Genomic DNA, 115,950 nt, shown 5'->3' with positions numbered 1-115,950 from the left:
GTATGCCTCTCACGTTATCGGATCCAGAAATCCACGTAACAAAACGCACAAATCTAGTCTCATTATTCGAGTAACAGCAAACCTTTTTGCCGAGGAGCTTACGACTGTCCCCGATCAATCAGCATGATAGTATTTGGGCCGAGGAGAAGCAGACGACACACTTTTAACGTTTTGTTGAGTTAAGTCGATTCAGAGGTGTTACTTTTTACTGACATATATATGACTCCTTTTTACACATCAAAAATGGTGGTACTGGAGTCAACACTTAGCCACAGACTCTGAAAGACATTGAAATTCATAAATATTTATTTTTACTTAAAAAAAAATTCGTACCCGGCAAACCCATCATACTACCACGTGACACACAATTCATGACGGTACGTTTATGCTTAGACTGTATTTTCAAAGCTCCGATATCTTTTTATGGTGTCAGAAGCAGAATGGAACAACAGCCGTGTTCAAATTAACAGACAGGGGTGTTCCACAGAAAGGTTTACATGACATCATGTATACACAGAAGAGGTCGAGCATCTCACCACAGTCCAAATGACATTGTTGAATTCGACATGTTTTGAATTCGCCTACTAAGCAGCAGTTCCTTTCGTGAACCTTTGTAATTATTTATTTATTTATTTATTTATTTATTATTTATTTATTTATTTATTTATTTATTACACTTTTATAGAGCGGCCGAATGGTATTTCGATCGGGCTCATAAATACATCAAGAAAAGAAAAAGATTAAATACAAACAAAAGTAAATCACAAAGCACTTTGCTTTTGACATATTCTTTCAATTTGCATTTGAATGTACTCAGGCTGGATAGTTCTCTGAAATCAATCGGTAATGAATTCCACACTTCAGTGGCGTGGGAATGAAAAATGCGTTGTCCAACATTTAAACACATCTAGGTACATAACAATCTTGACGAGCGGTAGAGCATGTGTAATAATCATGAACATTCCTTAAGATTTGGAGTGAATAAATGAGATAAATACTGTGGTCCAGAACCATTCATATATATTTGAAACTTAGCATTGCCATGATATAAAAAATTATCTGTGTAATTGACATAACATCAAACATATAAAATGAAGCATCTGAAGGAAATTCTTAATTCCTAATTCAAAAAGCGTACGTACCGCTCTCTTTTGAAGAGTGTACACCTTATCAAGATTTAGTTTTATGGCGAGGTTTCTATTATGGTAGAAATAAGCATAGTTCCTAATATAACACAGAAAAATTACAAAGGGATTTCTAACATTAACCTCAAGAGTTCAGAAGACGCATCATCTGATAAACACGGTCCCAAAACAAACTTTGTATCGCATTGTGACGTTACAGGAGCAGACTCTTGCATTTCGAAATATCTCGATATCTTTGTTTGTCCTGAGCAGATGCGCCATACAGCTTTACCAGACTAGTTTGTCGAATAAAATCTCATTGATATGTCTGTCTATTTTTACCACTTCCATGAATTATGGAAAAACTCGAGAATTCCGAGAATTAGGTACCAATAGGGTTAATGTACTGACATATTTCCACAATTTCTAGTACACGCACTCTTAGCGATGTCATCGGTGTTTAGCTTACAAAGTGACATCAATAGATATGCAAATAGCTACACATGAAAATCTTCAATTTTTCAACACACAAGACGGAGAGTTGCGCTGCCCACGTTTACAAGTTAAGTGAGCAAACAAACATGGTTAATAACATAGTTGAGCGACGCTTTCTGCCAGGTATAGTTGGCACAATAAAATGACACAGCACCATAATATCAACCATGGAAATATGTGAATTTTAGACATCTGCCAGTTGACAAATATATACACGTCACCCAACAAGACGTAATATTAAGCTTACTACTTCCCATTGTTCCTAATATCGATTTTTTAACTGACTGTTCCAAATATTTAAAAATATCCATTGTGTTTTATTTCAAACCTTCCACACAACCGTTCTGAAGTAGGACGTACCAGACGGTAACACTGCCCAGATGATTAAAACGATATTTATCTTAACCGTTCATATGCCTTCTGTTTATTGTGAGCATACAGCTGTCATCTAGTATTGCTATTATTTCACCAACAGCTACCTTTGCCAAACCTACTTAGAATACAACTGTCTTTCGGATCATATAACCAGCATAAAATAACGGTTGGGTCAAACCGCCAGTTTATTCAAGGAAGCTACCCTTTCTAATATTACGGATCATGACCCCAGCTAGCTAAAGACAGTGTACCTTACTGAACATCACGGTACTGCAAAACCAAGCGTTGTCCAACACGTTTGTTTATAATCTAATATTTATTTAATTGTTTGTTTTAATGTGTCTAGTAAGTCATTCTACTAAAAACACCTCTATCATGACGTCATCGCTATTATAGTCCTATTATTAAAGGTATACTGTCACCTGTTCCAATTTTGCCACACTTACCATGGAAAGAGAAAATCTAACCAATCACAGATTTTAAGCGGTTGGTCGCTTTTTAAAAACAGCACACTCACATGGACATGGCACCAAGGAACGCCCCTTTCATCATATATGGGCATATTTAGATTACAGGTGACTGTATACCTTTAAGGCGGTATGCCTTGTCACATTATCGAATCCCAAAAATCTTAAAACGCTGAAAATCTGATTGTGTAAAGCCGCAATCCGCGTATATCTTAAGTCTCACTTTTTAATAACCAAGGGATTGAGTCACTCCTTGAGTGTAAATGTTCTTTTACAGGATGAAGCCCATGCTTTACTTTAATATTACGTCCGACCCTACTGTAAAGTGTTGAGGCTGTAGGCTTAAACTTTTTACGGCATAGATTTTGACATAGAACACAAGAAGAGTCCGTAAAACCTTAAAAATGGTCTCTGAAAATGAGATATTTCATGTTCTCATTTTCGAAAACATTAATTTTTGAATTGACCTTCCAGTACATTTGAACGTCCAATGAGAGCAACAGGTTATCATCCTAGTCAAGGTAGTACGTTAATAAGTTACAGTTGAGTTCTTGTTAATATCTCATGTTGTTTAAAGACACTGTGCCATCAAAACTGTTCAAGGTAAGCAAGATTTTCGATTAGTTATCATCTACAGGTTGAAATTAAGGTTCTACGCGCCTAGGAATTGAAAGACTTAAACTTTTGATCTCTAACTTTCCGTAAGGACATTTTAAACCATTCCCTTTCGAAATCAAGCATAAAATCCATGGGTCACTGTACATAATTTTGTACAAGAGACAAATTATCCAAATGCAAAGACTCTTGAAATTCAAAATGGCCGCCAATGAGGTGTTTCATCAATGGGAAAAATTACATTTTCGATTTAAACATAAATAAACCATTTAAAGCTGAATACTCCGTGGGTTTCTCAATGAGCAGCTACAAGTGGTATATCAAAAGTACTGTAAGCGTTTGGGAATCTGAATTTCCGTCCCTGAGGCGAACTCCATCTTCAATTTGCAAATTTGTCGAGGCAGGCCGGTTGTCGCAGCTTATTCCTGCATGACTTTCGAATTTGAAGACAAAAGTGCATCATAGAAGAGAGGGATTTATTGTAAAAGCCTCCGAACCACATGATCGTAACTAATCACTCTGTGATCAGTTAATAGCAATATATTTGTGTTATTGTTATTCTATAAAAGGAAACTCTCTACCCACAAAAAGTTCTTCAACTCGTCATTACAGCCATATATGAATACTTTCCATTATGATTGCATTTTTACAGTCATCATAAAATACAAAATACGATGAATTTGTTGGTAGGTCAATACTGTGTTTTATGATATATTTGTAGGGAAAGAGACAAAAGCTTGTGGACAAAACTTACCAAAACATCATCAGAAGTTACCAGTGCATTGATTTATATAGGAACATCCGGGGAGTTAGCGGGCCGCTGAACCATGTCAAAGTAGACGCTTGATGCTAGATGTAAAATATCCATGCGCGCACTGCTATTTTGACTTTCGTTAAAATCTGTCTGATGCTCGTCGATAATGAGAAAATTGTTTGAAAATGCCCTGCATGTTATTAATGTCATATACCGTTTACTGTGAAAAGGCAAGTAATAAAAATACTATTTTGCCTGAAAATAAATGTTTAGTTCAATTAGTTACTCTCTGCTCGGCTTACATACGCCGACAGAAATAGTTCTCAAATAAACTATCAAGCATGTTATGACGGTTGAAAATCTAATATCCTCACAATTTCAGTATTCATTAGGTATTATGATCACATGATTATCCGCGTTTGACATGTAAAGGCTTGTAGGACGTTTTAACTGGGTTTCTAACCGGGTTATAGACATTCGTTCTTATTGTACTTGAAGGCGCATTCTCACTGCCTTGTTCTCTCATTAGTGGATAAGTGGAGTAATAGTGTTCGTAAAAACATCGTCAATCCTTCGTTCTACATTGAAATATTTATCAAGTAAATATATGTCCTGCGAAAAATGATATTAAATGGAGCCTTTGTGGTAGCTTACCAGGTTCGCGACGATCGATTTTTAAGTGTGAGTTTTGCTGTCAATTGTCAATTTGTACCTTAATATCATATACAGCTTAACAAATACCACAAATTCATTTAAATAAGTGCACCCCAAGATTATTTTAAGCAGTATGCGCCAGTGAGACTCCATATTGTCACATCCTTAGTATCTTGATGCTAGGATTTTGAGAACACTATTGTCTTGCGCGAGTGAAATGTATTTGGTCATTCGCTGTCTCCACACCCAATGCGGGCGTATAATTTGATGAATGGGAGGCCGCATACAGTGGAATCTGAAATGTAGTGCGAACAAACGACACACTTCCAAATGAGCAGGGTTTTTGTACTCCTTATCAGTAATAAGTACATGAAAATAGGCCAAAATGCACAATCAGACTAGACATTTTGAATATCAATGTACCGCTAAATAATGATCACGCAATGTTGTTAGATATACAAAAAGAAAACATCAGCATTGAGCGCAGGCATGCTTCGTACTATATTTGATGTGGATGAATGTGTAACATTTTTTCGAATGAAAATGACAAAAATCAAAGAAAGTAATAGGAACACGATTGGAACTAATTTGGGATAATTGGATGGTGAACTAATGTTTTTAAAATTTGCATATGTAAGCACATCTGTTTTTCTGTTTATGTTACAAACGTGTTTTTATGAGTAATTTGTAACATCGCAACATTCAGCTATGGGGACACCTACCATTTTTGAGAAATGTGAAAAATATGGTAGCTATAAAAAATGGATCAGATTTTCGGAAAACGCTTAGCTTTTTTCACAGTAAATAAACTCGCAGTTTAACAATCCAATACCTACAATGTTGCACAATAAATTAGCGATCACTTGTCTCCGTAAAAAAGTTATCAAATTGTGAGATGTAGTATAGGGGTCACCTATTTGACAAGCACCTCTGGCAAATTCGTGGTCTTCCGTCTACTCAAGTAGCGCTATATTGAAAGTTGCAAAGCGACAATATGCTGAACGGCAAAAAATGCCAAACATCTTTAGGTTCAGTTTTGTGAAGAAGAATGGTTCATTGTTATTAGTTTGCCTCACCGACTCTCATGAATATCGAACTGATATTTTGAGATGTAATTCCTAACATAAGACATATGCACTTTCAGTCATCCAACTCTAGTCAAGTACGTTTACAGTTGATATCATCTATACATCGTTGCTAACTTCATATGTGTGCGTAAAGCCTTTATTAGCTTCCACTCGGTGTGTAAATGTATATGCATACATACATATATGCCCGAAAACTTGCTTATGTCTTTTCAGGCGTTGCAGGAGGCACAATGCTCAATACAGCTTCGCAGAGCAATATGGTGATAATTTATTAATACATATCAAATATGTTTGGAAAATATTACTTGAGTATCACATATTCACATGATCCTCAGTAAGGGAAATTTTATTTGCTTTAAAATTTCATATATACATATTTATATATTGAGTTAGGATATACCATATATCATGCATATCATATCAGGTATATAGTACGGTATATATACACACATCATCGCCGGTGCTCAATGGATCGCTTGGCGCCTGTCGTAGTAGTATACGTTTATATGTGGAGAGGAGGGCAGTTCTGTAAATAGGAGACTCAGGCTTTACTTTTTTGTGATTTTGGTATCAGATAGGAATTCTTATCCTTTAACAACGGGACAGATACTTGGAAAAAGTACGAATTTTGGATCGAAAATGATGAATCGATTAACAAAAACCACTTCCTTTTTGCGTGATTCAGGGAACACGCATGGATGAATATTTCCCGTGAGAGTGCCGCCACCCGTAGTTGACATCAGCGAACCTGACACTCAAAATGAATCGTCAGAAATTGACAAGTCTCAAGCTAAGTGTGTTGACTGAACTGTATGTTCCGTTCTTCTTCGTTTTCAAACTGATGTAGTTGTATCGATAGAATATTCGCAAACTGTCATATAGCTGTATTAATATATATTGCAACCCGCTGCAGTTGTATTCATATGTCTCTATTATAAATTTGATGTGAAAGAAGGTACAATTACTTAGATCGTTACTATATTTAGCGTTAGGTGTAAAACCTTGAGATCCATTATACAGTGTTCACAAGAGTTTTCAATAAATAGTTACTTGTTTGTTGTTGACTACAGCGGGTCCGGTATAAATTGACGACCAATAAAACGAACCCATTCCACAAAATCTGAAAACAGTTGTATCTATACAAAGACTGTAGTACAGTACTAAGGTTGTACTCATATCGTATCATTTTAAACCTGCATTGATTTATGCAGAGTACACGCAATTCAAAGCTTAGTAGCAAATGTGTTCCTATTAAGTATGCTAAAGTCAGCATATAAGCTTATAGGGTTTGCTGTTACAACCAGCATTGATTTTAGTAGAATGCTTTTTGAATTGTTCATAGACTTTATCTACAGATTATTAAGAGCAATCATACCCATCGCTAATCCAAAAATCATTTGTCAAAAGTCATATTGCAAAGTCATTGTATAATACAAACACAGAACAGCAAAGACTAAGTATATATGCACACAACAAAGTCAAAGTCGTTAAAGAAAGATATATGGACCTCTGGTTAAACAACCAAGAAGTGATGTCAGATGTTTCGACAAAAAATGTTCCATTACCATTGTGCGGGTCTATGATTGTGTATACATTTCATCGATTAAGTCGTTATTGTCATGGTTTCATAAAAATCCTCTGTTAAATGTTACCCTCCTTAAACTGTCTATTGTAGAATTCAACCGCCTCTGCAACAGTTTTGTAAACCACCCCATGATTTGCCCGATACCCCACTCCCCGTACAAGATGAAGGCTTCCTAACTTTACATTTATTGAGCACGTACATTACGCACGTAGTCGGCTCATCATGATGGGCACTCAAAAGTCAGGATTACACTTTAGTCACAAAGAAAGCAGTCACAATATTGATCTTATTCCGATGTTTTTAAGTTTATGTTTTCTAAGTGTTGATTAGAAGTGGGAGAAGAATATAAGATTTAAACAAATACATCGTATACACTCTGCCTCTCGAGCAAATAGACAGTTTTCATTTAGACATAACATCCAGAGAAGCATTTGTGACACTGTTCGAGTATTAAATAGAAGAGGTCATCAGAACTGCATCCATGCAACTTTCTTGTTTACAAGCCTGTGCGACCTTTTTGTTTACATACAACGTATTTCATGCACAATATCTACATGAATCACGTCAACACCGCGGTTGTGTGGTAGCGACCCCTATCTTAATTTTTCCCAGCAAACAAGTACTCCACATTTTCAACAAGTACGGCTCGTTTTTTTTTCAGTATCCTTTTATATCTCTTCTTTTTTCCTGACATTCATAAAGCCACTGAAAAGTTTTGCATCATGATACGCTCGTATTTTTTCCAAAGTGAAGGGTGATAACTTCGGTTTTTCTCTCCCCTGTGTGTTCTTTTCTGGATTTTCCAATTTTTATGTGCCCCAGCCTTTTTCCCGGATCACCACAAATATCTGAAGTAATTTGAAACTGTATTCTCCCACCCTTCACTTTTTTCTTGATCCTCACAATTATCTAACCAACCCATTTTTTATTTACACCAGCGCTAACTCCCCCTCCCTTTTTTTTTAATGACACAAACGATTTTCTTTAATTCGGATCTACCACTACAATAGTACCCCCTGTTTTCTTTTTTTTACCCCAGCGATTTTTTTTGGATGTTACCCCCCCCCCTCGTATTTTCATTACCCCAAGATTTTTTCTGGATGTACCCCTCCTTTCTTTTATTCACACTCCAGCGATTTTTTTCTCTATCTACCTCAGTACCCTCTCCGTTTTTATTTTCTCCCAGCGACTTTTTAAATATTGGATGACCATGCCCCGTCGTTTTTTGTTATCGCGCCCCAGCGATTTTTTTTCTGGATCCTCACAAATATTTAAAATAATTTTGAAATAATCGGCGCGCCGCACAATACAGCTGCAACATTTAAAGTTAAATATGTACATTATGACAAACATGGCATGTTTTAACTTTCATCTATCACGAACGTACCTTGGATACAGTGTTTACATTGGTCGCATTGGTCCAATACGACCTTTGAGGGCAGTTCAGCCGACGTCTTCCCTTTAACATTAAAAATCATCTGTGTAAAGAATATTAGCCTAGAACCAACAAAAGTATATATCGATGTCCTCCCAACAAAATTGAGGAAAACTTACAGGTAGTGAAAACAAACAAGACACAAAATATAATCTAGACTCGAGCACCGTCGGGCTAAATCTGTAATATTGGTACGAGTTTCAGATTAGCATTTTACGGTATATTACCTGATCATTCCATAGGCCACTGTATACATCTGTTGTTTTGTTTTCCGTTCTAAAAAGAGGGTATACACACATATGTTTTCATTGCGGCAATGATACCATTTTAGCTCGTCGAAGATAGCTAGCTTTCGTGTATGTGTACCAGGAACAATTAACTTTCGGATAAGTATAGGCCTTGTTGATACATTCTATAGGGGTAGGTCACAGTAGAACTGGGTCCTTGGGCCAACTTGAAACGCAGCTCACTCCTTTTCCTTGGCAATTACATGACCTATAGACACAACAGATCATCCGTTTAGGCTTTACTGGCCGGGAAGCATTGTTATTGTCATAAAATGGTTCATTGAGTGACAAGTAGGGGTTGTAATTGACATCGTTTTATTTTGACCTTCCGAGAATTTTGGAGGGGAACGCTTGGAAGGCGGAAGGCTTGGGTCAACAACGTTGAGGTCGGATTTTACATAACAAAGTGTGAAATACAGTTTTCAATACGGTATGGAGGAAGCAAATGGATAACCTCCATGCTTCGTGCACGAAAATGGCTGCTCGAGCTCTTGTCGCGCAGCAGAAAACTGCTAAGACTTCGACCTATTTTCTCTACGTTTGTGCTTGCTTGTTAACGCTATGCGGGCGCCATGGCCATGTCAAGCTGCTGAAACGGGCAAGCCTAAAAATAACAGTGAGCAAGCCGTTGTCTTTTCTGGTGGCACCTCGACTATTGCACGGCAAATCCCGGGCACGCTGACCTCCCTCCGTGTCGGAGCATGTGGTGAAAGTGGGTGTAATCTGACAGCCCGCTGCCATAACGATACGGCGATGTCCCTTGAAGATTTTCGACTTGGAAGAACTTACGCAAAACAGAGTGAGTGATCTCATGAATCTGATCCGATTTTAAAAGAACATATCGTAGCTGACGTTATTTGTACAAAAATATATACAGTTAAACTATGCTCTGTCTCCGACTCACGTTGCATTGTGTGCCGTTTAAAGCAATCCAGATTTAACATAGGACCCTTGGAGGCCTTTGTATGACCTGAGATGACCTTGCATGTCACGAGCTATTAATGGACGACACTGGAATGTTCAAATCAATTGTCTTATTCCATACGAAATTAAGGTAATATATATTTCTGAAAGTATGACCACGCTCAAACCGTAATATTAATTAATTAAGTAATTAATTAGGCTAATTTATTTATTTATTTATTTATTTATTTATTTATTTATTTATTCATTCATTTTTTTATTTATTTTAACATTCTAGTGTACTATTCGTACGGAACAGTGATGCCCGAAGCAGAATTTACGAAGAGTTACAAATTTCTCGGAAATTTTGACCTCTGTCGAGAAGCTGATCCCCAGTCGCAGGGAAGGCCGTTTTCGTCTCAGTACTGTCTAGCAACGGTGACGACAAAGGAACGGGTACAGTACGGATGATTTGTGGAAAAATTTGCCGGGGGGGGGGGTAATCTTTTACATTCTATAAATAGACCTTCTATTAACTTGTTCACCCCCTGGTTCCCTGAAAGCCGGTCAACAGAGTTACAGAAACCCGCACATTTTTCGTTGCCTTCTATGTTGAGAGGAAGTCTCTGCTCTAGGTCGGCCAAAAAGAACGAATGAAGCTGAAATAGAACCAGTGGCAAATTAATTGTTTGAGGTTGGTGTATCTGAAGTGCATTGTAACATACATGTAAAACCACCTGTTGCACGATTATAATGACGCCAGCTATTTTCTCTTGTGAAATTTTAATCGTTTATCTGGTTACTATTATATGCTTATGAACATTGCAACACGTAGTAATAACCTGCATTAATTGCGTACTTTAGACTCCTAAAATACGATGTCTGTCATTACACGTGCAAGTCTTGCCTTGCTCATCTGCAGTATGGGGCGTTGCGAGCCAGTGAGAAGCTGAGGTCATCATAACATTCCCTTTTGTTGTAGAAACGTGCAGAGCTGGGGGTGTGTTTTCCGAACACTTGTCGAGACTCAGAAGTGGCTGTAATATTATCACACGGTAAGTTCAGTGTTAACAGCATTGCATTCGACGGGGCAAAATTATATGACTCTGGCAACCTTATTTTTCATTATCTTCAAAACTTAACATCTGCCGTATGATTGTATTTTGTAACGTAATAAACTTACTTGACTTTCAGAAGAAAGTCTTTGGTCTTAACCCTTTGAGTGCTGTAATTTTTCCCACCAAAATTTTACTGCCACATTTTACCAATTTTTTATGAATTTTTCTGAAATTTTTCAATAATTTTGGACCAAATGGACATCACATTTCATTTGCTACAGTTTATTTTCAAAATTTTAACAAAAATTTGAAAAAAATGACTGGAGTATATTTTCTAAAGATGACAAAAATTGACTTTGGCGCTCAAAGGGTTAATTTGTCAACCCCAGTACATCTTTGATCCAGAACAACATATATAGCCAGAAACGTCAACTTCACGCGCAAATGGCAGAGTTCTTAGAATAACATGCAAGTCAGGGCGCGTTACGAGTTGCCTCTGTGCCCTTTCTGCCTCTATGACGTCATTTTGAAAGATGAAAGAGGAATCGGTGGGTTTATTGTACTGTGGCTATCGTTAAAAGCCAGATATTGTTCACATTCCAGATTGTCATCTTTCTATATTTTCAGCGATGGTGGCAGCCGACGTCACATCTGGTAAAGTTAACGTCCATTGTACAAAAGATGAACCCCTGTCAACGGGTGCAATTATAGCAATGTATGTCATTTCATTATTAGGCCATTTTAAGAAAATTCTTTGTTTGCCGTCAGTGAAGTTTTGAAAAACCTACACCAGCCAGCCAGGCAAAAAAAAATAAATACAGACAAAAAAAGTATTAACATAAGCATTTTTTTATTTGGTTTCTTTTGGAAAGGTAATATTTTTCTTTGTAATAGTGTTAATATTGTGTTTGTTTTCTTAATTTTCTCTGAAAAGTTACAAGCACGCGGACGGCAAAAATAATTTTACCTAAAGCACCTTACAGTATTAAACGTGAATTACATCGTTTCCTTCTGAAGTGAATGCTTTGAGCTCAACATGCACATTTTCATTGCTGAAAAAATCCAAAGGCACATTTCTAAACCGTATATTTTTGTTGAGCATGACTGATTAATTCAAATTGAAATGTAGTTCGTAAATTGTCCTCACTTGGTTGGTAATTATTGGTAAATTACGACTTTTTTGTTTGAGAGATAACGCACCGTCTTCCGGCCCACAATGGACGGACAAAAGCAAATTTTGCAAAACATAGTGTACGAGGAGAGGCGAAGCCTCATACACGGAGTGCATTATGGGCCGGGAGGGGTACATTATTGCTTGTGAATTTGCAATGCCAGAGAATTTGTAGATGTAGAAACATATTGAGCTACAATACTGGATAATCGGATGCATTACCAGTAATACTCTTTGGGGAAGACGGAACGAAATTCACTGGTTTTGACAAAGCTATAATAAAAAATATTGTATTGATCATTCAGAATGATTTTCTTGCCTTTTTTGTCAGTTTCATATATTCGCTACTTGGAGTGACCTTGACACTTGCGACGTTGTACGATGTATGGTTAATGCGTCATCGTCAGGGAGGTGCTGATTTCGTCGACAACGATAAACACGTAATAACTGGAGGCGAGCAACAGCGGATGACGAGGAAATCGGGTGTGGTGTAACTTTGTGTGAAACTTCCAGCTTCAGACAAACCTGAACGTGATGTAGTCTGAGATTCTCCAGTTTAGTTATAATCGCTCTCCGTACACTGAGATAAGTTTCGCAGCATAATATTGAGACACACTCACGGACTGACGGTATACAAAACGGGAATATTTTCGCTGAGAATTATAAGCTTAGCACTCATGATCGTAGTTTTGCTCACGGACTGACGTATACAAACCGGGAATATTTTTCGCTGCGAATTATACGCTTCGCACTCATGATCGTAGTTTTGCTCACGGACTGACGGTATACAAAACGGGAATATTTTCGCTGAGAATTATAAGCTTAGCACTCATGATCGTAGTTTTGCTGTCATGTTCTTCGTTATATTCTTCAATCAATGTTAGGCATTTCTACAGTATTTGTCATACCATTCGACCTTCATCATTTGTTTTAGAAAGACTGAAAGCACAGAAATTGTGTGCGTTGTTAGATTCGTTTGCCTTACATCTGAAGTAATTTTGTCGAAGTGTTCAAATTACAAGGTATGAAGGGAAGTGGAGATTAGTATATACAGGACGACGAAAACTTTTGCCTGACTCAGCTATGATAGACAGTGGCTATCATGCAGGTACTCTTATAATTCAGATAAACTTTCGAGCCGTGGCTCTCAAGACATCCCCACAGTATTAACGACTGTTTCAAAGCCCCACTCTCTCCATTATTCATTGTAAGGTATAGGATTTCTTGCAGGCATCGTGACCGACGTCTTCTTGTCATTCTCCGTCCTCCAAAGTTACAAAAGATGGACGTGTCTTACTCAACCTGCTGGAACAATCACCTGTCTCCATGGCATCCGCGTCATCAGCTGTGTCTGGATCATCTTGGGACATACGTATCAGTACACAGGACGATACTTTCCTGGTATAGGTCGTAATTCTTCTCGCACTTGCTAAATATACCTGTCTATCTGTTGTGGTTGGCACTTTCCTGATAGTGGCAATGTGGCCCAAGGGTTAAATTGCTGTTGAGTTTGTGCTTTGGCACGGCTACAATTGGGTTACAATTTTAGTGCTGTTGTAGACGACAGGAGTTATTAGTGTTGAGATTGAATAGATGGTTGCGGTGGCAAGGATGATTTTGGTGGCGGGGGTTAGTGGTAATGGTGGTAGTAGTGGTGGTGCTGGTGGTGCTGCTGCTGCTGATGATGATGATGATAATCTAGATAAAATTGCAAAATCATCTATGAATCTTCAAATACTGCTCACGCATAATGTGAATATCAAATGGAATGGTGCTTTTTTTGACATCAAGAACTGCTGATCTTAGCAGAGAAGTCGTCAGTTCACTAGCATATTATTGTGAGAGAGAGAAAAGTGTGTCGGTTTCCTTGTCTCTTTGAGGCAAGACAGGAGAACACTTGGGTCATGGTGAGCAGCAGGCAATTCAACACCATTCTAGGGGTACTTCGGCATTTCGTCATCACTAAAGGCACCCTATAGACAAGCACTGATAAGTATCATGGCGCAGATGGGCCAATGCATTTCAGGGCTATCCCTGTTTCGTCTCAGTAGGCGGGGTTAAGCCTACGTCTGTTCAATCAATTTTGCTGTCAGTTTAGTGCAAGGTGATGTAGCTGACTTCTTGTCTTAGACGTAATTGAAAGTAAAAATTACAATATAAAGGAATCGACTCTCCTTTTATAGTCTTGCTACCGTATAAATAGTTGTTGGTACACTATCTTTGCCTGTATTCAACTTTTCTTGATTACAGATAACCCAAACTATATATTGAATGTTGTTCTGAAGAGACTGTCTGCCCAGATCTATCTCAACGGGTATTTAGCGGTCGATACTTTCTTTGTGATCAGGTGAGACATTTATATCAGCGACTGAGAAGACTTACTGTAGACTAGGCCAACAAATCAGAAAGGAATATACGAAATCGACCACCACATGTTCCTTGAAAGTTAGTCAGTCTTCAACATGCTGTTTGAAAAAAAAAGACATTATTAAGGGTTTCTTGACGGCTACAATACAAACCAAGTATTTCAAGAGTTTGTTCACAGCTGATTTACATATGCGTTTACCAGTGAGTCAGTTTATATTCCTGGCATCGCGATCAATATGTTTTAGTGAAAAATTTCGTCAAACGTAATTTTTCGAGTCTCCCTGACATAGTGAACTTAAGCTTTAGCCGCTGTAGTGTGTCGCGGACTAGTTGTGTGGTAGAAGTGTACGGTAAATGGGGCACAGACAGAACAGTTGTGCTGCGCATGCGGTCAGATTTCTAAACTTTGACGATTTTACGGCCTTGGAACTTGCACTGACTTTGTGACTGTGGTGAAGACATTATAAGAACAATAATGTGCTCAAAACTATACGTGTTCTTCTCTGTCCATCAGTGGAATGCTAGTTACATACCTAACCTTGAAACAGTTAAAGATCTCACATGGTGAAACGAATTGGGCGATGTTTCTGTTCCATCGTTATTGGAGACTGACACCCGTTTACATGTTTGTGATGTTGCTATGGACGACGATCATACCACACACTAGCACTGGGCCAAGATGGCACTACCTTAAAAGCAAGACAGACCTTTGCACGGAGTACTGGTGGAGCAACTTACTCTACGTCAATAATTTCTTCCATTTCACAAAGCAGGTAAGAGTTGACTAGCGAGTAAAGCAACTCCATAGGACTCGATATCGCGATTTTTTGAAAGTGCTTGTCAGATAATGTCACTTGTATTTTACGGTGATGCGACTCTAACAGTGATAAGGCAAGAACGATTGAGATGGTGGTCTCACTGATTTATAGTTCAAGGCGACGATGATGGTGCGACGACGACGACGACGATGATAATGATGATTGTGGTGGTGGTAGTGGTAGTGGTGATGACGATGAGGAGGAGGAGGAGGATGGTAGTGGTGATGGCGGTAGTCATGGTAATGATGATGATGATGATGATGATGATGATGATGATGATGATGATACTTTCGTTCTAACAGTGTATGCCCTGGGCGTGGTACCTGGCTCTGGATATGCAGTTTCATCTGATAACACCCATATTTGTAATACTTCTATACAGGTAGGTCACAATATCGAATCAATGTAGATCTTCATCTCTAAATATAACAATTCGTGCTTCCGTCGTGTATTCTCTTTCCTTACTCCATGACTATACAAAGTTTATATAGTAAAAGCACAAGATATATGTCTACGAGAGAGAGAGAGAGAGAGAGAGAGAGAGAGAGAGAGAGAGAGCGTCATAGAAAGGCTGACAGAAAGGGGACATGGGCAGACACGTAGAAAAGGAGTATTATTGAGATTGACGAAGAAAAAATATGCAGAGAAAGAGAAATGAATGTTATTATCTTGCCTTTTTGGTTTCAAGGCGCTGGAAAGTGGGCTTGGGCATTCTTGTTGGAGTCTGCATAGCATCGTTCATCTCCACGGCAGTGATAAGTAGCGTGGTTGGCCTCAGTCCAGATTTAAACAGCAAGTGAGTCTTATATACTGCACACTTCAGGGTCGTATTAAAATTTCATGAATACACAATTGTATTTTTCTTGTCAAATTATGGTACGCTAGAATGCGGTAAATCCTAATTCCACACCGCAATCTAAACCCATGACTGGCCAGAGCCTCGAGTTTGCAGGAGTGTTTGCGTCATATATAGTGTGTCTTGGGACAGGGAAAGCACTAAACCGCTACTATTTACCTTATACATAACAGATTATAATGGTCATCTAAGATCTTACTGAATGTTTTCCAATCAGGTAGCAGTATGACTTGTAAGAAAAGTATCACAAGCAAACATAGGTGTATATCACAGGCGCCCGTGGGCTGGGTAGTCTGCTAGATCGATCGATTTTCTGCTCGATCGATCGAGCAGACTACCCAGCCCACGGGCGCTTGTGATGTATACTAATACTGTCAAAGCCCAAGAAGTTCCAGGCACGCTAGACTGAAGAACACCAGCACACAACTTTTTCAGGAAGAAATCGGTGCTTGCCTAAGGGATTCTTTGATGGTAAAGATGATACAAAGATACCTCTTAAGATGATGTTCAGAAAAGGATAGCGTGGTTTAACTGAAAGTTCCAAACGTTTTATTTGTAAAGGCCTGGCTATACTATTCAAAATACGGGTATGGTAAGCGATAGAAACTAAATATACGGAATAGTGAACACGCAAGAGTTAAACGTCACAAACGAAATTTATTCCTCCCTCTCTTCTCAAATCATGTCAGACCATACAGTGATAAGGTCATCTACAACCCTCTCGGAGGATGGTTATACGACAAACCATACTATCGTATACAAGCCTATATCGTTGGCGTACTCCTGGGGTTCCTGTTCTACAGAATGGACGGAAAGAGCGTGAAGATCAAGCAAGTGAGTTTAAGAACGAAATAAATGTGATAAATAAGACAATAAACAAACAAACAAACAAACAAACAAACAAACAAACAAACATAAATAAATAATAAAATGATAAAGAAAAAAATGAATAAATGAATGAAGAAATAAATAACAAATTAATAAACGGTATTACCGGCAATAAATTGGGCTAAAATTATAATTCTGAATGTTATGAATGACTCTGTTCCTCAGATCAGCAAATGAAAATATTCGTCGACAAAAATACGCCGATTCTCAGTAGCCTATTTATGAATTGATGACTAAATGAGCTGATTGTTTACCTAAACTCCACATCTTGCTTTTTTGTTTGTTTTGTTTCTATTCTCTCTCAGACTTTTAACATATTGTTCTGGTGCATTTCCGGGGCTATTAGTCTTGCTATTGTACTGGGGCTATATCCAACATATCAGGGAGAGCTGTTTCCCAAGGCGGTAGCAGTCCTCTACATTACTTTCAGCAAAGTAACCTTTGGTTTGGCAGTAGCATGGGTCATCTTTGCATGTCATTGCAGTTATGGAGGTGAGGATGAGATGGTATTCTGAGCGCTAGCGCTGAGTAAAGCATGGTGGGGGCGAGCGCCCTCTATAAAAGTAGGCATAAATGCTCCTGACTTTTGTTTCGGTCGCCATGCAGAGAAGTATTTACTCTCTGAAGCTTTGCGTCAAGCAATTTCAACATAAAAATCTTCCAACAAAATTTAAATTTTCCATTGAATTTATTGGACTGAAATTCCCACTTTATCTGTATCTAATTCACTACTTTCTAAAAGTTAGTTTGTAGTTTGAAAGATGATTGGACATCACAGAATACATTGTAAAGTTGAGACAAATTCACAAATAAAGAGGTGTCGTTTTCACACCGTAATCTCGTCATATGTTATACTAAAGGCGGGTAGATTACAAATTCCAGAAGTTAACATCAACGAGAACAACGTTAAAGCAAAAAAAATGCATTTCTATGTCAGAAAGGACGTTAATTGACATTTTCATGCATTTTTCCTTAATAGGTGCAATAAACCATTTCTTGTCATGGAAAGCATGGATACCAGTTTCACGACTGACATACTGTGTTTACCTGATTCATCCTGTTATTATACAAAGCCACAATGCATGCAGGGAGGTGTTGTACCACTATACAGATGAGAATATGGTAAATATTAGGTTATATTTAAATAGGCAACACAAGTTAACTTTTTATAATATGTTGATTATTTTGAAAGAAAATGAATGTTATCCTTGTTGCATATTTAGAAGTTGTAGGAATTCAAAGTCACACAGAATAAAAGCTTTCTCTATAGTTCCTCCGGATGGAATTTGTGAAAAGAGAGAGAGAGAGAGAGAGAGAGAGAGAGAGAGAGAGAGAGAGAGAGAGAGATTGCTCGTGTGAGTATGCTTCTCAGTGATACATCACTTCAAATAGGTATAAAAGATATTTCATGAGGAACTTACAACATTGGTCTGTAACTTCTTCCTGTTGTTTTATCGTTGTTGTTTACACAGGTGTATTTCTACCTGGGCGTTGTTTGTTTGTCTTACATGTCAGCTGTTGTTTTAACTCTGGGAGTGGAAGTTCCTCTGTCTTCCGCAGAAAAGACTCTCCTCCGGATGATCAAGAAAGGTCATCACGACAAAAGCAGCCCAGAAGTTGTTTACCTTTGACCTAAGCTACTTCATAAATCACGCTATTTTACATTCTAATTGTTGATCTCAAGGACAGCACATGGACATGGACCATTTTGAATACTATTCCTGAGGGTTTTTAGAGAACGTAAAAATTACCTGTATTTTTCCAGAGTTACATAATGAATCAATATCAATTGCACAGATCACTACGGTGACTTGACAGGTCTGTTTCTTTATTGTGTCTTAGTTGTTTAAACCATGTTATATTGATAAGTATGTAAATCTATAGAGTTTCACCTTAAAGTCGAATGAGCCTCGGGGACAGATATTTGGACTCTCAAACTTTCACAATGCTCTTCTGATCTACCACTTGTGGGGGTTCATTTTAAAGCTCTCGGAAAAAGAAAACTTTTTATCGTCTTAGTTTTTTTCGAAAATCAAAAATTTTAATTTTTCTCCGTAGAGTAAACACAGAGATGGCGGCCATTTTGAATTTGAAATATTGGTAAGTTTAAGGTTGTTTCTCTAGTGCAAAATTTGCACGATGACCCTGATTTTTGTTCTCAGTTGATTAGGTAAGAGAAAGGTTGAAATTGCCATTAAGGAAAGTTTGAACAAAAGTTTAAATCTCACTTTCAAGGTGCATACGACCTTAAGCTGTTCACTGCGGATAGAAAGTTATGATGAAGAACATCAATTGTTTCAGATTTTCTATAGTTACTTCATTGATATCTTGGAATTAAATGAATAGACTCTACTTTCCTTTGAGACAGATATTCCGACTCAAAAATTTGTACAATATAACTGATCTGCTGATCTGATCTACTTTTTACGCAAGCTCATTTTGAAGCTCTTGAAGTAAATACAGTTTTCACACTCATAGTTTTGTGAAAATAAAACAAAAAATTCCCCATAGCTTTAACACTGGATGGATCTATGAACTCATGAGGACCTCGAAAGTGAAAGACCTAAACTTTTGCTCAAACTTTCCTCAATGAAACTTTCAACCATTCTCTTACCAAATCAACAATAAAAAATTGGGGGGGGGGGGGGGTCACCGTGCAAAGTTCTGAACTAGCGAAACAAATTATCCAACATTTTGTGATATTTGAAATTCAAAATGGCAGCCATTTCTGTTTTAACTCTATGGGAAAATTAAATTTTGGATTTTCGAAAAACTTAGGCAGAGTTTTTCTTTCTCCAAGAGCTTTAAAATGAGCTCCCATGAGTGGTAGATCAGAAAAGAATTGAAATTTAAGAGTCTATCTGCCCCCGAGGCGCATTCTACCTTAGTATATGAAAATCTCAAAGCTGTATTGGAATTTCTGTTTTTGATAATCTATATACTGATTATTGTAATTAACAGCATACTCTCTGTAATATCAGCAATATTCAATTTAGGAGGTGATCCTGGAACAACTTTGGGACTATGTTCTAAGTGCTATCTATACCTGAAATGCTTTGATAGGGAGTTCTACAGATTGCAGGATCTGAAAGAGTTGACATGACTAACACAGAACCATGTTGCATGACAGGAGAGGTCAGAGGTCAAACCATGTCCACTTTGTGGGACACACCCGCTGCACCTGTTAGTTTCTGGGCACTCCTGCGCTCGATAACTATGGATCTAATCAGTGTTCTTCCATTGCATGAACAGCACTGTACAGGGATGGTTTAGAAAGTCCCTCCAAAATCTGCAAAATTGGGAAAAAATACTGAGATTTTTTCACAATCTGGGATATTCATGGTATACTGTCACAGCACACTGTCACTGATAACTGCCAATTTTCTGTTTGCCTATCAAGCCATGAGACAGGGCACTGGACAAAATGAAAAAACATAATATTCTTTTGTGCAGCATTACTGTGTAAGTGACGTAGTCTTATATAAGCACGACAACTCTTTGATTCTGTGTGTGTAAGCTTCACTATTATAAAACTTTATTACATGTGGATGACATTCAAATTAAAAATTATACAGGACAGGCATATCTTTGTATTGAAAAAAATAAAAGTCACATACATTGTTCATCTCTTTATTGTATCCTTTTATTTAGTCAACCATCTTGATGTGTTTATAGAGTGTGTTGCATAGGAGTAATGTACATTGTATGTAAATATCAGTGACAGGAAGAAATTGAAGTTTACATAAAATGCATACCTAATACAATACAGGTATTTCACCATCAGAGCAACGTGATGACCTCTCACCTTTCCATCCCACTTAACAAGGTCCAATCCTTGAATTATTGATAGGAATGTTGGACCTTATATTCTGGGAGAGGGGGGAGGGAGTGAAGTGGGTTCATTTAGAGAATGTTTTACATAAATGTTTGCTATCTTGACATGCAAGTTGATAAAGTAATTAACAAAATAAAAATCAGTAATCAACAAATCTTGATTAATGAAAGCAAACAAAACTGAACTCTGTACAGTGGAGAATGACATGATGCAGTGTTTTGTCAGAGCATGAGTTAAATCTGTCCTACATGCTTAACCTGTTCACACACACCATTGATTACAATGGGTTTGGGCCAAACCATGGTGGTGAAAGGGTTACAGAAGATGTGTATTTACGCCAAATCACACCGGTTGTACAGATTGACCTGGCACAGCGTCGCCTTTCACTTTCCTCATCCATCAGGCAGTATTTCCACTAGACACAATGGAAAGTATCATGTAATTCTAGGAAACAATTCGAAAATCGCCAACTAAGTACAGAATAACTTAAAAATAAACAAAATTATTGTATGTACTGCAGCTTACAAAAGCATATTGCATGCAAAAGTCCTGTCATTTTCAAACCTTTAATGAGCTGACAGCTGGGATATGTATATTGCATTATTGAGATTTTTGTCTTATTTTCGACATTTGCAATCAACTATATTATTAATATTGTGATCAATGTAATTATAAAAATTGGGGAACTGTGATGGCTGCCACATCAGATGACTGGATGGGCATCATGTCTCAGATGTTATCATTTTGGATATTTAAATTTATGCAAAAATATTCATATGCATATTTAAATGAAGTAGTACCAGAGGTCAGAAATCTGGAATTCTTCTCACGAATACTGGTGTTACCATCCTTAAACGTTTGCCGGGCTCAAGAGGGAGAGGGAGTGTGGCGATGCATGGAATGAAATAAAATACAACAATAATCACAAAGGATGTGTTATTACGGAAGTAATACTAGGTTGATAGAATTTTGTAACTTGTGAAAGCCTACAACCTTTGGAATGTCCCACTTTCATTCTACCAATCTACGATATAGTCAACCTATTCCAGTATAGACATAAATACATAAAATCTCAAACTCTGTGTATTAAATAAATATTAAAGTATCAATTTCAGAGAAAAAATGTAAATTCACTCCACTTTCCAAACAGCAGATATATCAGACTATTTTAAAGGCATATAACAATGAAATAATAAATGATACATATGTACATGTATAGTTTTTTTCTCTGCTAATTTCTCCCTAGTCTGTCAAATGTTAATTATATATAACCTGATTTCAGTCAAATAGCACAGTAAACTCTAAACACATTGTTTCCGCATGGAAAAGGTCACAAAAAATGTACAATGGTATTGATCACTGGAGAAAACGCAAAACGAACAAACTGCCACAGCCACAAAAACACATATACAGTATACATTAGCCTTGACACGTATAGCATATACCTGAATTCCAATTCAGCTGGGAGCGGTAAATTTTTGATAAAAAATAATTGAAAAAAGAGGAAAGAAATTTCAGATACGCTCTCTTCTTTCGATTTGAAACAAGTTACATAAGCGGAATATCAACGTGGTCTCATTTGATGCTTGCTTAGATTTGTAAATGAATATGACGATAAATCTATTTTATACATGTCAAACATGTAAATTTCTTTACGGTAAGAATGTTACTGAGATTATAAAGTGATAACATATGAATCAAAGAATTAGCCATTTCTCTCTACACATGGCAGTGTATTGGAAAAAATAAATCAAATTTCTTTTTTCAGAGTTCTAAGGTTGGCTATATAAGACGTCCAGTGAAAGAAAAAGGTCGACATGAAAAGAAGATTTGTTGACTTTCAGACCCGCATATACGTTATATACAGTAATTTGTGCTTCACATTTGGCAAGATATACTGTGCACTATTTCAGTTGTCAGATTTCAGTCCCAGCTGAATCTTTATTCTCCACATAATATAACCTCTCCATTCTTCTTATTCTTGTAAAGTTCTGTTTTTTCCAGTACAATTTCTAAGGTTTTTTTGGTTTTTTTCATTTAACGTTTTTATGAAGATAATAAGGAAACGTCTGCTAAAATAATTGCACTCCCATGAAGTGATTACGCTTGTTCCCGTTGTCATTTTTTGAAGATTTTTCATCGCAACAAGTTCTTCTCTTCATGAGCCAAAGTGACATAAAAGGGATGTCACTGTTGGCCTAGCCATGCCTGTTCGATGTAAAGTGGTTGAATCAGTCCTTATATCTTGAACTTTTTTTTCGGTGCAAGTTTCCGATGATAGTCACTCTGGATTTTTTTCCACTTTGTATACTTATATATCTTCAAATTTGTCATCTCATAGAAACACTCAGATGATGAAGACGACAGCAAAAGATGATGAATGAAGTGCAGAACAATCATTGCTAGCATGGATGAATTTAACTAGTTTATCGCATTTTCAGACTCAGAGCCCGCACTAGATTGAGAATTACCGCTGGCTCTGATGCAATGACCCTAGCACTGGAACAGGATGGTACTTCACTTCACACAAGATGTAAATGCAAATACGATCGCCAGTTGCTTTTAACGGAGACAAAATTCTCCCTACTTGTAAACGGCAACCTGGTCATAGCATGTATCACACGGCAAGCAGAACCGTACATAGATACAAATTATGAGTGTCACAAATACTACAGCTTCTGCTTGTCTAACGCAGTTTTTGTTTTGGAATCTGTGTTTTTGCAGTGTCGTTCATTCCATTTCCGTCACAAGTTGACAGATGCTTGTTTCCGTGCCCAGTGGCTGCTGCCAGTCTGAGTATGTTCTTTATTTCCGGTGGTAGAATCCCTTCATCTATCAACTGACACCACTTTTTGTACTGCGGAAAAGAAATGATGGTAGGAGTTTTTATAAAATATTCAGCAATAGCACCTATTATGCGATATTTCTACTGAAAATTGAGGCAAATCAATTTCTATAATCTGCTATCATATTAATTAAAACGATATAAAGTATGCCCTTTTCCTTGGGATATATTCTGTACAGTTTTAGAAAACTGCTGGAATACATCCTTCATGTCTTATGTAACATATAAGACTTTGATTGAAGGCCAAAACTTTTGTATGATAATGTATTTATACATTAGATAACAGCCTAACTTTAACTTCTTAGACTTTCGCGACATCTTCTCAGTGATTCTGTTAAGGGTGTAAGCAGATAAATTTTACTGGGGTTTCAAAGTTATTTTACAGGGTTTCCCCTTGGTCTATCAGTGACAATTGAAGGCTGCAGAAATGTTACTGTAGTTCCAGAGTGATTCACCAATGTTCTAAAACCTAGGCAAAAACAGAGTCTTCTATTTGCCAAAATGTTCATGCTACACATACTTAACCCCTACCTTCAACTCCAGACTACCCTATTATGCATGCAACATTAGTCAACTGATGTAAACGTTGAACATGCCTCGGGGACAGATATTCTGACTCTCAAACAATTACATTTCTTTTCTCATCTACCACTTGTGGGGGTTCATTTTAAAGCTCTTGGTGTAAGAAAATTTTTCACTGGCCTAGTTTTTCGAAATTCGAAAATTTTATTTTTCTCCATAGAGTTAACACAGGGGCGGCGGCATTTTGAATTTCAGTAAATCCTGGGTTATTTGTTTTTCTCTAAGTACCAAAATTTGCACAGTGAAACCCAATTTTTATTCTTGACTTTGAAAGAGAGTGGTTGGAAGATTCATTAAGGAAAATTTGAGCAAAAGTGTCAGTCTTTCACTTTCAAGGCGCATACTACCTCAAAAAGAGTCATCCGTTGGCAGAATACAAACTTACTGTTTCCAATTCCTCTCTGAGCTTGCTGATTTCTCTCTCTCTCTGTCCAACCATTTTTTCCAGGTTCTGGTATCTGAGTTTCTTTCTAGCCCGACACTCTCTTGCACTCTGTCGACTTCTTTCAAGTTTGGCTTTCTGATCTATCTTTGATGGCTTTCTCCCTCTCCTGCCTGTACCTGGCTTCTTTGCCTTGCTGGAGACTCTCTGTACAAGAAATTTAGTGTTCCATATAAAAAACTCTAGTAGCTACAAACATCAGCAAGCAGTGTTATAAAAATGTAACTTTTTTATATTTTGGTGTACAGTGACACTTGCTTGAAGTATCTTTTATCTTAGGGTTGGGGTTAGGAAAGGGGGGGATTTGCTTGCCTTGGTAGAGGGTTTGGTGAAAGAAACATAAACATTGAGAAAAATTTTGAATGTTGCCGCAAAAGCAATAGCGTTAATCGCGATTTCAGGTTTGTTACTAAATATAGCAGCACGAGTGCGACTTTCGGACAAATATGCTGAAATCCAGACAAATTTTGTCGTTGTATGCGCGGCTGTTATTGCAGCTAGTAAAGTCTCAGTCATCAATGCATACGAATAAGTGTGACGCTAGATAGCCATTCTAACACTCGCAGATTTTATTTTCGTCATTTATGTAGTAAATGCGGACAAATGTTTATTTGTGCATAATAATGAGAGAGAACAGTGACGTCATTTGCGATCAGCGCTATAAGAACAGGTGTTTGTGGTATGCATGAAAAATACCATGTACCCTGTTCGCAAGGACGACCAGGGCATTATGTTTGTTGGTAGTGATTGCTGTGTACATTCTGGCTTCCCGTTGTCACCTGTGTCACTTTCAGTTCAGAAACCAGGAACTTGCTCTGAGCTCAACCGGATTCGGATTCCATGGGGAACCACTTAATTAAAATTATTTGTAAAATTTCATGAAAATGATAAAGAATAATCTACGAACAGTTAAACATGATCAAAATAACGTGGCGAGAAATATACTTTGAATACAGAAAGCACTTGTGAAACCTGCCAGCGCGTTGGTTACAGTACAACTTCCTTGTTGATACACAGAATCGCACAGAACAATGCCGTGTCAACGACCTCGAGCATAATTTTTGATTGTAAACAAAGATGGCGAACCATCGATTTCGCAATCGCTACGGGTACGGAATTTTGACACTGCATGACGACCACTGACTCACTGTTTCGCTGTAAAATCGGGAAACTTCGGAGGAAGATGCAACTACAAGTCATTGTGGTCCGGAAACAGATATTATTTCGCTGAAATGTTACGACTTGCATAGAATTTTCTCGAAACCATAGCGAAGTGACCTTCGGACACAAACTGTACCATACACGGCACCGAGAAACTACCAGCTTACCTTCACTTTGTTTTCGTCTTTTCGCCTCATGTTTGGCGAGTCACCCTTCATGACGCCAGCTTCAGAGAAAATGAATGTCGTGCCTTCTTGGAGGCTGCTCATTTATCGTTGAAATAGAGGAAATACGCGATTTTACGGGAAAACTTTCGCCAACTTCTGCAATGTCACTGCTCTCGAACCAAAATAAAAACAAACATGATATAATGGTCATCTGACAGTCATGTGATCAATAGTACAATATCCTGGTTGCCATTGGGTAGCCATAATTTATGCAAAGTTTCTGGCCAATCACATCGATGCAAATTTGCGCGATTGCGCCAGCTAGTAAATCCGGTTTGCTGCAGCTGCAGCTAGATTGTTAGCAAAGGCGGGAATTTCCAGCATGGACCTAGACCTTGCACAAGCATTGGGGTGGGGAAAGTCCCTAGGGTGCATTCACAAATACTGGTGAGGAGGGGGGCTGAAGGAATTCAGGGGAGATTTGATAATTCTAGGGTTGGTAGAGGCAAGGGGGAGTTGAAGGTCGTGTATAAAGGGGACCTGAAAATATGTATGCTGAAACATACCATATTCAGTTTGTCAACAAAACCTGTGAATTACAGTCCAGACTGAAAGTCATTTGTCAATCATACAAATTCACAATACACAAAGACAGGCTGTGTTACTATTGGACAGTGAAACATGCCATAGGGAGTTGAACAAGAATGCAGTTGATAAAGATGGGGTCACCATGCTTGATTTTCTACAAACCTAAAGTCACTGTTTTTCATGGAAATCACTTAAAAGCCATTCAAGTTCATGCAGTGAATGAAATGGCGACATTGTCATTGTACAATATCACAAAAATAAAACGTTGAATGGTAAAGATTCTTCATTTAAAATAAAAAAATGTGTGAATAAAAGTGTTTATTTTTTACCAAATTTGGCATAATTAGACGCAAAATTTCAGAAATAAGTTTTATTTGATAGAAAATTTCAATCTTCCAGTATTGCCAATTCTGTAAGTAACAAATTTTTTCCAGTAGGTCACATACTGTTTTTCGCCGCTGGCAAAACGTAGCCAGAAATTCACAATTTGCATACTCTCTCATGATCATCATTTCGAGCACTCTTAAGGGTGTTCCACTGCCTAGACCAGTGTCAAAATCAAGTCAACATAGACTAATCCAAAAAAGTTGACTGAATCATTTAAAAATGAATCAATTTAAGAATCTGCCTTCAATTTAGAAACTTTCCTTAAGAATATGGCTCTACAAACTGCTGACAACATTTCTATAACCACTACTGTATGCGTCATATAAGGTAGTGTCAAACATCTGCACGCAGAACTGCACAATATATGTATATTTTTTGTGCGCATACATCCCTAATAAATATTTCGCTATATGATTTGGAGGGAGCGTGAAAAATTTTGTATAGCTGGAGGAATTTGAAATCTTTTTGTTGGGATTAAGGGGGATCTGAAAAAAAAAAATTTCAATCGCGTTTCCTCCAGCCACCAGCCATATTTGAAGCCCTTTGTAACTGCCCTCCCACCAGCACATGCAAAGTGCCCTTAAACTGAATTATAATACCCACTGCCCTCCAGTATCTATGGCCTGCTCTCTCTCTCTCTCTACTCCCCACAACAACAGTTCAAGCTCCACACTGCCCTTTCCCCAGCACTGACACCACTCTCTTCCCTAAGGTTCTATCAACCAAAGCATTCCCCTCCCTCTACCTATCTTCAGGTATACACTACTAGAAAATTTCTCCCTGTCCAGTGTAAAAACTAGAATTTCTTCCCTGCACACAGTGAAAATTTCTGATTAGTTTTTACATTTTCCCATCCACTGAAAAACTGCACATTAACATTTTTTTGCACAAACAGCTTTGATTGCTTTACTTGAACACTGCTGTAGCTTGGCTGTTCTTCACATCATCCGAGTCACAGAGTTTGAAGTTGTGTAAGACTGGTGAAGAAGTTGAATCCCATAGATCGAAGATATCACTCACTTGATGAGACTAAAAGCGACGGGGTCGTAGTTGAAACGGCAATAATTTAGCTAAAGGGCTACGGAGGGCTCAAACAGTAGACAGGAATCTTAACTGAACTTTTTTGCCAATCTAATGGTGTGTTGTATTTTGGGCTTGCCAATTACGCTGGCCTGTGGACTACCGTACATACAGACTGTGTGCATAACCATAGTACTATGTTGAATCAATGACAAATTGCAACCTTCAATAATTAATAGCAGTGTTTCATTCATGTAAGCACCCTGCAAAAGCTGATGAAATAATCAAAATTAATCTCAATATTGATTCAGAGGTTACCTTTTACACAACCCAAATCATTTCCATGTTCAAGGATTACTTTGCATGTTAAATGATTTGGAAAAGGGATGCCTGTCTGTGCGTTGCTCATGGTTTACAAAGCTTATGTCAGAACCGAGCTAGAATATGCCTCAGTTGTTCGGAATAGTATTGACAAAGTGTACTCTGGTAAATGTTACTGAGGTTCCCCTTTTCATAAGGTATACAGTCACCTGTAATCTAAATAATGACCATATATGGTCAAAAGGGCGTTCCTTGGTATTCAAAATGCCCATGTGAGGGTGCTGTTTTTAAAGAGCGGCCATCCGCTTAAAATCTGTGATTGGTTAGATTTTCTCTTTCCATGGTAACTGAGCTATGGCCAGTAGATGGTAAAATGCACGTTTCACATTGTTGAAGCTATCGTGCTATGGGGAGTTGTATGCCATTGTACATTATAGAACCCAAACGTGTAAGGCAAACGTGCATGACTAAACACTGTAAAAGTCTGCACGTTAGACATTTTAGACACGTTAGGTCCGTACACGTTGGGTTTGCACCATACACGATAGGTTTGCATGATTGGCATGATAGAAATTGGAGTCATGTGGAGAACCTAAAATGACATACACGTTAGACATTTTAGACACGTTAGGTCCGTACACGTTAGGTTTGCACGATACACGATAGGTTTGCACGATTGGCATGATAGAAATTGGAGTCATGTGGAGAACCTAAAATGACATACACGTTAGACATTTTAGACACGTTAGGTCCGTACACGTTAGGTTTCCACGATACACGATATGTTTGCACGATTGGCATGATAGATTTTGACTCATGTGGAGAACCTAAAATGACATGCACGTTAGACATTTTAGACACGTTAGGTCCGTACACGTTAGGTTTGCACGATACACGATAGGTTTGCACGATTGGCATGATAGATTTTGACTCATGTTGAGAACCTAAAATGACATTCACGTTAGACATTTTAGACACGTTAGGTCCGTACACGTTAGGTTTGCACCATACACGATAGGTTTGCACGATTGGCATGATAGATTTTGACTCATGATGAAAACCTAAAATGACATGCACGTTAGACATTTTAGACACGTTAGGTCCGTACTCGTTAGGTTTGCACGATACACGATAGGTTTGCACGATTGGCATGATAGATTTTGACTCATGATGAAAACCTAAAATGACATGCACGTTAGACATTTTAGACACGTTAGGTCCGTACACGTTAGGTTTGCACGATACACGATAGGTTTGCACGATTTGCATGATAGATTTTGACTCATGATGAAAACCTAAAATGACATAGGCCTACACGTTAGACATTTTAGACATGTTAGGTCCGTACACGTTAGGTTTGCATGATACACGATAGGTTTGCACGATTGGCATGATAGATTTTGACTCATGATGAAAACCTAAAATGACATACACGTTAGACATTTTAGACACGTTAGGTCCGTACAGGTTAGGTCTGCACGATACAAGATAGGTTTGCACGATTGGCATGATAGAGTTAGAGACATATCGTATAACGTGCCGACCTAAGATTTACGGAGCTAACGTGTCTAAAATGTCTAACGTCTTTGTTATTTTAGGTTGTCCACGAGTCAAAGTCTATCATGCCAATCGTGCAAACTTATCGTGTATCGTACATATACCTAACGAGTACGTATCTAACGTGTCTAAAATGTCTAACATGTATGTCATTTAGGGTCTCCAGATAAGTTGAATAGTACAGTCATGATATACACGTTAGACATTTTAGACACGTTAGGTCCGTACACGTTAGGTTTGCACCATACACGATAGGTTTGCACGATTGGCATGATAGATTTTGACTCATGATGAAAACCTAAAATGACATGCACGTTAGACATTTTAGACACGTTAGGTCCGTACACGTTAGGCGTGCACGATACACGATAGGTTTGCACGATTGGCTTTTTTGGTCACGTTAGTTCCGACCTAACATGTCAAACATGCACTACTAAAATGTAAAAATGTCTAAAATGAAAAAATCCCGACTTCTGGCCATGGACGTGGTAACTGTGGCAAGATTGGAACAGGTGACAGTATACCTTTAATGCAGTCCTACTGACAGACAACAGAAATGGTACTGGGGTTCCAACACCATTGGCTCGTCTTCAAAGACTTTCCGCAAAAACACAGAGTGAAAGTGTCCCTGTGTGTGAGACCAACCTTAATATATAATATATTATATAATTTTCTCACACATGCATGGTTTCAGCAACATTCATTTGCAGGCTGCAAGTCTATGTATACACCACCACATAGTATACACTATCCACTATGAAGTTAGGTAGATGTGCCTCCACATTGAATTTTCTGAAGGAATCTTTCACGAATCCTTTTTAAATAAAGAATAAAATCACAGATCACACTAATGTGACAAGTTTGGGGCTTAGAGATCAATAAATGTGCCTAATTTTTACCGATAGTTGAAACTGAAAATGTGAGCCATACTCCTTGTTCATTCTATGGGGGAAATTAACGATAATATTACATATTATTTCACAGGATTCAAATTATGTCCACACACAAAGCAGACCAGAAAAGTGTAAAACTTTGAGGCGCCAGAAAAATTTTGGTACAGTAACATGTCTCATCAATGGCACATCACCGCTTTTAGGTTGAATTTTTTACCGGAATGTATATTCATGAAATTAAAAGTAAATATTTGCTCATACAATGCCCCACACAACCATTACATTTCAAAACATTATATGGTGGTTTGGTCCTGGACTGGTAAAGAGTCATTAATATCCATTCTGAAAACATATCATACTATATTATTGGTAGAGATGAAACAAGCGACCTAGCGGCCGATATAGCTCCGCTGTGTTTATGTAGAGAATAACTATTTTTGACACATGTTGATGAAGAAGGTGGAAATCTTTGATAGCTCAATGCAGTGACCATAGAAGATTTCATTGTACTTTGAATATATCACATTGGATCATCCCTAAGAACATGTCAACCAAAGCTATCTGATGAGTATTTTTTTGGAGAATAAAATTTTCTGACCAAAAATGGCAACAATTGCCCCAAAAAATAAAATTTGCAGATTTCATCATAATTTCAAAAGATCAAATTTAGTTCATCTATAGAAACCTGTATACCAAATTTCAAAGCTGTTGAACAATACTTTTTGAGAAACACATTTTTTAACCAAAAATGGAAAAAATTGACCCAAAAATTTAAAATTGCAGATTTCATCATAATTTGAATAAATATTATTTAGTTCATCTATAGAAACCTCTATACCAAATTTCAAAGCTATCAGATGAGTAGTTTTGGAAATAAACGTTTTTTGACCAAAATTGGCAAAAATTGCCCCAAAAATACAAAATTACAGATTTCATCAGAAGTTCAATATATATTACTTAGCTCATCTGTAGAAACCTGTATACCAAATTTCAAAGCTATCAGACCAGTACTTTTTGAGAAACACATTTTTTGACCAAAAATGGCAAAAATTGCCCCAAAATTACAAAATTGCAGATTTCATCATAATTTCAATAAATATCATTAAGGTGATCTGTAGGAACCTGTATACCAAATTGCAAAGCTATCAGATGAGTAGTTTTGGAAATACACATTTTTTGACCAAAAGTGGCAAAAATTGCCCCAAAAATACAAAATTGCAGATTTCATCATAATTTCAACAAATATCATTTAGTTCATCTGTAGGAACCTGCATACCAAGTTTCAAAGCTATCAGATGAGTACTTTTGGAAATACATATTTTTTGACCAAAAATGGCAAAAATTGCCCCTAAAATACAAAATTACAGATTTCATCAGAAATCCAATATATATTACTTAGTTCATCTATAGAAACCTGTATGCCAAATTTCAAAACTATCAGACCAGTACTTTTTGAGAAATACATTTTTTGACCAAAAATCGCAAAAATTGCCTTAAAAATGCAAATTTGCATATTTCTGCACAATTTGAACAAATCTGAAATAGATCATCCCTAGGGACATATGTACCAAATATCAAAGCTATCTGACTGGTAGTTTTGAAGGAGAAGATTTTTAAAGATTTTTTTACCAAAAATGACAAAAATTGCCTTAAAAATACAAATATGCAAATTTCACCACAATTTGAACAAATCTGTCTGAAGTCACCCTAAGTAAACTGCATATTAAATTTCAAAGCAATCAGACAAGCGGTTTCAGAGAAGAAGATTTTTTTACCAAAAACACCAAAAAATGCCCAAAAATACAAATATGCAAATTTCACTACGATTTGAACAAACTTAAGTGAGGTCACCCCAAGTGAGCTGCATATAAAATTTCAAAGCAATTGGACTTGTGGTTTCAGAGGAGAAGGCAATTGTTGATGGACGACGACGGACGACGACGACGACGACGACGGACGACGACGACGACGGACGACGACGGAAAATCAACCTATTTGATAAGCTCCGCGTCGCTGACAGCGGAGCTAAAAAGAATAATTCAAATGTCAATGTAAATAAATATGGTTCATTTAGCATCGGATGAACTCTACAAAGACAGACTGTCATCCTTTACACAACAATGCTGGTTGATTGAGTTTTTTGCAGGTATCTGCATGCTACACTTATAGGGACAGATTTGTCCTCAGTGACATCGCAAAATTTAATTGCCCATTTTTGTATTGCATTCTATTAAGTGAACAAAGTCATGAATTTTGCTGGTATTACATCATTGTATTATATATAGGTTGATCCTGTTTTAGATATCTCAAAGATGCTGATAGAGAAGGGGTTACCCTGGGCTCTCTCCTCATGGCCAGGCCACTGAGATCAAGTGGCCTATTACATGATATCAGATATTAACAATGAATATATGCTAATGAGCCACCTCAGCTGTTCTGGCAAAGTGCCAAACTCAGTATGAAGTAGGGCAAGGTCATTTTGGATGCTCATCATGTCATTGTTTGACATTGTATGGGTTTGTGGTCCATATTATTAGACAAGTCAGTCACTACAAATTTGCATATATCCGTATATGGTAAAATATACGTGTCAGCCACGTTCACTTGTGGAATATAAGTAGCCCGTGTTTTTGGCATATGCGTTATTTCTAACTTTAAAAAGTAGTGATTAGCCTTTACAAATACAAGTGACTGAATAGGTTCACCCCCTTTACAACCATGGTTTCACCCAACTCCATTGTTATCAATGGCAAGTATGGATTTGTTTACGGAGAATGGGGATGAACAAGTTAAGATCAAGAAGGTATTTCACATCTTCCAGGTGTAAAAACAAACAAATAATGTGATTTTATTTTATTTTTGAAAAGATATATAGTACAGACCCTTAAAACCTCAACACTCTTGATTCACAAATAATAATTATGAGTCAAAATTACTCAAACATATTTAAAAGAATCCCTCTTCGGCACAAATTGAAATTAGGATGAAATATATTTTTATGATAATTCTTGTGTGTATAAGTCTTTGTTAATACATTATACTTTTGGTAAATACAAAAATTATACCACTGTCAAAGAGGACAAAGTCATCATCATTTGAATTTGACTGATAAGTTTTTATGATTGCTTCTCAAATACATACCCTAACACTGTTGCTGAATAAAAATAACCTTAAATTCTGTTTCATTGACATGAAACAATGGAAGGAAGTATCTGAAAAGATTTGACAAAAATCCCTTGACTTGTTTTAGTGCCGGTTCCTCTGTTCAACTATATCATTGACAACTAAAGAGTTTTAGAAAACTGCAGTCATGGTACGTTTGCTTGTTGCTGTTGTCAAGGTGTTACTGAGAAGACAGGGTCATAACCTTGACAACCAAAGGTCATCACCTTGGTTTCAAAAGGTCCATGACAAGCTGTAAAGTTGATGGTGGTAGGAGCAAGGGAAGTGGAAGAAAGAAATGATATCTTCTCAGCGATGTTGCGTGCGTCACCAATTTCCTCACAGCTGGTTTGCTGACGCAGTGTCTCTGCTTCTTGGCACACTTGGTGCATTGTGGGTAAAATCTCTGATCCTGAAGAGGTTTCCTGTTGGCTTTGGAATTCTGCAACACAATCTGTGGGGATCAAAAGATGTGAACAAACAGAAAGGAGAAAAGAATTTATATGTTTTATTATTGTGTTTCGTTTCACAACAATGTAATTTTCTTGAGAGAAAAAGAAATGATAATCAAAACTGGATATTGCAATACTTTTGGTAGACTTGGTTCAAGTCGGTGAATTTTAAAAATAAAATCATTTATAATAGTTTCTCTTGTGTCTCTCCTATTTTGTACAAACCTATCCGGAATTTGGCAGCTCACGCCAGGTTTTCCCAGCGATTGAATGCGTCACGTTTGAGTCTGCGCAGTAGTGAGTTAGTTTCTGCCGGATTCACCGACTTGGACTTCTTGCAAAGTACAGGCGGTGAGACGGACTGTGTACACAGTGACGTAGAGCAAATATAAAATGATTGACAGCCCCCGCCGTTATTCTGGCCAATAAGAAGAACGCATTGCTAATAAACCTCTGCATGCATTAAAAAGTTTGTTGTCATCTCCGTGCAAAGCTAGACATCGAGTACTATACGTTTTATATCTGGGCGAATAATGGCATCAAGTTCGTACATCAACCGCGTTTTACTACTGATCGGTCGACCATCGCTAATCATGCGAGATTACCAAAGAAAGCTTGTTGAGAGTTACATTGAGGAAAAAAGATGTGTTCGTCTGCGCACCAACCGGCAGCGGAAAATCACTGACATACGAAGTCGCCCCACATTGTTTTGATTTCCTTCGCTTTGGGCACAAGAACAGGCTACAACTGTAAGGACGGTGTCTTTTTCCATCCTTGAATAAACCGGCGACGATTTTCGCATTTTGCAACATGGGCCCCACAAACAACACAGATATTTTCACGCGTTTTCGGTGATACAACAGAGGTCGTGCTGACTTTTGTGGGAGTGATCGCACTCGACATTTTGTCAACAATGCCATGTGAGTTTTATGCACGTCTCGTTTGGGTCAATTGGTAACTCCTCCCAATGTGTAAAATTTAGCGATGTCATCTTATGAATAATATATGAGTAAAGAAAAACGTCATCTCATGAATAATTTATAGCAACGCAGATCGTGCAAGAAAGCCAAGTCTGTGATTCCGGGTGAAACTCCGCTGTATAGCGTTCACTCCACTCATCGCGTTCACCCTACTCATCGCGTCCACTCACGCGCGCGTTTCAGAAAGCAACATACAAATCATTGCGTTTACTCCACTCAAACATTCACAAATCACAGACTTGAACCAAGTCTATACTTTTGGTCACGTTTTCTTGAAAGTTTACTTGCAACAAAGTATGGGAAAAATTCTGATGCAATTTTAAAGGGATTCAGTCGTCGGAACTGCACTCAAAGGTTGTATGGGACCCCTTCGATCAATGCAAACATTGGGTTCCAAGGTACGATGGTAATTGATGAAAGTTGTGCATAAAATACATTATTTGTAATCAGGAAACTCAAACAGGCGCAATTCCGACTACCGTTTCCCTTTAAGCAGTACTTGAAACATGGAATGAGGTTATAAAAAGAGTTTTCTTACATGAAAGTTATGTCTTTTTGTTACATCTTTTTAAAATCTCTTTTGTGGTGTAAGAGTAAACATTTGACATTACAGCTATGCACAAAATCTCCCAAAATAAATACAAATCTGATGGTTTTTCTGGTAAGTTAGGGACCGTTCAGTTTTTACGGCCGGGGGGGGGGGGGGCAAAATCCGGGGGGGGGGGTCATCGTAATTTTGGAATCCGCAAAGGGGCGGTCATCACTTTTTCACTGGTAGGAAAGGGGGGGGGGGGGGTCACCACATTTTCAAAAACATAATACCAACAATAAAGTTCACTTTATGCCATGGCCATGATCGATCCTCTTTACCGGCGGCCGCCTTCGGCGGCCCACTACAATAAATATACATTATGTACTACCCATGACCCTCTAACGGGCAGACGCCTTTGGCGGGCCGTTCCAATTAGGTTTACTTCATGCAATAGCCATGATTGACCCTCTTTACTGGCGGGCCGCCTGTGGCGGCCCACTACAATAAATTGACTTTTTGTAATACCCCATGGCAATCTTACCGTAAAATTCCCAATTGAAGCCGCGGCTTGTATTAGAAACATTTTTGAGGGACCCCTGGGATCACGCACTGAATAATGGTAATGGCCGCGCGCCTTCAGCGGCCCTGTCCAGTAAAGTCTACTTTATGCAATGGCCATGATCGACCCTCTTTACCGGCGTGCCTCCTTTGGTGGCCCACTAGAATAAAGTTGACTTTACGTAATGGCCCATGACCCTCTTAACCGGAGGGCTGCCTTTGGCGAACCACTCCAATAAAGTTTACTTTATACAATGTCCATGGACATGAGTTGTCTATGGAAATGAAGTTAAAAATTGCCTTACAGTCGTCCTAATTAACAGACGTTTCAATGGATGTGGCTGAGAAGTTTGTGCACTGGCATCTCTGCTACACGAATAAAGTGTGTCGTGTACCGAAGTTCAAATCCAAACCATGCGGGTAAATTTGACATATGGGTTTTTGTTATTTTTCAGGGGGGGGGGGGGGGGGGTCATCAATTTTTTTCGTCTGACAAAGGGGGGGGGGGTCATCTTTTTTTCACAGAAAATGCAGGGGGGGGGTTCTATATTTTTTTTACACCGGCGACAAGATTTTGCCGGCCCCCCCCCCCCCAGGCCGTAAAAACTGAACGCTCCCTTAGCATTCCACTGACTTAGTGAATCTAACACACACGTTCTTAACTCTCATGTAACCAGTAGCTTGCCTACAGCACAGCAAAGTGCCATGCTCCTTGTGTACTCCCTAAAATGTCACCATTGAAAATCTTGGAATTCATTCACTCAAATTCAGCCTGACGGTCTTACTGGGTTGCGACTTGAACACCATTCAGTTTTTCAAAGTTAAACACAGTTCACCGATAATGTACATATTGATTGATGGCATTTACATATGATGTATTAGAAATGTTAGACAATGCTCTTTAAAGGGGAAGTTCACCAAGGATGATTTTTACATATGTGCTAGCTTTGTGGTCACTTACCCCGGAAAAGCTATTTTCGCCATTTATAACTTGCAAGATTTTTTACAAAAAACGATAGAAATAGTACAGGAAGTTGCCCATGTAATTTGAATCATGGGAAAAAGCGCCAAGCTTGGAGCTTGCATAATGTGATATGGAAGGGACCATTTTCCCATGGGTATGGCATTGTCCACTCACCCATGCTTAAACCAGGCTGTGCGTATTTACATTATTTTTGTTTATACTGAGTATCCTTGCATAAACAATGAATCACTTGTAATAAACTTTCCACTGTCAGATTTTGTGTTGCTGTTTACTACTGTGTTACTGTGAGTGGACAATGTGGGGGCCATACCCATCCGAAGATGGTCCCTTCCATATCACATTATGCAAGCTCCAAGTTTGGAGCTTTTTTCCCATGATTCAAATTACATGGGCAACTTCCTGTACTTTTTATCGTTTTTTATAAAAAATCCTGCGAGTTATAAATGGTGAAAATAGTTTTTCCTGGGTAAATGACCACAGAGCTACCACATATGTAAAAATCATCCTTGGTGAACTTCCCCTTTAAGTTTATGAATTACTTTCGAAAGAATTATTGATTTGCCACCAAGTCAGTGATATCTACCGGTATATGGCATGAACAGCACATGATTCAATGCTTCCACTGGTATATGCCCTTACAGACAAAGAAACAAAATAACTGAAACAATACATACCGACGTTCCGGTCAATGCAAAAAGTCATTTTGGCATAAATTTGACAATGAATCATACAAATAGTTGTTTATCTTGGTTCATTACACATGTGAGTCCTGTAAAATTTTTACTGCAGTACAGTACGGCCATAATCCTGTGATGGGCATCAGAATTTTTCCCATACTGTGTAGAATGTGCCTCGGGGACAGATATTCAGACTCTCAAACTTTTACAATTCTTTTCTGATATATCACTTGTGGGGTTCATTTTAAAGCTCTTGGTAAACTTTTTATTGTCTTACTTTTTAAAAAAATCTAATATTCCTTCCATATATTTAATATAGGGATGGCAGTCATTTTGAATTTCAAATATCAGTAAATCTTTGGTAATTTGTTTCTCTAGTTCCAAAATTTGCGCAGTGAACCCCGATTTTTCATTCTTAATTTTGAAAGAGAGTGGTTGAAATACTCTTTGAGGACAGCTTGAGCAACAGTTTAGGGCTTTCACTGTTGAGGCGCATACTACCTTAACAGGTCCGCACTGCCCATTGATAATTGGACCATACCATGATGGTGAAAAGGTTAAAGAATATATCACATAGACTTCTAACCATTTTTTTTTTTGTTTATCAAATGTTTAGCATAATTACAGGATCACTTGCAGTTTATATATTGAATACTTACAGCTATAGGTGGTTGGTGATCAGCGATGTAAAACTTCACCTTCAACCATCTTCCACAACTGTGACAACCATGTTGCTTTCCTATACTCTGTATTTTCTTCCTTTGAGAACTATTTGCATACTTCACGGTAGCACGGACACTCTCTCTGGCAAAAGCACCTGACAGACACAATATGCAGAAGTTGAAATTCAGCCTGGATGTATTAAAGACTTATCTATTTTTCTTCTCTTTTACACAAGAATATCTAGATTAAATGTGACGAAATAAACTGTGCAATACATATGATTTTACAAGATAAATATTATTGCCTTCAATGAATGTATACAGATGGGAGAACTGGTTTAACTTTTTCACAACTGTGATTTGAATCAATCCGATTGCATTAGTTTGTCTATTTTCTGCTTCGTTTGTTTATCTCTCTTCAGCATATGAATGAATATGAATACAAATGTTTTTGAAAGGATTGGGGAACTTTGGCAGAGTTTGATGGAGTCACCATGCGCAGTTCAAAGCAAATTCGTTGAATTCATTTTTGTTCATATTAGCAAAGAAACCATCACGTAAACTGTTGATGGATTGATTAATTTACCCAAACCTACGGTAGCTTATGATTTGACAACTTGTAGCAACTTGTAGCTCCTGACTTACTTGGTTGTGTCACAGACAGTGGATCGGGAGATCTTGGACTCCACTGTCTATGGTTTTGTGTGTATGTCAACACAACACAACCAACAAAGTGGTAGATTAATGGATGATAGCAAGATTACATCACACTACCGATGTCACAGTATGCACGGTACTTGTCTGAGTATAAGCCCCTGGTTTGGCAACACAATATGCAGGAGAGGGGCTTATACTCAGGCAAGTATGCCGCGGTAAAAATAAACCATGTCTCCTTACCTGGTTTGACCAAATCACTTGGCAGTACAGATTTAAAATGTCCATTGAAAAGCTTGAAGACAGCAGCACTGACAACACCATAGACAGGAAGGCATTGCATGAATTCAGGTGTAGCTGTTTTATCAGTGTTGTCATCATCATGTGTATTGGAATCTACGAGCACAAGAAAGTGAGACCAAATATGAACTTCAAAAATATATCACAGTATATATTTATCTGGACTGAACAGTACCAACTGCATCAGATTCCTCTTCTTTAAATTGTAAATAACTGTGCAACGATTAAAAAACCTGATGTTTGAATCATCTTCACGTTGTCTTTGTCCTGTATTGAGAAAAAATAATCTATCACTTTTCTCTTGTACAATATCACTTTTAAGTTTATGTCCAATTAGTGCTGTTTAAGGTCAAATTTCCTATGATCCTTCGTCATACCACTCCCTCGATTGTGTGTTGTGCCCCATTCCCCGATACAACCCAACCAAGCTGTAGAGAGGTGCTACTCTACGGATTGCAGTAAGGTTTAATATTACAGCTCCCCGAGATTTATGTCATGGGTGTAACTGTAAGGTACTTTTTTGCATATCACAACTTCAGCGTTTTCGTGTATCTATATCTACCTGGCCAAAAAGACACAAAAGCCATGCGTCTTTTTAATCTATTAACATAAAGAAAACGAAAGTTATTGTGTTCAACAAAAGTAGTCATCTTGTAAAAGGAGTTACACTCACTTACAATGGAGTGACTCTTGACTTAGTGAAAGAGTAGTTACCTTGGTTTTGTCATTACCCCAAATGGTAAATTCAAAGGTAATTTTCACAATCTTAAATTGAAGGCAATGAAAGCTCTTTTCAGCCTTCGTAAGGGCCTTCAAAATGGTTCACTTTCTGTAAAAGTTGCATTATCACTCTTTGATAGTTTAATTGTTCCTATTATGACATATGGCTGTGAAATATGGGGACATGAAATTAATGATGAGTGTAACTTTCTCAATGATGTTAGTATATCTTATTATAGATTTATCCTAGGAGTCTCTAAACATGCACCGTCTGATGGTGTTGTTGGAGAGCTGGGTAGATATCCAATTCACTTTATGGTGATAAAGCACATGCTCAAATACTGCATAGATTGTTTTATCAGATGTCATCTTACTGAGATCTGCTTATACATCCAGGTTGAATTCAGATTGGTCTAATTATATACAAAGCATATTGAGCTCTTACAGTGGGAGTGATATATGGTCTAGTGTTTGCAATATCAATTCCACAGTTAATAATGTATATGATAGTTTACGTGAAATTTATGAACAAACATGGCTGAGAAACATTCATAATATGATACAAGGAAGTGTGGAATGCAGAGGAATAAGCTCCGAACTTACAGACTATTTAAGACAAAATTTTAATTTTAAAGTTACTTGCTAGATATAAGATCTTTTACCTATAGGAGGTGGCTGAAAAACTAAGAATAACAGAACTGGGTAGAAGGTCGATACCAAAAGTTCCTGCAAATGAAAGATACTGCCAAGTATTGTAAGTCTTTAGTTGAGGATGAATTTCACTTTGTAATAGAATGTCCAAAATACAGAGCTTATCGAGATAGTCTATTTTCATCCACAAGTTTGCATAATCCTGGCTTTCTTGATTTGAGTGACAGAGAAAAGTTCATGTATATCTTTACTCACAAAGATAAACTACCTCTTGCCAAATTATTTCTTGTACTTTAGTTCCTCCCCCAGCAGCAGCTTCTAGTGTTTGCAGAGTTTTGTAATTTTTGCCTTACCACACTCCTTGAGTGTGTTGTTGAGCAATAAAGTAAAGTAAAGTAAAGTTTAATACATTTATGATATATATTTTATCATATGCTTTGATGAATCAACGAACATGTCGATCAATGACGAATAACCAACTTATAGCATCTGGCGAACTGCCACATTTGCCAATGAATGACCACACTGTACCACAGGCGTACGGAATGTTTCCTAGATCGTCGTCGGATGGGAAGTGACGGACACTGCATGCACCGTGAGGCCGAAGGCCGAACCTCGGTATTGTATTGTTATACAGTACCGAGGTTCGGCCTTCGGCCTCACGGTGCATGCAGTGTCCGTCACTTCCCATCCGACGACGATCTAGGAAACATCCGTACGCCTGTGCACTGTACCTGTATTGATTGATGTGCCATGGTCGTGCAAGAATCGTTTCAATACAGGTGATACCACACATATGCTGATAGACGATATAATCCCTGTGGTAGCAACTGATACGAATCCTAGGAGAGGTGACAACGTCATAGACGCGCTCAGATGAAGTTGTTTGAATACAAGATGCTGTAACAACCCCAAGCAACTTGGGAAAGTCACCACCCCTGTACCGACGATGCCGATGTAGTACAACCAGCTCCGCTCGCGGCGGTCGCTATCTGATGTCATTCTGAGTGTGGCGGTTACATCGTTTGCCAGTCAAAATTCGGTGAGCAAGGTCGACGGATGGCATTATAACGAGTTCATCGAAGAATCGAACGCCTCACGTACTGGTGCACTAGTTTTGTGTGACATGTGTACAACAGCGGGTTGTGGGATTCCTGAACTCGGACGACCTAAGCTACTGGCGGTTTTCAACAAAGCATTAATCGCGCATTCGTAAAAATTATTGCACATATAAGGCCGCACGAGACTTTCTCACACGGAGGATATATTTTGTACTAATCTTTTGATTAAAGGTTTGCATAATTTTGTTTATCATTTTTTTTTATCTTTCAATCGTGCCAGCCAACCAAAAAATATATGACGAGTTAGAGGGTTTTGGAAAACCTGCCGCATCCCTTGTTCTTTTCCGTTGTTTTTCACCTGTGCACAGAGGAACAGTTGATTGTCTTTTGATACCGCCAGAGTAGAGACATAGAATTCGTTGAAACAACACGAATGTCAGCCTGACCATCAGAGTATATGGTCAGGAAATTGACGTGATTGCACGCATACAAAGAACTTTGGAACTGTCGTTGAGGGCGCACCACAGGAGACTGCAAAGTTTTGATAATGGAGGAATATTCTCAAACTGTTTATGGTGTATCACTTGCTATTTGGGGAGGAGCTTAAATATAGGGGCCCTATGCAATGTTTGTCAAGTAGAGTCATGTTTTTGTATTAGCAAACACAGCTCACTCGAAAATAATACACTTTGAACTTTTTAATGTTTTAGTACCAAAGCATCCAATACTCAATCTGATCTGATTGCCACTATAGACAGTTGCCTATCTAGTTTGAATACTATATTATGGAGTACTTGCACTTAAATTTGACGAGTCAACAATTAAATATTTTAGAATTCTTTAATTCTTTTGCCAAGAGCACAGTGCTTCACAAAACCATTCCTGACATAACAACCACTGAGCCAAACTAATTCGGGCTAATGTGCAGCATCTCAGATTCTGAAGCTGTTATACAATTGGTTGGCTGTATCTTACCTTATAATCGAATTATACACAATAGACTCCCTAACTTGCTATAAATAGTGACAATCAACCAATCAGATGTAACTTTCTGAGCCAGTGCACATCAGCAGACTAATTCTGCAGTAAGCTGTAGTTACAAAGCAATATTATTGGCAATCTTTTAATGGTAATGCCCACTGTCACATATGGATATCTTCACAACAAAAATCTAAAGGTTGGTAACTTTTCAGTAAAACTATTGGTAAATATTTTGTTTCACATTCACTCAAAATTTCGAAAGATAGGCGGGTAAGCTGTTCAAAAATGCAAAAAAATATAACCCAAAATATTAAAATGTGGTTTTATTGGACAGTTTTCTCATACGATATATACACATTCCTGTAGCTATATGACAGGACACTGTTTTCAGCACCACATGATTCAATGGTTGTACAAATGATTCTACAAAAGAGTATTTTGTCACAATGTAACAATCATGGCTTGGTTTTGAGACAGAATATTGCCAACGATCAAGAATTCCACAAGATAAGTTTGAACTCTTCCCCTGGATAACCTAAAAACCTATTTACATACAAGAGCTGATGACTTCAGCTATACATATATACAACTATACATATCAGGTTGGACTTTTATTGGCATCACTGCCTGGCATCATTTCTAGCCAAGCACTGACATGGAATTCCATGGGCTCACTCAGCTACTCTATCTTTCTACAGCGTCTCAGTTTGTATGAATATTCATGAGTACATTTCACACAGTAGAAAACATCTAAAAGTAGTTGATTTAAAATACAATTAAGTTAGTATTGCCTATGGTCATGTACAGACAAGAGGAGACTCTGTACCATGTCTCGTATATGATTATTTCCATGAGCATGAGCAAAACAAGCAGGCTTACATCATTGGGTTTCAGGGCATTTAGGTATAATTTTGCAATACATGGTCTGTTATTGGTAGTATGATTACTGAACAAAGGGACATAGTAAGTTACTTTTGATGAATGGGTTTGCTTCATGTGAGAAATTTGATGTCGAGGACTGTCATATTTTATGGGACAAAATAAGAAGAAACACAAGGCTTTCAATTTTCTCGTACTGATGACATCAACAGAACAAAATATGCACTTTCATGAGAAAAAAATGAATAAGCTCCATATTTTTTAAAAGTTGCCATGTTGCCTCTTGGAACACAAAATAAGATGCTGAACCGATATCATGGAAATAGCACAAAATAAGATGAAACCCAACAGAATTTTTGAGAAGCATCCAGAGGTTTTGATTTACCAGAGTGACATTTTTACTTTAAATTTTGTTTGGCAGTACCTGCTTCATATTACCGGAAGTTCTGACCATGAACATTCGTGAACTTTCAGGCTTAGAGACACATATATCCCTGCAATCCATTTTATGACCACATCACTCAAGGTCATTCAAAATACTGTCAAGTTCGTCATCAACTTCAAATGTGCTTTTCAAATTAGTAGATGATACAGTTAGATTTGTTTTATTGACCTTGTCTTTTCCAATAAATTTCCCTATACGGCTGATGTCACGTACTGCGGGAGTAATGTTGCATGTGGGAGATGAAGAAGAAACTTCAAAATCCCTGCTTTGGTGTCCTTTGGTGCAGTCATCCAATGTTTGGCTGTGAGTGGCCATTGAATGAGACAGGTCTTTCCTGACAAACATGTCCCACTTTGAGATGTTTGATTCAATAACACCCTGCTTGGAACAGAACTGATTTTGGCCACTATTTCTTACATTAATACTGCCAGCATTTGATGCGTATTGGGAGCTTTCACTGTCTGAATCAAGACCAGAATGCTGTGCTTCTTGCTGAGAATCCCCATCTTCACAAACTGACAGAAATGCACTCCACTTTGAATTTGCAGTAGCAGGGGTTTCAGGCTTTTGGTTTAAAGGAGACTTGGGTTTTTCCATGGCCATGAAGGTTGGTCTATGGTCACTCTTCCTGGATTTTCCATCACTGCTCACACACCTCACAGATACATCATCATCTGATGTGTTTTTAATCCCCTGAAGATATGAATGGTCACTGACGGTTGTGTTCCTCTGAAGAAAGGCTTGCTCAGATTTTGTCTGGTAAACTGTTCTTTCTGAATCCTGAGAACATATCAAATAAATACAGAGACAATGAAAACATATTGGTAAAGAGTAATCATCAGGGCGATCAATGTTCGTGTCCTGATAACATGCTGACTATTAAAAATTCAAAGCACTAAACCAATGAAAATCGCACTTTCACCAGAAATGGATTTGCCGTATCTCATTGTTTTCTATGCTTAAGTTGAACTTCTACCAAAGAAAATGAAGGTGAAAAGATAATTCTATTTTTTATTAAAATAGTGTTGGGTCAAGGTTTTTAAGGGCATCTGACAAGTTTTGATAGTGGTAAATCTTACAAAACACTATTAAACAATGGGTAACTTTTATTGATTGATAATAGCAGCGTACTGTATTACAGTAATAAATGTGATGTACCTGATAGCAACTATCAGTAGTGTCTTCTCCTCTTGACCGTTTTCTTCCATACTTCCAATTTCCTTTGGATTCTGATGCTGACCAGGATCTCTCCCATTTCCTGCCATGAATTATGGATTACGCGATATGGTTTCAAAATATAAGGTTATTCAAATTCATTGAAATACAATAAAAAAATATCACTTCCTTGAGAATTTTCAACAATTACAGAATCAGAATCAGCTATGTCTCCTACGGTTATTTTATTTACTTCACCTTCTTCAAGGGTCAATGCAATGTAGTGATTTTCAAAAATAAATCGGAGCTATAAGATATTGCTCTGATAGAGTGCAACCTGTCTTTATGGACACTTCCCAGGTGTGCTGTCTGAGCAAATTTCATTGCCGTTCTAAGGAGTAATCTCATTGACTGAAATACATGTGTTTTCACTTATGCACACATTACATACATGTATGTTGCTATAGGTGTGTGTGGAGGAAGTTTCAAGAAATTACAGAATAAACTAAAAATAGTTCAGAAATCTTTTAAATTTTTGCGTAAAGTCAAACTGTACCTCCCTAATCATTATACCTCTCTTTTCCAATGGGCAAAAGTTAAAGTTCTATATTATTTTACCTGTCTGTAAAGCACACAGCCATACCTCTGCATTACAACGACACATTTGACATTTCAAAAGGTCTCCTTATTGTTAAATACAGATTTCACTGACCTCTTTCTCCACTCTCTGCGGTTTGCTTTACGAGTATTATCAAAGTCCTTTCTATCGGTAGTGTACGAGATTCCATCTTCTTCATTGTAATCATGACAAGCACCTTCATCTTGATCAGCATCAAGAAACTGTGTCCATTTGGTTTCAGAACTCATTGGTTCAGAAGAATTCTGAAAACAATGAATGGGATTTTTTAGTCATCTAAAAACATGCGGGCCTTATCAAATCTTTGCAATTTGTAATTTTCTCAATTTATTTTTTTTTAAGATGAATAAAACAAATGTAGAAACATTAAAATACCTAAAAAGCCAGGTACTTCATTGTAAATTTGTTTCTCTTTAATTGTACCAATTAAAACTAATTTTGTCTTTGAAGTGTTTGTAAAAAGATATTTGCAAACTTGAATTCAAAATTTCTCCGGTATTGGCTATGCTGTAGAATAGCAAGGTCCATTCATCATGATTACTCTAGCGTAACCACAGTCCAGCCTAATAGGCTGGTACAGCATATCTAAAGCATGAATTTTGACAGTAAAACACTTTTATCAATTCACATAACAGCAGGCACTATGAACTACTAGTCCAACGTTACGAAATGCTCTTTGAAAGTAATTTTTCATGTACAAATACAAGGTTTGCAAAGGCTCTGTCTTACATGTAAACATATTTGACTGAAAAAAGCCTTTCTCACATCAAAATTGTTTATGTATAAGACCAGGGTATTTTTTTTCCAAGATTTTCTTACCTGAGAATAATCATTGTTACTGTCATCATTTTCAGAATTTTCCCAAATTTCCCCATGATCACCTTGATCTTCATCTCTCATGGTGCTTTCTTCTTCTTTCATGTCGCCTCTCATCATGTTTAACTTCTGAACGTGTCTTCTGCAGTCTGCCCCTGTTCCTTGGCCATAAATCTGTACACAGTAAGAAATACGGTATGTAAAGCTTACTCCTGGATGATCCTGTACAGTGGTTCACCGAAAAGTACCTGCTCATTTTGATCCACTGCATTAGTGGAATATCAGGAGCTGACACTGTGTAGTAAAAAGACGTGTGCAGACAGTCCACCACAAACACTCATAATTACAATCATCTCCCGTTTACGTTATCACGTTACATTACTTCTTTCAATGAAATTTGTTTGAAATGTGACTTTCATTAAAAATGTGTGATTGTCATTGACAGCCATTAGCCGATCACAGACCCTTTAAGAATCTTAATTCTTGAATAAAATCTGTTTACAAGTATCTTCAAGAGTTAGCATTTAGTAATCTTCCTCGTAGCCAGAGATAAAAAATTTCCTTCGATTTCTTTGGTAAAGTACAAAGGTTGTGAGAGAAATCTTTTTAAATATTGTTTTAAAACCAGCAAAATCTCCCACTAGTTACATCGTTACTGATGACTTGAGAGTTGGTATTTTACAAAGTGTTCACAATAAGAGGCATTTCATATTCAGGCAGTGTCTTACAGAACAAATTCTGAGGATTTCCATGTGATCTCAGAAAAAAAATGTAAAAATATCGCCCTAAAAGCAAAACAAAATTAAAGTGAATGCAGTGCATAAGCTTTCTTTCTACCTCAATGATATTATGAAGTGTGCACGGCTGGAAAGAATACCTTTTTCAAGGATTGTTTTGCTCCACACATTTTACATGCCCACTTCTTGCTCTTCTTTACTTGATGTACTTGAAAGACATTACATTGGTAACATCTCAGGACATTGAACTCTTGACCCATGATTAGTTGTTTACTAAGCTGCAGAGATAAGTAAGCATGACACATGGTCAATTGTCTCAAATGATAAATTAGTTTTCCTGATGTACTTGTTTGAAGCACAGGCACTACACACGTCGCTTTGCGATTGGTACTAATTCTCTCTCTGTTCACTGTGAATCAGTACCGATCACGAAGCGACGTGTTTCGTGCCTGTGCGCAAAACAGTTGGTTTTGCCGTCCGACCCACACACCCTAGGCACAGTCCAAACGTCGAGCTACTGTACTGCAGCTTCAGCCACTGGTGTACTTCCCAACACAGTCGCTAGTGGTTCGATATGCCGCGCCTTGTATCGAACCACAAGCGACTGTCCTTTCCAACACAGAAGTGTCACTGTCGACGACAGTGATGCTGACCCCAGAACAACAAGGAACACCGAGCAGAAGTTGACCACCGAGGCACGTTGGGTCAGATGCGGAGGGAGCTGAAAATGGCTGTGAATCGCATCAAAGGGAAAGACATAACAGGTGGCGATGAAATAAGCAAATCAGTAGTAAATGGCATTATTTCACCACACAGTTACCATGGATGTACAAACATAGATCTTTGTACATCCATCCGTGTCTAGCTCCATGTAGTTACCTACTAGTTCTTCCAGTACAGTAGTGCACTTGTTTACATTCCTGTCGGGAGTGGGATGTGGTACATGAAGTTGCCCGCGAACGTGAGGACAGCCAATCAAACGAGATCTAACGCCCTGACGTCACAAAAATTTCCGGTTCAGCCCAGCAGATCTATCTCTGATTACGTATTTAAATAATGTGGCGCAACCATTTCTGACATGGGTGAGTGCTGAGTAGACACTACTGATTGAAAGTATGAAAAATTTTGTGAACGCAATGACAATGACGAACTTGATTTCGAATAATCGCTAAATTATTTTCAAAAATATTGATAATCACTTTAAGGATGTCCAGAAGGAATTCTATCGAATTAATACATGCGCTACAGCTGTCAAATATCTCCCTGTGATAAACATTCGTTCTTCCAAAGTTTATGCGCAAAGACAATGCGCCACAATCGGACAATCGGAGCATCATTGTCGTCCTGTGAAATACTTCTCCAAGCAAGCCTGTCGTGCCCCGGTGATGTTGCGAGGTTCTTCCTACTGTTTACTAGTTTTCTAAGACGCAAGTTTTGACCAGGACATTTAGTAATTGCTCTGTAAGTAGGTTTCTGCTATATGTGTAGATTTTTGTTGGATGAAAGGTTACTTTTCTTGTGAACCATTCCATGATGTGTGTGTGCGAGAAAGTCGAAGCACATGGACGTTTGTGATGTTGATCCTCGATCGAAGAAAGGTCGCTTATCTCCCTGTAAAAATCACACTTATCATCCATGGCTGTCAAATTTTGAGTATCGCGAGCAGAATTTGCATTTCCTAAGAACTTTTTGTGCGGGGCGTTCAGATTTTTCGCGATAAGTTGGTCGATATCCCATCCTTACATTGTAACATTCAAGTTTGAGGTAGAACCCCACCGCTGACGTAACCACGAATGAGGTAACATTCGCAGGGTACCCTGTAACATAACAGTGTGATGGGGAGTGTAAATATTTTGAATTGCAAATTTCGAAATTTGGACCGCAGCTCTCGCTATGTACATCTATACAGGTTCAATTCGTTGTTTGTCTTGGGTATCAAGTAGTTCCAATTTCTCGTGTTTGACCATGATTGCCCCTTCTTCTGAAGAGTGTCTCAGATTCGTCTCGTTTATTCCCGGCCTCTGTTGAATAAACTTCTGCCCGATTTTGTGCGATTCGCTTGTCAGCCAATAGATATCCACCTCAAGTTAATTTTTAATTCACAATCAAATACGTTTACTGTACACAATTATGTACCCCGACAAGAATAATGGACGAAAGGAAACTTTGCATGGCACATGGAGCTAGGGCATAATGGAGTGCCAAAGTTTGCTTTACGTCATTGTGAGCCTGGAAGGAGTATATTCCCAAAATTCACTGGTATTCACAAAGCTGTAATGTATATACTAGTAATACATGTATTTAGTGTATAACTTACAAACAATGCCAGAACTCATACTGCACTGTTCAATGACACCTTGTGTGCAATCAATTTAAATTGGCATGGATTTGTCTCCTCTGCACCTGTAAGTGACTGTAGAGCTTACTTGTAGCCCGTGCACAGGGGTTACCACCATGGTCTGTGATACAACATAACTAATAACTTTCAACATTTCTGAACCCTTTGAGAGTAAATTTAGGTATTTCAGTCAGCTGCACACCAATACATGTACTATGCAAACAAATTTTGCGCCAGAAACTTTCTAAAAAGCACTAGTAGTGCATCAAGCTGGCTGTACAGCTGTAGAGGAGACACACTTCACTAGCATTTGACACAGCTTCTCTTTCAACAGACAGACTGAAATCAGTTGCATGTAATATATCGTGAGTGATTATCGCTATATTTTACCTCCAGGTCAAGCTGGTTATAAATAGTGTAGCACAACATGCCCCATATGGTGCATTTTAACAAAAACTTGAACATTTGGAAGGTCCCTGAAAACAGATGCATGTATTGTCTGCTATCACAGACCAAGCCATGTGGGTGAAAATATGTAAGGTTTTGGCTCCAAACCGCTTTTTTCTGACTTGGCAGATGGGAGAGTGATACTGTTTGGCAGGAAAAGGGTCTTCTGTTTACAAACAATTTTTTCATCCACGTGACATCAGTGGCTGCTCTTCAGAGTCTCTAAGCCAGCAAACACAAATTTGCAATGCTTGCAGTTGTTAGAAAAGTGCTGGACCACTAAGCTCTTGCAACTGTTAGAGAGTTCAGTGTCGAAAATAATGAAGATGTGCATGCATATGCTGTATTTATACTGGTCTTTTAGTCTTTCCAAGGTCAGGATTTATAAACGGGGCGCAAAAGACTGGCAGGGAGATGTAAAGAGCCTTCACCATCAAATGATTGAATTCACATATATCAATAGCAAAGTGCCAAGCACTAACTAAATTTGTCCAGAGCATAAATTCATGTTTACAGCTTTATTTGGAAGTTGATCACAACAGTGATTAATTTATATAAGGCACCAGCTTCTGTATCTTGACTTTTTACCTTCATGAACCTTTGAAAATGTAATGTTATTGTCACCCAAATTATACAAGTTATTGCTGAGGACTTAAATGTTACTCAATATTCTCCCCTGATGCCTAAACCTTTGAATGAAAGTAAGTCTAAATGTTAGTTGCTTACAACTGTACATTGTAGCAAGTTGACACGTGAGTGAAAGTTTACAGAACAAAAATTGTCTCAGTGTAGTAAAATGACCTCCTTTTGTACAAAGTAGTTTGAAAGTTTTGGCAGACATGCATGACAACCATATGGTATATGATAAATAAGTATCAGGTTCCTGTCAAAAATGTGCGCTACACTGTTTCTGTAAATTTGTTGGTTAATTAATGGTATACCCCTTTTCCTGCCGAGCGCCCTTTTCCGTTATCCTCCCAAGTCAGTAGAAAACCGCCCCATAATATGTGCCTGCAAAAGATTGGCTCTCCTGCATGTTATCCTGCCAGGCATTTTGGCAGAAATCGCCCATTTTCAGGTAGTTTTAGCCGTACTTATACGTGTTAGACTTCGATAATTTCTACATGCCCGTAGACAGGGAAGGAGCTCAAGGGTTGCTGCAGAAAAAAATTGAGGTCACCGGCTTTGTTTGCCCCTGGGAGTGCGTCATTTTATTGCCGTTTCATGTTTATTTTTTCGGAAATAAACTCCTTCAGTATTACGCACGTCCGCTAGGCACAAACATCACCTCACTCGTCTGTTAGTCAGAGGCCCTGAGGGTCGTGCTAGGGGTGCAGAAGCACCGTCAAACCTGTCCTGTTTCCCCAGGGTAGGGCAATTGAATACGTACCTCCAACGACTTGGCAGTGTAGCACAAAAACTACGTTTTTGCCGTTGTATTAACGACATGGCTGAGCCATTGAAGCACAGCTTTACGTAGTTTTGCCAGCTCAGTTGGGAGTTGGCTTACGAGTGTTACCGTTCATTACTGACTTAATCGAGTGGTCCTCAGTCAGGTACGGGTTTGTACCGACATGGCTTGGGCTGCAGCTAACCAGTGATAACCAGTCACTACCCCCAAGTCTTCAGTTCACTTTTGCGATGCACGGGTGCAACGCAATATGCTTCCATTGTTCTAGCCATCGACGTGTCCACATGCTGGCAGCCATATTGTACTGCTAGCTGGTTTGCATAACAAAAGCAGTCCCTGCTAAAATGCAGACGGTATCCCGTACATGTAGCATATTGACCTCATGTGCCCTTTTGAATTCTCTGTACGCAAACAGCGTACGTAGTTACCAATGCATCGGCAAGAGGATACCTTTGCCTGCAAACCAGAGCCAGTACTTCGGACGGTGGAATAAATAAAAAATCCAAAGCTACGTCCATTGAATGGCACGGCCAAGGCAGTGAAGGACGTTGCCTGGCTTGAACTTGCAGAGCTGAAGCCCAGCTTAGTACGTCGGACACCAGTTTGTAATGGTATTTCCGAGTCGTTCATATCCGTTCCATGGGAGGAACAAGTCTTGCCATCCCGTCAAAAATACGTTCTCATTTTCAGTCACGCACAACTGAATAAGTGACTTTCGTCTCGCACCATCGGCATATCTGCCAAGTCGTTTGCAAGAGGTAGCCTTCTAGATTAGCATTGCCGAGTTGGTCAAGTTCGGCAGCAATCTCTATAGTGCCAGGCAGCCAAGTACGTCCAACTCCGCCAGAAAACGTCACCATGCTATCCTGCCAAGTCCGCTAAAAAGCGGTTAAAAAAAACCAGCCCCCCTCGGGTGTGGGGGACTGGCGGACAGGTTTCTGCACCTTTCCCTGTCCTTGGACTCCCTGTGAACCCATTTCGAGAGCAACGCCGTTCCTCGCCCAAAACCTGTCCTCGAACGACCCCTAGCGTGAGCAAGGTTTTGCTACACGTAGTTCCGTCGACTAGGCAGGAAAGGGGGTACCAAAAAGGAGCCCGATTTCCACCGCCTTAGGAGGATAACGGCCGTGGCTGCTCAGCTTCTAGCTACACCGAATTTCAAGCGGATTTTCACCGACTTGGCAGGAAAAGGGTTAAACGACTTGGCAGTGTAGCACAAAAACTACGTTTTTGCCGTTGTATTAACGACATGGCTGAGCCATTGAAGCACAGCTCAACGTAGTTTAGCCAGCTCAGTTGGGAGTTGGCTTACGAGTGTTACCGTTCATTACTGACTTAATCGAGTGGTCCTCAGTCAGGTACGGGTTTGTACCGACATGGCTTGGGCTGCAGCTAACCAGTGATAACCAGTCACTACACCCAAGTCTTCAGTTCACTTTTGCGATGCACGGGTGCAACGCAATATGCTTCCATTGTTCTAGCCATCGACGTGTCCACATGCCTGGCAGCCATATTGTACTGCTAGCTGGTTTGCATAACAAAGCAGTCCCTGCTAACTGCAGGCGGTATCCCCGTAGCATATTGACCTTATGTCACCTTTTGAATTCTCTGTACGCAAACAGCGTACGTAGTTACTAATGCGTCGGCAAGAGGATACGTTTGCCTGCAAACCAGAGCCAATACTTCGGACGATGGAATAAATAAAAAATCCAAAGCTACGTCCATTGAATGGCACGCGCCAAGGCGGTGAAGGACGTTGCCTGGCTTGAACTTGCAGAGCTGAAGCCCAGCTTAGTACGTCGGACACCAGTTTGTAATGGTATTTCCGAGTCGTTCATATCCGTTCCATGGGAGGAACAAGTCTTGCCATCCCGTCAAAAATACGTTCTCATTTTAGTCACGCACAACTGAATAAGTGACTTTCGTCTCGCACCATCGGCATATCTGCCAAGTCGTTTGCAAGAGGTAGCCTTCTAGATTAGCATTGCCGAGTTGGTCAAGTTCGGCAGCAATCTCTATAGTGCCAGGCAGCCAAGTACGTCCAACTCCGCCAGAAAACGTCACCATGCTATCCTGCCAAGTCCGCTAAAAAGCGGTAAAAAAAAACCAGCCCCCCTCGGGTGTGGGGGACTGGCGGACAGGTTTCTGCACCTTTCCCTGTCTATCGACTCCCTGCGAACCCATTTCGAGGGGAAAAGGCGTTCCTTGTCAGAAAACCTCTCCTCGGATGACCCCTAAACGCACAGGGGATAGCAAACGTAGTGCCGTCGACTTGGCAGGAAAGGGGGTACCCAAAAAGGGCCCGATTTCCACGGGTTGGGAGAATAACGGTCACCAGTGCTTAGATTCTGGCTACAACCGAATTTCAAGCGGATTTTCACCGACTTGGCAGGAAAAGGGATACTGTCACCTATTCCAATTTTGCCACAGTTACCATTGAAAGAGAAATTAAGGCTAACATGGCTGGCTTTCTTTCAAACCTTGTCTCAGGAAGTGAAGGACTGCACTGTAACCACACACTACCAAAAGTCATCCTGTTTGTTTTGTACAGATGGGTTTCTTGCAAAAAAAATTGTCCTCAAGAATGTTGACTGGATAATTTAATGTGGTTTGTTGTTGACAAATAATATAATTAATATAGTATCCTAAACATTCGTCTGATACTAAACACTTGGTATAACTCTGATTCAAGCATAATCTTGTGTAAGATCTGTTCTTCAACTAAGACTGCACTTTGATGTTCTTGTTTGCTGTTTAATCGATGTACAAACTAAAATCTGCTTGTATCTATCCTCATGGCTTGTCTCTATCATACCACCTCTGTCAGAAGTGGCGTTCACATCAGATGTTTTGGTTTCAAGTTGCTTAGCTCACTGTGACCTAATCAACAGCTCTCGCCACCTTTTGACATTGATGGATCAAAACACTGACAGTGCTGTTCGTTCATTATGAGGGGCGCCCTCAACTTCCAATCCGGCAAATAAATGTCTCTACCCTGTAATTATGGTTGTCTTCCAGGAACACCTTATGTATATGTATCATCATATTATCTCAGAGAAAATTGCACTTACAAATTGACCTTTCTAGTTTCTATTGATGAACAGTTTTCTATCAAAATCTCTTTTGCCACTTGTGTGTGCAAGATCTCATTTGAAATTTTCTGTACTCCTAGACAAAATATGGTAAGCTCATCAAACAACCAGTACCCAAGCTAGGGAGTGGGAATTGAGACCATAATCAAGCCAATGACATACTTGTATTTGATACAAACCTCATGGCAAACTATAGCTGTGTATCTGGTTCTTTGTGGCATATTTATTTCATAACTTGAATCTTGCATCAAAATTAGAACTGTCTTCTGACATATGGAGAACTGAATACATGTATATCAGTAGCACCACACATCAGCCTAGATGATAGTATACACAATTGTTAGTTGCACTCAAGATATTATTTGTCTTAACTATTTCAGGTATAGCTAATCAATAAGAGAAATGACCGCTGCTGTGACTAATTACCAGAAAATTGCTACAATACAAGATGTGGATCCAGACGAGCTCCTCATGTGTCCATATGATCCAGTACACAGAGTTGCAGCAAAGAGATTTCCATATCACCTCATGAAGTGTAAGAAGGTAGGGAAAAGAGATTTTAACCCTTTACACCCTGACCCCCTAGTGACCTATGATTGTCATACGGACATTTTTTTCCGAGCCGGGGTTAAAAGGTTAAGTTTGCTTTCCAGTGTCACTGACATTGATTGTTTCAACCATTGTGCTGTAAGAAAACTAAAATGGGTTTGATCAACTGTGTGCTATTTTTAGAGATGCACCAAGTAGCAAAATCCATGAACATTTATAGCCTTGTGATAGTTTTGTATCACACTCAGTGTTCTTTGTCATGGGCAGCCATCCTCTCCACAATACTATTTGTAGAATTCCCCTCTCATTTTACAGGATTCTGTGGGCCATAACAATTTACAATCAAGTGATTGTGCACTGGAATTTTATTGTGCAAGTCACTTGCTTAGCTACCTTTCCAAAGCATTGCAAAACGGCTTCAATATCAATAATTCTCTTGACTGTGCGTGTGTTTTTTTGCAGCAGTTATATTTTAACAGATATATGTGAGTTTGTTTTCAGACATGCTCAATTGTAAATACTGTATGGAAACATGGGTGCACATACATTTCAATTGATGGCCACTATAGCAGCATCAACCTTATTTGGACAACCAGTTAATTCTGTTGGATGTTCAATCACACCAATCCCTGTCTTCTTTGTTCTTTTGGCTTTGGCTATTTCTGCTACTGAAAATACTTAGATCAACATTCAGTATCCTTTCTCCTTTCCATACAGAATTTCCCAACTGTGATCTTAGAGCCGTGTCCATTCAATGCCCGTCATCTGGTCAAAAAACATGAGTATCGCCATCACTTGTGTACCTGTCCAGATAAGGTGATGCTTGAACAAGATGTGTTGCATCATCAAGCCAAGGAAACTGGAGATGAGGGCGCTTTTTTCAAAGGAAACACCGATGTACCTCCATATCACAACCCAGACTTTAAAATGCCATCACCAACTGAAAACTGGGATATAGGTAAGGAGTTATCTATTTAAGTTTACTAAAGCTACTCTACCTATCATTTTTTGTTGATTAAAAGAAAGTGGAAGTTAAGCAATTTACAATCGTTTACCTATTCACCTAAGATCAAATGCTTAAACTTCAGGTAAATATCCCTTTCTTTAACTTTCTTTAACTTTCCTTTTATAGGCATGTTTTCCTGACATGTCACATGTTGATAAGAATATTTCCAATGAAGTACCCCAATGTTTTTGTGTGGTAAATGTAAATAAATGTGTTGATTCTCATGTAAATAACTTGGTGTGCTCTAACAACAAGACTTGATTTGCCAGTTTTGAATAAAAACAAAAATATGTAAGAGCTTTGTAGACTTGCCACTAGAGATGGTGCATTTTGCCATCAATTTACCCGAAGTTAGGAATAGTGTTTACCTTACTCATGGAACTTCTACATCTGTGAAAATAAATGTTGAGATGGTAGACCCATCCACTTGAAATATATTTTTCAATTCTTTGTCATCAGTACTAAACTTCGACCCTTAAATAGGGAAGATTGAGTTTATAGTTTAATTGCTTCCAAAGATTACATTTTCAAATTTGTATTTGACAATCCTGATGTATTTAACGTGAAGGTTGACCTCCTGGTGTCTTTTGACATCATGGTCAATCTATGCTGATACTGATGATTTGTAGTTCAAATAAGTTCAAAAGGTTCAAAAGGTCAACCATTAGCACCCTGGTGATAGTTTACCATGGGGTCAGAGTTCAAAGGATGAAGCAAACAGGTCCACCATTCGCACCATAAATTGGGTGGTTCTAATCTTTCCTGTGAGTGAGCAAGTATTCTTAGGGAATGAAAACACAGCCATCAGTATCAACAGAAATTGAGATGTCTATATCACTCTTTCCCTGTTACAGATTCTGATGAGTCCTCACACGAACTTGAGAACAGACAGCCAAATTCTTGGAATGGGAGTGGGTAAGTGATTTTCGCGTGCAACATTTTTCCAAGTAATCATATTCATAATTGATAATCAATGTCTTACAGAGAAAATGTCATACATGAAACATTAGGAAGATAGATCATTGACAAACATTTATATCATGGGTCATTTTATACTCTATACCTGATTATATTGGATATACCTCAAATGCGACATGTCAAATGCTCTTTCATCCATATTAACCTCTCTAGCGTGTAGAAATAACATAACAATACTTCTGTGATATAACTTTCTGTGTACACCAGGAGTGTTTCATTGACCTATGTTCTATATGGTGTGCATTTATGTAGGGCAAGCATATATTTCAGAGCTGTCAATGTTTTTCAGAATAGAAGGGTACAAGTGAAAGAACAGGAGGGTACAGCCTTGTGCGGAGCGAAGCGGAGCAAGGCATGCGCGCAAGCGCATGCGGGGGGAGGCCAGGAGGGGGTGTCCCCCCTCCTGAAGCTGAAGCTTTTCTAATTATTCATCTTGAATTTGTGGCCTTTGGTGGCACTTTTGAGGGCAATTTACTGTCAAGTTTATTATAACTGAAGTATCAAAAGTAACATGAAATTGAATCTTGTGAAATAAATTATGAAAGACAAACAGAAGTATTTCAGAGTTATATTGATACACAAGGTTATTATTATTTGCATACAAATTCCGTTGAATTACAACCTGCTTAATAAAGATCATAATCTGAACCATAATCAGAATCACTGGAGTACTCATCTAAGCCCAAGGCTTGTATGGCAGTACCAGCTGACAATACCTCAATATTGTGTGATTCTCAGGCTGATGAAACAGTAGCTTCAGAAACTACATCTGCAAAAACTATTTCTTCAGATGTAGCTTTAGAAACTACACCTGCAGAAACTATTTCTTAAGAAACAACATCTGCAGAAAGTAATTCAATAATTGTAATACGTTCCCATTCAAAAACAGCTAATCGTATTAGAATTAAAAAAAATCTTGTCCCCACTGCAAAACTGATGTCATAACGTCACGACAAAAAATTCCGATTTACATCTGGTTGATACTGCTGTAATTTTATTTTGTCTGTTTCTAGACCTCTCCTCAGAGTTACCGGCTATGAATTTCCAGTGTGAAAATTTACAAACGTAATGGGGTAAATATGAGACCATTACCAGAGACAATTTGAGTAGACGCTACGTCATACAAACAATTACATACTCAAGTTTACATCCGCTAATGAAATTGCGTGGCTTCGTTGTCCGTCGGCCTCTCAATCGACAAGATTGAGAATATGTTGATTTATTTACGTAGTAAATCCTTGCGCGTGAAAGTATACAATCAAATCTTTTCTCCTGATGACTATCTATTCTGATATCCCTCACAGTAGTCCGAGTTTTGTCGAAACCCACGCTGGCCAAGTGGGTAGGCTCACTACAACATGCATGATATATCCATATTCAAAACCTGGTTTACCGCCGTACCTATGTGCAAGATACCGCGAAAGTATATAGTTCTCAGTTTTTGGAGCAACTTTATTAAAGTAGGTATACCAAGTGAAAATTTTAAAATCACTTAATTGCTTTTTTAATGCATTTTCCAAAGAGTGCTTGGAAAATGATGAAAAATGTTTTTTATCTGATCAAAATCGGTTCAGCCATTCAAAAGTTAAGAAGATTTTTGTGTATGTAAAACATCGTGGCCGAAGGTCATAGTATTGGAAAAAAGTTAAAATTGATGAAATTATAGATTTTAATAGGCTTGTTTTCCCTAAAATACATGACTCTGTAACAAATATGATGCTAAAAGTATTTAAAAGTAACTTCTTTGAGCAAAGGTAATTTACTCTTTGATGTAAACACATCCAAATATGGCAATTTGTCCAATTCTGCATCGCGGAAAATTTATAAAGTGACTGAAAAATACAAATTTTGGCAGATTTATAGTCATTCTGATGCAAAATTATTGGTGAACTTACAAAGCATTGTTAATCTATATGCAGTGCTACTGTAGTGTAATTAAAAGAAAGGAAAGTTCATGCAGGAAAGGTAATTAGATAGTCAGAAATGCAGTGTTAAGTTTGACTTTACTGCAAAATGTGCTTTTGCGAGATCTATACCAAAAATAGGGTAAAATATGAAAATTAGCCTTGTTTGGCAAAATCTACTCAAGAACATTGACGTTTAAAAAGTGCAACCAAAGCATATCAGCAAAGAAAAACAATTTTTCAACAAGTCTCAAATATAAATATGGTAAATTTACTTCCCAGATCACTGTAATTTTGACCAAAAATGTCACTTTTGTACAAAAAATGACATTCACATCGGGTGATAAAATATGAAAAGTTACCATGTACAAATGTATACGCAATGTCTGAGCAAGTATTTCACAGTGTCAAACCATCTTTTCTGGGTTTTTATCTCTAGAAAACCCTTTGTTTATGAGTATCCATGAATATTCAGCAACAAAACTACTCTAAATGACAAAAAATGTGACAGAAAAACCCATTTATGCAAATTTCTCGTTTTGAATGAGTCGCCACCTGAGAGCCTGCATGTGAATGTACTTTTGTTAGTTAACCACCGGCTACAAAAATTTAAGAAATTTTTGAAATGTTTATGAAGTTCATAGCAAAATTTTGATGAAGGAATATCTACTTTAGCAAAAATAACCTACACCAAGTGTTTCCATGGCAACCATTCTTTTAATTAAATTGTCAGTTATCAGCAAATTCCTTTTGTATGTCAATACAGCTCATCTCAGAACCGGACATACTTATATACATAAATGATTTGGCAACACCCTGAAAATTAAATGATCTTCAATAGCTCTGATTTACATTTTCATAATTTCCTAAACATTTTTTTTTTGGAACGCCCCAAATTACCTAATTAGATATTACTGTACTTTTAGAATATATGAGGTTTTAATCTTACTATGATCCACAATATTTTTGGTTGTTGGGAACATTCAAATTGAAAGTAAGTGGACTTTAAAAACTGTTGATGAAATGCTTTTAATTACTCTATGTGAAGTAGTTTCAATTGCAGATACTACAACAGAAGAGTTCAGCACTGCCAAGATATGTGTATAGCACACTGAATTTTGAACTTCAGAGTTATGAAAATGACTGAACTGTGTCACAATAAAGTTTATTTTATTATCAATCGTTTCATTTTTTTTCTAAGATTGTAGAGACTAAGGGTTAAGGATATTAGTAACTTTTCAACCAGGAAAAATACCAATAAGTGGAAAGAATCAAAAGAAATCAACAAGTTTATTTCTTTACATATTACAAAACCGGAAAGTAACACATAATTCTCATTTTAGTGATTAGGGCTAGTTTTATACCTGTCAATGTTTGATGATGGAAAGGAACACAAAAAATAACTAACTTAAACAATCATTATAAAAAACTACGAATAAACCTCAATAGCAACAAAATTCCAAGCAAAACATTACACTATTGTTCAGAGTGTTAATTTACAAAAATCACTCAAGATGTACTTTGAAAACGTTGTTTTTCAGGTTAAAACGTGATTGAATCAAAAAAATGTGTCATGAAACGGTAAAACAACAACTGATAAACAAGTAATTTTTCTCAAGAGTGACTTGAAATGCCTCGCCTGAGAGAAAATTTCATCCCGTTTCACAGAAACTGACTGCGTTTTCGAGCGCCGCAGCTACGAACGAGAGGTCTGGGGAATCCCCACGAAAATCGCTCACACTCGTCCAAAACATTGATCGTTCGCTTTTGAGCTGCATGATTCAGCTTGTCAAAAATATTTTCATTTTGTAGATAATTAGTAAAATTTCTTAATTTTTTCTTTCGTTTGTTAATTAAAAGTCATTTTAATGTTTTTAGATGCTTTTAAAAAATTCAAAACCTGCTAAAAAAGAGACTATTTGGCCAAAATTCAAACGAAAAACACGAAAATAAAGCTCGAATCGTGGGCTATTTATATATGAATACTTTCAGTCTCTTAATGCTTAGGCTCAAATGCGATAGCACGCTGTGCATACACAGGCTCAGTGGTCTAATTATAGCAAGTTGAAAACATGGCGGCCACTCTCGCCGATGCACGATTTTTGCATCGAAATTTTTCACTCATTTTCGTTCCTATGACTTTGAAACTCCAGGAAACGATTGAGAAGAAAGGGTTACCTTGAAGTATTGAGGTATTTGCTCATAATTTGCCAAATTAAACGTGAAAAAATCATGCTTCGAAAATTCCCACACGCTTACACACTGAGCGTTTTCAGAAGCTGTAGCATGTTCGTGTGGTATACCTAATTAAAGGGAGGTGGTCCTCGGAACTGCACGTGTGCGATATTCTTGTTTATAAACAATGTATTTCATGCATGATATCTATATGCATCACTTCAACATAACTGCAACTGATAAAATTTACAATATTCATTGTTAACAAGCATGTTTCAACTTTCATCAATCGCCAACGTACCCTAGATACAGTATTTACATCGGTCAAAGGGGTCCCTGGCAACCTTTGAGATATCAACTGTAACTGTATTGTATTCATACATAACTGCACATGGTTGGCTTTGGAAGATTAGCCAAGGGCAAAGATGCATAAATCTTTTAAGTGAGTGCGACAATAATGTTGTTCTGTTTTCAGTGACTTTATGACTCCAAGTGAAAGGAGAAAACATCATGAGAAACTCAAGAGGGAAGCCCTCAGACGAGCACGCGGCAAGTGAGTTTGTTTTGAAGTACTTGCTCATGTCAAAACAATATATTGTTCCTTGTATGTGAAATAAATTAAACGGTCGATACATTTTTGGACAAATACAATGCAAGAACAGGAAAAAGCAATAGAGAGTAAACACTGGTTTACTTGACTAGAGAACACCAATATATGTAGTCCATCATTGAATATCTGTCGATGGCAAAGTTATGGTTTATTATGACTTTGTTCATGTACATGAATCGACTTGCCAAAACAATGCACACCTTCACACAGTGTGTGGTCATGTGAAGTACCAAGGGTTCTGCTGATGTAAGATTCCTGAACTATGCTACACTATTGTAAATCGGACAAATTGTCAGGCCATAGGAGTACCAAGAAATGTTAATATCTTGTTTTTGCCCCCTGGCTGCTAAACTCCTGCAGACCAGCTGTCCCAGAGGAAGGTGATCCAGACTATGAGGAGTACATGAGGTCAGAACGTCAGCGTAAGCGAGAAGTTAATGAGAAGCCAGTGAGGAGACCGAGGAATCCCCCTGCAGTCTTGCAGCATAGCCTATCCCAACCTGACTATGGTAAGTGGGAGACTGTAGCAAAAGATAGGGCCAATGACGGCAGTGAAAGCTATATACAAAAGGTCAGCTAGTCACGACTACTTCATGGGCCTATAATCATTTTGATGATAAAGAGAATTTACGAGCAAAAACTTCAAAATGGTGCACCATTGAATGTGTTTATAGCCAAACTACAGTATTAAAGTATTTTGTGTACATTATGTTACTGATTACATTGAATGTAAATGGAAGATGATGCTCAAAACAGTTTGTGTGGTCAACTTTCTCAGGTCCCCCAAGAATTGCAGCAAATATCTATGGAGCTGAGACAAATACACAACCTTTGGCAGCCAGTTCAACCGCTTTGGTGCCCACAGACCGGATGTTCAAGCAAGCAGCTCTGAATATAGCCAGCTTCTATTCCCAAACTGGCGACTCTAACTCCAGCAGTGTGCTCGGCCATGTAGCCAAGGCAACGGCCACAAGTGCCTACTTGGAGGAAATGGGAAAGAGATCAGCCATACCTATCAGCGTTTCCGTGCCAACTGCCAGGCCAGCGAATGGATTGTTGGCCATAGCCCAGACATTGGATAGCCAGACCGATACATCTTCATGTGCTCCAACAATGAGAGGGGTGACCCCAAATTTTGTTCCAAGTGGAGGGAAGATGTCCAGTGGGGTGGTTGCAAATACCTCCGGCATCTCACCATTCCAGAAAGCACCGGCAGGACTGGGAAGGGGTCGTGGGAGAGGCATCATGGATCTCTTGACTCTCAAGAAATCCGGTGGCGGCATGAACGACAGCCAGGGTCCACAGCGCAAGAAAGCCGCCATGGATGGGAATGGTCATCCAGAATGGCCATCTCTTGCTAAAGCCATGAAAGGAAGTGCCTTACCCTCTGAGAATGGGGACAACTCTGTGTTGTTATCCCAAGCAAGAAATGACAGTAACACTCCCTCTGGAAATGCTGCATCCACGGAGAACAATCCTCCTCTTCCTCCAGGTTTGACAAATTGATATTCAGTGGGATACCAAGTATATATAGTGACAATTTGATTATATTGCCACTTTGTTGTGTAATAGCAATGAATCGGGAATATTCACATCTCTCCAGTCAAGGAAGCCTTCTCCATTCTTGAAAGATCATCAATGACATCAGTTTTCACTAGTAGTGCTAATAATTTGCCTAAATGGTTCAGCATTATCTTTAGATTTAGTAAATAGCTGAATATAATAATAATGTATGCGCCAGTAATAGCGGCACAAATTACAAATGAGTTTCCAAAGAAAGGTTGCCATGCTGGTTTACAAAGCAAATACCTTAAAGTCCACAACGTCAGTGTCCATGCACTTTGAATCACAAGCATGCCTACAGTAGGTGGCAGACACAGAACTGGCTGATTTGTTCAATGACTTTATAACAATATATCTTAACCAGTGCATCTGTCATAGTATTTCTTACTGTTATGAAAAAACACTGATTTGTAATCACTGAATGGATATTGCTACTGTACTCATCTTCATTTCATAAAAATTTGACACCCTGATAGGTCTTTCAAGAAGCAACTGTCCTCCCATTAGATCATTTCATCTAATCCATGTCTCTTACAGGTGTTGTATCAGATGCTAAGGCTTCCTCAGCTACTGACCAAACACAGGTATACTGACGTTTTAGATTAAGTCTATGTTAAGTTTTTATGTATAAATGCAATTTTACGATGAGGGAACATTTGGACAAAACACAAGTTCCACAGTTGTATATTTTCTTTTGTTGTTCTCAAGCTACAGGCAGAAGTATGATTACTATTCAAGGTCTTGTCAAATGTATCACACCGCCCATCCGTTACTCCATGAATATTCATATCAGCAAGGACTAAGTATAAAGGTTCTTTCAATTCAGCCAGGCAACATAGTTTAACTGTCCCTCTGTGTAGTAAATTCTCCGTGAAGTGTATGCACAGGGCTGAAAAGCTAGCGTCATCTGTAAAGTTTGAAACCAAATAAAAATTTGAATTGTTAGGCTGTAATCTTAGTGTGGAAAATGTTGTTGTCAAGCAAATTATCAGACAAAATAGCAACCACATAAATTCTACCCTTGAACCAATTAAGCTATCTTCCACAAGATGCATACCTTTAGAAGGATGTTAGATTATTGTGCTTCCATTGTACTCGCTAAGGTTTCATCAGTCTACCAGGCATTTCTTGACAAATTCAATTTTCCGACTTGAGACAGTACATAATTTTTCTGGTTGTACATTAAAATTTTTAGCCAGTTGTTACAAGTTTATTTTTTTAATTTTCATGCCAGAGGCAATACTTACTCTAAATTTTATGTGTATTTTATCATCTTATAGGAAACCATTGAAGCCAAGAAAAAGAAGAAAATCCGTAAGCTGAACAAGAAACTCAGAGAGGTGAGTATTTCCTTGTTTATTGTATGTATGCAAGTGACATATGCCTTTGTTTGTTACCTTTGACACCCATTTATACTGTACTACATCTTCAGCCATGTTTCAAGGAGCAACTTAGTTATCTCCAAGGGCTACTCAAGCTTCCTTACTCCTATAACATCCTTTCAGTAATAAAAATATCAGTCGGTACTGTGAGACCCATGTTGAAATATATTAAATGTATCTTTGCCATGTTGTATGCATGGTTGCACCTTTCTTTAGCAGTCTATATGCATATGTTTAACCTGTTCACCCCAATTCCCTGTAGACAGGTCCAAGATCACCATTGATAACAATGGGTTTGGGTAAAACCATGGTGGTGAAAGGGTTAAAAGTGCACATGCATGATGTAAAATACAATTTTAGATTTTCACAAAGTAAGCCACTGAACACTCTATTCACTCCATGAGCTTCGAAATGAGCGATTGATCAAACATGTATTGTTAAAGTTTGAGAGTTTGAATATCGGTCCCCGAGGCAAATTCTACCTTAACTATAGAGTATACCTACATGCCAATATTTCACATTCAGGGCATTTAATCTCAGTCATACATACATGTAGTAGATGTTGACCCTGAAGAAGACTAGCAACCAGCAGGATTTATGGTGTGAATAATATACTGCAGCACTAGTCCTGAACTTCGGTGGCAAATGTTACTCTACTCAAATTTTGTAACACTTTCCTAATGTACCTTTGCCATGTTTGAAGTAAGAAATATGATATACCATGGATTCCGGTATGTCTACACAAGTAAAATAAAGATTAAAGCTTTTTGGAAAGCTTTGACTACACCATCCTCCTCACAGAATTGTTGTGGTGAACAAATATTTTACAAGAATTCATCTATAGAGCGTTGTATTCAAAAAAATGCACCAAGCTGTCACGGCCATATGAAAAATGAATATATTGATAGACTTTGCAATCTTATATGTTTTGTGTAATGTGAATAGGTTGAACATGTCTTCTTTCACTAGAAACTAATGTTTTTTTTTACATCTCGAAATTAGATTATTATTTTACAAGAAAAACAGAAGAAGGGTGATACACTTAATGAAGAAGAGGTATGTAACAACTACACTCACTTTTTAATTTTATTCAAAGTTTTCGTGATTGAAACAATTGTCTGTGAGCACCTACCATTCATCAAATACTTATCAAAGTTCCAAAAGCGTGTGTTCAGAGTTGTGAGATGTTCTTTGCATTGTGAATACACGTCTGTTTAATCTTTCACAGATGAAGAAAGTCAACAAGAAAGATCATTTGGTGGAGAAGTTGGCAGCTGTGACGTAAGTGTAAAATCATTTATTCTGAAAAATAAATTCAAGAAATGATATAGTGCAGAGAAGGTCTGTATGCACTGTTGCATGGTACATTCAGTAGCCACGTGAGATTTGTTTGACAATCATAAGTATGTTTTTCATGTTTTTTCACTTTTCACCATAATTCTATGACACTGTCACCACAAGTTTGCTCATCGAGTCATTTCGCACAGTTTATATCAGTATTTTGAGCTGTTTAACCCACCATACTGAACGATGTGACTTCTGTAGGGGACTACAGCAGGAATGGTTCCTCTCACCACTCTATCTAGAACAGCTGTTGATGTAGGACTAGGTGTAGACCACATGAAACTGGGTAGGCATAGCAGTTCTAAACAACCAAATATAGGTCCAAACACTACATATGAATTGTTTAGCATATATATATCAGCATGCAGGTTAATCAACGTTTCTTTGAAAAGTTTGTTATTATAAGCATTTTATTTTCATGGTATTTTAGAAGAGTGTTCACTTTCAATGTGTTTTTTTTCATTCTGTAGAAGCACATAGTGTATAGTGTTATTGCACAGTCTGTGTTCTGCACATGTTAAAAGGAGAGCCATATGTCACTTACACCAGTACAAATATCAATCTCAAAATAATGTTCAAATTTCGAGATAATTATCTTTCTTGCACGAGCAAAGGCGTTAGACTTGTGATACCTCAATCAGGTCACCTGTCCACTGTTCCCCATTAAATGTGATATATCTGGAGTAAAAAATTTTCAGTTTTTTCCAAAGTTAACTTCCCAATGGTGTGCTGATACTGTTTGAACAATGAGAGCCTATTAAACGCTGTACCAAGTAAAATAAAAAGCTAAAGTGCAATAAAAAAAACTTCACCGAAATAGTTTTCTTGTAAAGTGGTTTGTAAGTAACGTGGTGTATTTACATATATAGATCCCAATGCAGTGCCTGAGGTGATATTTGCACTTCGTACTCTTTTCAATAAGTTTCTTGTTTTGTTAATTTCTCGTATTTTAATAGTGCAAACTACAAATTGTCAAGTTAATATTTTGCTCACATTGTAGAAAATTTTTGTAGCAGCTCTAATTTTTGTTCATAATTTATTTAATATTGTTTCATTTTTTGTTACATATTACTAATACATAAATGACATAGGTAAACGCAGTTTCCCCAAACATCAGGAGAGAAATTGTATCTATATTGTTAAAATAGCTTAAAGGTATACTGTCACCTGTTCCAATTTTGCCACAGTTAACGTGGAAAGAGAAAATCTAATCAATCACAGATTTTAAGTGGGTGGCCGCTTTTTAAAAACAGCGCCTTCACATGGGCATTTTGAATACCAAGGAACGCCCATTTAACCATATATGGCCATAGTTAGATTACAGGTGACTGTATACCTTTAATATTATATCTTTTAAAAAACCTGTCACTGTACAAACACCTTAGAATCTTAAAATGATATCATTTTGTCTCTCAATACAGGCTGGAGTGAAAAGTACCTTGCATTTGTTTACGAGAAAAGAAGATCAAAAGTGCAACAAAAGTTTTTTAAAGTTGTTTTTAACTTGGTGCTAAGATATTTCATTTTTTAAAATCTTTCTCTATTTTGAAATAAATAACTTGTATCTTATGATGAAAAGTTTAATTACTATATCTGTAAGTTATTATACATTGTACTATTTAGATAAAAAAAGAAAATTAAGACAAACTACAGTATTCTAAAGATGCTACAACCTTGTACTGATATTAAGCAACAAAATATGTTGTTGGTGGTCGAGGTGTTCTTCGCAAGTAAATAGCTAACCCTTTCACCACTATGGTTTGGCCCTATCCCATTGTTATATCAATCGTTGATTTTAGACCTGTGTACAGGACAATGGGGGGGACAGATTCATTATAAAGTTGATTTTAGCAGGCTATGTATATTCCTTTAACCCTTTCACCCCCAGTTCCCTTTATACAGGTCCAACTTTACCATAGAAAACAATGGATTTGGGACAAACCAAAGTGGTGAAAGGGTTAAAAAACTTGAAAAATGACCAGTGGAACAAAAGTTTTATCAAAATTGCACAAACTTTGGTAAAAATGTCACTTTTAATACTGAGAAATAGCTTTGCAACAGCTGAGGCCCTCATGTTGACTAATGTATGTAGGACCTGAGTATTTACTGTAAAAACTTGTTTTTGTTTCTCAGTATACTTTATGCATGCCTTTTATATAAAAGGTTTTACAAAAATTATAGAAAATCCAATGTCCACTGAAGTTGACTAAAAGCAAACAGTAAAATTTATCAAAATGACAGCTACAAATTAACTTCTGCAACCATTAGGAGAGATTTTACACTTCCTACAGTACAATAGTGAATTTTCACTGGTCATTTCCAAATGAAAGTTGCCATACGAGTGATGTTTGGTAAAATTACATTCCACAGTACTTCAGATACTCAGATAATATCAGCAAGGTTGTAGCATCATACTGAACTAGTGTGAAAACCAACATTTACAAAGAACATTTTTTGTGACCAAATATTCAAAATTTCTTGTAATTTACTCTAAGTAGTTAGGTCTGCATCCTCTTCGATAATGCACAATTTACATCGCAGAAGTTATTGAAGTGAGATATACTTTGAGGGATGGAAGCATGCATATTGGACATGAATTTGGCAGGTCTGGCAAAAAACCTTCCTATAAACATACGTATAACCACGTACGTATATCAGTGATTGAAGAAAGCAAAGGGAAAGATGGTCCATATGCAAGTCCGGAACAGGAAGAAGAAACTCCATGGATGACATTAGACAGTGGAACAGCTGTTTTGTTTTAAGAGGGGAACAGACCAACTTCTTTTCTTTTTACATGTTTTATATTTTTCGATATCAGTTTTAAACTTTCCTTCTATGAGAGTGTCAACCAGCCCAGTTTCATTGATGGAAGGGGAGTGACGACTTTGTTGTTGTCCAGTGTTATTGTTGCTGTTAAATGAGGAAGACCTAAGTGTCTTTCTCAGACTTGTAATGCTAGCAGGGTAAAGTGTTTCAAGCTGCCAGTAATTGCTGAACCAGTGATATTTGGGGCAAGGGTACTTGGACTTGGGTGTTGGCTCTGTTAGAAATCCATTGAGGCTGCGGTAATAAAGGGACTTCTTACCCATTTTAACCCCGTGTTTGGGTTATGTTTGCATGATGTCATAGGGTCAGGGTTCAAAGGTTAGGTCACCATGGGGTCAGGATACAAAGGAAAGGTCATATGGGGTCAGATTCAATAGAATGCAAAGAGAAAACTTGAAAAATTTATCTGTTCTTTTTCCAATGCCATCAACAGCACTGCCTTTTACAATTTGAATAATTCTCCCTGTGAAAATGTTTTGCCCTGCTGGTATTAATATCTGCCTCAACATCACTACTTAGATTTAGCTATGCAGAGGACAAGACTGCCCAAGAACTTGTCATCCCTCAATTTCGAAATTTTGGTACACTATGATCATTGTTTTCAATGGTGAAGATGGACCTTTGCATTGAAATATTGGGATGAAAGCTTTTAAGATGTTTCTGTCTGAAAAATGTTTCAGATAAGTTTTCATTTTACTGCATTTAAAATCTTCTGTTGTTATCATTATTAGATGAAAAATGTTTCTGTTGATGACATAATGTAGCGTTACTTAGTAAATCTCAAGTTCAAATCTGCGGTTGTAGTCCATTGGTCAAGTTTTGTTGCAGGGTATGACATGGATGGTGGGATACATTTTGCTTGGCTAAAACACCAGTGATTACAAAGTAAATGCATTTGCTTCCAACTTAATTATTTGAAATCTCTAGACCTGGAAAGCGTGCTTGTTGACAATATTGTTTCTCAAATCTGTAGTTTACAGGAGGCTGTTGAAAGTCGTGTGGTACAGTAGAAATTAGTACCTAGGATGCCTTTTATGATGAATTAATGCATCCCTCCTTAAGATGTTGTTAAAGTTACAACAGTGTAACATTGGTTCATTCTTCAGGTTTGTGCTGAGTGATATGACACATTATATTGTTTCACGAGTTTACAACTACAACTCTGACAAGGTCAATTAACTGTCAAAGTGCCATTAGCTTTATCTTGTGATATATTCAGCAATAAACTACACCCAGCAATGGTATACCACAAGATTTTGACCAGTTCACCACATACATGCACAAGCTATTAGTCGTACATGCACGTTGTGAACTAGTCAAAACTGAGTGGCATACCCATTGCTTAAACTGTGTACTGCTATTACATCATAACTGTATATTTTGAAATTCTGGTATGGAACTTTACAAATATCGCGAATATTGCACGGTTCTTTTCCCGCCATAGCAAATCAGATCGCCTTAGTTGTGCCATCAGTATACTGGTATGATATCATTTCCATTACAGTCATTGTGATTTTGAAATAAAGTGTGTATCTATATCCTGTCAAACTGCACAGAGTTTAACTTGTCAAAACATCCTAGATGTGTACCATGTCTTTGTCCATGGTGACGACTAAATTATAGTGCAGTCTAGCATTCATTTATCAACAAGAACAAAGCACTATGTACTTACATCTGTCTGGCAACGCTGATACTTAGTACTTCAACATACTTTAGGGTGTAGAACACGAAAATGTATACTTTATGAAACAAAAAATTATTGCTATGTTATCAAAAGTTCCTTTATATTGTTTAAATTGAACTATAGTAGGCATTGAATAAAAAATAGGTGATTCTCTTGGATCCAGACACCAATAAGTATATAGCAAGTAGAATTGAACATTCCATGGTGCTGATTTTTTAGGATCCATTTTGAGTCATGAAATGGGGAAGAAGGGAGGGGTTTAGAAAACTGGTGTTTACATGACCAATTGTAAGTAGGGTTAGAGTCGAAGCATTTTAATTTCTTTATTAACCATGTATTCTATGCTTGTACTTATGAGTCTGTCTTTAAGAACTGTGGAGTTTTTAGATATTCACACCATTTCACAACAATCTGACAAACCACAGTTGCGTGTGAAGGGACTTGTGGATGTTCACCCATATTTAAATTGGGAATGATGGTCAAAATGACCTGGAAGAAAACAATTTCCATGTTCTAAGATTTGGCATATTTAAAACAATTTATGTTCTAAGATTTTTGCATATTTAAGACAATTTTCCATGTTTTGAGATTCAGCATATTTTTCCAAGAATTGCCTAAGCATGCAGAGTTTTTTCCAGAAGTCCATGTGGCCACTCCTCTGTTTCCAGTCCCCATCATGTGAACATTTTTGTGAAGCAGAAAAGGTGCAACATTTCATTGTATTTGAACTGGCATTTTCCATTTGTAGTCATTCCTTTCCTTGATATTCCAATTTGCAAAAAAAATGAAAGATTATTCTATTGTCTATTCACAGAGCAATCAAGTTTTTATAACCCTGTTTGTTTTTGTTATAATGCAGTCAAACTTCAACATTTAGCTCTTGGATATGTGCACATTATACTTTGAAACATAGACAACTCCACTTTCTATGGTTAAAATAAGTGGCAAAGACAATTGAGTTCAGAATTCAGTGAATTTTGCCTGTGGTAATTTTTCAATCTGTTTGATAACTCCTACTATTGTTACACACTAGGGTGTAAAGACATTTGGGAGTCGAGTTATGAAGATAGCACATTGGTCAAATTGTCCATCTTGTACCCCAAGTTTGCCATGATCATCTTCATTAGTTGTCTAACACTGAAATTACCAGTATTTGATGACATCCCAAAAAGTTACATCACTTGGAGTTACCGAGACAGGGTGAATGTTCATCCATTTCAGCCATAATTTAGATCATGACAGTTGTGTTCAGTCATCGTGTATGTTTCGAACTCCAAAGATTCTTGAAATATGAAATAGTGCTGACTACCTCTGTTGACAGCAGTCAGGGAAAACTAGAAAAAACACGTTTTCATCTTCAAATTTTTTAAGGCATATTGAAAGGTGAATCTTTGTATCTAATTTCTTTGTTATGTCAGATATTTGTGTTTATTTTGTCAACTCTTACGACTTTACCTAGCAATAAAGTTTACATCAAGATGTCCTGAACAAAGGTCTTGTGTTGTTACTTCAAGCATTTTGCGGCAGATATTCAAGAAATTTTTCTCTTGCAAAATCCTTTTGCTGGTAAGCAGATTCTGAGAATAAAATTCCAGCACTTTGGGTAGATTCCCTGCCATGGACCAGTATCAGATTATGAATATTGAGTCTTCAGGGAGGGGACTACCCATGGGTTGTGCATCGTTGGCCAACTCCTGTGATACGCATGTAGCAATACAAGGTAACATTTTCTAATGTTTGTATTGTCTGGAAACTTTAACAAAAAACAAATTTAGAAGTCAGTTTGAATAATGAATTCAAAAAGCAGTGCTATGTTGCTAGATTTCAAGATGAAATGGCAACAAAGAATGCAAAAATGCCTACTCTGCAATTTTTTTCAAATCTTTTGAGAAAACATCATTGTACACCATTGCATGGTCAGCAACACAAATCTTCATACAAAATCTTCATGCTATCTAAAAGCAAATTGTAAAGGAATTTCTTACATCTCTAATGCTGGAAATAGCAATACCTCTCTCTTAATCAGCCCTCCGTATATGTTTTGGGGCTGATAATTTTCATGAAGTGGTACAAAGTGCATAAGATCGAAGGGAATGGTATATTTATCAACGATGTATCTCATTAAATAAGACGGGGACACTATTATTTTTTCTTCCCATTTTTTGTCCAACAGCATATGCAAGATAAAGAAATTACAATGTTTTTACATACCAATCGTCTCAGAAAGAGCCAGGGCATATTAAAGAGTCGCCATTGGGGGCGCTCTTCATCTTCGCACTTTCCGATGGCTTTGTGATGGACGCCTTCTACTAGGGTGGCCAAAGTTAAGCTAAAATGTTGCGACATTATACGCAACTCACGCACACTGAAAGTGAAATTTGATTTTCGTGAAATTTTAAACGCCATTTTTCTGAAAATAAGTAGCTCAGTTAGTGAAAAAATGGATATTTTCAATTAAAATCGATGTATGAGGCAGGTTTCATTAAAAAACTGACGAAAAAACGATAGAAAAATAGTGTTTTTCCTCTCCAAAAATGCCACTTTGTACTGACCGGCCACAGCGCTCGAGCGGTCGCCGCTCAAGGCACGCACTTCTGAATCCAGTCAATACCTATTTCGCAACGGAACTGCTTTCGGGCCCTGTGCAGGCTGTCATAGAACTGTGAAACTTGGCCAGGAAGTGGCAGACCATCCATTTACATGTAGTGGTGAGTTTTTGTTATATTAATGGGAATTTTAGCCAGCAAACAAGAGGTAAAGTGAGTACGGTAAATTCGGTGTAGATTTTTCCCATTTAGATACATATTTTTGCCATAAAACTTGTAGCATGCTCTTTTTAAACATCATTCCAACATTTCTGTGAAATATGACGAAAATCTGTCCACGAGCACAAGTACGAATCATAAAAACAAAATCGTGTTCATTCATAGACCTCAGTACAGTGTGACTCAAGATGGCGGCGGAAGGCAGTCACACTGACACACCATTGACAGCCTGCCTGAGGCTGAAGTTAGGGACAGCTATTTCTTACAATTTCATGGCTGAAAATGAACTGCATTAAAAGACAATTGGCAGTTTAAATTGATTTGTTAGAATTGAGTGTTATTAAATAACATTGTGACAAAATTTCATTGTATTGTGAGCTCTAGTTTTTAAGTTATGTGAATTCAAAATTCATAAAAACATAAAAATCCATCCATTTTTCGATGGTACGGTGCCGCCGCAATTTTGACTAAGTCAGACAACATATTTTCAATTTTCAGCACTCACAGTTTCAAAATCCAAGACTGTGCATCAGTCAAATCTTGATTTTTCCGTAATATTGGGTAAATCTGTGCACAAGACACATAGTTTAATGATTCCATGTGAAGTAAATAAAAAATTATGGGTTGCCAAACTTGAAGGAATCGGCATTCATTGAAATAATTTTAAAATTTGCCGAAAATTGTCCGCGAAAAAATGGCATTTTTATTGCTTTAAAAATTCATAACTTTTGATTGGATACAGCTATTTGCATAATTTTTTTTTATTTTTCTTCTTTTACCCCATTCTTGCTAAAAATCCATTTAAACTGTGTGTATAAACAAGAGAAAAAAATGGCTTGGCCACCCTACTTATACTGGAAATATCAGCTGATCGGTCTTGTATCATTATTGATACCCTTCTCCAAAGTAAATGCCTTAAATATTTGCCCATATTTGTTAAGGTAGCCTAATCAGAATTGCTTTAAAAGTCAGGGCCTATGAAAACCGATGCGTTGCCCAATTTTTTTTGAGCAAAAAAAAATAAATCTGACCTGTAGAACCGTGCAGCAGGGACTGCTTACATCGATTGCATGCACAGGTAAACATCATTTCATAATATCCTGATGTACCGGTCCTTGAACCTCCAGTCGTGTCTCTAATGGAAAATAAATTATGAGAGAGCCACTACATAAATGCCTCTCTGAATTTTTATGTCATTTACACGAACAAAAATGAGGGAAATGCCCAAAAAAACTGAGATTTGCAGATGAAGCAACTCCACCGGTATGATACTCTTGAGTTCGTAGGATGTACCACAGTCCCTGCAGCCACAGACTGCATGCATATAGCACTGAACCCTTTGGTCTTTTTATGTATCTATGTGTCTCTTTGAAGGCATGTGAAAATCGAGGAGTTGCTTTTCTTGAGATTGACAGTTTTATTATCTATGCCCAGAATCCAGCGGGCTTCCAAATGCCGTTTGCATGTTGGCTTATTTCTGTTACTTGCCCGTGTCAGGACACTCGAAAAGTACAATCATGTCATGTATGTGTCTGGCGCCCTCTGGTGACCTTTCTTTCGCTAGTGAGCCCGCTCAGGTGCTCGAGAATTTACTGTCTCTATCACATTCAGTTCCGATCCTTATCGATGTTTATAGGCCCTTTTCATTGGAGTTGCTGTTATAGTATTTTTCCCAAGAAAATGTCAGGAACATGTCGCCATCTTTATTATGTGGAGTTTGTATGGATATCGGCTGTCGTCAGTACACCTACAGCAATGTAAGCTTATACGTCGGCAAGTTGCCACTACGATCTGTTCGTTGTCGCAGTTTGATCGTATTACCTTTGTAAGAATACTCTTGACATTGGATATATCGGAATATCGTTTCGTAAAGAGAGCCATACGTTCTGAAATGCTCAAAAAAGTTTTTAGTCACTTTAACGCATGAATGAGTTGCTGTAGTATGCGTCTCTAAAGTGAAAGACTTTAACCTTTGCTCAAACTTCCCTTATTAATAAAACTTTCAAACATACTCCTTAAAGAATGAAAATGAGAGGCCACAGCGCAAAGTTTGGCACTAGAGAAACAAATTACCTGACATTTGCCGATATTTGAATTTCAAAATGGCCGCCATTCCTGAACGATAAAATTTTACGGGAACAGATTGGGAATTTAGCTATAAAAGCTTTCCGCTTCGGGATGTGTATATTCCGTGTTTTGCTGAAAGAGAGACGTCAACAATTTGGACCTAGAATTTTTATGTAGCCGTCTGAGCTAATACCCACGGAACTGCAATAACCCATTGGTTATCACGGCACACTTTGAGTGTGTGTGTGGAGGGATGTGTGGGTGTAGTGTGTTGAGGGGGTCTTCAAGCGGGAATAATGGATTGTGCGATAAAAAAGGTGATTAAATGTCTTGAAAGAATGTCTTGAACTATTCCCTCCAGTACTACTAAATTTTCCACATGATAACATCGCACCAGCGGAGTACGAGCTGCCCTATATCTTCCTAATAGTTGAAGTTGGTTAGAAATTCTGCTTAAGGTAGAACGCGCCTCGGAGACACAAATTTGGACTTTCAAACTTTTACCATTCTTGTCAGATATTCCACTTGTTGGGTTCATTTTAAAGATATTGGTGGAAGAAAACTTTTCACCGGCTTTTTTTTTAGAAATTCGAAAATTTTATTTTCTCCATAGAGTTAACACAGGGATGGCGGCCATTTTGAATTTTAAATATCGGTAAATCTTGAGTTATTTATTTCCCTCGTACCAAAATTTGCACGGTGACCCCCGATTTTTATTCTTGATTTTGAAATAGAATGGTTGAAAGTTACTCAATGAAAGTTTGAACAAAAGTTTGTCTTTCACTTTCGAGGCGCGAACTATCTTAAACTGAAAATTCATCATTCTTTTTAAATATATGAAAAGACAAAAGAAAAAGAATAAAAATAGAGACTGTACGCTAAAAGAAATACCCATATTAATCATATATTCCAAACCGGATCCAGGAAACGCCGAGGGCGATGTAGGTGTATTTATGGCAGAATTGTATTGTGTTAAAATCAAACCGTGTCACATATTTTCAATAGTTTTCGCCTCTGCTGAATCACGGTCTAGACCATACGAAAGAAATTATCAACGATCCAAATCGGAAAGAATGGATACTGAGACATCGTGAAAACGTTAGCGCATCCGCCCACTGTTTGTCTGCATGTGTAGATTTGAGATATTGCGGTGGGCCTTTCATTGCAGAGTTCTAAATATTGAGAATTTGGAACCATTCCAAACACAGGCAACCTATAGCTGACATAAAGTCACTGAAAATAAACTTTGTACACCATTTTCATCTCTGGCCTAATTTGGTGTGCTTTGTCTTCTGTGTCCCCTGTTTCCTGATGGGCAGAGGTCATATGTACCTACTTCATTGCTTTAGAAGACAGTTTTTAACTCAAACTGCTCAGAGTAAACAGAATCGAACCAAGTTTTAAAGATGTCGATTTCGTCCCTCTGATCAAAAGATTAACCTTTCGTAGTACGTTTCTGTCCACAGTAATAAATAATAAGGGATAAATAAATCAATAACTAAATAAGTACATTTACAAAGGACGTATGACAATATAATACATATTCTAAGTAAACAGTTAATGACGTAATTCCCTGTACGTAGTTCCTGATATTTTACAGTAGTACATCATCATTTCCATGAATGTAGCGGAAAAAATAATTGAGAAAATCAATCGGTCATTGGTATCACTAACTTCTCACAGTTAGTCCACTCAAAGACTGTCGATTGCATGTGTGAGGAGATATAGGTGCATTCCAGACATTCCTTTGCGTATTCCCGAACCCTACCCCCTCCTTTTCGGAGAAATAGAAAGTGGCGACAATGAACGCGACATCGCCACTTTCCGCTAATTAAAGGCCGGTGCCTGAGGGCGCATTCAACTTGACACTGTCCGGTTAATCTCCAGTACTATACCCGACAAAAGACGATAGGATCGTTCTGTGATCGTGGATGAGATTACCCGCACTACAATGACGTCACTGGGTAATTTACATCGTAACATGCACCTGACATGAACCCATTTGAGCATTTTCGTTCTTTCAGGCAAGCAGTCGATCCAGTGCGGTGGATAGACTTGGTATCAATTTTCATGGACCCTTAGTTTCTATGGTCTCTGATAACATACATGTTACTTTTGTCACTGCATTGTTCATGGTATAAAAAATGTCAAAACTGTCGTTTATTGATTGTGTACGATATACAGCATCAAAAAATATGGCATAATGTGCCACAGAAAAGATATTTGAAAGTCTGTCAGTCTATCCGTCTGTCGTTGTCAGTACAATCTCTCTCTCTCTCTCTCTCTCTCTCTCTCTCTCTCTCTCTCTCTCTCTCTCTCTCTCTCTCTCTCTCTCTCTCTCTCTCTCTGTGAATATTAACAAAACGCGTCGATGCAGGGACATTAAATCTAGCAACTCGTGGACGTGTTCCCGTGCAGTTTCTTTTCCCGGCGGCCAGTATTTTCTTTATCAGTTGGTCGGGAATATTAGCCTTTTGCTCAGGGGACACAATGTGAAAAAGCCCAACAGCTGCATGGGAGGGAGGACTCTATCGTGGGGTTTGGAGAAGATTGAGCAAAATCATACAACGGCAACGGGATTGTAGTATTGCCGTTTGTGGTGAATATATGGCGGAGCATAGATAAAGGGAAAGGACAAGCGGTGACTGAGTCTTCCCCCTGGTGAGAGGGGAGCACTATTGGATGGAAGGTGGTTGGGTTTTTTTTTCAAATCTTAGCAAATTTGCAGTTGCAAACAGCTTTCGGTTTCCCTATAAAAGCTTCATTTTGTTCAAAATATCTTGGTTGGTAAACCTTTGTAAAAAAGAGTTTCCATTACGTCTTAAAACCAGCCTGCTGCACTGCAGATGCTCCGAGTCCTGTAGGTGTTAATGACAATCGATAAGACATGTCTGCCATACTCACAGCAGCTCAACACCATACTGAATTATTCTTCCAAATCCCGGTCATTACCCTCTTTCTCGATTTCAAAGTTAATTTCACGTGGTATAGGACGAAGTGACCACCTATCCAGCGCGATATCCACAAAACTTCTTTTAAAAGATCGAATGATGCAGAAACGAGTTCAATAATTGGAATTGATAGAACATCGATCCGAGATCAGAAATAATGACACATTAAACGTTTTGGACAAGTAATTGGCTTAACATTTTATTTGCCTTTTTTAATAGTTACTTTCATTGATTTAACCAGCAAGGTATCCACCATGGTGGCCTGGTTTATAATTGATGCGGACAATGTCCCCTGTGACGTATTTCGGAATGTTTCAAGTCGATGACAGACCCTCGAAGGAGTATACTTTTGCATACAATACGGTGGAATGTAATGACCTGCATTAAACCTTTGACACAATGCCGCCCTCATCGAACTTCCAATAACGTCGGGCCATTTGAACATCAATGCTTTCGAGTTAATGAAGGGGATGGGTGTGAAGAAGCGAAGTGGCGTATACCTTGGGAATTTCCCAGCTAATTGTCAGTACTTACCACTTTACCAATTCCCCGCTGGATCTCCTGTCTTCCCAGAAAGGAGGGTATGACGTAACCCAGACATCTCAAAGAAAAGAATAATTAGTCTTTTGTCTTTTGAGTGTAGAGGAAGCCATTGTTTCTAGTTTTCTGTTATTATTGTGGGCGGCGTACGCCGAGGGTTTCCTTTTTTTCGTGCAAGCTAGTGCATGACAGAGAAGGTATTTGTAACTAAAACAAAAATAACTCTTGGATGTAATCCAAAACAAAACAAACTCAATTTGAGTCGTACCTTCGTAAGTTGCCTCGGAGGTCAATTTGTTTATTCTCCAGCGCTTCTTAAACCTTGTGACGTCAATTTTCTTTGTAAATAGAAAATTGTGAAATGTTATTTTAATCTTTGCATCGAATAGCCTTTTAGACTTCCTCACCATTCGGGAAAAATAAGGAGCCACACCGCCTTGGAAGTGAGGAGTGGAGAGATTTCGTGGTATAAAAAACCACGGCCCCTCCGCAAGAACGTGCTCTATCGTCCTTCAACGGCGTAAAATGACGTACTCATTGGCGCAGTCACAATAACGCGTACCTGTTCCTCTGCGCTTTAACGCAAACACTTATAGAGCAAGGCACTTCAATGGTCACATTGTTTTCTTAACGCGGAAGTGTGTTTTGTACGTGTCAACGAGCGTTCAGTTTTCACCTTCTTCCTAGAACATTACTCAAAAGTCCTCTTCTGACCAAACTCAAGGTTATACGTTCACCGCTAAATCTACAAATGACGCATTTTGGGGTGTTTGTGTTTTCGACTAGTTTGCTCTTCGTCCCTGGCCTTAAGAAACTTTTCTGTGAAGAAAGGATGCCAGCGCGGTCACTAATTTTCTCCAACGTACTTAACGGACTTTCTCAAAACCACTTTCACGGTCAAAGCGGGGTTACACGCGTTTAAGGAATACATCAGCGATAAACTATGATATTCAGACAGTACCTACGACGATGTCATTTGTCGTCAGTTTCGACTGTTGATGCAGCCTGTTTAAGTCGATATTGGATCTTTGAAAAGTTTATTGTATTGTTGATTTTTGTCTAAAGTTCACAAAGTACTAGTACCTCGCTTCTTCTGTGTATGTTCTAATTCACGAGCTTTCTTCGTTAGCAAAGCTGATCTGAAATGAACTCGAGAAAATATTCGCATGTAGGGTTAGTATAGAGGGCGCTTGTATCCGTAAATGACGACACCAATTTGATCATGTCCATGCCGGGGAAAAGAACAGACGGCGAAGACAGCTCACAGCTCTTACTTTCAACTTGAATCCTCCAAATACGGGTCAATAAAGGTTCTGATGTATGATTTGGAAGTACAAAACACCGATGTCCCTGAAACCTTCAGAATAAAACGTGTCACTACAGCCCTAACATGTACTGAGCAATACTGTTCGCGACAGAAGATGCTGTCTGTCAGTCCTGGACCAATTGAAGATTAAAGCGTGTCATGGCAGCTCCTTTACTCAGCTAGAACGAACTGAGCTATCTTTCTGACGTAGCAGTGCTAATCGTCACAGGCTAATACTGGTTGGAGGGTAACATGCTGTCTAGGCTGTTTCTGATAATGAACTGCCAAGGGTGAGAGAGATAAAGACAGACAGACAGACAGACAGACAGACAGAGACAGACAGACAGAGAGACAGAGACAGTGACAGACAGGGGGAACCATACAGACAGAAAAAAAACAGTGCATAAAGATAATCAGAAAAATCAGACGGGGACTTGTACCATGAGATAGAAGATCTCAGGAGGACTGGTAGGCCGATAAATTATATTTCGGAAGACGAGCGCATTTTTAAGCGATGCGGTTTTTCAGTGTGCAGGTACCATGATGAAGCGATGACGAGACTACCCAATAAGGTATATGTATAATTTCATGTGCAAAGTCTGTGGAAAATTCTATTTATTGTCTGTAAATATACCTTGAAATTGGCAATTTGCTTACATATAATGTTTTTCTGGTGTAAATTCTTAGCTATGGTGTATAAATTTTGTACGCTGCATGCAGACTTGAGTCCACATATAAAGTGGATGTCTTGGCTGTCCAATATATTAGTTTGCAGGTGTTCCCTTCCTGGATCATGCAAACATTTGAAGTTATGTGAAAAATCATTTACATGAACAATCTGTCAATAGCGTCTTGCGTCCCTATAAATACCACCAGCCTCGGATACAAACTGTACGCAGTTGGCTAATGCAGTATGCGCCTCGAAAGTGAAACTTTCCTCGATGAAACTTTCAACCACTCTCTTAGCAATAAATCAACAATAAAATCGGAGGTCACCGCGCAAAGTTGAGAACCAGCGAAACCAAATTATCCAACATTTTGCGATATTTGAATTCAAAACGCCTGCAATTTTTTTGTTAACTCTATTGCGAAAAATTACATTTTGGATTTCGAAAAACTAAGACGGTGATAGTTTTTCTTTCTCCAAGAGCTTTGAAATAAACCCCCACAAGTAGTAGATCAGAAAAGAATTGTAAAATTTGAGAGTCCAACATATCTGTCCCCGAGGCGCGTTTTCTACAGTGTGTCATCCAATCATTGGCATGTCAGAGCCTGAAAGTAAATATGAACAAGCTAAAAAATCAGACAGGAGTTCATGCATGTTGCATTTACTCCGGCTTTGATCTCTCCTGCAGTTAATCTTTTCGAGATATCGATCTTAAAATTAGTTTGGACGTAAGACTTATGCGGAACCCAATTACACAATCTTAACCAAATGGAGTTACCTAAAATTAACCAACCGAGGTCGAAGTATTTAGATAAACCCTCCTAATTGGTTTCCACTGACGTAAGAAAATTTATGCACATTTTAAAGCTGGACAGGGGTACAAAACCGATCCATCCAGGGCCGGGACGATTGAAAAATCTGGCCTCACTTTTAATAAGAATATCTTACTGTAGACTCCATCGCTAAAAGCTATGGCTTGAAATCTGGCGTCTTCATTCAAGTTATGTTGATGGATGAAATATCACATTTTTCTATTTATCCGTTGATTCACTTTTTGCACATTCATTGATGCTTTCAATCTTTAAAATTGTCGTCTTTCCACTAAAGTTTTCTATTGGGCCTCCATAACGTCTGTTTAATTGTCGTATGTGTGGTCCTAATATTGCCTGTCCTCGTTTAATATTCCGTCGAACATGTTAAATCACATACCTGTTTAAAAGGATTGCCAAAGGATAACCCGTATATCGATTTGTGTAGTTAAGGACGGAACCGTGTTATGTATTCCACAAATCAGCCGCGTTGATCACATAGGACGGTAAAAGTGACGAGCTTAGTATTTAAAAGCTGGTATTTTTAACATTATCTAAGGGTATGACAACACAGACACAGTCATTGCAAACGAAAGTCAAATGTCGGGCAACTTTTCAAGACTTTGCATTACTCTGATTTGGCATGCAAAGTATACTTCCTTCAAATGAAAGCTGTCGCGTGAAAATATCGTGACCATTAAGTGGAATTCTCAACTGATATTTTCTTCTTCGGTCCACCAATTCCCTTCTTGTAAGCGCGTTATATTTCGCAAATCAAATAATGCCGGCGCTACTGAGAAGTAGTGAGGAAAAAGCAACGGTAAATTGTGAGTTGAAATATCACTTAGAATATGTAAAGATAACTCATTTGTACGGCACTTTGCAGTCAGATAAAGCTCATCGTATTTGAATCAAACATCACCAAATTTTCTTCATGTAAAGGCTTCCGAGCATAGCTACTGTTCGAAGCGTCCTAATTTGATTTGGGGTTGACTCAACCATAGCCAATAAATACGCATTGTGCAATGCCTAACAGTAAACACTCAGAAGCACTCAGACATGCAATATTTCTCCTAGCTATGCGTTGGAATACAATAATATTCTATTTTAACAACTTGAAAGTCAATTTGTGTTTCGCACGAGGGTTGGACCCTAATGGACTTTGTCCAGCCATGTCATCAAAGGGCCCCCTAGTGGTAACTATTACTTGATGGGCTTCAATCAACGCTTTCCATCTAAGGCGGGAGACAGTCTATTGGAGTGTGAAATCGCGAATAAATGTAAGTAATTGCGCTTTTTCGAGACAAAATAAATACCTGAGGTGTTGCCACTTTTCAGACGTGACAAAAGTGTTTATTTTGAGAAACCAAGTGACCATTATGAAACAAATAAAGTTAGTATCTATGATATGAATGGCGTTTTTGCTCGTGCCAGGTTCGACAATTCACCTGTCAAGCCATTTTTACCGACGTTGACCGTGTTGAGGTTGCAAATTTTTTAGGGTTTTGAATTCAAGAGTGACATGAGAGAGAGAGAGAGAGAGAGAGAGAGGAGAGAGAGAGAGAGAGAGAGAGAGAGAGAGAGAGAGAGAGAGAGAGAGAGAGAGAGAGAGAGAGAGAGGGGGGGGGGCAAGCAGGCAGACAGACTGACTGACCGACACTTGGGCTGAGGCAGAGAGATAGAGAGACATAGACGAACATACAGATAGACGGCAGAGAGAAAGAGTAAGAGCAAAACAGAAAACACTTAGGAAACCTAGACGGACAGAACCAGTTAGAGAGAAACTGGGACAGATAGACGGATGAAGGTTCCTCCACAAAGACATTGTGGTCAGACAGAGACAAAGAGGGTGTGAGAGATGAGATGGTGATACAGATACTTAGTGTGAACATTTATTCGCTAAATGTTCTGCTTGTTCTCGATCTCTGATATTAAATTTAAAATCACAGGTAGAGAAGTTTGAGTAAGACTAAACTGATATTAATGTAATTCGCCAACCGTATGCCAGGTCACGTCGGTCGCTCATGCTTCAAGCAAGTAGGGCTACTGCTAAAGGTTAGGAAAAGTGTGAAAAGTTAATGCTAAAACCGAAATTTACCTTTCATTTCTTGATATACTGGCAAAAATGATACTTCGTTAGTGCTGCACCTGGGAGCGGATCGGAAGACATGATACCACTCCACCATCTCAATGGGCAGACGACATCATCATTCATATCATATCATTGACCGAGATACTTGCCTTGTTTGTTGTTTTGGTTGCTTGGTAGCTTAATGAGCAAAACAATCCAAAACATCACAAAATATTTCCTTTCAAAAGCTCTGGGAATGCAGTCTTTCTTCATGGTGACTTAAGAAATCCAAAAGAGCGGCTAAACATTTGTTTTTCCGGGACATTGTTCCCAAGAAAGACTCTCGATGGTGCCGGGCTTTGTTTAACGTTTATTTTCGCTCCCTTCTCGGCATAGTTGATTTAGGTAAGTATGAAATGTCAATAACGGGCCACAAAAGGCAGACAATGTGAAGAATCTTTGTGGGCGATGTGAGGCAAGTGTGTGTGTGTGTACCGATGAAATAGTCTTTTACCAGTAGCCTGCCATAACGTGTTACTCCGGGCCCTTTCTCAAGCATGGGTCTGTCCATGGCAGGGCTAGGTGCACCAGACCCTAAAAGGTGTCGTGATTAAAATATCATCCAAGACCAAACTAATCAAGAATTGGTATACATACCCCAACAAGTTGTCCTGCACATAACAAAGCCCGGTGATATTTTTGTATAGTCTGAAGATTTGCTTGGCCGGCCGAGGTTTGTGTTTACACCGTATCGTAAAGAACAAACAGGCCGTCATATTGTTGTGTAAAGTGCTCTCCTGGCCATAAACACTTGGCTTTGTCCCCGACTACACCAGCACTTTCTGCGATCTTTTTGTGATTAAAGAAGACAAGACCGCTTTATTTTTCGTTTTTCCCTCCTCTCTCATTCTCACTCTGGACTGCCATCTTTTCATTTTGTCAACCATTCTATGACAGGTGCGTCGCCGACCAAGTCATTGTGAGCGGTAGACAGTTCTATGCAGGAAAACCACAGACGATTGTGTGTAAACTACCCCCGTCCCTCCCCGAGGGAAGGTCATCTTTGGTGTCAAAGTACCTCCTATCACACATTGTTTTGCGCACAAAGGATAACAATAGCCGTCCCGCCGGCTCAGATTTCTGCCGCAGAATCTTAATTATTGAAGATGAGGCCAGGCCAACCTAGTTTTGAAGTGAGAAAAACACAGCTTCTAACATTTTAGATTCCATGTTTTTCTCACCACAGAACTACTGTTGTTTTCTCTTGATGTACTTTTTAAATTTCAAAGTCACGTTTATTGATTTAAGAGGGATAAACATCTGCGTTCGAAAATAACAGTTACCATGACTGCATAGATATGAATTTTCCTCGGTTCCTGAAAATGATGGTTGAAAATGACCGGTTCGGAATTTATATCCAGTATTGTAAATCAAAAATATGAGAGTTTTGATGTTATATTATTTTTGTAGAACGCATCCATCTACTTCCAGAATCAATTGTGACACTCAAATGTCACAGCGTTCTAGATCGCACGGTTCGCAAAGCATACACCATGGCCAGTTTAGCAAAGGTATTTAAAAATCCACACTTAAATTCACCTGTCAGTTGTAACAAATTAACCATATACAAGCTGTGCTAACGAGCTTAATGATCATGCTTTCTGATACGGAGTAAAGTAACACAGTAGGTAAATGAAGCAAAAAAGCTGACAAAAAAACAAGAGGGTACAGGTGCTTTTGTCGCATATCACCATGGAGATTCCTGGTCTGTTATTTCGACCGGAATAATAAACAAGCTGTTTACCAGTTCATTGCCCTCCCTGTAGTTAAATCTGGTTTACCTTCGACGTACTCGACAATCAGGTTCAACAAAAAGTGTTACCTATACAGAACGAATGGATTAGGCAAACACCTTTCTAAATTTAGTGTTTGTCTAAAAAAGTTTGGTCAAACTGTTTTGACAAAGACTTCGTCACGTCTGGGCAACGCCGTGTTGCAATATCCGGTAGCCGGCTCGTTATACGCTTCATGTTAACTCCAGCAAGTCTATTTTATGACATTTGCACATCTGGCCGTACAAGAACATATGGAGTTGAAACTACATTCTGCACGCATCCCCTAAATCAGAGGGCCGGAAAATGCGTCGTGCTGTTGGTATCTACGAGTGCTGCTTGACCGTTGACCCTTCATCCTCGTCCCACACTATTAAAGATAACGCACATTCCGAGTCCAGCGATCAGAAACTCAGCGATACACAGACACTGTGACCTCTACAGGGTCCTGTGCACTTGTATTTGCAATCGCGTATAGTTTAGATCGTAAATTCTTATCTCCTTCAGTCTGAAAATGTCACCACTTTTTGCTTCCATGTAGATCGACAACATTTTTTTCTCTCCAAACAATGTCGAAAGAAAGTCGTAACTTATTTTTTTAGCAATATGAAAGACGTGACGATTTGTTCGATTGCTTTCTTTACGTTCCATATTTCCATCTAACCTCCATTATGATTAGTTAATGTGTACAGTTGCACTGTGACCACCGATTCTCATTAACAGGATTGGAACTAATTTGGGAGAATTGGATCTTTATATTTTTCAAATTTCTAAAAAGTGTTAGGTGCCCCATAGCTGAATGTTGCAATATCACAAATTACTCATGAAAACAAGTGCATTGCTCAAAGAGAAAAGCAGATGAGCTTACATTTGCAGATTAAACCGAAATTAGTTCATTATCCAATTATCCAGAATTAGTTCCAATTGTGTTCATTATGGATTTGAAACTTGAAAAATAATGACTGAAAGAATGATTGAGCAAACTTTAAATCTTCCAATTTCGTAGTGCGAACTACCTTAAGCGTAAAGAACTTAGCAGGGATAGGCTGAATATGTGTTTTGTCTAATTATGACGTCATCGCCCGTACCCTTTCTACCGACTCCCTCGAACGTAGCTGCCGCTGGTGTCATCACACATCGGATAAATCACAAGCTGACCCCACCGTGACGGTGTACGACAACGGCGTCAGCCGGGTACCAGTCGCCATCCATTACCGTCAATATTATTCTTTCGTCAAATCAAGAAAACAAGTAAGAAAGAAACTCGGCTCGAGCTTAACTTCTGTGATAACCAGCATGTAAACCATTTTTCATGTGGGGTGTCAGTCTCTTCACACGGTAACGCATGTCACGCTGAAATGATTTATGATAAGTGTTTTTAAGCCGTGTTCCATGCCGAGTAAATACTAACAGTCGACTAGAATATGATTAAACTTGTATAAAGTCAGAAATTCCATATCAGGGTTACTCGTCCTGAGATCAACAATCTTTGCTGGGACACAATTTTATTTCCTCTTTTTTCTTTAAATCACCGCCAGGTCAAAACATTAAAAAACAAGGCAGTATCGCAATGTTTGTTTGTGTGACCATAGACAGTAGATTCGCGACGAGCTCTTTCTCCGTGATAGAAGTTAGTTTCTTACGACTGAAACGCGAATTGCGAAGCCATGGCAACGGATAAATCCGATGAGTGAATTTTGGGACAGGATCTGCCGCAAACATTATGCACACGTCACAATAAGAAAATTATCAATTTTGGCACAGGATATCGAGATGAAGTGGTATTTACATGTCAAGTAGTTACATCAGTGTATTGTCTGAAACATTTTTCACCTTTGAACAGGATGGGAGATATTTCCTGACGATAACTCGGGGGGAGGGGGGCGCAACCGGAATTATTATATACAAGCATTTTTTGTACATGATCGTGGTGACTTAAATGCGGTCACGAACGTGTTTGCTGATATGTCGGGTTTTAGTACGAGAGAGAGAGAGAGAGAGAGAGAGAGAGAGAGAGAGAGAGAGAGAGAGAATCTTTGAGGGTGCGTGTCGACCATCACTGGGAATGACCTTGTCGAAAACCCAACTAGTCCAACACAGGTGTTACCCCTGCTCGCTGAAAGGACATCGACTTTGTCAAGTATTGCTGGTTACTGAGATGCGACAACCTCGTTTATGGTCCCATTAACAACGGCGAGACAGCGAATCACCTGAGCCTGGCATAGTAGCCAGCACGTAGCTCGGTCAAAATTAACCCCAATTAAGGATATTTTTGGACGCAGGATCTATAAATAAATGATAATAGTGCGTTTTTGGTTACTTTTATGACTTAGGTAACAATGCTAGGGACTTAGATGATCCAATTTGTCTCCCTGCATTTTGACAATACCTATCAGTTTCTCCTCATCCTCGCGTGCTGCAGTCGTAAATACCTGATTAGAGAAAATAACTTGATCTGAAGCCAGCACCGGGGTGACCTCGCAGGGAAACGCAAGGACACAGACAGAATGAGATCCACACAAACCACTGAATGAAATAACGAGTACTGTAAAGAGACGAGTACCTATACTCTTTGATGAACAGGTATCGCTTAAATTGCCTCATTTCTTGCCCGGCCGTAGAACCCTGACATTTACTTTAAAGTACGTTGATGTACTCTTTTACGACCTAGCAACATAAATTTATGAAACGAGTTGGCTAGGGACGGTTGATTACGCATGTCTTCAGTTTTGGTGTTTTGTTCGGTACGTGCAAATTTCATATTTTCAAGCTCATTAAGATCACGTCTTTGTTTAAGTATTTTGGTTTCATTGTATGCTGTTCCATATTATCCTTTTTTACTATTGCAGTTTATTCAGCTCTGATAAAACTTTCGTGCTTTTTTCGGTGCAAATTTTGCTTGCTTTATGTCATTGACGCATATATGATGTACGTCATATGACAGAAACGTCACTCGGTGATTTCTATCAACAGCAAGCACACTTCAAGTGGGGAAAATGGGGAGCTTCTTGTGTCCTGACAACGTGAAGTGTTTGGCCTTCCTCTTCGCTGTCAAGCTTTGACAAACCTGTAAATATTTTTTCGCAATTTGCCTGAAGTGTGAACTGTGTTCGTCGTTCGTACTTTGCACCTGACAGCAGTCGATGGCGGCGACGACCTGAGGTAAACTGTAGGGCAAAGGTAGCCCCGTCATTCCAAAATCGCTGAGTTTTTGCAGAAATAGTTCATGCAAAATTGACACATTGAAGGTTAGAAATCCAGATGATCGAAATATTATTTACATTCAAGTTTGAACTATGTTCTTGTATTCTTTGTTAAAACAGGTTCTAGTCCATATTAGGCCTATACGTATTAACAGGTATGTGATACTGTATCAGTGTCGTTCTAATATTCAAGTTCAAACGACAGCATGTCTTAACATTTATTTAATTGACGATTGACAAAACACTATTGGAATTAATTTGGGAATCGAATCTTATAATAGTTCAAATTTATCAAATTGTTATGTGCTTTGTAGCCTAACGTTGCAATATTACAAATTAGCCATAAAAACAAGTGCATTTCAATAGATGAGCTTATATTTGTTGATTAAACCAACGTTTATACGATATCCAATTATCCCAAGTTAGTTCCAATCGTGTTACAAATATAAATGTGAGCAGAACATAAAACCACAATGAAATCAAAACGCTTAAACAAATTCGTGGTCTTAATGAGTTTAAAAACATACGAAAATTTTGTTACTGACCAAACGCAAAAAAGCTATTGTCTCTTTATTTCATTTAAAAGCTGTTGAACTTCGTTTCTAGGCAACGGGTCTACTAAAAGCGCCATTGCACTTCTTAAAAAGCCTAAAGCAGTACTCTGAAAGAATACCTTCTTGTTTGTGTCGTCCCACGGACACTGTCATCTCTCTATGAATAAAGGCTTTTCAATGACGTGCAGGTGACTTAATTGCCAAATAAAGCATCCCTTTGTCGAAACCAGAATCCCAGAATAGAAATTTTATTGTGCGTCTGTGCTATTTTGGGGGTTGGCCTGTAACTGTAGGCTTTATTCCCTACAATGTGTCTTCGTTAGCAATGACAGAAATCCTTTGTTCTCTTTTTATTGTACTTCATTCTGCTCTGATAAAAGTTAGATTGCTGGTATGATAGTTGTAAATAATAATATTTATTGATCTGAACATTTGCCAAACTAAACAAGCCCTGTGGAAAGGTATACAACGCTACACAACAGTAATTTCTGTGTTCAAATTATGTCACGAGGGTGAAGATTTCGCCTGTCGCACGTCAACTTCAATTGCGAAGTCCCACAGGCTACAAACGTAAAGCACCAGTCTGAATGCAGGAAAACGGTCGCTTTGAATAACGAACTCTGTAATTTTCCGCTATCCGTGACACAACCGTTATCAAGCACCTAGTACCTAACACAGTTTCATTTTATGTTAATGTGAGGGCCACATTCATATTTATGAATGACGTTTGTCTATCGATATCCGATACATCTCCTCGAATCCGAAATGGAAAAAAACTACAAAAGAGAATATCTACGAGGGACACCACTGCATTATGGTTAATGATAAAACGATCTCGATTTGAATTCTGACAATGACGGACGCAATGAAAAAATGGTAACGCTCGATTAGTTGATTAAAATATCCGACAACGACTGCGAGGGCTAGTGATTGTCTAATATTTAATTTCACGTTACACATTTACGATGACAACAAACTTGTGCCGCTTCTTCCCGTTGATAGAAAATGAACCCGTCAGCTATTGCTTCTGACAAACTTAAATATGAATTCTGACAGAGGTGGTTTGTTGACGTTTGTCCAGTTGCCTTCACTGTCTCTTTCACGAGGGACAGAGCCGGAATCTTGTTGACAAGCCGATGCCATCATTACAATAAACACGTAGGACATAGGTACCAGGAAAATGGACTGCCCTTCGTTTTAAATTACAAGCCTTGGAAACACCTAAAAAGTTTGGTTTTATGATACACATAGTTAGTAACAGTTTTGTGCTCGGTCACTTATAATAAGGGTTAAACTTTTAATTGGTGCACACAAACAAAGCCCATGACAAACCAACCGTGCCAAAACTCCACCTCTACTGGGGGATTTCAACTTGATTTGTGGAAGCGAGACAGTTTTGTGCTTTTCTAATTCTACATTGATTTTAATCAAAATGGAATTATAGTGTACTGATACGATGGTATTGGCGTGCAGTACGGAAATGTGGTATCTTTGCCATTTATGAAAAATATTGCGTGTAAAACAAATGCAGCGTCAGTGCTTGATCTAGCGCGCATGCGCTGTGGTTATCGAAACCTTACAATACACCAGGTGGGAATTTTTTGATGCAGTTACGCGTTAAGTGTTACGTTGCCACCGCAGCGAACGTAGCGACGATCGAAATACTGATACGGGACTTCATCAAACATTTGACAAAGTCTCCTCAATCCACGTTGATGTATTTTCTATGTACCACCTTGCGAACGGCACACTGTCATGACACAAATGTGAGGGTCAGAGACCTCGCTATTGTTATTCAACCTTTGTATACAAATGGCACACCTGTGCGTTTGAGAAAAAAGGGGTGGATGTCTCCAAAGTCAGGGCTCAGTCAACAAGCTTTTTAAAAACGTTAAATCTGTGTTCAAACACATAGCTTTCAAACGTTAATTTGACCCGAAATAATCTGTCCCCGCCCACATAACGGCGCGCCGTAAGTGAAGCTTCTCGATGAACGGACAACGTCGCTTTAAAAATGCATTGGTCACTTAACGACGCTGCACAATTCGCATTTACTTTGCGCTACTTTTAATATTTGGCCGTTGGCATCTGCGTTACATGAAAAAAACATTCTTCCGAAAAGATAAATATCTTTCTTAACCATAAAATGTGCTCGTTGGGTATGTCCACAGACAGACAGGGACAGAGAGACAGAGACAGACAGAGAGAAAGGACAGAGTGACATGGGCAGAGAGAAGGGGACATAGAGACAGACAGAGACAGAAAGACAGGGAGACGGGGACATAGAGACAGAGAGACAGGAAGACAGGGACAAAGAGAAAGAGACAGAGAGACAAGGACAGAGATGGGACAGAGAGACAGAGACAGACGGAGAGACAGGGACAGAGAAACAGGAGGGTCAGAGAGAGAGACGGACAGAGAGAGAGAGAGAGAAAGGGAGCAAGAAGGCGGAGAGAGGCAGACAGACCGGTAGAAACAGGCGGGGCGAAAAATATGAATTCCGCTGTTCTAAAAGCGTTGAAAAATACTTCAATAGATGGCTGAATTCGAGGTCTTTGACACACTTTCACCGTTTTGAGGACATGTATGAAAAACGAGTTGTCAATAATGACGTTATTGGCAAAAAGTATCCGGCTATATATGGCAGCTGCTATCGATTTTTCACTTACATTACCGTTCCTAGGACTACCGCGTTTTCAAATAGACATTAGGATATAATTCATTATTGATCTTTAAGAATATAGATATACCATTTCCTGACTGTAATAATTGTAATTTAAATCAGAATACACTTAATCGAATTTCTAAAAACAAAAGAGAGTTTTTGAAGTCTCTAGTGATATATAAATAAACAAACAAGTTTCATTCAGCTCAGAGCGCTACTTGCGTCGCGCAAATATTATGCTTACGTAAATTAGAGTAACCTTCATGTAAAATGTTTTAGCGAATTCAGTGTCACTCTGTATTAGTAAAATTCCTCTACCTTGCTTTGCGCAAACAAATCGACTAAAATAGAAAGCGTATCAACTTTTCTTCGTATGCGTTTTAGATTTCCCCGATCGGTAAACTTCGCGGTGGTCGGGTGATAAACAGTTGAGTCTACATGCATAGGGAAGTTCATCAATGCAATCAGGAACGGCGATGCAGCTGCTCATGGGCGAGGAACTGTCGTGGTTTTCTCACTATAGTCGGAGTGGGTGTAGAATGTACACGAATGTGAGAGTGGCCGCATTGATATCGCGCGCGCAAGTCACCAAACCCCTCCCCCGCACAAATTGCAAAGTGGACGCTTTTTATTCATGAAATTTCCACGATGTAAAGTTACATAAGTCCATCATCAACAATCCATTACAGTGAGATAAAGTGCGTTTCGGAACAGATATTCGGACTCTCAAACTGTTACAGCACGTACTGTTTTGGTCTACCACTCATGATGGAGGGCTCATTTTGAAGGTTTTACTTTTAATGGCTTAATTTTTGTGTAATCGAAAATTGAATCATCTCCACAGAGTTAACACAAGGATGGCGACCATCTTGAATTTCAAATATCGGTAAAGTTGAGGTAATTTGTTTCAATAGCACCAAAATTAGCAAGGTGGTCCCCGATTTTCTTTCTTGATTTGGAATGAGTACGGACGAGAGTTTCCCCGAGGAAGGTTTGAGCAAATTTTAGGATTTTCAATTTCGAGGCGTTTATACAGCTCGAATAGTCGTGGATTGCATACCACGTGGGCGCGCAATCGCAGTCACACTACCTGATGGTAGAAATTACAAATGACCTAAAAAGAGGGATAAAACTGCAGCAAGTGTGAAGGAATACAGTAAAAAATTGGCCGACTAGCGGGAAATACAGTACTCGTTAAAATAAAGAGCAAAGTTAAAACAAATACAGTAAAATACTAACCGACCAGCGGGAAATAAAACACTTGCAAGGCAGAGAATAAAATGCGCAGACGTTTCGGGTGCAATGTACTGACGAAGGGTTGCACCCGAAACGTCTGCGCATTTTAGTCTCTGCTTTGCAAGTGTTTTATTTCCCGCTGGTCGGTTAGTATTTTACTGTATTTGTTTTAACTTTGCTTTTTATTTTAACGAGTACTGTATTTCCCGCAAGTCTACCTGATGGTAGTATTGGCAATACATTAGAGATTTTCAACAGAGAACTTTTTAAAATCCATGAAGTCTGAAAGGTCATGAATTAGACCTCTCAAGTGACAGTGAACTCCATCCCAACACGCCTGACTGATGTTGCACGCAGTCTCAGGGAAAAAATTCCTCGCAAAATCGCTTCATGCTCAAGCGTTGTCTTCATCATAATTGGAAATGCCAGGCTTTCGTTACGCCTGTAGAAAATGGAGTGCATTGAAACAAGGCTGCACATACCTATTACCGCGTTCCATTACAAAGCTAAACCAAATGTTATTTCTATCCTACAGGTGTAAGACGAGCAAACAATTGCAAAAATCGCTAATAGGATATGTGACTGTGTTTACATTAGCATCTTAAGTACGGGTAAAAGTAGCAACCCATAGCTGTGTTTATAAATACCGAGTATTTCTATAGGAGTTAACTACCTCTGTACAGAGAGATATACTTTGAGCCAGATGGGTTTCACTTTATTGCAAAGCAGGCGCACAGAATTCCCGCCTGTAAGTTGGAGGACAGAACAAGATGACGCCTTGCAACTCTTTACTGTTGGTTCTTCTCTGACAGATTAGATAACCTGCTAGTTTGATTTATTTTCTCTCTTTTGAATCGCCTCGCGAATTCACCCTGTAATATTCAGACCATTTTATGAAGACACTACGCCTAGAGCACCTAAAGCATGAGGGAGCTTTTACTTGTCACACCGTTTGGTCTGTTGTCATTCCCAAGGGAACTGTCCAAACGGCAGAAGGAAGTGAAGCGATGGAAAACCGCGCTCTTTCTGACGATGGCGAAATTAAAAGTGTTCAATTTTATGAACGAGCATTTATCAGCTCGCTTTGTCGTTTTCAATGAACCGTTTCCCCTCCAAAGTGCGAGGGCATACATCCGTGTTTGAAATTTGAAAATTCAACATCGAATTTCCTAGTTTCCATCACGATTTGGATAATGATAACGTGTTACTTCGAATAAAAATTTGAATTTGGTCTTCAAAGTAATTGTAACCGACAATTTGTGTCGCTCAAAATTACCGGAGGCGGGAAAGGAAACTAATGGAAGAGCGCAACGAGACGAAACGGTAGCACAATGCCGCGACGCCAGCATACCGCGTCTTTAACGTGTATGTCACCTTCACTGTACAGCATCACAAATAACCCGTCTTGTTGTGGCAGTCGCCATGGAAACTAAAACAAAGACGATACCAGATAAAGAGATACTGTTACAGCTTATTGATACAGAAACACTTCCTCTAACAACAGAGGGGTCACAGTGTCAATTAAACCGGTCTACTAATTACTGTACCAGGATGAGAATCTATTTAGGCAATTTAACAAGTTTATTGTCGGTATAGTCTGATCTCGGTTCATTTGCGCAGTCATCAGTAAAGTACAACTTAAGTTCCTTGACTGTGGGCATGCGCTGTGAACAATGCAGAATAAAAATAAAAAAGTGACGTTCGGATATTTTTCATTGCTAGTAAAACCTGCCGTATTGTTTTCGCCAAAGAGGAACACAGAGTGAAAAATTCAAATTCCATCCTAGGAAGAAAATTTAGGTCGACGATTAATCTATGGAACTGGGGCAGGCCGAATGTCAACAGACCAAGGAGACGAAGAAGTCTCATTCGGTACTGATTAAAAAAACTTTTGCTTCATCGATTGTTGTCCTTGCAGTACTTGGCTAACGTCTTGGTCTACCGAGCGTAACAAGGCCAATGCACTGCCTAAAGTTTGATTTCGTAAGCAGAATACGAATAAGACGGAATGTCACAGAATGATGCGAGTCACTGAAATGTGTGTTAACGCCGCACTCCCTCCTTACAGATATTTTTCCCGCCAAAAGCTGCAGGTCGCAAAAATGAAATCTTAGCAAACTTTATGGTTAAAGAGAGCTCCATTCTTGATCAAATTATTCTAAGGATGATCGACCGATTGAAACAGCATTAATCTATGGATATCTCTCTCCAAATAATGATAATGCGCGCAGAAAGCCCACATATACGAGAAATATAAAAACGATCATTGTTGCTCCTACACTACAGACCGGATCGTATGACGTGCAAATTTGTGAAACAGTCACGTATGATCAAATAATTATTACTTTAATCTCCTTTCTTTGCTTGGATATCTAGAGTGAGCAAGGTAGGACGGAAGGTAGAACCTAACTTACTGTTATAGTTAGACTTGTCCATAGGCAACAAAAGCGACGTACCTTCTCATGACAGTCGCATATTTTCCTTTCATTTGCTGTTTTAAAAGTTGTTGGATTGCTGTTTTGTTGTTGTGCCTTTAAATAGGCAGCTGAACACATACATTCACCCTTTTTGCTTGAGCGAAATTGGCCGCTAGGTAGGCACATAATTAAGCATTTGTTCATCGGAAATGACTCGTTCTTTAAAAGACAGTGGCGACACCCCTGATTGGTCTTCAAATGTTCTTCGTTTTGCTTTTAAGACGACTCGTCCGATTTGCTCATCTATCCTCGCTGACAAAATGCTCTCAACGGGCAGTGATTTATTATACCAACGCCATCTCGCTAAGCCAAAAAGATAATACTTTAACCGAGTTCTCTTTTACGGGTGCTCAGGGAAGGAATACTTGTCGCCCTCTCGACTGCCAATTGCGCGGTCTCGCTATACTGTGGCAAAAAGTTGCCCAACGATATAGCTGGAATCCGTGTCAAGGTGTTAATTGTACGGGCTGGAGCGTGGAATTCAGCCAGCCGTAATTGGATCCCATTGAACCGAGAAGCGAGCGAGCGAGCTAATAGCTCAGTACCTTTTTGTTTGACTGATGGGCTAGCCAGCCATTAGGGAGCCGTCATTATTTACTGCCTGAGGGTGTTGGAGTAATTTAATTTAAAAACTCTGAAATATCGAGTAACGCACTGCCAAACATGATGAATTTAAGTAACCTCCCTCTCTAACACAGAATTTTTGACTGATACTCCCCCCCTCCACTTCAAAATGTTGAACATCAATACATGCTGTAAAATTTACAAAAATAAAGCAATAGTAAAGACCTTTCAAGTCCTGGTGTACCCTGCTAGATTATCATCGGTTAAACTGCTAGCAAAATTGTCATGACACCTTGAGGGACAGGGGATGTCCCCCCTCTCGCATCGAAAATTTTTAGAAATTGATGCGTGGAATGGTGCAATCTGAGAGGTGTTTCAATTCATTTTACACCAAAAATTGAGTAACCCCCTTCTTTCTCTCCACGTTTTGAGCAACCCCTCTAGTAGCTTTCAGTTTTTTGAGTGACCTCCTCAGATTTTTCCGACCCCCGGCCGTAAATAATGACAACTCCCTTATCCACAACACCCCCTGTCTAATCGGTGATAGACCGGTAAAATACCAGAATCATTCCTCCGTGTAGAAAGTTTTCAAAGGCAAAGGGTGCATCTCTGGAGCCGTGTGAATACCCCTTTCCCGAGGTTAGTTTTAATTACCAAAGGACTGTTCCACCCAACTAACCCAGACTAACACGGGGCCCGTGAGATATTTTCTCTGTTAAGAGGACTACACATCATTAAGAGTCATTGATTTGATCGCATCTTCTTCTCTCGTCGTTGATGTCCTTTGTGTCGTAAAGTCACAGTAACAAAAATACAGAGCAAAATTAACGGGAATAAGAGTCGCTGACAGCTTCTTTGTGCACGATAGCCCTTGGTAAGGCTATATAGGTTTGTCTCTCGTTGAGTTTAATAGTTGTAGTCTTGTAGTGTCTGTTCAAGCCACTATGTCATCCATCGCTGTAATAGAGTGAACAGACTTCATGAAGAGTCTGCGATAAGGTAAGGTATGGAGTTTTTTGTAAAACTATAAGACTAAGGCCATTAAATCCACAGGTGTGATGGGAACTGGGTAGTTTTAAAAGTGTAGAGTTTATGCTGTGAGTTTATGCTACGTTCCGACGACTGACGAAAGTCAACGTATGAGAATGTCGGAACGTGGCATAAACGCACAGCATAAACTCTACACTATTAAAACGATCCAGCTCACAGTACCATGATACACTATTCTTGTTTTTAATATAATGACAACCATAATTCTTGTTCTACTCCCCAAAGCAGTTGAGATACACGGCATTCAGCTTGTCAACTCAGCCTGCACATGTGTAGGACTGCACTGTTATTGCATGATCAAGACTAGAATTCAAATGCAACCAATGACAGTGCATTTTACACAATGTCATACAGACGCTGTGTTGACAAGCTAAATAGTGTATGTTTCAACATGCCTTTGGTAGTAGCAGAAGAATTCGCAATCGACATAAAAAGTAAAAATAATAACAAAATAATCAGAAGATAAGAATTACTGACCATTTTATCATGGGTTTCTTTAAAGTCTATGGTTATCTGAATACGGACCACAGTAATGTCGCTTCGATTTCAAAGGTCATTAAAGACATTGTGAAGTGTGCAGGGCTGTAAGGATTCAGATTTATTAGGGGTAGGCTGTATCGACCCAGATGCATTATTTCAGAAACGAGCACAGTGACCCATGTCGACGATCATCACCATGTTTTTTTGTTAATTGTTTGACGCGGTTGTCATGACGATGCGAGCATGGACTAATCAGAAGAAGAGCATATCGGATTTCAGACTCATTACAGCTCGTTGTCGGAAGTAGCCAGCCAATTATTATAAAGGGTATTATTTTCTCTTGGTTGAAATCAATTATTCAAGAACTTGAAACTGATACTTTCTATATCAATACTGAATATCCACACAATATATTATATTAAGTTTACATTCAACCTGTTATGTCAAATATTGAAACTATACACAGGATATTTACATTGAAGATATCCTCTGTTAATAAGTTTTTTGTATCTTAGCCGAGTGAGGCTTACGTTGAATTTATAGCATGCATTTCACTCGCTAAAAAACACTAGCATTCTTACTGCAGTAAATTCTGACCCTGCGACCTTTTCAAGTAAGAGAAAATTGAAATTTTCCATTTTTTCCATCGAAATCGAGATGATATGACAGTCTTTCTCCATGACAAAATTCTTCCCACAATACTTCAACCTGAACTTCAGATAACGAAAGCTTTATCTGCCTTCAATTATTCGCCAAGTTGTTACACTAACAACCCAATCGCCCTGTCCGAATGGCTTGCTTGTTCGAGAATTGTCTGTAGATCATGACTTTTCGGCAAAGAAAGACCCGTCTTAGTTACCTGTGTTCCGGCTTGATATAACGATAGTTGTGGTCATGTGACTCGGAGAGGATGTGTTCATTCTTGCTAGTCCTTTTAAGTCATGTCTTGAAAAGATGCTATGCAATGTATTTGTATTGCCTATTTGATCTTATTTTGTGTCTTCCTTATCACTATCTTTGCTTGTATTTTGTTTTCCTTTGTTTGTTTGTTTATTTATTTGTTTGTTTGATATTTGTCGATATCCTACATTTAATTTGTAGCAGTCTTACAAGCGCATGGTGTACGTAACTGATGACTGGGGGAGGGGTTCAAGATAATTTGAAAAATTGTAAATTTAATCCCTGAATTCTCGAATGTGGCTTTATATGAAAATTTCAAATTCATATGTGACATCTTATATCGAAATTGATTCATATTATCTATATATTCGCAGGTAGATTGAAAATGATCACTTATAATTTAGCGTAGCCTGAAGGGAATAGGTTATTTAGAAAAATATAGCGGCAATCAGCCCAGATGACCGATTCATATAAGACGTTTGTTGGAAATTCCTGTTTGCAACTCTGAGGCAAGGGGTACTGTGATCGCGTCTCTGCTTACCTATGTGTTGTAACCATAGCAACAGTGTTACAGAGCTTGACGAGCGGTTTCCGTCGACTTTGTATTTTCACGTTTCCCTTTTAATGGTCTAGAAGTTGTTTGGTGACAGAGAACTCGTTGTATTCGTTATCATTTTAATTTGATTTCGTAAACCAGCTCTGATATACTCAGATATTTAGCAGTGATAGACAACCGTAAACCTTGGATCTTTTCTTGACTTAAATCATAGACAGTAGAAGAGAGTCTCGCGACCACTGTCCATTGTTAAATTTCTAATTTCGAAAAAAAAAACCAATAACATGGTATAGTGTTGTAATACATACCAAATATCGTTTAAAAAGAAAAAACTAAACAGATTTATGTTCTCGAGTTACTGTTTCTGTGAGATCACGTTTTCCTACCATGACTCTCGACATATTTGGCATTTTGACACATGCGTGAGATGAATCGTAAACCACCGGGCCTAGCACGAGTAACCGTCCTGTGTTTACACTTCATAATGCGATCCCTGCATCTTAAAATAGCCCTCAGACTTCAGTGGAGCTACTGTTTCTCGACAAATACACTTAACAGCGACTTAAGCGCGCAAGCACATTTCTTGACACACAGAAATCGATTATTCGCTTTTACGTTTCCTCGGCTCTTTATGTGTTTTACATAGACTTGTAAAAACCAAATCGAACGCCAGAATAGCTTAATGTATGGCTAACATACTCAGTGTGACCACAAAGGTTTTGTGACTGAACGACAACAGGTTTGGAATGTTTACGAAATCTTTTTATTGTATTTCGAAGTGACTTTTCCTGACCAAAGAGCGTCTTCAACATGACCAGTTTAGGGACGATTAAATGAAGTAAGCGGGTTGAAATACTCCATTTCTCAATGGCGCCGTCGAAACTGGGGGTACCTGAGAACACGTCTATCAACTTTCTGTGTAATTTGGTAGCGCATGTTTATGCAAATAATATCTCCGACGGGTCTCCACTTGTTCGGGTACAGGTTTGGATTGACCAACCATCAAATATCTGTATTGTTGTTTTCTTTTAAGTTAACGCATTATTAATGAGCGCCTGCCCTAATGAGGCGGAACATTCTAACTACCGTTCGTGATGAAAGATTCCGCCATCTCCGGATCCGTTTCATTTTACCTCTCTGAAAGTAGACAGATTTGAGCTTCTGCGATACATACCCAGGCGCGTATTTTCGTCACTCGTTACCTACTCGGAATCGATTTCCTCGGCTGTTTGAAGACCCGCCGAGCTATATCCATATTACGGAGAGTGTTTGGACTCGATTGTGTTACCCCTCTTGAAACGGCTCTTCTGTGGCGCAATTTATTCAGAAGCAAACGAAGGAGATGGCTAGTCTGGAGGGCTCTCTATTTATTGAGGTGATGTTTTCCCATTGACGCACAGTTATAGCCCTTCAACAACCGTCTTCAGAACTCTGACAAGAAACACGGGTCTTCTTTGTGAGCAGGTACATGGGAACAAGAGAGTAAGCATAGCGTGCTAAGTTCAAAATGCCGTAGGGACGAACAGACCAATTATGACAAAGTTTCGCGAAATAACGAGTAAATTAGACGGTATTTCCGCAAAGATAGGCTAGACCTACGTTGTGATCTCAATCACCCTTCAGTAAATCATCTAACATTTTGTGACACCTCTGTTCTCAGATATGGCGACGTATGATGCCTATAAAACAAAACGAATAAGATAATGCATCTCTCAATCTCTCAAAAAACAGTTCTTGACAAAAATCACAATTGCTTAGAGGTAGAAAAAGCGCCTCGGGGACAGATGTTCGGCCTCTCAAAGTTTCACAACACTTTGCTTGTATGCTGGTGTGTGGATCGTTTAAAACTCAGTTCTGGAGTACACGAAGTTAATTCCACAAGTTTTTATGAATCGGCAATTTTAGTTTTCGCCGGAGCGCAACGACAGGATATGACGGCCTTTGAATACCACATATCCTCAATTTTGGCAATTTCTTTCTCTGAACATAAAATTTGCGTGGCAAACCCTGATTTTATTCTTGATTATGAAAGGGGATAGTGCCCTAGGGAAAGTTAAACCAAAGATAAAGGTCTTTCATCAGTTTAAGCGAAGCATAGACCCTCGAGGGTCGGTGAGTGCAGCAAGTCTATTGCGGCACAAATCTGAAGCTTTACCAAACCTGCGCTCAATGATCTACGCGCACCAGGAACAAATCTGCATGATTACAAAGTCAAGAATGCATTGTTTTATACAAAACATTGCTTTATATCTTAATTGTATTAGTGAAAAATAGACACCGAAAGGTGTCCTGGCTTATTTTCAATTCTCGTTTCTGCCTCAAGATTTAGATTTGTAAATTGTAAGAAGAGACCAGATTCATTACGCGTAGAACAAGCATCATTATGAACACACATGAGTCATATATATTTAATGTATATATAATATGTGAGTCTCTCTCTCTCTCTCTCTCTCTCTCTCTCTCTCTCTCTCTCTCTCTCTCTCTCTCTCTCTCTCTCTCTCTTACAAAGTCAAGAATGCATTGTTTTATACAAAACATTGCTTTATATCTTAATTGTATTAGTGAAAAATAGACACCGAAAGGTGTCCTGGCTTATTTTAAATTCTCGTTTCTGCCTCAAGATTTAGATTTGTAAATTGTAAGAAGAGACCAGATTCATTACGCATAGAACAAGCATCATTATGAACACACATGAGTCAGATATATTTAATGTATATAATATGTGAGTCTCTCTCTCTCTCTCTCTTCTCTCTCTCTCTCCTCTCTCTCTCTCTCTCTCTCTCTCTCTCTTCTCTATATATATATATATATATATATATATATATATATAATATATATATATATATATATATATATATATATATATATATATATATATATATATATATATATATATATATATATATGGGCAACCTCTAAATAGTACCTACAGGCGATATAATGCTTGTCATTCTGAGAAGGAAAATCACTTGTAAAAATCACTTGTAATTCAGCGATTAATCCATGTGTTCCCAATCGATAGATTGAAGGTATCGACAGTCTCATATTTAATCCTGTAAAGAACATACTCAAACCATTGAAACGATATTTCAAGCCGTGTTCATTTGAAATCACTTCTAAATTTATGTTGTGTTTTGCTTCGGTGGACTTCCACTTGAACTCTATGGAGAGGAACACTTCAGGAGCAAACATGTTCGAGGTTGTACCTGACACTACACTTGTACAAAAACAAGTGTCGGTTTTCCCCTGTCACAGGACAAATAAATATCGGTCAAGTCTAGCTGTGAAGTTGACATTCGTGTCGCTCGGGCGTACGGTGTTCGCGAACTTTTGCCCGGCTGGAGAATTAGGGTAACTACACAAGCGGGTGCGCACTCTTATCGCGATAGCAAACACATATCTGACAGAGAAAACTCACACCTTTCTCACTATCGTCTCTATTTCTGACTGAAACCAGACACTATCGAGCATTCAGAGATCTCCTTTCTTAATGTCCGGCACTCTCTTTGCTTCTCCAACCCGCGGGACATACATCATTTGAAAAGAAAAGACGACCAAATACGGTAGCGAGGCTGTTTTCACAGATTGCTTCGAGCACACACATACATTGGCCCAATAACAGTGGCTTTTGTAACCGACTTTTCGTTGTATGTGCATAGGGCTTTGTGAGACTAAAATAAATGCAAGCCCCTCAATGACGGTGCATATAACGGTCCTCCCCCCATCTTCAGTCGGCTACGTAATGTACTTTGAATATTAGCTGTGTCATTTGAGGCAAGAGGGCGGGGAAGTCGGATCTAAAGCAGCGGTGTTTTGCTATGCTGGGCTGATCTGGTATTGTCATGTAAAATAGCTGAGAAAGTGTTTAAACAGCGTCAGCAGAGATAGTCTCTGAAGAACATTTTAACAGTAGCTGTATACATGGATGCATTACAATTCAACTAAGTCCTGTATTTGTTTTGTTTCGTGTGCCAGGCTACAGGGAGACGATCTGGAAACGTCGAGGACTCCCGAGAGCCGCCAGCCCAAATCGACGAGATAACGGCAGTTTGTGAGAATTCACACCTGTGCACATCGTCGGAAAGGTGCCAGTGAAGTCAGTCTCGTTGTTGGTGTGGGCTCCCGTGCGGCATACCGATGTTGCCGAGGAAGTCGCCTAGAGTGACGTATGACGTGTGACTCACCCCAGGTATTATCGGCGGTGGGAGCCAAGCTGCGATGAATTGCCCTACTCCGCGTAAGGACAGTATAAAGCTCACCGAGAACAGTCGTGACTCACTAGTCGACGCTGAGACATTCAACATGCTGGAGAAACAGGCGAACCGTCTGAACATCCACTACAGACCACTGACTGCCAGGCCAGACTCCGGCATCGTCAACTCGCCCCGCGGCGGAGATTCCTTCCTGAGGAATTTTACCAGCGTTCATGCGAATATGAGGACGCTCGAACCGGCGACGGAGAAACAAGTCGGGCAGTATTTGATGCCGACTTTCGATACCTGCAGAAACGACGCTCCAGCGCTCCCGACATCGCCGCCGACAAGAAAGTAGAGCTCCCGCCGCTGAGCTCGCGGCCGGGTAGCGTGTCGGTGACAGCTCGACCGAGACCGAAAACGAGGAAATCAGTGATCGGGAAGAAACTGACGAAGGATGAAAATGTACAACTCGCCCAGAATAACGAAAACAAAGCTCCGGCACTCCGGTCGGTGCAGAGTATATCGTCGCTTAGTACCCATAGTGCTCCGGACACAAACTTTCACATGGGCGACAAACCCACTCCTCGTCCGCGTTCGGAATCACCGTCCGGGTTTGTCGACAAAAATCACAATGTATTCGAGAGGCTTAGCTCGCCCACAAAAAGGACTCAGACAAGCAACAGTAGTGGTTCTGAGCCGAGCACCTCGATGCCTAGGAGGGCTTCAACGCCGGCCAGACTGTACAGCATGGGAGGAAGGCGGAAAAGCGTGCCGCACGAGACGCTGAAGCTGGCCATCGCCAACTCGACCGGGACGGTGTCGCCGACGAAGAGATCGCCCGTGCCCGGTTCGCACACGTCGAACGAGATCGAAATCGAGAGGATTTCTGGCTCGGAGGCAAGTTCACCGAAGTCTGCAGTGCAAGGGCGGTATGGACAACAAGAAAATTACGAGACAAACGAACAAGAAAACAGTGCTACAGGAAAACAAACTTGGCGCAGACACAAGGCAGTGCGGACATTGACGAGGAGACGAACACTAGAATTATTCAGTGGCTCCTGGGCGTTGAAAACGGGTCGAAAATCATTCCCGAGAGCGTGATAGAAGACGACGAAACCACGGAGACAGCAATAAGAATTATTTACCCTGGCGACTAACTTTTCATTGACGTCTTGAGGCTTTTGCTCCCAAGTGCTGACAATACCAATCGTATTTACTACTTCAACGAATTCCCCGGTGAGTCGTTCGCGCACCTGTGATGATTCTATCGCCCAATACCACGAGACTGGCTTCAAGGTCACACTGCTGTTGAACGTGCACGGCTCAGTAGGGGGATTTTCCTACCGTCACCCATTTCCAGAAAGCCACGACAAACCTCGCCGGAGATTCACATGTACCCAGGATGTGAGTCAATGAAATATTTTGAAACCACAACTCCGTGATGATGTAGAAGCTGACAAGGAAAGCGCGGGTGCAGTGAATATAGAGACAACTGGCATTACATCTTTGTTCCAAAACAATGCTTCGATTGTATTGTTCTCAGCGAAGTCACTGTCCAAACATGACTCCAGAGAGGGACGATCTCAACACAGCGACTCAACTGCATCACAAAAATAACGCCAAAGAGCGAGTGAACCACATATCGATGTAAACACTTTTCTTCACGTGCGCTCTGTTTAGGTTGCCGGAGAGATACTTTAAAAACTCCTAGAATAATGATCCGATGACGTCACGGACTTTTTAGAGCACCTTTGTGTGACGGTACCTAACATTCCAGCGTAAGAATGGGGCGTCCAGAACCAACGCTGGACCAAATCCTTGGAAAGAAGAACTGAGTTTTATCTGCACTCGTAAAATGGCTAATTCTTGTCAACTACAACAAAGACTGAAATTACTTTAATGAACTCAAGTCATCGGTCTCAACCAAACAATCGTTTACAAAAACACTGACAGAGTGCCATGACCTGTCAGCGTGCTTACTAAGCGTCTCCCGTGTCCTTAGCAACGGCTATTTTTCCCGCCGACTCAAGCGCTGAATTCAGCAATTCAATATTTATGTTGGTGCTGCCATTTCACTCTTAGTGCCAAAATGCCAATTTATTTGCAATTTGCGGTATATCTTTATTATGTCAAGTATATATAACCAAACACTCCACTGTATATTATATATTTATTCAGTAGAAACAGGGGCCAAGAAAAGAAGTCGTTGCCCGAATTTTGCTGTGCTATTTTCCTTCAGCGATTTGACGGAATCTAAAATTAAGTCTGGCGTTGAACTGCCTGCATAGTTGTTGGTGTCTGAAAATGTCGTCTGCAGATGAAAAAGTGAGCAGTACAACAACCGTTCTGCTCAAAGTTCAAAATCTGCCAGACAGAGAAAACAAACATAAAAGCGCAGACGACTGCTGCTGTGAAAGCAGTCCCCCGAGATGCGAGAAAATATGTGAAAGAATATTTCAGATTTGCCCCGAACGAGCATTATATTTTACTTGGCTCCATTATACCCTAGTCGACAATTTTTTGTTGCCCTTAGCAGCTCCGTCCATGAGATACAATGGCTGTATTCTACTGACGCAAAAGGAGACACTCTATTCGACTCGTAGAAACTTCATTCTCTCGGCTATTTCGTGGTTTTGTGTATTCAAAGAAATCTTTATTCTGTATATTTTGCTTAATATATGTTATTACCAATAGCTGAAAGCGTTCCATCGATCTTGTATGTCTTTACCAATAAACCTAAAATATTGCCTTACAATGTATATTGATTGTTGCCTATTGGCTGTTTTGTTGTTTCAGATTTTTATTTTCACGTTTTTGTCATGCTGACGATCTCAAGCTTTGCAATCGAACTCTTTAGCAATACATTCGTCTCTACAGTGTATGTATTTATCACAACCTAATTCTGATTTCAAACTGAAGGGAGCAGTTCAATACATCAACGCCCTACATTTCGTCATGACCTTTCCTTTAAAGGATTATGTTCCCATGGAAACTTTTCACGAAATCATGATTCGCTTGCGTAAATTGGGTTATCTTCTGTACGGATGAAAACCGATGTTGTTGACGCGTTGATGTATATTTTATCAGGTATTTATTTCTCCTTTCTTAACTTCTCCCGGAAAGCAGGCGCTTCAACGATTTCTTTGCGTATCAGTCACTCAGTCAGTGAAGGCTAAGCTTTCAAAAAATGGCCGACAGAACGTGCACGCAGTACACCGTGACACCAAGTTGAAAGTTCTACCCGATCGTCTCTTCGACGGTAGCGTTCGGAAATGTCTTTTCCCCTCTGATTCGTGCAAGACATAGCAAGTGCAGATTTAAGAGTTCTTGAACGTTACTCCGGTCGCCCTGGTCTTTGGTTTTCCATTAAAAATGTGCTGCATCTTAATCTGATTGAAGTTCATATGCTAATGGTGTCTCGATGCCATTTGGTATGCTGTAGGAGTCACGGTATTGACTTGAATTTAAAACTTTTTGGTTTATCTCCATGTTTCGTAACCTAGAAGAATGAAGTGTAGCATACACGTTTCCCGTTGCAAAGTTTTATCAACTTCATGATCTCATCTACGATACACATTGCATCGAGACGTTTTTCTCTTCAACACAAGAAAACACTGAGGCGACGATGATAGTCAAGGGATTTATAAAGTTTGACAAGTGGCGTGGAGATTAGGATACAAAACATTCAGTCTACATGTGAGAATCGTGAACGCTAGTCAAAAAGTAAATGAAACATACTAGGCGGGGCATTCGCGCGAGCGGGCACACACATACATACATACATACATACATACATACATACATATACATACATAACTACATACATACATACATACATACATATACATAGACATGAACGCACACTTCATAAATCCCTCCCCTTCCTCACTAAGCATTCCCTCGCACGTTGCAAAATAGCTCACCTGACTTCAGTTCATTTTTTCCGATGAAAACATCTTAATGTATCGGTGTTTGTGATAGCTTCACTGCCATGTTACAAATCGAGGGTATATCCAAACCACCTGTTGATTCACAAACACGATCGTCACGGTTGTTTGAGCACCAATCTACATAGCAAGGACAGACCTACACGTTGAGTGTTGAAGATTTCATTAACGCAATGAATTTAAAGGTAACGTAAATTGTCAACTTTCACGTCACAAGGTATGGGTATTTTCGTAATTTAGTAGCATAATAGAAGCCACACTGCCAACCTATCACGAAATGCACACTTTCTAAAAATGGTTGTGCCGTTTGGTTTTACTAATTATTCACTATTTGCTCATTTGTCAGTTTGTACCTTATCGCTAGACCCACCGCGTAACCTCAAATGTTTCAATCATTATCAATTGCCGTAGCTTGACCAAATTGCCAAGGAGGGGAGGGAGCAGACTGAAAGATCCGTCGCTCGAGGGCGCTCTCTACGCAACCCCGACGATCGGAGCATAGGGAGCGTCCTCAGGCTCGAGCGACGGATCTTTCACTGAGTCTGGGGAGGGGGCAGAACCTAGCTTAGCTAGGATTTGGTTAACTTACATAAATGTAATTGAACAGTGTGGAAAATCCCAGGGGGTAGCTTCCCCCTCCCCTACCCCAACACAGGATACGGCCCAATTATCGTCATGAAAAACTAATTCCATCATGTCATGACATGCCACTGTTGCAACACATCCGTATGTATTCCAAGCAGTGGCGAGCGGAGGCGTTGTCACTGGAGTTCCGACCGACACTGGCACCACCGTCACCAAGAGTTGGAAGATCGAAGATCTCTGTCGACATCAATAAGAGTCCATAGAAATTCTATAACAGATAAAATTGTAAGATTATTAGAGAATGCCTTGCACTGACTTCAAGTCAACCACGGTCTCTCCACGATGCACGAGGGACCGTCAGCCAATAACTAGAGTCTTAAATCAGAAGCGAAATCGTACAGGAATTCGAATACTGTTTCCAATTCTGTTGCAACCGGCCAAACAATTAATCACCGATTTCCAATAAAAACACTCATAAATATGTGTTAAATAAACAACAGGTAAACTAGCAAACAAACATACGTTTTCATATGAATAACGCATACCGTCTCGATAACTCAATGGAAGAACATAGCTATGATCATCCATGCGGATTGGGGATTTTGTGAATTGACCTGTTTGTGAGCTGAGGTGTCGGCCCTTCACCTCATAAAAATGAGAAGGCCGGATTACAGTTGCCAACACTGTTATTTCCCGCGATCCGTTGATATTTGGTGAGGGCGTCATTCCATAAATGGATAAATGAGAGTTTCCCCTGGGTGAGTATGTCAACCATCGGTAATCTTATGGATTCGTCGATCAACTCAACAGATTTATCAAAGAAGGACATTTTTAATATCTTCAAAGGTATTAATTGCACGACAAGGAAGATAGTCACCTAAACAAAGCTAGTCCCCGCAAGAAAATGTAATACATGTGAACAAAAGGAGGGTTGAAATTTGTAACACACTAAATCTAGAGAGAGAAAATATTAACAATGACAATAAGATGGATTTGAAATAGGAAAAGCTACGCTGGTTTTATCTGGGTTCCAAAGAGTTCATCAATTTATCCCTGTACTATTTCTTCAGTCTCCGAAAGATGAGGCGTTTGGTGTTACCACAAGTGTTGATGACAATTGTTGTCGCTATTCGGCTCAATTTTAATAGAAGGTAATAAAAAATAGTTTTTGTATCACTTGTTCTAAGTGTGTTTTAATAAGCACAAAACGGGCCTGAATGTCTGACAGAATGTTCCATTATATATAGTTAAAGAGGTACACGTAGATTAAAATTATGGTCTGTGGGGGCGCCATTTTCTATCAACGATCTCCTCTCCCGTTAGCTTAAAGGCTAATATTTTTAAAAGCTTTATGTCTAAAGATATTTATCATCTAGACCATTCCGTGCAGAGTAATTACGCACGTTAATAGGAAGTTTCACATTAGCTGTCCGGTACATTTTTGATATTTATTGTTTACAGTCAGTAAGTTTGATGGTTGTGTTTGTTTGTTTAATTGTTCGTTTGTTTGATTGTATGTATATTCATTCATTCATATTTTGCTTGTTTTTATTTGTTTGATTGTTTGTTTTTATTTGCTTGTTTTATTTATTTTTACTTCTTTGCGTGTTTTCTTGTTTATTTATGTTTTTGTTTAGAGGTTTGTTTGTTTGTTTGTTTGTTTCTCTTGCCTCTCATTTATTTCTTTTCTTTTGTCTGTGTGGTATTGTTGTATTTCGTTAGCCTTGGCCCCTTCTAATGTAAGTCGACAATGGTCAAGTTAGCCCCAGGGCCAATACATATCCAGAGTCATTAAGCTTACAATCAGGACCAATTAAGAGAAGATATATGCATTTCACTTTTTCAAAAACCTAACGCAGTCAGACATCACGAGGTAGATATGTACTTTTCTTATTCAACGTACTCATTAGGGACTGGTCAGTTTCTTCAGCCTGGGGGGGGCGGTGGATTCATGGGGGGGGGTCACCCTGTTTTTGACTTTGGTGATAGGGGGGGTCACCATGTTTTTGAAATGCCCAATAGGGGGGGTCAGTGTGTTTTTGAATTTTGACACAGGCTCATCATTGCCTAAAATGCTAGTGTCAGCCACAAATTTCATCATTCAGTTGTATTTTTCGGCGCGCCCTTCGGGCGCGTAACTTTAATAATCAGTCATATTTTCAGCACGCCCAACTTTAACATATCAAGCATACATACATCAGAGATATCTGTATGTTCAATATTTTTCAGCGTGCTCTTCAAGCTCATTACTTTAATATATCAGACATTTTTCAGCATGCCCTTCAGGTGCATGACTTTAATATACAAGGCATATATATCAGAGATATTAGGATGTTTCATATTTTTCGGCGCGCCCTTCGGGCGCCATACTTTAATAAATCAGAGATATCTTGATGTTTGCTAAGTGAAAGTGTACCATTATGAAATCTGCATTTCATATGAAAAGGATGACAAATTCCTGATACTTTTCTGTTCTCTCTGTGAGAATTCAGTATGAGAAAGCAACATGCACAAATATTTCACAATATATATTTGATACAGTGACTTATTTTAGAGATAGAAAAATGACAAGATATCTTTCCTTCTCATTGATGCAATTATTTTCCTTTGTTTCACAGGTTTTCTGTAGAAAGATGCTTTTTTATGAACAAAATAACAGTTAAAAAAGGCAGTTTTGTCATTATTAGCTGTGCTTTTATGGTTTCAATGTTACAAGAAAAGGTCCTCTCAGACACTGTACACATCAGATTTGGCTAAAAAAGCTCTCTATGGCTCCTCAGGAGATTTAATTGGATGGTTGGCAAGTCTTAACACCCATCAAAGTTTTTGATTCACTGCTTTTTCCTCTTGATATTAATGATTGACATCCATTTCTGTACAACAGTTCAGGACATCTGGTTAAGCAGAGAAAGTGTGAAATACATTCACAGCTCATTCAAAATACAGCTCATTCAAAATGTACTGTATTCAAACTTTAAGATTGACACTTTGAAATTCCTATCTTACAACTGACATGTCAACAATTTCATTAAAACATAGAATGACTATTTAAAATATAAATATATGTAAAATGTAAAATAAATAATATATATATATATATATATATATATATATATATATATATATATATATATATATATATATATATATATAATATATGTCCACCTTTTGTTTTACCTATGTCGCGCCCCGGGGGGGTCACCCTGTTTTCGAAATTTGGAATAGGGGGGGTCACCCTGTTTTCAAAATTTGGAATAGGGGGGGTCAGCCACTTTTTGACGTCGGCAAAAAATAATCCACCGCCCCCCCCCCCCCCAGCCGAAGAAACTGACCAGTCCCTTATCTCTTCTACACGGCTCCTTGTGCATTGTCAGTAAGTTTGAAATCCCATTAAGGATACGTTAGCAGTTCCAAACCAACCTCACCTCCGTGCTTAATATGTCTGCCCTCCCAGGGCAGTTTAATATTTCACCGGGCACCCTACGGTGTAGATCATTGAAATATTGCTGGTATGTTTGTTGAAATCAGAGGCCACGCGAGGTATACGAGTGTACGGCACTGTGCGACATCATCATCGAGGCAAGTGCTGAGTCAGGCCTCTTTTCAAGATATTTGTGGAGATACCGGGTTGTTATTTTCCATGATTTTCCTTCACTGTTCAATTACTTCACTTACCTGTTTCCATTTGGAATAAATATCTCGTCGAATCCCACATGCATAGCCTATCATTCGAAGTTTAATACTGTGGTTTTTTCACTAAATACCCTGAAGGAATAAGCACCAATCAAGTATCCGTTTCTCCGCAGTTCTACGTGAAAAGAGTCACAAGGGTACCGTATGTCTTTCATCATACAAGTAAGCTTAGTCTGCACCTGTTGTTCCGGAGGAGATAAAACCCCAGGTACGTGAAACCGAAGACTTGCTTCAAGTCTGTGGGAATATAAATATCAAAACAGAGTAAACTGGAGGAATGAACTTCACCAGACTGTCGCGTTAGTGGCAGGTTGTTGCGTTTATCACGGGGTGAATGTGATGGCCGGCAAGTTGAGAAAAGCCAGGCGACGGGGGGCTTGTCCATCGAAATACCGCAACTCTCACGCTGGAAATTGCGGGCGCCCTCTGTCGGCAAGAAATTACACATGTTTATCTGCGTGTTATATCAAGAATCACTGAACCTATCTGTCAATACACCGATTTCAAGATATACAGTCCATCAAATGCGGTATGAATGTATATCTTAATGGTCAAGCGACGGGCAGAAAATGCTAAGTAAACATAATCTTAACCCCCCCAAAAATAAATAAATAAATAAATAATAATAAATTGTGCTGTTCCGATAAATGGTTTTTCAGAAACAGGGTAGGTAGGTCGGCCGGAATTTTTTTTTTCAAAAATATTTTTATTTTAAATATGCATTTCAGGGGTTAAGGGTGTCAAATACTGGCCACAACATTTACAGAAAATGTATCATACATATAAAAGGGGAAAAAACACATAAAAGACATCCTCGTTCAAGCAAAAATCAAATACCAAGTAACGTACGCGTGATTTTACGGGTTTTTTTCTTTTTTTTTACTTCCGTGTTTACGTAGCTCTAAAAAATTTAGGGTCGGCAGGTAAAAAATAGGGTAGGTCGGGTTATCGGAACAGCGCAACATTTTTTTTGTTCGGCCTATATCACGGACGTTTTGAAAAGATCGACATTTTGCTACTAGTATAGACGATCTTTGTTGTAATTGCTGTTATTCAAATTCTGTGATGTTTCTGGGTTCCCATTCGGGGTTGTAATTCATTTTTATATCGTTGTGTAGTTTGTATGCTTGTCATTTGCCAGTAACGATCATGTAGAGCGATTCAGTTTCTATATGCGGTCAAAATAACACAGTCTCAAAGAATAATCATTAAACCTACCGGTATTCTACATTTTACTCATTACAGATAAAACGCACCGCGGGCGAAATTGGCATTCGATTCAAGTCTGTTGGCATATACATACCAAAACAGAGCAAACTGACGGAATAAACTTCAGCAGATACATCTGTAGACTCTGCTCTGCTTTGTGCAAAAGAGTCTTCCAACACTGTCTTTTTGAATTCAAACTATCAGTCATTGAAAGTCAAAGAGGCTTTATTCCTGATGTGTTACGTATTTTAGCAAAGTATGACCTGTTATGTTTTCTGGAAGAATTCTATTTGTCAGGATTCTTTCCTGATAGAGCAACTTGGAAATTAATAGTTAAAGACACTGTGTATGAAACAGAAAATGTCTTGCGGAAGGGTAGACTTGAAAGTAAAAGGGAATTTGATTTCTTTCATACTGTGCATCCAAAAATTGAACCACTTTTCTTATTGCGCTTTGCAAAATTGTTTCTTTTCTTCAAAAATACTGCGATGTATATTTTACAGATCCTTGCAAATTTGGAAATAATACATTGTCCAAAATGTGAGGAAGACACGAATAATTTGCTTGTCCATTCTGCTGTAGCCTGCACAGAAACAGAACAACAGAGGATTGATCTTTGGTCTAAGTTGATTAACCACACAAGTGTGCACTTTACAGTTTTCCTTAATGACCTCAGTGATGGATTTTTTGTTTCAGCAATGCTTGGAAACGAATATGTCATTAACAATTTCAGCTCTGAGGATAGTGCGTTTCTCGTAAATACTTCCCTGGAATTTTTTCAGACAATTTTTTTGCGTCAATTAATTTCATTTTTGTCTCTGGCTGATGTAAATGTTATGACTCTTAAAATGTAAATATGTATGTTGCTGTGACTCTTCTTTGCAAAGGAGGAAATAAGGAAACAACAACAACAACAACAAGAACAACAACAACAACAACAACAACAACAACAACAACAACATATACATACCAAAACAGAGCAAACTGACGGAATAAACTTCAGCAGATACATCGGTAGACTGTCGTAATAAAGGTCGCGCGCTAAACGGGATAGCCACTGGCAGCCTGTAACTACTGCGAAAGCCCGAGAAAAGGCAAACGACCGAGGCCAGTCTAATCAAATTCTGTAAACATGAATTAATGGATGCAACTATTTACAATCCACCTTCCCCTTGACATTATCACTTTGAGTCTTACAGTCCAGTGGGATGAGCTATTTTCTGGGTAAACCTTTTTGACGTCGTCTAAAAGATCATCTTTTGATCTTTTTACGGCCCACTTCAATCCCTAACAGATGTGCGGAGAAACCACATCAAATGTCAAACGGCACTTAACAAACGAAGCCAAAGACCAAGTACATCTCAGGGATGTGTAATCAGGCCACGATTGATTTAATCTCATTTGACTTGTAACGATGCTTGACCCAACTATGTCGTCCATTCTTGCCTCGAAGATTCATGTTTGGTTACCCTAATATTTTATTTCGTTAAAACAAAACAGAATTATCATCTTTGCTTGATTGAAGACGGAAAACGGCGAGTTCTTCACTTAAAGAGGTATGATGTCTATGGGAAGTATACTTACATTCTGTACGTTATGAAGGGACAGATAGACATGTGGACGACATACAACCTCACATATATGAATCGTGGATAGATAGATATATAGATAGATAGATAGATAGATAGATAGATAGATAGATAGATAGATAGATAGATAGATAGATAGATAGATAGATAGATAGATAGATAGATAGATAGATAGATATATGAATACTAGATGGATAGATAGATAAATAGAGACATGCATTCATACATACATACATACATACATACATACATACATACATACATACATACATACATACATACATACATACATACATACATACAAAAATACATACATACATACATACATACATACATACATACATACATACATACATACATACATACATACATACATACATACATACATACATACATACATACATACATACATACATACATACATACATACATACATACATACATACATACATACATGCATGCATGCATACATACATACATACATACATACAGACAGACAGACAGAAAGACAGAAAGACAGAATACAGAAAGACATACAGAAAGACATACAGAAGACATACATACATACAGACAGACAGACAGACAGAATGACAGAAAGACAGAAAGAAAGACATAAAGAAAGACATACATACATGCAGAAACACATGGAAAGAAAAAGATACATTGTGAATATGGAACAAGAAAGACGCCTCCCCCTCTACCACGTCTCTGATCAGACCGCAATGTCAGCTCTACCAGAAGTCAAAACATCCATCAACAAAACACGCTCTTTTATTAGTTGCAGATGTTGAATCCAGCTTGACCAGATCAGTCTCGCATCTGCTCACAATGGAAAAACACCGCAAGCATATAGAAATTTGTCAAATGTTCTTATGATCCCCTATGCGTAAGTGGAACAGTAGCCCCTATGTGGTGACACCATCAGCTCAAAGCTTACTCAATGCTCC

General features: G+C 38.7%; 6 protein-coding genes across 7 annotated transcripts in view; 3 read left to right on the top strand and 3 right to left on the bottom strand.

The window, feature by feature from the left end:
• The first annotated feature begins 9,306 nt into the window (after positions 1–9,306).
• On the top strand, positions 9,307–20,563 carry LOC139115724 (nose resistant to fluoxetine protein 6-like). The gene is made up of 14 exons (XM_070678047.1): positions 9,307–9,678; positions 10,081–10,238; positions 10,765–10,837; positions 11,468–11,555; positions 12,343–12,494; positions 13,242–13,412; positions 14,262–14,358; positions 14,893–15,151; positions 15,499–15,578; positions 15,885–15,992; positions 16,742–16,886; positions 17,246–17,432; positions 17,920–18,062; positions 18,413–20,563. Exons 1-14 carry the CDS (start codon positions 9,441–9,443, stop codon positions 18,569–18,571), a joined length of 2,058 nt encoding a protein of 685 aa, XP_070534148.1. The 5' UTR covers positions 9,307–9,440; the 3' UTR covers positions 18,572–20,563.
• Positions 20,454–26,180, bottom strand: LOC139115725 (cAMP-responsive element-binding protein-like 2). The gene is made up of 3 exons (XM_070678048.1): positions 25,973–26,180; positions 24,588–24,791; positions 20,454–23,632 (listed from the first exon to the last, which is right to left on the bottom strand). The coding sequence occupies exons 1-3, from the start codon at positions 26,072–26,074 to the stop codon at positions 23,462–23,464; spliced, it is 477 nt and encodes a 158-aa protein (XP_070534149.1). The 5' UTR covers positions 26,075–26,180; the 3' UTR covers positions 20,454–23,461.
• A 7,530-nt stretch (positions 26,181–33,710) lies between these two features.
• Positions 33,711–42,224, bottom strand: LOC139115723 (uncharacterized). Its single transcript, XM_070678045.1, has 4 exons — positions 41,806–42,224; positions 39,644–39,796; positions 38,744–38,901; positions 33,711–34,354 (listed from the first exon to the last, which is right to left on the bottom strand). The coding sequence occupies exons 1-4, from the start codon at positions 42,071–42,073 to the stop codon at positions 34,124–34,126; spliced, it is 810 nt and encodes a 269-aa protein (XP_070534146.1). The 5' UTR covers positions 42,074–42,224; the 3' UTR covers positions 33,711–34,123.
• A 772-nt stretch (positions 42,225–42,996) lies between these two features.
• Positions 42,997–48,761, bottom strand: LOC139115730 (MRN complex-interacting protein-like). The gene is made up of 6 exons (XM_070678053.1): positions 48,666–48,761; positions 47,923–48,060; positions 47,049–47,219; positions 46,305–46,474; positions 45,596–45,695; positions 42,997–45,217 (listed from the first exon to the last, which is right to left on the bottom strand). The coding sequence occupies exons 2-6, from the start codon at positions 48,040–48,042 to the stop codon at positions 44,510–44,512; spliced, it is 1,269 nt and encodes a 422-aa protein (XP_070534154.1). The 5' UTR covers positions 48,043–48,060; positions 48,666–48,761; the 3' UTR covers positions 42,997–44,509.
• A 327-nt stretch (positions 48,762–49,088) lies between these two features.
• LOC139115728 (uncharacterized) lies at positions 49,089–72,583 on the top strand. 2 transcript variants are annotated; one of them, XM_070678050.1, is made up of 13 exons: positions 49,089–49,243; positions 55,451–55,613; positions 56,337–56,577; positions 57,480–57,540; positions 62,158–62,235; positions 62,653–62,801; positions 63,071–63,784; positions 64,393–64,439; positions 65,136–65,195; positions 66,240–66,293; positions 66,466–66,518; positions 66,783–66,867; positions 68,003–72,583. In XM_070678050.1, exons 2-12 carry the CDS (start codon positions 55,473–55,475, stop codon positions 66,838–66,840), a joined length of 1,656 nt encoding a protein of 551 aa, XP_070534151.1. In that variant the 5' UTR covers positions 49,089–49,243; positions 55,451–55,472; the 3' UTR covers positions 66,841–66,867; positions 68,003–72,583. The 2 variants fall into 2 exon arrangements, with proteins under 2 accessions (XP_070534151.1, XP_070534152.1); XM_070678051.1 differs by lacking the exon at positions 66,783–66,867.
• Positions 72,584–115,942: 43,359 nt separating this feature from the next.
• Positions 115,943–115,950, top strand: part of LOC139115722 (N-acetylated-alpha-linked acidic dipeptidase 2-like) — a 29,126-nt gene continuing 29,118 nt past the window's right edge. The window contains exon 1 of the mRNA XM_070678044.1: positions 115,943–115,950. This exon is cut by the window's right edge and continues 406 nt beyond it. The gene's annotated coding sequence lies outside the window, so the exon portion shown is untranslated.

The sequence above is a fragment of the Ptychodera flava genome, chromosome 17, assembly GCF_041260155.1.
Source record: "Ptychodera flava strain L36383 chromosome 17, AS_Pfla_20210202, whole genome shotgun sequence".
Taxonomy (NCBI): Eukaryota; Metazoa; Hemichordata; class Enteropneusta; family Ptychoderidae; genus Ptychodera; species Ptychodera flava.
This window is presented reverse-complemented; position numbering and strand designations above follow the sequence as displayed.

Coding starts and splice junctions, on each gene's coding strand:
- LOC139115724 (XM_070678047.1), top strand. CDS start 9,441: ATGCGGGCGCCATGGCCATGTCAAGCTGCTGAAACGGGCAAGCCTAAA. Junction 13,413..14,261: donor CACAGGACGATACTTTCCTG/GTATAGGTCGTA, acceptor TCTTGATTACAG/ATAACCCAAACTATATATTG. Junction 15,579..15,884: donor TTTGTAATACTTCTATACAG/GTAGGTCACAAT, acceptor TTTGGTTTCAAG/GCGCTGGAAAGTGGGCTTGG.
- LOC139115725 (XM_070678048.1), bottom strand. CDS start 26,074: ATGAGCAGCCTCCAAGAAGGCACGACATTCATTTTCTCTGAAGCTGGC. Junction 24,792..25,972: donor AAGACGAAAACAAAGTGAAG/GTAAGCTGGTAG, acceptor TTTCTTGTACAG/AGAGTCTCCAGCAAGGCAAA. Junction 23,633..24,587: donor TCAGAGAGGAATTGGAAACA/GTAAGTTTGTAT, acceptor TCTTTTCCGCAG/TACAAAAAGTGGTGTCAGTT.
- LOC139115723 (XM_070678045.1), bottom strand. CDS start 42,073: ATGACATCAGATAGCGACCGCCGCGAGCGGAGCTGGTTGTACTACATC. Junction 39,797..41,805: donor TGGCACATCAATCAATACAG/GTACAGTGCACA, acceptor TTGTGCTCGTAG/ATTCCAATACACATGATGAT. Junction 38,902..39,643: donor AAGTGATTTGGTCAAACCAG/GTAAGGAGACAT, acceptor TGTGTCTGTCAG/GTGCTTTTGCCAGAGAGAGT.
- LOC139115730 (XM_070678053.1), bottom strand. CDS start 48,042: ATGGGTCAAGAGTTCAATGTCCTGAGATGTTACCAATGTAATGTCTTT. Junction 47,220..47,922: donor CAAAACAATCCTTGAAAAAG/GTATTCTTTCCA, acceptor TACTGTGTACAG/ATTTATGGCCAAGGAACAGG. Junction 46,475..47,048: donor GTAACAATGATTATTCTCAG/GTAAGAAAATCT, acceptor CATTGTTTTCAG/AATTCTTCTGAACCAATGAG.
- LOC139115728 (XM_070678050.1), top strand. CDS start 55,473: ATGACCGCTGCTGTGACTAATTACCAGAAAATTGCTACAATACAAGAT. Junction 56,578..57,479: donor AACTGAAAACTGGGATATAG/GTAAGGAGTTAT, acceptor TCCCTGTTACAG/ATTCTGATGAGTCCTCACAC. Junction 62,236..62,652: donor CTCAGACGAGCACGCGGCAA/GTGAGTTTGTTT, acceptor AAACTCCTGCAG/ACCAGCTGTCCCAGAGGAAG.